The sequence below is a fragment of the Argiope bruennichi genome, chromosome 6 (genome assembly GCF_947563725.1).
Source record: "Argiope bruennichi chromosome 6, qqArgBrue1.1, whole genome shotgun sequence".
NCBI classification, from domain to species: Eukaryota; Metazoa; Arthropoda; class Arachnida; order Araneae; family Araneidae; genus Argiope; species Argiope bruennichi.
Genome location: NC_079156.1, coordinates 138,491,761 through 138,619,228, shown reverse-complemented (window position 1 = coordinate 138,619,228; position 127,468 = coordinate 138,491,761). Strand labels below are relative to the sequence as shown.

General features: G+C 32.2%; 3 protein-coding genes across 3 annotated transcripts; 1 reads left to right on the top strand and 2 right to left on the bottom strand.

Annotated features, from left to right (window-relative positions):
* Positions 1-31,405: 31,405 nt before the first annotated feature.
* LOC129972770 (uncharacterized) lies at positions 31,406-56,493 on the bottom strand. Its single transcript, XM_056087022.1, has 2 exons — positions 56,425-56,493; positions 31,406-31,880 (listed from the first exon to the last, which is right to left on the bottom strand). The coding sequence occupies exons 1-2, from the start codon at positions 56,471-56,473 to the stop codon at positions 31,546-31,548; spliced, it is 384 nt and encodes a 127-aa protein (XP_055942997.1). The 5' UTR covers positions 56,474-56,493; the 3' UTR covers positions 31,406-31,545.
* Positions 37,519-49,648, top strand: LOC129972769 (uncharacterized). The gene is made up of 2 exons (XM_056087021.1): positions 37,519-37,672; positions 48,338-49,648. The coding sequence occupies exons 1-2, from the start codon at positions 37,669-37,671 to the stop codon at positions 49,459-49,461; spliced, it is 1,128 nt and encodes a 375-aa protein (XP_055942996.1). The 5' UTR covers positions 37,519-37,668; the 3' UTR covers positions 49,462-49,648.
* Positions 56,494-71,857: 15,364 nt separating the features above from the next.
* On the bottom strand, positions 71,858-119,359 carry LOC129972313 (uncharacterized). Its single transcript, XM_056086403.1, has 8 exons — positions 119,256-119,359; positions 111,450-111,632; positions 102,388-102,481; positions 98,746-98,930; positions 91,318-91,505; positions 88,055-88,243; positions 83,656-83,857; positions 71,858-72,006 (listed from the first exon to the last, which is right to left on the bottom strand). Exons 1-8 carry the CDS (start codon positions 119,338-119,340, stop codon positions 71,969-71,971), a joined length of 1,164 nt encoding a protein of 387 aa, XP_055942378.1. The 5' UTR covers positions 119,341-119,359; the 3' UTR covers positions 71,858-71,968.
* Positions 119,360-127,468: the final 8,109 nt, after the last annotated feature.

Here is a 127,468-nt window from a genome sequence, read left to right as displayed (position 1 = left end):
CAGAGTGGGGAAAGAGAAAAATTTAATTTCGAATGAATTAAACATTTTTTTTTCACTTGGGAAAATGTGACAGTATTCTTTCTCCTGTCTTATAAATGCGCAGCATTTAGTTGAATTTAGTCCCGTTGTTTGATATGGAACGTACATACACACAGAATACTCACAGATGCAGCTACCTTGATTTTTATTTGTATTGAGATAAATTTATATTAAATAGCTGATCTTATGCATAAAATAACAAACTTAGAATGTGCTTTATATATCGGATGTACGAAAACTGAATTTTTTTCTGATCTGTTTACCTATACACAATATAATATTCATTTCTACAACATGAAGCTCTGTATTTTTATGCGTCAATTCTTTATCACATCGGGATGGTTTCCTTATTTGAAGCATTCAAATCTTCATTCTTTCTCGTATATGAAATATAGAGAAAATATTGTAATAATCGAAAAATTCGAACGCGTGATTTTGAGGAATTTCCACTTTCCATCTCCACCTCCCTTCGAAAAACACACTTTTGACCTTATGTCTGATCGTCAGTCTGTTTGTGACAAACATAATTCAAAAATATTGTAAGTTAGATAAATGAAATTTCGTGTTAAGATTTTGTTAAAGAACACACTACAGATTCAGTAAAATTGTAGAATTCAAGCCAAAGATTAATATTTCGTAACTATCGTACGCCAGTACTGTGCAAGATATATTCTGCCTTACCCAGGGTCCACCATGGCTTGCGGGGAATGGAGAACAATGCCTTCACTAGACAACACGCTAAAAAGTTGGGGAAATCACTTAGGCTGGTTTAATGAAATGTGGTAGGAAAAAAAAAATGTTTGTAAGTGTATAAAATTTTTTTTAAAGAAGGTTTCATATCATTTCTTATGCAACTTTTAGTGTAATGTCGCTAACAACGAGATTTTCTTTTCCAAAAATACTGACCTTTCATCATAGGGTGGAGAATAACTGAATCCCAATTTTGACCTAAATTCTTTAATATGACACAAGTAATTACTTTGTTCTCTGTTCAGAATTTTTACTTAGTTCCGGGTAATAGAATACATAAAAAAATGTACACACATTATATCATCCACTTAATGAGCTACTCAAGGCTTTCAAGAATGTAAGGCTCCATTTTCTTAGAAAAGTGTTTCGATAAGAAAAACTACAGTATTTAGATAACATAAATTTTATACAACTGTTCTAAAATAAAATTTTTAATCATGAAGTTCCAGCATTAAGCTTCAGCTCATAAATATGTCTCAAAATCACAATAATTTCGTGGAATAATGATGTATTGTGGGAAAGAGCCAAAATAGAAGGTTAAGCAAATGGGATGCCCTTTTCGAAATTCAAAATCATCACGGCAATCCATTGAGTTATTGATAAGTAAAATATTATTCTGTCTTTTACGCAATTCTAATCTTTAATCTCTGGACTAAATTATGATCGCCAAAAGTGGAGGCCCTTCCATCTTTAAGTTACTCGACGGCAGAAAGCGAACTTTTGTGGAGGGTCAAAATTGTAAAGCTTAGAATAAGCTTAAGCTTTATCCGCACCCGATCCTTTCTAGAGTTTTTCACAAACTAACCTAAAATCTATCGGATGGCTTTTTTGAAGTTTTCATCCATATTCCGAATAATTATGTAAAATTTCACATTGAAAAGAAATTAATTTATATTATTCATTAATATTATTAATTATATTATTCATTAATATTATTTAATTAATATTAGAATATTTATTCTTAATTTCTAAGAATGAGTATTCGAATTCGGACAGAATCTAAATATTTCCGCGTGACTTCATTCATCCGTTCATCTTGCCAAGACTGGACACATTAAATAAAACACTTCCTCAGTTTTCAACAATGGAAGAAATTCAAATGATTAAATATTTCAAGAAACAATGAAAGCGGTCTGAATTTCTTGACAAAAATGTAAATTATTGTTGGAAATTAAACAAATATATATTTTTTTAATTGTCAAATTTTATAGAAGTTTTTATGATTATATACAAGATTTCAACATATCTAATTGGTATCATTATAAAGATAATTTTTGGAAATTTTGAATCCATAAAATTTTTTATTTTTGTACAATGTTTTTTTTTCCCCCCCGAATGTGGGGAAAATATTAGAATTCTGTTTAATTTTTATCGATTAGAATTCTAATTTAAAAAAAAAAATTTAAATCTTTTCGAGTTGAACATTCTTAACCTCTATGATATATTTTTATGCCAAATCTGGTAACTATAGGTCAAACAGTCTGACCTATACAACACCAACACATACACATTTATTTTTATTATTGAAAGAGTTAAGTTGGTCATTAACAAATAAATATTGCTCATTTTTAATCATTTTAGTATTAACATTTCAAGCATTATTTTATCAAGTTTCTTTCCTTTTCCGGTTTTAGTTTGAATAGGTAATAATTTTTAATTGCGATTTCGAAACTGTTTTGTTTCGTTTTCATTTTAGTTTCGTTTTCAAACTATTCTTACTTTATACTCTGTTTCACCCTAACTTGGCAGTATTGTAAAAGGTAGAAAATGTGACGCTCCGCGTTGGGAAAGAGTTCCCCATCAATTCCGACTTTAAAATAGTTAAAATGCGCAGAAATTTATCAAATAATATCATAAATTACAGAAATCCTTTTTTTATCAATATGTATTTAAAATTATTCTCAAGTTAGAAGTGTTTATATGTTAAGTATTTTGTAAATAAAGTGAACGAATAAAACTAAAAGATTGACATAATGAATTCCACTTTGGCTAGAACCGGTCTTCAAGGTCAAATATTTGGCGCGCTTTTCTTTTACGTCTCCGCCAACTCAACTTCATTCAGTTCGCAACCATTATCATCTTTCGTACTTTTTTATTCTCGCTTTTTTAGCAGCTGATATTTTTGATACTATTAATCGCATTAGTAGTTATTAGTTTTGTTTGGTGAATATTTATTCGATTCGTCATTCCTATTAACTTCTAAAATGTTTGAAAAAGAGAAAGTGTTATCATCGACTACGCTGTGCACACCTTCAAGACGAGTGAAACCAACAAAAAGTGTAGCACGCAGAAACATATTAAATGTTTATTCTCGACTCCGAGAAAACCCTCAAGATTCTATCAATCAAATCGTCGATAAAGTTTCGCACCTTACAGATGTTTCGCAATGAACGGTTTTCCTTTTGAAAAAAGAAATAAAGGCATCCTTTAAGTACCCTGGAAAGAAGCGACCAGGCTCAGCAGATAAACATTCAGGTCTTGTAAAATATGATGATTTTACATTATTCTGTATTTGACGAAAAATCCATGCATTTTTTTTCGCAGAATGAGATCTCAACATTAGATAAAGTTTTAAAAGATGTGAACGATGATACAGATATCTTTTCGAAAAACATTAGCCGAACTACGCTTTACAGAATATTGAAAGATATATTGTTTTCTTTTGAGAAACGGTGAAACGAAATGAAATAACTTTAATGATTTATTAAAATAATGTGTCAATAATATTGAAAAAATAATGAAAATAAGGAAACAACTAATTCTCCGATAAAGTGATAATATGATAAAGTAAATAAATATTTACTATTTGGTGAAAAATTTGAGAGATAAAGTTTCGCCAGCGATCTGCATTTCTAGTAACTCTGTGCTTTAAAGTAACCCTGTTCCCCTGACGACGACTGCGATTCGGCATGCCTAGAATATACACTACTGCCAAGTTAGGGTGAAGCAGAGTATAGATTGGTTACCTTGTTCTTGCATTTGGTTGGAATTAAGCTGCAGGTGCGCTTTTCCACGAACTGCAAATTTTAAAATATTTTTAATAGTTTTTTAAAGGGTTTTTCAAAAGGTGTTTTTAATATTTTTTTAATATATTGCCTAATAAAATTTAAGAATTTTCAGATCATTTTCCTGAATTTACTTTTTCGACAATTCCATGTTTTTTGGCGTTTGGGAGATATATTTTCATTTTAATAAATAAATTAAACTATGCAAGAAGTTATGCATTTAAACTATGCATTTTAATAAATAAATTAAACTATGCAAGAAAAATTACTGGCACAATTGTTTTGTTTAAAAAATCTTAAAAATACAAAAAAATCTAAAATTTGTGGAAAAGGGAAGTGTAAGACATGTCCATTAGCAGATAAGGAACAGATCAATAATGAAAACTCAAAATTACAAATATTCTGTAAAAACAAAAACTTGATTTATCTCCTTAATTGTTCAGAATGTAATTTAAAATATACTGGCCAAACTAGCACAGAGCTTAATTTGAGAATTAACAATCACAGATCAGATATAAAAAACTTCATTAAAAATAGGACCACTGACTTTGAACTAGAGCATTTTCAGAACCATAACTTTAACAATATTAATATCTACATTCTAGAAGACAATATTAACGAATTAAACAAAAGATTAGATTTGGAAAACATTTATATTTGCAACATAAAAACTTTATTTCCTTATGGTCCCAATAGTAAATTAAATGGGGAATGTTATGCAGATTTAAACAATAATTGCATTTATAACAAATTTAACATATTTAAAAATTTTCTAAATAAAGATAACTTTTCTAAAAGATTTAAAAGAGGTAAAGGGAAAGGAGGCAATTTTCAAATTATATTTGAGGAATTTCAAAATTACTGTAATCTGGAACACAATAGTGAAAACATTCACAAAATAAGGAAATACATTTTTGGTCTTAGAAATAATAAAATTAAATGGTTTTTAAATAATAATTTCGGGGAATTAGAGTTTAAAAATTCGTACACAAAATGTATTATTCTAGATCTTATTAAAATTAAACTTAACATTGGAAAAAGCGATTTACTTTTTAATAATAAAAATAATGTTTACAAAGAATTCTGTGTGATTAAATTCTTGGATATTTACTTCGAATATCTAAAATTACCCAAAATCATACATAATAATAATATATTTTTTCCTCTATCAGATAAAACAAATGTTTCAGTAGCGTTTAGCTACACTTCAAATTTAAAGAAAAGAATTTGTAATTATAATTACTATAGCAAAAATTTAGATAAAATAAATAAAACAGATTATTACTGTAATAAAGAAAACTATAAAGATTTTATAGATGTTGATAAAGGTCATATTATTACAGGTAATTTAAAAATTATTGAATGCAACTCTTTAAGAGATTTGATGGGAAGAGGAACAAAATTTAGATTAAGAGAAAAAATTAACCATAACAAAATTTTGATTTCTATTGGTAATGATTTGGATGTTTTTATTGCTAAATTATCTAGAAAATACCATTGGCCTGCGGAAGGTTTCGGGGAATGGAAAGTGAGAATTTTAAAAGAAATTAAAATAAAAATTAATACTGATTTTGACAGATCTAAAGAACGTGGGATTTATTTTAGTAAAACATTGAAAAACGAAATAAAAAAATTTAAAAGAAAAATTTGTTATTACAATAATAGATAAATCAGCCAATAATTTCTGTTTAATTTGTAAATATTATAAAGAACTTTTAATTAATGAATATAACTCTAATGCAACTTATATGTTAAAGAACACCGGGAAAAAGGAATTAGATAAAAGAATGCTAGCTTTTGCAAAAAAAACCAAACTAAGACTTGCTCTCTTAACTATCCTTATTTATTCACAACAGTTAAATTTCATAAAAATCCATTAAAATTCAGATTCGTGACCTGCAGCACTGGCAGTTATAATTACTACACGGGCAAACATTTCTTTAAATACTTAAAAATTATCCTAGACAAAATAAAAACTGAAGACAACTTTATTATCTCTTGTAACAAACAAGCACTGGATTTTCTTAAAGATAACAACATTAATCAACTTAATACTTTTGATTTCGAAAATTTATACACTAATCTACCTCATGAAAAATTAATAAAGGTCTGCACTTTTATATATGACGAATATTTAAATGAAAAAATCATTCCTAAAAATAACTGGCTTGAGTTATGTAATTTTAATATTACTGAAAATTACGTTTTTAATGGTATTAATTTTTATAAACAAGTCAAGGGCATTCCAATGGGAACAGCTTTCTCAAGTGCTTTAGCTAATATTTTCCTACATTACTACGAGAAAAAAATAAGTAAATACAATTTAATAAACGGGTGGAGATATATTGATTAACTTCGACAATACTAATATTGCTACTAATTGCTATCCAAAAGATTTAATTCTAACGGAAACAAATAAAAATCAACTTGAGGCTACCTTTCTGGATTTAAAAATCGAAATTGCTAATGATAAAACAATAGTTGGTTTATACGATAAAAGGGATGAATTCAACTTTAAAATAACAAAACTATGTAACTACCATTCCAATCTAAACTCTAAAATTTTCAAAAATCTAATTTTCTCACAAGTTAACAGGATCAAAAGAGTTTGCAATAATAAAAATTCCTATATTGAAGCATCAAACAACCTCATTAAAAATTTAATTAAAAATGAATTTCCTAGAAATTACTGTAATGTCAATTTTTTAATTAAACAAGGTATGGTTTGGGATTAAACCTTTGGCTTAAATAAAAATAGATCTTTCCTTGCATATTAGATCACTCAATAGATGGCACTGGGAGCCTACCATTTCTTACCTAATTTACCGTTAATGTTTTTTAAAAAGCGGGAATCACAATCGATAGCTTAAAATTTCCTTGACTGCTGATGGTAAGTTCTTGCCTTTTCGTTTGCCCGTTAGTGTTATTTTACGATATTTTTGTTTATATTGTTATTTTTATTATTGCATTTTTTACTTTGTTGTTTTGTATTTTCCTTTCTGTTAAAATGGTATATCCCTTGGACCTAATTTCAGGGGGGGGGGGGGGTTCGGGTCACGAGGAATCATTATTAGACCTTTGTCTGGATTTCCTCACAGAAAAAATCCCTTTTTTTTTAAATCCCTGCCTGAGGGTGACCCTTGAAAAAGTCTTCAGGCCGGATTCTTTTTTATTTGGTTTATTTGATTTTCCTATTAACTTGATTTTAATACTTTTGTATATATATATATATATATATATATATAATGATATTTTAATATATAATTTAATCTAAATTAATTTTCTAAATTTTTTGCCTAATTCAGCCCATGTAAAAGTCATTCTAAAATATTCTCTTATTTTCTGATCTCATTCCACTTTTAATTGAACTGAAGTTGTGTAAAAATTACTGCGCAATCGGTTCTACGTATCAAGTGAAAATCATCCCTCCATAGCCCTTGTCAAAGGTCAACACGTGTATTAAATCGCCACGTGTCCGGGAATCTCATGTTATCTAAGAGTAGTGATCATTTGTTCGGGTCTTCCTTCCCTTCCTTACTTCTTCTTTAGTGCCGCGTTGTGGCGGACGAGCCTTGTCCACGTCTCTGCTTGTAAATAATGATGCTTTCCCGGAATGGATATTAAAATTAATTTAAAAATGTAAAAATGTCTCTTCAAACTTGCCTTCTGCTTCAATCAATGAAGATAAGCAGCATTGCAGCATATATATATATATATATATATATATATATATATATATATATATCGAAATTCAAATATTTGCAATACAAAAACAGTTATTCTTACTTTAATCTGAATAACAAACAAAGTGATTAAGAGATATGATGATTGTAATTTCTAACTTTCCTGGCAAATCACTGTTCTTGTTCTGGGAACCAATCAAATGTTCTTAACAGCTAGCAGAAAATGACATCATGTTTAAAGTTGGGACAAGTCATTATAGCGCTTTTTCTGTAGAAGTATGACTGTTTATTATGTAATAAAATTACAAGTTAGAAGTTTTGTTAAATTTTTAAATATGCAGTTGGAATTTTTGTAAATATTTCTAATATTTAGTCAAGAATCATTGGCATATATATTGGGCTCCTAGAAAGAGAGCTAAGATTATAGTGATACATGATTGTGATCGTTTTTCCAATGCTGAAATTGCAAGACAGGTGGGTGGTTCAGTGACTACATCTGGAATCCGAAAATTTTGTTTACGATATCAGGAGACAAATTCAATAAAAAAACAAAGCAGGAAATGGCTGAAAAAGGTGCACCACATCTGTTGATAACAGAAAAAAAGACTATGTCTCCAAAATAGAAGAATGTCATAAGCGGCCATCAGAAGTCAATTGAATGATACCGACATTTATGTCAGTTTAAGAACAATCAGGAGAAAATTATTAGATGTTGGACTAAAAGGTAGAATTGAAGTAAAAAGTCCTTATCTCAATTTAAGCAGCGTATAAAAAGATTACAGTGGGCAAAGGAACGTATTAATTGGACCGATTATCAGTTATTTGGAGTGATGAAACAAACATATTTTTATTCGATAGTGATGGTGAAAATAAATAAGACATAGAATAGGCGAAGAACTACATCCTGACTGTATTCAGGCAATTATGAAGAATTCAGTTAGTATTATGATTTGGTCATGCATGTCAGCAGACGATATTGGTCTCCTTCATGCAAGAAAATACATCGACACTATTCTAGAGTCAAAATTTACACCTCTCATCAATCTCATCAATGATCTATTTCCCAACAATGCGTCATTTATTTTTCAGCAGGATTCGACTCCTTGCTACACAGCAAAAATACCGAAAGAGTGCTTTTATACAAAGAGCACTGGATTGTTATCATGACCAGGAAAAATCCTGATTTCAAATGGATTCTCTGGCGATGGATTTTCTGTCATCCCTATTCTATTTTTAGCTCAATTGAATGGATTGACACTGTAGCTTCCTGTTTTGTGACCTTCAATACACGTGCACTTTTTCAACCGATTTCAGCAGATGCTTTTTAAAATAATTCAGTTATCTCTTCGAATGCGGTCTCTAAGACCCATTTCCCTGTTTGTGTCCCAGTGATAAACAAGGCGTAGCGGATGGCGATAAAACTTGGGGCCCGAAATATCATCCAGTTTACTGATCCTATTATGAAGCAGTGCTCCAGACACTTTTAAATGAAGCATGAAGTGATTTTAGTGATAAGGATAATTGTACAGAAGAGTTTTTCGATGAAAGTTCGCATTCAACTGATTTTGATATGTATGTTCAAACATAATTAATTTTTCTAGTGATAATGTATTTTGAAAAAATTATAAAGTATATTAATACACCAAGATATATATATATATATATATATATATATATATATATATATATACAGAATTTATAGGTTGATTTTTATACTAGTTCTTAACCTGTATGTTTAAAATGCCCTAGAAAGTCACACAAGCCGATAAAAAAAGGGCTCCTTTTACCCATGGTCATTTTTTTTATATATATAAATGCTGAATTTTACATTATATTATCTTCTTCTTCATATACTGTAAAAATAAATATGATTTAAAAAGTAAAAAGTAATATGCTTTTTCAAGAATATTATTTATTGTAACATGTCACATAAGAAGAAAATGTATGTTCCAACGCATTTACTTTTTCAATGATAATATGTTTTGAAAAATTTCTAAAACATATCTATATATCAAGAAAAATATCTGCAAAATATATTGGCAGTTTTTTATACTAATACATTCATTAGAAAATTTAATTTAAGTGTAAATGAAATGCGGTCTCGTAGACCACACCTCCCCAGTTAAGTCCTAAAACTTTAACCTCTCCAGTTAAGGGATAACTAGGGGAAACGCGTTTTAATTGACAGAGTTAGGGAGAACCTTAACTAGGGGAAACGCATTTGGCAGCGCTAGGAAGAACCTGTTTTATTCGTGTTTTGACTGATTTGTTAGACAATATAATTGAATCCAACATTATTGTATTAAACTGTACTTACTAGCGTAGTGTTTAAGGAAAGAACTTATCATTGAAGAAAAAAATACTTTATTTGATTTGAATATTGTTTAATACAGTGCCATTATTACAAATGACTTATTTCGACATGGCAAACTGTTGTGACGCTTCATTGCAAAGAGAACCCTTTTTTATACAGAAAAAAAAAATCATTGAATCTCTTTGAAAAAGAATCTCTTGAAGAACAATCTTTTTTTTTTTTTTTTTTTTTTTTTTTTTGCAAGAACGCGAGCTAACCAACTCCTGCAGTTCCTTTTCTTCTCAGCGAGATGTCCAGATTCGACACTCGTCCTTGAGTCAAGAAAATGTGCGGCGAAATGAGATCTCAAAATCAGCGAATATATTAAATTTTTGAATCCCTGATCAGCTGCAGTCTACTGCATAAATACTTATAAAGTGAATGTAAGTAATAACCTTATATTTATGGAACAAATATTGAACTCATGAAGTTTAAATGTCATTTCTTACTTCTAATGCAGTTTGTTCAGAACTGTATCTTTCGTTCCCATTTTGTACAAGCCATCTTCATATTTTTCAAGCACTACACCGAGGAGATGTCGCAGATCAGCTTTTACTCTATCAACATCTGGAATGGGAACAACGATATTATCACAAATAGGAAACTCGGGATGTGTTGCATCGGATATCTTTTTCATTCGTTTGGCTTGCTTTATGAACGTTTCTTTCGCTTCCTCTCTAATCGACTTACTAGCAAGCATATGCTCCTCTGATGGTGCCTATTCAGTTTCTTGCTCTTCTGCATTTATGTCCTCGAAAATTTTCTGAAGTTCATCCTCGTCTTCGATATTTTTTATAATATCTGATGGCAAGGATGTGGTTGCCATTCTAACCCTTGGTTCAATCCCAAAAATAGACTTGTAAGGTGATTGTTTCATTCTTGAATGTAGAGCTCTGTTTTCTTGAATTGGACAAAACGAAGACGATTGGACCCTTTTGCAGTTTGATGATCCTCCTTCGCCCATGAAACCAACATATTATCTACGTATTGGTTGCTTCTCTCAAACGAACCCAGCGACTGGCTGTAGCGAGGTTTCCCATGAACAATCTTCCATTCTGGCCAATACATATACAAGATATCTCAAAAACCTTGACCGCGGGTTTTATTTCTTAAATATGGATCGTAGACATATACCGTAAATGACAATGTTGCGTAAAAAAAGGTGCAAATGACTATAAAATCAATTAAAGTTTTCAAGGGATTAAACTTTAAAAAATACAAAATTTAAATTTTTATATTACTCCGTACAAAAAAATTCCCAAAGAGTAAAATGTGCCCCATCCTCTAATAAGGTCATGTACGAAATTTCAGCATTTTATCACAAAAAGTCAAGATATGATATGAAAGATATGAAACTACATAAATGTTTAAACAACTTTCCGATGCCTGGATATGAGTTCGCAAAGAGGAAAAATCATGTCGGATGTTCATGTTTTAGGGGTCGTACATAAATTAACAAAGAAAGTAATGATTGAATAAATAAATAATAATTTTACTATTTATTGGTTCAAAAGTATTAAAAATGTGTAGAAATAATAACTTAAAGGAAAGATTACATAAAGGAAAGATTACATAAGATTTTTTACAAGTTCACTGACTGTGATATTTTTAAGTAATATTCTGTAATTCATGATATAAAATTTTAAAGTATTTTTCAAGAAGCATAGATTTTAAAATTTGTATTTAAAACTAAAGATATGAAGCATATTTAATTTTCTTATGATGCATTCCTGCTTCGCGTCATCTTCACTGAAGCTGCAAATATATGCATTTTAATTTGTGATTGATTCTTCTCCAACTTTGTTTTAACATATCTTTGAGAATTTTCATGATAAAATTCTGAAATTTTTTACATGACCTTATTAGAGGATGGGGCACATTTTACTCACTGGGAATTTTTTTGTACGAGGTCCGTATAAAAATTTAAATTTTGCATTTTTTAAAGTTTAATCCCCTGAAAATTTTAATCGATTTCATAACATTTTCATCTTTTTTACGCAACTTTGTAATTTACAGTATATGTCTACGATCGACATTTAAGGAATAAAAGCCGTAAAAGTTTTTGGGACACCCTGTATAACTACTCTATAACGGAATTTACAAACTCTCTTCCATTATCAGATTGCAGTATACAAGGAACCCACAATATTAAAAAGATACCAAGTATTTCCAAAGTAACCTCTTCCGTTCCTTTGCTCTGAAGTGGTCGTAGTAACAGAAATTTTGTTAAATGTTCCTGTTAAACCATAATAAACCCGAATTCATTATCTGCCTGAGATTGCATATCAATCAGATCTACTTGGCAGCGTCTATTCATTTTTGGGTGAATAATAGGTTTAGAAATCAAACATTTCCTTTATTTATTTATTTTTTTCTGTTGACATGTTTCATACATCGATAAAATAATTTGCACCATCTCAGTAGTTATGTTAGCAAATTTTTTTAAATTTTCAATTTCAAGTCTGTTTCTATCCCCATGTCCTATGGCCACATGTGCAAATTTGATAGCATCAAAATTTTCCTCAACTGGTAAATAAAATTTTATGGGTTCATTTGAAAAAACCAACTTTTTTACTCCATTTATTTTAAGAATGCCAAATCTTTTTAATATGCGGTACTGAATTAAAATCTTACTTATAGCAGATTTTGCTTCATCAACGTCAGATAAAAGCGTGTTTTATTCATCATGTGTAATAGTTTTAAAATTATTCTGTTTTGTTTTTGTTTAAAAAACTGTCACTGTCTCCAAGAAATTTATCTTTTCCATTTTTGGAGCAAAAAGCATTAACATTTTATTCACTCATAGTAAATAAATCAACAGCACAAACGTGTTCCAGCATGAATAAAACTAGATGACAGCACTTGCTTTGAAAATTTCACAATCAAGAAATCTAGATTCATATGATTTTGAATTTTACTCAGAAGTCCGATTCACAAGAAGCTTCTCTGACCTTTCCTCACAACCACTCACTCTCTTCTTTTTTTTTTTTTTCATCCGAAAAATCTCGCATTTTATTTTTCTCTCAAACTCCACCCCTCATGTCCACATTGGTACACTTGGGCTCCCAGATACCAGTCACCGTTCAGAACAAACCTAAAGGGTCTCCGGTCTACCGTGGGAATGTCCGCTGATGACAAACCCTCCACAATGGAAAAAATGAAGATTTACATCTGGTGGGTTTGACACTCTCCCCTTTCGAAGACACGATTTATTTCCCTGGGAAACGCATGTGTGGTTCCTTATCTGGACTCACACTCATTGGCCAGATGACTGTACTTAAAGGAGGATCCCCCATCTGGCAGTCTGGTGGCACCTGTGGGAGTTACGTTGATGATACAGCCAGTCGAAATGCTAATTATCGAGTGTGGGAAATAGGAACGTCACAGCGGTCAACAGGGTTTCCGGGCATTTGAGCTGAATCGTTACAATATATATATATATATATATATATATATATATATATATATATATATATATATATATATATATATATATAATAAAAAGGAATATAAGCCTGAAGACTTTTTCAAGGTTCACCTTCAGGCAGGGATTCAAAGCAAAGGATTTTTTTTCTGTGAGGGGTCTGACTTTTTGTCCAACAATATTGACCCCTCATGACCCGAAAATCCTCTAATATTGAAGCCTAAAAGACACACCATTTTTTACAAAAATAAAACAATAAATTACAAAAAATACAACCTCCAATTGAAGCGAAAATTACAATAACATAATATAAACTTTTAAAAGAGAACACTCACAACTAATTATTTAAACAAAAAGGAAAGAAGTTGCAGGTAAAACATTTATCAAATAAAATGCCCCATCGTATTCTTTCTTGTTTCCCGTGTCTTATACTGTTCCTGCTTAGAAATGCCACGTCATTCAAAGTAATAAATAATTGGAGGGCCTCAGCGCCATCTATTAAGTTAGTTAATATGTAACGGAAAGTCTATTTTTATTTGTGTCAAAAGATTAGAATCGAACCTGCCCTTCTTTTATTAAAATTTCAATATTGCAGTAGTTTCTGGGAAATTCATTAGTAATTAAGTTTTTAGTTAGATTATGGTGGCTTCAATATAAGAAATTTTGAAATTACAAACTCTTTTAATCCTGTTATATTGTAAGAAAATTAAATTTTTGAAAATTTTAGAGTTTAGTTTAGAGTGGTAATTACTAAGCTTAATTATTTTACAGTTGAATTCATCCTTTTTATCATAGATATCAACTAATGTTTTACCATTAGAAATTTCGATTTTTAAATCCAGATAGGTAGCTTCAAGTTGATTTTTGTTTCTTTCAGTTAGAATTAAATCTTTTGGATAACAATTAGGCCGGATTCTTTTTTTACTTTTTATTTTGTTTGTACTTTTGATTCTATTTTTATTCCTTTTTGTTTTTACTAAGTGTTTTAGTAGTAGCAGCATTAGCGCTCTCTAAATTCAATTGTGCATTTTTAGTTTGTTTCAGAAATAATTTTAGTTTTTTAGATTGTTTCAGAAATAACTTTGAATTGAAATTATCATAATGCTTATATTTTTGATTATTACTTGGGTGTGTGTGTGTGTTTAATTTTTATTTGTGTGTGTGTGTGTGTTCACAAAATTATTGATTAAAAAATTAAAATAAACTAGATAATTAATATATTGTTTTAAAAAATGGATCGTAATGTGGAATGGATCAATTATTAATACACAAGTCACGTTATGTGCTCTGCCTAGGGCTGCAAAATGACTAAATCTGCCCTGGTTCGCTTTCATTTTCCGAATTTTTCTAAAATTCTTAAGCAAATATTCGATAATTTATCTGTTCTCGTTAGTGGCAATCAGCTTTTGACTGATTTGATCAAGTTTTCAGTAAACGAAATTGCACTGAAGCTGATTCGCTAAGGGCGAACTGAAAGCCAGAGAAGGACAGAACTTTCTCTACGTTTCAATATAATTTTAGCAAACTTTGTTCTTTTATCTTTTATTGTTGTTAAGAATATTTTTTTTCGTTCGCTTTCTTTAATATATTGTTTGTTTTTTTAAAATTTCAATTCATTATTTTTTTTTTCATGCTTGGCACTTAGGTTTATAAATAATACATATTTCTCTAGCGGAAAGAAAAATTAGAATTTTTTTTTAACAGAATTTAAAATTTTTTAACGGAATTATTTGTATTTTATTTTATTCTAATAGAAAAAAATCAGTATTATCAATGAAGATTATGATATTTTTGTATTAGTTTTCGATGTACTTGTTTTTAATTTGCATTTTTTATATATGACTTCAGTTTTCTTTCATACAATACATTTTACAATGTGTTCAAAATAACCTGCAGTACTAACAGTTTTTAAAGTCAATATTTAGTTTTGTATTTATTTCTTTGGGTTTATGTAGCTTTGAAACCATAAGGCAATTTTCGCATCTGTTACTGGTATTGCATTCATATCACCTGATTGCTTAAAACCTAGAGATCAGATATAAATTTCTTATTGCTCTGCAACATTTTTCATGAAAAGTGATTATATTATTTCGCGCCAGTGTTTTACAAGTTGATGAATTTCAATCACTTTTCTTTTGTAAAACTATACTATCATTTAAGCCTTTTCATTCGCAATCTGCTGATTGCAGAATTGCACATTAGAATAAAAAAAATCCCCCAAAACACCGAAAATCATTTGCATTATTTAATGAATATTTTTTTATAGTGTTAAGTTTTTATTTCAAACTCTGCATTTGGACAAAAAAAGTTTTTGTTAAAAGTATAAAAGATATTCCTGAGGATTTTAATTTAATAAAATAGCGTTAAGAAGCTATTTTTTTTACAAAAATATTTTTATTATTTGAAGGAATGTTGGAATTTCTTGATGAATTGTGAAATGACGAATTTTCATAAATCCTATGCCAATTCAAGTTTCACAATGTCCTTTCAACTGACGAAATAAATTAAATTACTTTATCCATTGAAGGAAAGAGGACAATCCATGAACAGTCAGGCAAGTTTAGCTTCGAGGTAACTTTTATCCGGATTCATTTTGCCTAGTCAGTATATTGATATGAATCAGACAAGTTTGCAATTAGAAATTCTTTGAAAGTAATGAAATCGCAACCTGTTGATTCATCTAAAGTTTCTTCGATCTTTAAATCTGGTCATCGTCCAGCTCTAATGCCAGCAAAGAGATGACGTCACATTTCCGGGTCATCACCAAAATTATCTTTCAAAACGGGACGTTCATTTGACCCGACCCGAAAAGAGAAAGGGAATTTCGTGTGAATGGTTTGCACAACATTATCACATGCTCTCATTTTGCATTTTTGAGATGCCAACAACATCGAGGTCTATCCACAAGCGGAAGTTTTGTAAAACTAAACATTTTTGAGAGGGTGGCTCATTTGGTTTTTTTTTTTTTGTTGTTTGTTTTGACACAAACGTCTTTGAGAGAGTGAATAATATCCAGCAATACATTTTGTTGTGTGGAGGCTTCGTGAGCTACAGAAGCGAGAAAAACTGAATATATTATCTAAAAACTCTGGAGTCATCATCACAATGCATTTTCACTGCCGACACAGCATGTATGCAATAAAACACGTTTGAAAAACTGTCCTGCAGGTCTCATATCTATGAAGCTAGAGAGACTCAAAGTGTTTTTTTTTAAGGGATCTTATTAATACTTTAAAAACCTATCTTAATGATCTCACGAAATAATATCAAATGTTACTCCGGGCTCAACATACTGCTCTGTCGACGATTTCTGAATGACTCAGTTCAGAGGTGGTTCCAGAGTATAGGAATGAACGTTGATGGACATGAAATGTGGGGGATATTTAATTCGGCCATTCATCTATCTGGACATTTGGAAAATCGCGATAAAGAGAAATAAGCCATTTATTAAACAGCATTAAAAATAATCGACAGAAAGGCTTTTACTCAAATCTGCATTTTGTGCCTAAAATGAAGAGAGACTTAAAAAGTGCTTGTCTCTGGTGCCTTACAAATAAGGAAGTTTCTACTAACTCTACTGTTTTTCTCTACTGCAACTCTTTTATGAATATATTGTATATGTAAATGACAAATATTGAATAAAACATTCCTCCGAACATCCAATAAAACCCTGAGCGTCTACTTAACAGGCTCTCCGGTGTTATTTTAAAGACGAATCAGTTATTATCGGCCGCTCAAGATATTCGGCGGGCCAAAAGAATATCAGATGAATCCTCTATGGAAACGAGAAAAAAAAATGAATTCAACAAATAACTTTCAGTACTATAATTAAAAACTTAATTTTTCAAAACTACTATCTACTTTTATCTTTTAGATTTTAATCCATAAATTATTATTTCAAATATTCTGTTCTTTTTCAGACTCTCAGCTAGATGGCACCCCTGAGAAAGAATCAAAATTTAATTAAATCAATCCATTAGCTTATACAATAATTGTGGGAATATTAAAACATCGGACTGCTTTTATAAAATATCAGAACACAACAGGAAATTGTGAAAAAAAAATGGATTGCAGAATGTCATCTTTACAAACACAAATCAAATAAAAGTGTCTAAAAAGAATAGAAAAAAATTTCTATTTTCTTTTAATTTCACAGTTTTTTAAGAAACCTTTTCAACCTCTTAGCAGCTGCACCAGAGTTTCTCTCACTTTTTGCGACATTGAGATTCAGACTTTCATTTGAACCTCGAAATGATCCTATTTGCTTTTAAGATTTCAAAATTACTCTGCCAATTCCCTTTAAGATTTCGGAATTTGTTATGCTTTCAAATAGGAATGTAAACAGGATAACAAAGCAAAACATTATGGCCGCACGATTAAAAATCAAGGAGAAATTTACTTAAGAAGTAATTGTTTTTTCTTTTCTTTCTTTTAAAACGACAATGGAATGAAAAGGGTGGGGGTTCTGAATTATATTTGCTTTCCAAATTTCGTTACAGAATCCTCTGATTTGAATATTTTTGCGGGTGAATTTTGGATAATGATTCATGGTTTTGGAAGTTTAACAAAGGAGCCCTTAATTATTAATAAAAAACCATTTTAAATTTTAATAATAAGCTAAAATTGTTTTGTTTTTGATCCACAGTGTAAAAAGCGCTTTCAATCCACACGAACTTTCCGATTCATTTTTCTTAAATGACAAAAGTGATTTTCCGTTAAGCTTCACATATCGAAAATTCTCCTCTCTTCCCTGTGCAGAGCCGCACGGATTTCGATTTAAAATCCTTCAATTAAATTCCTCGGTGCAATAACAATGACGAAGAAAGTGACTTCACTCTTGGTAAATTCATATTTAAATAACTGCAAATTAATTCATTTGTAATTTTTACTCGACAATTCAATAATTAAAAAAACAAACTTTTATTTTTCAACGACTTATTTAATTTATTGTTATTTGCCACTAGACGAAGCTCTGCAATGAAGAACAGATTACAAAATACACGTTTTGAGAGAATGCTGGTTGAAGATAGAGTTTGAGAATCTGCAAAATGAATTTTTGCACCGAAAGTAATGCAACCGAGCCGAATCCATTTTGAAGTACACACTTTCCCATTTTAGGTACAGTATCTGGCTATGAATTCGAATGATCGATTGCGTGACTGCATCCTATTAAGGATAGTTTCGTAGAATTTCTTTACACTATGTGTTGACACGATTATGCAGAGAAAAATAAATGATGTGTTGAGAAAAAAATTGGCATGATCTTGAAATTTTAATGAGAATCTTCGTTTCTTGTTTGAGAAATCCATTTATTTTTTTTACATGTTTGTGAATACTGATAGTAAAAAACGCGAATGAAATTTGATGTGCGCTCTTTATACTGAAACTGTCATATTTTGTACGAAATCTTAGCATCGGAAATCTCATAGGAATTTTAAAAAAAGTAGTAATCTAAATGGATAGCATTTGACAAATGGTTTATACATCCTCATCGTGTATCTGTATCCAATGACACTCCATATCCATCAAAGGGTTGATTGTCTGACGGTACATCTATGCTTGTGGATGTGAGCGCGGGAATTCGAAAATGCAACCAGCAAGAAAAAGGAAATTTGGTTTGTAGTCTTAACATCATAATTGTAGATTTAGTTGAGGAATTGTATATGTTGAACAAGGATTTGTAATTGGTGCATTTAGAACCAGGATGCATTTAGTCTTCCCTCTTTTGAATAGAGCCTCTGTGTAGTTCTGTGTGAAAATAATCTGTGCCATTTCTCCCTTGCGCAGTTAGCTTTATGGTAAGAAAAAGACAGATAGCTCTAATGGATATTGAAAGGGGGACTGCATATGACTCGTGGTCTTGGCGACATAGGTGAAACTTCTCGAAATAAATGAATTTTGATGATCTCGAAATCAGGATGAGAATTCGTTTAGAGAATTTATTTATAGTCTCTAAAATCTATAAAACCGCGAACAACAATAGAATTGAATAGTCCGGTAAATTCTTTCTTCGGAGTATTCATTTTCGGCTAGTTCTCTTTGTCATGCACCAGTCTTTAATAACGATTTGCTGCTTGAGTGTATGTGCTGTTCATTTCTGCTGGAATCAGCTTTGTGGACTCTTCAACAATATTTTGCCATTTATTTATTATTATTATTATTTTATGGAACAAAATGCTGTTACCTGTTATCGAGATAGTAAGATTTTTCATCGTACATTGGCCTCGGAATAGGGATTTGCAAATTATGGTGTTGACGAGATTTGAAGCAATGGAGGCTAAGAATGTCAAGGTAATTGCTTTGTTAACCGAATTGAAAAAAAAAATTGTAGAAGATGAAAAAGGGAAAAGTTTTAGAAGTGAAGGGAACTAGATAAGACAGAACATAAAATAGGGCGTGGCATGGACAAGAAGTGATAAAAAATGATTCAGAACTGGACAGAAAGAGATAAAAGAATAAATGAAAGCATACGCGAAGATTCAAGTCAACGGGATTAAATACAGGGTTAGCAAGAAATAAGTTACCCACCTCAGAGGACTCTAAAATGCGGTTATTGGTCCAAATAAGAATTTGGTACGGATTGTTCAGATGATGCGCTTTACAGTTATTAATTAAAATAAATTAATACAAAACTTCACCAATAGATGGCGCTGTAACACAAATGGCATTTATTTGCATATATTGAAAATGTGAAACATAATTTATTTGTGTTATATATTATTCGCATATCTATTTCCATTTTTCTTTGGATGAAAAGAAGGCGATTCTACACGGACATTAGTTTCTTCTCTGTCCGTCATGTCTACGTTGCAAGAAAAAGAGACACTGGTAAAATTGTTCTACCGGAACCATCAAAAATCTGTTGTAGCTCTAAAGGAGTTTCGTCGTATGGAGAAGATACGAAGAGGTCCAATGTCTTCAGATGCCCTACGCAAGATTATGCAGAAATTTGAAAAAAAAAAAAAAAAAAAAAAAAAACCGTTTTTCATCGTCGAAAATGTTGTGACCGCGCTTGTTGAAGCCAGCGTCAGTTGCCGCATAATAGCGTGAATTTGCCAGTTGTTTCCCGTGTTCTGGATATGCCGTACTCAACTGTACGAAAAATCGTAAGGGCCGATTTTGCATTTTTATCCATAAAAAATCAAATATGTGCACATGTTGCAGGACGGGGACTTAGAAGTCTGTAAAACTTTTGCACTTCAGTTCCTTGCTCGAATGGTGGTTGATGCAACTTCGCCATAGAACATTCTGTGGAATGATGAGGTCCACTTTTGCCTCAATGGGCAAGTTAACATCCACAACAGTCGAATTTGGGCAGATGAAAACCCTCAAGTTATCCAGGAACAATCCCTTGGATCCTGAAAAAGTGACAGTATGGTGTGGTTTTATAGCTACCTTTATCATTGGACCGTATTTCTTTGAAGAGATAACTTCAAATGGAATCCAAACCTGTTCCGTCACAGGACAACGGTACCATAATATGATGAGGGTTATTATAATCCCAACTCTTCTACATCGTGGATGCCTTCAAGACATCATTTTCATGCAGGATGGTGCACCACCTCATATTGATCTTGTTAATGCCCGCTCACCTCCCGGTTTACCAGAGTTGGGTGTAACGGGAGGAACGGGGATGAAATCCAGTCCAGCACGCCAAGTATTCCCGAGCCAGCCCAGCTTTCGGATCAGATTTATTTAAAATACTTCAGATTTACAATCTTTGCCCAGAACAGGGGCAGTACTTAATCACATTGAAGGGTACACAAGCACTTTATTTAACAGTTTGTCAACCCACATAGGTAGGGAGTAGTGTGTAAAAAGTCCCATATCTGGGAAAGAGCGCATTGATATCTATATAAAAACACACACACAAAAATAAGAAAGTAAGGCGGGCCGTGGAGGAGGAGGAAGGCCCGTTGGGCTATTTTACTAACATGTGGTGTGGATGTGATGTAGTTAGATTCTTTAAATAATGTTATTATTATATTTTTGTGATTATATTAATTATAAATTACCTGTATTTCTATTATAGGGAATGAAAGAAGGTGGTATTTTATCTTTTTATTACTTCATATAGTCAATTTTTAAGTTTCTAATTATTTCCTCTCACCCCCTAACTTCATCTCATTACATTTCATCGTGCCATCGGGACCCCAGGTAAAAATTGTTTGTTTACTATTATTATCTCTATTTTTTCTTTTGCAGGTGTGGATGGAGCCCGGATCACCTGGGAGTCGGGCCCCCCCTGGCTATGGGTATATTTTTTATTTATTTTATAATTTATTAATTTAATTTAAATTAAACCAACCCACCCCGGCTGGCAGTATCTCATATTGATCGTCGTGAAAAGCGATTGTTAATACAGCATTTCACAGAAGCACGAATTATCAGCAGGCATTTCCCAATAGCATGGCCTCCTCGATCGCCGGACATCACCTCTTGCGACTTTTGGTTGTGGAGTTATTTGAAGGCCAATATCTACCGCCGAAGGCCTTCATCTCTATCAGATCTGAAGAACGACATTCGGCCCCATATTCTTAATATTCCGGCTGACTCCCTCCGGTCATCTACAGAAAATATGGTTCTCCGATTATAGCATATTGTGGGAAATGAAGGAGAGCATACGGTGCAATTTTAATTTTGCTTTATTTAACAATTATAAATCATATTAAATGGTTTTATGTGTGTTACAACGTCACTTAACGGTGATTTTTGTACTATTTTTTATTTATTTAATAAATGTAAAGCGCATCATCTCAATAGCCTGTAATTCGCCTTTTATCTCATTTGGATCAATGGAACTCATTTTAGAGGTCTCTGAAGGGGGTAACTTATTTCTTGCTCACCCCGTACTTGTAAGTAGATGCATAGGTAAATAGAATGACGAAATGGGCGAAAGGAGAAATTGAAAAAGTGTGGAGGAAGACCAGTTTTGCGGATTAGGAAATCTTGAATTCAAACCAAACAGTATTCCTACAAGTTAGGAATTCATATATTCAAGATCAATGAATAATAAGGGTCTTGAAAGTCAAACAGCCAAACTTCCTGGGCTCTTTTGAAAACTCAAAATAGTGTCAGCTGAGAACGGATCGGTGGATTTTGAAGAAGCCGGTCAACTTATAGCCTTTCTCCAGAGTGGAAAAGCTAAGATTCTACAAGGAATTCCACCTGATAAGATGGCCGTTAAAAAAGCTTTAGAATTCCATTTCGGAGATAGCCTTCTCACACTCCAATTTCACAGAACTGAGCTGATGACTAGAAGTCAGGGAAAGGTATTCTGGTACAAACCACTGATGTGCAACAACTTATGACCCTGGTATGCGCCGAACGCCTTCTGTATGTTTGGAAAAGATTAGCAATCCAATATTTCATAAACGCCATCAGAAGCGAAAATACACAACATTCAATGAGACTGGTGAATGCAAAAGATTGCAAATCTGCTCTGGGGTGAAGTAAGAGACTATGAAAACGTTTTAGAAAACATCGAGATATGTATGATCAATAAGAATAGAGGATGATGCCGATAAAGAAAGGCTTGATAAATTTGAATCCCTTTTGGAAACATTAAAAAAATTATTCATCAGTTCTGCTGCTCGGAAGAAAACCCCACTAATTCGGTAAAATACAATCGTGATGTGTCGGAAGAGTAATAATAATAATAATAATATGAAAAAACTAGCGCTTATAGAGAAGGGCCAAATGATTACATTCAATCGGGAAAACGTAGTACGACTGTTTTCGGAATTAGGGCTGCTTTTTCTGAATAAAGCCACTGCAGAAAGTTTACAATTTTCTGCTGTCAGCTGCAGGATGAATGAGCTTTACTTGGAAGTATTTATTGGTGGTATCTCGTATTTGATATTGGTAGATACAGGTACAAATACAATTCTTTTAAGAACAATTATGACGCTGAAACTGAAGGTCCTATAATTTCTTTAAAGACCATTACGGGTGAAAAACAGTGGTGCATGGGATTTACGTGGAATCAATTGAATGTGGATTTAGAAAAATCCAACATGAAGTCTACGTAACTGATATCAGCAATCCGTCAATTCTTAAAAGCTTAAACTTATTTTAGATTTGTAAAAGAATGAGATACGGAGAGGAGAGAAATTTCCCTTGTTTTCAGCATTGCACAGCATTCAAAATCATACTCAGTATTGGCAAAGGAGAATACTATGGCGCCAAGAAGATCAATCAGCTCCTACAATCCAAGGAGTTCTTGATGTTTTTGCATCATTTTGGTATGCTATAATGGACTTTTGCTAGTAAGATGTTACCCAGTTTCCTAGTAAGATGTTTTTGTGGCGACCAGACTTATCGATCTCCCTTTGAGGTCTGAATATGGACAATAAGCCCAGGATTATGAACAAAGGATGTAACTATTGTTTTCACATGTGAGGCAATACAAAAATAATTTGAATATTTTCAGAACTTATTTCCTATCTATAATATTGATCACCGCCGTGATAATGAGACAAAGCGGAATACCTTCCATCAATCAAGACATCCTCTTGCGAAGAAAGAAGCTGAGTACCCAATTAAGAAAGGTTGGGCAGTGGAATAATGGAGGAATCTCGGGTTTGGCCGACTAGGCTTGCTAAGAAGAAACACAGTTCAATTCGATTCTATGTTATAGGAAATTAAATGAAAAAAATGAGAAAGGGCCCTCTACCATGAATAGACGATATCCTGGATGCTTGGAACAGAAATGAATGACTTTAGATATGAGGTTTGAAAAGAAGTTACTGGCATATCGAGATGCGCCATGAAGACAGAGAAAATACGGTTTTTATTTCCGAACAAGACTTTGGCGAATTACGGCAATGCTCCTTAGATTGTATAAAACTCCTGCTACATTTGGAAGACAAATTCAGACCGTATCAAGTGGGCTTTCTCCTGAAATTTGGTTAGTTATCCAGAGCGATTATAAAAGTCGGAAGAACATTCGAAGAACAATTAAGTAATATTCGCGATGTATTTCAGAAACTACAAAAAGCTAACTTTAAGTTAAGCCAGGAAAAAAGGCAAACTCTTCCGAAAAGAGATTGCTTATATTGGACACTTTGTATCAGCAGAAAGAATTAATACTGATTCAGATAAAATGAAGGTAGTGGCTAATTGGCCTCGTTCAAAGACTATTTGCGACCTCTCTCGTTCACTTATACTATGCGTGCTTTATTAGCGTTTTGCAAGAAACTTTTCGGAAATAACTTTACATAAATTAACTGAAGTTAAATCAAATTTTAATTAAAGAATAAGCGTAATTTTTCAACAGTACCATGCCGACTTTAACAACTTCTCCTGCTTTGGATTATTCCCAAATTAAAATGGATGAAGAAAATGGATGATATGGATGAAGAAATAGGAGCCTTACTTGGTCAAATAATTGAAAACGAAGAATAAGTCATAACTTACTTTAGTAATAACTTTATTAACTTGGAAGATTATTGAGTCACATGTAAAATATTATAAATCACTTTTCAATCTACAGAACATTGCCATCACTCCATCTGGACATGAAATTCAACTCCAGATTGATCAATAAAGTGTATCAAGGAAATTTGAAATTCAACATACAAAATTCTCAATGTGATCACATGTTTTCCAAAAATAAGTTTTGTCAAATTGAAAAAAATTTAGGTCTCCCAAAATGGGCCTAAAGTTTGAATGTTTTTGAACAAAGCATAAATGGAAATTAAATTTTTATTTTCAAGTATAGCCTGTGGGAATGGTCCACCCCGAAACTTTCTCGCATACTCTCCAATTAAGGTCTTATATCCACCACCACCACCCCTCCAAACATAAACTTATTGCCTTTGAACAAGGTCTCGAATCTCTCACATGACACCAGCGAACAGTAGCTACGAAATACAAACATTTGGATTGAATCTAACATTTGTATGGAATCAATCATGCAAATGTGTACTTTGAACACCTATTTAAAAATCGAATAAAATCAAAGTTTGACCAGAGCTACATTTGTAGTCATAAGATAACGCACCTAAATTTTCACCTATTCAAGTCATTTCATTTAAGAATTATTGCGTTTATATACATGCGAAAGTATAGATAGACAATCTTTTGTCATATTTGATTCAAAATTTGATAAGTATCTATATTTTTGATGCTAAACCGATTTCATTCCCCTGGCTCTTTCCATTTCGGATGCAGGCGTACTGCCAGACGGACTAAAAATGGATTTTATTCAAAATTTCATAAAAATCTAGTTCTGAATACATATAGCAGAATATCATCCGTCTAATTCAAAGTGTTTTTCAGTTACCATATTCACAGACAAACAGACTGGCAGACAGACACACAACGCTGCTTCATGTCCCTGCAATTATAACCCTCTGATTATTTAAACAGTGTAATGGGCATGAAGTGGGGGAGACATGGAAAGACACTCCTGTCCTATCCATCCCTGTGGCTATTGTTCGACGTCTAACATTTATTGATTGAAATTCGGTGAGGGGATTTTAATATTCGATAAAAGAAAGTCGAAAGCAATGAGCTATTTGAAATAAAAAATGGAAAGTAGTTTTGGCTTGTACAGCAAACCATCAGAGATAAACTGCAAACTTGTGCTCTTTTACATAAACCTACTTATAGTTTGTTTGCGATTACAAAATTCAGACAAAAAATTAAAAAAATTTTAACGAAAAATTAGAAATGTGAACAGAAAGAAAAATAAGAGGGGGGGGGGGAACACGGAACAGCACAAAAAAAAATGCAAATACAAATAAATGCTATGTACAAACAAAAAATAACAGAAAATAAATATATAGATTTATAGACAGTGCTACTCTTGAGAATAGCATTCTTGAAATCTAAACAGATCTTGATTTTCTTCGAGATGACGAATCAATCTCCGAATCTTCATCCTGGATCCTTTTGTGGAGGCAACACTACGGAACCAAACTCGTTTTAGTTCAGATGTTGGCTTGGTCATATGGAAGGAAGAAGTCGGCATACATTCTGTTGCAAGGCAGAATGCATTAGGGAACAGATTGAAACGCCGAAGATATAAGGGGAATGGCCAGTGGAATGTGAAGAAAAGAATATCTTCCCTTTTCCAGTTACTTGGTTGAAGGGAGAATTTGGGAAGAATATTGAATGTCTTCTCAATCCTTTTCCCTCTCTTCCATCATTTTCTCCTTAAAGATCCATTTTAGGTAGGATTTTGGTACCTTAGTATGACATTGTTCCATGTTTGATTTTGCAGGCTTCTTTCGCCAGCCTGTCGGCTTCTTCATTTCCCTCATACCCAACTAGGGATTGCAATGTCGGACCAAAATTTCAATACCGGTATTCGGTATTTTTTAGATTTTAATACCGGGATACCAGTTTTAATACCGGTATTAGAAATTTTAGAAAAAGAAAGAAAACACAGGTGTTTCTTTGTTTTATTTGCCAGTTTTATTAGAGAGTGTAAATATCACAAAAAATAATTTGTAACTTCAAAATTATAACAGTATATAAAAAATCACAAAAAAAAAAAAAACCATCTTATTTATTTAAATAAAAAAAAAGTGTAAATATCACTATTCAATCTGTGGTACTATTACAAATTTTTGAAATGTGATCTTCAAAAACATAATGCATCAATTGTACTGTCATTAAACCTGGAAAGTAATTTTGTGTAAAAATTACCAGCCTGTCGAAAACGATCTTTCGGCATCTACGCTAGTTGGTGGTACTGTTAGCAAAGCGCGATATACTTTTTCCAAGTATTTACTTCCAAATCCCTCATCTTCAAATAAACCGATTTCTCGTCGGATGGTTTTGGATGTAGCTGATTTCTGTATTGTATTTTGGTTCGTTGAAATTTTTTTATTTATCGCTAATTCTAATTTTTCTTCAAGAGACAATTCCTTTCCGCCATCGACATTAGTGTCATCATAATCTTCGATAACTGAACCGAACTCTTCTGAATGTGGATAGGTTTGTCGGTAAAAAATTTTAAGAAAATTTACTATAAACTTAATCAGATTTGAATTGGTTATTTTCATTTCTTCTTTTTCATTTTCATTTTTAAAATTATTATAATTATGTAAATACCATAAGACATTTTCTATTTCGATATGCCTTTCTTCTGTGCGATTTTTCAATGCAATATATGATTCTTCAGATAGTGATGTGTGCGGTTCTTTCAGTGAGTGCAACATGAAATTTATTGTTGCATTAGCTGTTAATAAATTAAAATCTCTCTGACATAATGCCTCAATAGTTAGTTTTATTGGAAGTAGAGCTGATATAGTTCTAAATAATAAGTCGAATTCACTGTCTGAAAAATTAATTTACAGGTTTAAGTTGAGTACTGCTTTTTGGATTGCATTTCTCAGTTTCAAAAATCGTTCCATCAGTAAGAGTAAACTGTTCCAACGTGTTTCAGAATCTGATATTAAAATATATTCTGTTTTATTTTCAGTTAGTATATATTTTAGTAATATATCATTTCGTTATAGGGGAACGTTTAAATATCTTAAAATTTTTTCGAACTTTATAAATTACAGGAAGTAATTCTTGATGCGTTAATATTTCATCCTCATTAGCAATATTTTCAACAATTACTTTGTCATTATCTTCATTGTCAATATCACTCTCTTCAAAGTCAGAATCCGAAGTTTCTATATTCACAGTATTTGGATTCTTCTGTTCTTTATTTTTTTTTTGGGTATAATACATCTATTACTACTAATTGAATTCCATGTGTATAGCACAATTGCTGATTTGCACCAATCAACTTTCCAACTTTTTTCATAACTGTTGCTCCATCAGTCGTTATGGATACAATATCTTATTTCAGGGACAATCCATATTTCGCTAATTTAGATTTAAGCAATTAATTAAGCTATTAATTAGCTAATTAATTTCGCCCGTTAGGGGGACATAAAAACGAAGACATATGCTCTTTTGCTATGTTGGCGATCCCTGAACATGTAGTGGAGACAATTTTAAAAATTTCTAGTAAATACCGAAAAATCTTTATGTATTTAAACTTGTGAATACCGGTACAAATGGCTCAAAATACCGGTATTCGGTATCCCGGTATACCGGTATTGCAATCCCTATACCCAAGCTGAGCTTTAATCCAGGAAACTTTGATTTGCCTATGTTGGATCAGAGTTTTGTAGATGGCCCTCGCAACTGGATTTTGGCTTTTGGGATTAGCTGCCGCTTGTACGTTGGCTTGGCTGTCAACTAATATTGTGATGTGGAGAGAGGTTAGTAGCATATTCTGTGGCTTGTTGAAGGACTAGAAGTTCAGCTTGAAATACTGTGTTAAAATTCTGCATTTTTGTTGACCTCCTATGTAAAATATTATGGTTTTCCATGATACAAAAATAGCAGACAGACAGACATAATGTCGGAAATGTGTATTTCAAATTCAGGGAGTCCTGAAGCATGAAATCTCGATTAGAATTAGTTGATGATTACAATTCTTTTCCTACATTTTGTATTTGTAATAGTAAAAATGTAATGTTTAAAATTTTAACTAAAAGTTAAAAAATTATACGTGACATGTAAACCTTAGATATCAAGGATTAGCCGTAAAAATTACTGACTTTCCTCAAAAAGAAGGTGTGTTTTTTTTTATGGTTTTATTAGCTTATAGTCTACATTTCAATCACAAATTCTTGTAACTATACGAATAGAAACTGTTTCAACTTTGCAGTTCCCCATTTTTTTCAAATTATTTTATGAATTAAACTTATTTTTGCCGCAGGAGAAGTGAAAAAAATAGAACTTAAAATTAAAAAGTATTTTATTTAAAAAAATTACCTATCTAGTCATGCATAATGAAGATGATATAATCAAATAGAAGGAAATATTTTCTCCAGTAAAAAAAATTAAAAGTTTAGAATGTTAATTAAACGTCAATAAAAGAATTGTCTATCGTGTCAAATTTAGCAGATCTCCTGAAACCAGTACGAAAACCTTAATGTCTTTTGTCACTAGGTTTATTTTTAAATTTTCAACCCGTCCATCAGGTTAATATCAATTCTCTTATATATTATCGGTATTACCAAATAGCTTTTTTAAATAGCGAAACATTTATTTGAGCAATAACTACATTCTTAGGTATAAGTTTAGCCAACGTCCCTTTACTTCGGAGATAAGTGCCCAAAAAAATCTACTCTGTTTTTTGAGCATATGTCGGTACGCCCATCTTCAGAAGATCAAATAGGAATCATATGTTTTACATCATTCCTATAGGATTTAAGTGTTGCAACACCAGAAAATCAGTCGGTGGTTTCAGATAAACTGATGGTTTTTCGCGAAAGAGTAAAACACCGCTACGATATCAGTTCAATTTGAACCTCAGAAATAATTGTACTATATTTTGACTGTCGAAAAGATAAAACAATAAGTATAGAAATTGTAAGTTCTAAATCTGTCAGGATAGCTAAGCAAGAAGAACGCACATATTTTATTGAAGAACAAGATTCATCATATTTTGAACTATGTATGAAAAAATGCACAAGAAGTGTATTATCTGAGGCTTTTGTTACTGAAGAACTAAATAAATCATTATATTATTTAATATTGGGAACTGTGTTTTAATTAATGTTAATTTCATCTGTAATGTTTTGGAAAAGAGACTCTTTTATGGCTTCAGTAGAACTTTCTCCAAAGTGGGGAGGGCTATTAGGGGATCGAAAAATGATTATGCCCTCTCCCTCATTTAGCTGTGTCTTCTGGGTTGCTGTCACTTACAGGCCGGCTTCCAATTCTTGAGAGAGGTAGAGATATAAGATAAATCAGCCGGATAGTCAAAAAGGTACGAGAATGCGAATTCGTTCATTTTAGCGACGAAGAACTACCGAATCATATACCGCAGTGCATATTTTCTTACTAGAGGACATGTCCTCGACTGGTCCGCTACTCAAGCGATTAAAGTAATAAAACTTTAGTCATAGTTTTTCCCATTCAAAGAATCTTCGGTAAGAAACCTTTGCCCGGTTTGCTAAAATTTTTCTCTATTTCTGAGCGCCGCTGCAAAATTTCCAGAATTTTTGAGATATCACTTAAAATGAGTGAAGAAAAATGCTTAAATTACAGAACTAAACACGCCAAATTTCAACATACGCTGAAATTTGGCTAACGGACATAGAATCTAGAAATTAAATTATTGAGAAAGAGGAACTGTATCGCTGCTTGCCTGAAAGTTAAGAAAAGCTTCGATTTGCTTTCTGAAGAAAAATGTATTGAGTGGGATTTGTGTTCTACAAACTCCGTTGTGAAGGATGAAAAAACGGTTCCATGATTGAAATTGCTTCATAATTTGATGAAGAGTCTCAGCTCTTTTAAAATGACTGACTTCAAGCGTTGCCTCGAAAATAAATTTATATCCTAAAGTAAAAGATTGCTTTATTTAATTTTTTGAATAAAATAATTCTAAAAATTGGAGTACTTATTTTGGTAACTTTTCCTAAAGAGCCGAACTTTGATCCTGTTATCTAAAAAGCATTGATTCTGTTTCTTCTTCAAACCATTATCAATAGTTTTGCTTTTCCCGATTAAAGTGTTAAATAAAACCTGAAAAAATGTTTCATTAATCATTTTTAGTTTTTTAAAAAGAGGGATGTGCAAATATTTCTTTTCGTGAAATTTATTTATTCTACGTTTCATTTTCAGTAACTATACAAAAAATTTTTGGGGAACTATTTTAACATATTTTATAAGATAAATCTTCCAACAGCATCAGAATACTTTTTTTTTTTTTTTTGTTATTGCACTGATTTAGGATAAAAGAGAGCAACAGCATCCCATTGGACTACAAAACGTTTAACATCAGAATTACTTTATACCTGAATAGAATTTCTGAGATTGCATACTTAATAAGAAGAAAAAAATCTAAACAAAAGAAAATTGATAAGAGAAAGCTTTTTCTTATAAAACAGAGCTTAGGGAATAAATTAAAAGGCATAACATTAAAGGCAGATTATTGAAGGTTGTAAGATGCATAAATGAAAATGAAAAAAAAAATACCTAGCTAAAATGAAATAAATATATATATATATATAAATGACGAAAATTTAAAAAAATTAAATAAATTTTTTTTTTAATTAAAATAATAAATGAAAATGAAAAAAAATTAAATTAATCCATCTGCTTTTGAAACAAATCAATTTGTCAAATCTTTATTTCTCATTTTATGCATTAAAAAAAGTGCGATGGCATACCAAGACTTTCATTCTTTGCCATTTCTTTTCATAATATTTACAGACAGTGAATTCATATATCACTGAGGTAAATTATATATCTTTACAAAGTTAAATTTCAACGCCATCCTTGAGTCTGGAATTTTCTGTTGTCCCTTTTGGGGCTGTGAGTCTCGGGGGAGGGACGGTCCTCAACCGGCAGGTCCTTTTTCGCCAAGCGGCTCAGGAAGGCCAAGTAGTTGTTCATCATGCTGGGCCTGTCGTACGAAGCAGCATAAGGAAGGACGTTTCTGTCGATTGTGGCGTCATCTATTGGGCGTTTATAAAGTGAAAAGCTCTCCAGAGAATTTCGTGGCCGAGCGAGATTTAATTGTAGAAATGTAACCATCAACAACAGAAGCCAACTCACTGGAGCCATGATGAATGCTTCACAAAAGGCTTTAAAACCTTTAGCTACAAAAAAAGAAAGAAAGAAAATTAATAAAACTTTGCTGAAAATAAACCATTGCTGTTATTTAAAGAATACAAACGTGATTTCATTCTGTGATCAATTAATGGTGTTATTGCAAGTTAGGCAAATTAAGAATGTTATTTTCTAGTTTGTGATTGAACGTGTCTAACAAATCTTACTACTATTTTGATGTTTGAAACCTTTGAAGTCATATTCAAACAGTATAACAACCTCAGTTATTATAAATAATAATCGCGGTAGTATCAATAACAACTGAACAATGTGATCAATAGATTAATCACTTCGACCACTTATTGTTAATAAATACTGGTTAGTCTCATTATGCAGCATCTATATCATGTTAATGAAATTATAAGCTTAAAAAATTATATCTGATTATCTACGTATTCCGTGATTAGAATTCATGTCAAATGAATGCATAAGAAACTACGAACAAGAAGACGTATTGATCCGAAATTGTATCATACAGTAAAAGTCTTTAAATGTTAGGAGGATAAACTTAACTGATTATAACTCAACGACTTTTCAGTAATAAGTCGTTTCGGTTTTGCAGAAATAGGGTTTCAGTTGATAATTCTTTGTTGTTATTGTTGTTTGTATTTTCTTTGTTTAGATCAAAATTCCACTTTAAATTTCAGTGAATTTTTTAAAATTCCCTTGAAGGACTTCGAATGAGACTGAAAATGGTCCCCATGAAATAAAATTCGTTTATATAATTATTTGATTTTGACTGCTATTCTCTATCCTCCTCAGTTATTGGTGGGTTTTTTTTTTTTTGCATTTGATTTTTATATCATTATATTCTATTTGTATTCTTTTTTCGTATAAAATAATTAAATCTAATAGTGTTAGTTATTTTGTCTGCGTGTGTTGTCTCATTCTATTTTTGCTATGTTTCTTCTGATTTAGTTGTGTTGCACTTTTCATTTAACTGATCGTGAGCCTCTTTGTGAAAAGTGAAACCCCTATAACGAACGTGAATTCCTTTTTATTTGTTCATACCAAAAGCAGCACAGGTAGTGGGGCAATTCCCTTCCTGTCGGTAACCACCCCCACCCCAACCCCCCTCCCCCATCGGAGAGGAAATGAGGTCTCCTTCGGTAAGTCTACACTATTTCGGAAGGGTTGCGGAGAACTGAGTATTAACGAACATGATAATTTCGAGAACAATTTTAGAATTGATATGTTAAAAGCTCTCAAAATATCCAAGTAACTGTTTAAGTCTTCAAAATGACTACTTTTGACAAAGTAGTTGATACGGCGAAAAGTCAATAAGCTGTCGCCTTTTTGTCAAAAATTTTTGATCGTCCGACTAAAAATCCAATGTCGACGACGTTAAGTTTCCAGTTTTCCAGACATCTGATTCAAATGCCATCCATTCGGCTTATAATTTGCATCATTTTTGGCCAAATAACGTAAAACATGGCAAATGAATAAAGTTGTGACATTTTTGCCGATTGTTCTTTGTCTGTATATCATTATGATTTATGAAACGTTTTTATTTTCATCACTATTCCGATCATCTGTCGGTGGAATTATTAGAAAAACTAAAACTTTTGTATTATACATGAATTGGACAATAAAGTTATTTTTTCCTGATTCAGAATTCACTAAAAGTAGTTCGGAAAAGAATAGTCATTTTATTCATTCAATCGCTACTGCCTCGGTAATGAAGTTGCAAGTTTTTCTAATTATTATATTTTATTCCATTGTAATAATTCTCTGAATAAAATCTGGTCAATGATTAAAAAGAATGAAATAAAATTGTAAGTAAATATTATCGACATTCTTTTGCAATATACATTGTAAAAAGAGTTGCTTTGCAGTAGCCAAATTATGTGAATTCACTTTTAATCACTGGAGTAAGTAAACTGTATAAAAATTAAATTTGTTTATCTAACAGCGAAAAATCTTTTTGTATCATGGATGCAATATATGGACTGATTGGATGGACAAAATATTATGGACTGCAATTAACAACAAAAATATACATATGGTATGGTACTTTTTGCTACATTACAAGAATTTATTGTATGCTTTAAGACGAGTTCAGATTCAAGATCGAACGGTTTTAGAATGAAGTACATTGGTTCATAAAGTACCAAATGCACATAGTCATAAATATGCACATGGGGAGTCTAATATTTAAATAATTCATTTTCACAAGTGTATTTTCATATTTTTACTATATAAAAAATAAATTAGGACACATATTTACGAAATAGTTCCTCCTGCCTTCTTGAAAAACATCATCGCATATTTATCGCTTACTATATTGTTAGTGCACACGAACACGTTCGCATCAGCTTCGAAAAGCATATAAATTCCATTTCTTTGCTGCAATCCTTATTTCAAAACTCTTTTAGGTTGGTGACTACTCTAAAAAAAATCATTTTTGGATATAAATACCATTTTTTTATTAATTATTTTGTTATTTCCAGAAATCTGCTTTCATAAAACTGTTTGAATTTAGTTTCATTCATTTCCTGTAGTCTCCATTATAAGGGTAAACATTCGGTTAACAGCATGACATGCCATCTGGACGCAATCGATACAAAATTGAATACATTCTTGATTAAGAATGCTTTGTTAATAGATCCGGTCCTAGATGTGAGAATGATGAAAAGGAAGAATCTATGGGAAATTATTTCATCTTATATTCCTCGTTTGAAGACGATTGAATTCTTCGGGTTAACCCTGTCAAAGATAAATGATATTTTTTTCTTCTTTCGGGATTTGGAAAGAAGGGGGGGGGGATAAGAATAAACGTGCTTATAAAAATAAGCATGTGATAATAATTTTTGATTTCGTACTTTCTCTTGCGTCGACTGTGTCTTATGCATACATTCTTTTCGTATAATTAGAAATGCTGTAGAAGCATTGTTCACTTTCAAGAAAATTATTTAATGAAAAAAATTCTTTCTATCAATTTTTAAAGTTATTCAGTTCTTTTTATTTAGTATTACTTTGTACATCCATCACTGTCTAATATGAAGCATTTATAAATTACTGTAGCCCGACTCGATTAATTCATTTTTGCTGTTATCGAGATATTTTATTCGTATTATAAAAGGATCCAGAAGATTAAAATTTTGTTCAATTCGAAGCAAATTCCAAGTAATAAAATGTGCATTTCTCTTTAAAATCTGGTTAATTATTTTCATGATCATGCTACAACAAATTAAGATTATTAGTGCTTAAATTATTCAGCGCTATAAAAAGCTTTTCGCTGTATACACCAAAATCTAAATGGAAATATAACCACATTTTTTTCCAGAATTAGATCTTTGTGTAGTTAAATTTCAAAGGTCTCTAAAGATGGACTCAAATATTAAGAATCTTTTTATGGTCTATAAAAGAAACTAAGCATGCATTTTTTTACAAGTATCCTAGTAAACTTTTAAGAATGAGAAAAAAAAAAAAAAAATGTATGAAGAATATTTGAGTTATTTTGAAGCTAAAGTAGGGGAACTGCGCTGTCTTCCCTTCGGATTTATCTTCCTGTCGGTAAATCTGCTGTCTCCTTTGGCTATAGCCGTTTGAAACTTTTTGTCTCATATTATATCTTTTTAAAAAGTTTTTCTAGCCATCGTACTTTTTTTTCTTTTTTATTCAGTAAGTACTTTTATATATTTTAACCAGCTCCGTTGAGTAGTGACAATTCAGCCCTACTTCTTATCGTGCGATCATTGGATTATTAGTTGTAAATATTTGTCTGCTTGCTTCTAGTTTTTACGATTTCTGCGATTCTGTTGACCTACAAAAAGTCAGTCTATGCTGTACAACCAAAGCTGGCTCTCCTGGGAGTTGATTGAATGAAACAGAAATGCTGGTTTGCCTTAAAGAACTACCATTTGTGCCATGACGTGCGTTTGCAATTTGTCGCCTCTATGCTCTGTCATCAAACATCCAATCGCAAGTTTTATTTCAAGTTACTTATTTTTCCCTCCTGCCATTCAGGTCCGGCGGGTGAAAAAAAGTTGTAACGTCCTAAGGCCCTTAAAGAAGTAAATCCCTAAAGCCCCTTAAGCCTTTTAAGGGCCTTTAGGGATTATTAATTTCAGGACTCTTTTTTTCTACAAGCTTTCAAAATCAAAAAATTATTTAAGGACATTAATTTAATCCTCATATAAGTAATTCTAAGCAACAAATTTTGGTAAACCAAAATAGCAAAAAAAAAAAAAAAAGACTTAATTGCCGATCACTTTCTAAAATGCTGGTTTTAGAGCATAAAAATTGCGCGACTGAAGCTTAAAAGTAATTTTAAATAAAATATTTTTAAATAGCAAGCGTTTTTCTTAACACATTCTAAATAATATTTTAGAATTTTTAATAATTTAGAATTTTTAAATATAAATAATATAATTTTATATGTAAACAATGTAAAATTCACAGATGATAATTAATTAGGGAGTTTCTAGAATAATGTTCCAACTTAATCTAATATTTTTTTAAAATTTTATTTTTATTTTGAATAAGTTCGACTGTATGGCCTTTATATTTAAAGAAATCATAACATCCAATAAATTTCTTCATTCATTTCTTCTTACGTAAATGAAGTTTCAGAATTCTACAAAAAAATCCTCATACACCAGGCTACTTGAAATTTTAGAACCCCTAAGCAATTGCTTGCTTTGCCTGTTTAATAATCGATGCTGCTGCCACTTGAGCAATAGATTCCAAAATTTTTCTGCCTCTATACACTTGAAAATTAATATGTAAGTGAAAAATTCTCATGATACCATAGTAAAAAAAAAAAAAAAAAAAAAAAAAAAAAAATGGTATGTTAATTGTTCCAAATTGTTATACTATTCTAAAATGGGACTTTTTAAACCGCGGGAAGTAATCTCCTACGAAGTCACGTATAGCAACATTGAAGTAGCGAAATCTTTGCATTCAAAAATCACACAAAATCCTTTTTCTTTCTATCTTTCTTTTTAATATTTATAGCCAAAAAAAAGGAAAAAGAAGGAACTAAATCTTTCAGAAAGAAGAAACTAAGCTTATGAATCATTGTTAGCAGGTTTCATGCAACTCTATCAACACAAATCATGAAGAGTGATAGAATGGTGTAAGGGGAAAAAAATGCCCAAAGATGTTTATGATTTTTTTAAAATTTTTTATTTATTTATTTTCTGAAGATTTAAAGAGCGGCATCGAAAAATAATTCAAATGCCGAAGCGAAAAATTAAAATAATATCATATCGAAATAACTCTGCATTATCTGATATCAAATAACTATACATGTACTATCAATGTGCTATAATCTTTTAGCATTAAATTCTATTAAGAATAATTTATTGCTCAGTAAATACCACATTTATTACTCTTTCTCTTTATTTTGTCCTGATTGAGCAAGCAATAAAATATTAAACAATTAATCGGTCATAAAAAGTTATTATTGACAATTGGAAGCTACGCCAAGAGAATCATTTACAAAATAACAAATTTTATAATTTTATTTTGATGTTGAAAAAGCAAACTATATATATATATGAGGGTTCTATTATTCGACCCTCTAGATCGCCAAGAAATGTCAATGATGTACGCCAACAATGCCAAGATGTACGATAAAGGTTTTGTATTAGTATACCAAGACAGGAATAATCGTGCTGCAACCCTTATCTCTCAAAGCTGCGCAATCTATTTCTGGATGTTTATAAATAAAGGAGTTCTCACGGTCCGTCAGTTAATTTTTTTGTATTTCTAGCAGTTCTTGGAAATCTCTTGATAAGTGTAAGGAATTCTAGGCAGTTAAATCCTGACAACATGGGTAAGAATCTGTAAAAAGATTATCCGATGCAATGTTTTTATTGAAATGTGTAATTTCGTTTTACTAGTGCGTAAGTGATCTGTCGTACTTGACAACCGCTGTAACAAACATTTGTACATTCGGATATCGTTACTGCATAATTTATAGTTTACTTAAGTGAATTTTTCAAATTACTGTTAATAATCATTTTTTGTGCGTACTAAATTATGCTACGTATATTCAGTTACTTAGTTTTATGGGAAAATTAAATCTTCAAGCTTGACATAAAAAGAAATAAGCTCCATTTCATACAAATATATATGCTTAATGCTTTTTGAATAAAAATAAGATTCCATCAGAACTAAAATGTGTTGATTGCTAGTAAAATATTAAAATGTAGTCACAATTACATTTCAGTGATGTTAAAATATCATTTGAATTTGTTTATATTTGAATTTTTAAAATTTCATATTGAAAATTTTGCATACATTGCTACCTAGATCCTTTTCCTTTACATGCAATTTGTACTTTCATTAAATATCTGTGTTATTCTAGGCAACCTAATACATTATTTTATGTTAACTATTTGTAGCAAGATTCAATTCATTTGCTTTTCAATATTTGAGTGTCTCTATATTATAAATTTTGATAAGTGCATTCATTCCTTTAATTTTGAAATGAGGCATTGCATTTCATTTTCTTTTCAAGCAAGCAAAGTATCAGTAATGATGTTTGTTATTTATTGATTAAATTTATTATTATTTATTGTTTGCTTTTAAGTTAAAATGTCACTTTCTAAGTTGATTTATTAACTTGCATTCATATTCATAAAAAAATTCAAGAAATTATTAAAACTGTCGAACAGACTAACTGGAAAAAAGCATATTTTTTCAGAAAAGTATATATAAATTTCTGAGCTAAAATATTATATTATTTCCAAGAATTGTTTAATGATCATGCTTTGTTAATTTAATAAGAATCATTTTAAGCATTACTATGTATATATAAAAAAATGACTATGGCTGTAAGTTCTCATTGAAGAATCTGTGCTAGTAATATTTTGTAACAGATCTCACCCAAATCACCTTGAAATAAGGTTCTACAATGCAATCATTGCCTTATTAGGATCGAAGATACAATATATTGTACACAATATTGTTCATTATTCTGAATATCATATAATATTGCAAAAATATTGTACATCATCTTTTATTATTAGAGAAGTCATCTTCAAGTATATATTTTGAAATATAGCTTTTTTTCCCCATGAATCTTCACAAAAAAAGAATTTAAAGTTTACATTTTTATAAATTGATTATTGCGTTATAAGTTGTTTAATGTCTGATAAAATGGAATCAGTTTAGTTTTACATAACAGCTTGTATAATGTTCTTAAAACTATCAAGTAATAATTAATTAGAAATTGCATATTATTTTTACTGCAACAGCTCATGTTTGGTTTACATTTTTGTTTAAAATTTCATGCCCCTCCCCCATAAAATAAGGTTGCGTTTGTGACATCTTCTCTGCCCAATATTAATCCTCTAAGCAGATAATTAATTTGATCGCATGTTCTGATAAATAATCTTTTAATCAGGATAAACTGAATTCTGTTATGCAATCAAATCTTTGTAAATTGAACTTTGAACTTCGAAACTAAAATGTTAATTAAACATAATATATTTCCATGAAAAAAATAGATTTTATTTTTTTAAATCAAATTTTTATCTTTCTTGAGACTATTTAATTCGCTTTTTATGTAAAATTCTGCAATACTTTTATGTCTTGCACCTTTTATGTAACTTATTCACTTTATTGTTCAATTAATTATATTTGTTATACTTCTCTGTATTTATGTTTGGCACAATTTATTATTTTATGAAGTTCAAAGTATTTTTGTTCTAAGCCTGTGTCAGGTACATATGAATAATTTATTCTGCGCTTGTGATATAAAAATTCAGACTGTGATGCAAGCAATGACAATTTGTATATTGCTATTAATTATACAGGAGAACGTTTGGTTAATATTTCACAGTAAATATTTTATATCCAGTTCTTTCTAGCTGATAAGTTTAGTGTTTTTTTAATGAATTTTTCTTTTGTAGTCAGAGAAATCCATATTACCTTATTCAGTAAAATATAAAGTTGTCAAAATAGGTTTTATAAAATTAGCTATCTAAAGTATTTTCATTGAATACATCAGTTTTTTTAAAAAATTATTTTATAGTAATTTTGATTTTAGCTTTAACAAAAAAAAGCTAAAAAATGCATATATTAAAGTATTTATTATAATAATACAGTCAGGCATGTTTATGTTTTATCAGAACTGTTGACTTTCTTTGGCAGTGATTTCTTTTCTAGAATGGTTAGAAATGAGACTATCAAAACATACATGTGAAAAAACAGCAAATACAAAATATTAAATAATTTTCTATATTAAATGTTCAAATGCTGGCTTTGAGGTGCATTGTGTAACTGTTATGACTACATATGCACCAAATTTCATGGTTGTATTCTCAATAGATTTATCTCGGCAGACATGGACTTAAATGCTTCTTTTTATAAATTGAAATTCTTTGTAAATATTAAGGAATTTTAAAATCCTTTTCAAATTCACTGCTAGGTGGCACTGCTCTTTTGGAATAAAAATTGTTCAAATTGATTGATTAACTGATTATTATATTCTGAAAATGTTAATATGTTCTCAATGAAAATATACAATGTACAGTGTTTCAAATTCTGGCATATCAGTAAGTGAGAGGAATAAACTTCCATCTTTTACTAAAATGAAATAAGTCAATTTATATAAACAGTAAGTATAAATAAATGGTTGAAGCTGTTTTGCGTAAAAGGCTAATCAAACAAATCTCTTTATTATATATTTTTTTTTTAACTTTTTAATGACAACAACAAAAAAGGGAATTCTATATCAGTTGAGTGAAAATAAGAGAATAATGAGAATTTATTCATGTTGTACCTATTACTACAAAAATGTTATATTACATTGAAGAATCAACTCATCAGTTTATTTAACGAGATATTCCCTATTTGTGTATATTAACAGAATTAACTGCTCTGCTTTGATGTTGATTATGCTAGCGTTGGTAACAAGGTAGAACCACTTTAAGTTTTCAATTCTTCTGATATTTTTATAATTTTTACTGCTAAATATATTTTCAGAAAATTTATAATTGAAGCATTTTTTTTTTTTTAATTTAGCTTATCGATATTATCTTGCTAACTGAAAGCGATCGAATTCTAAAATCAGTTAATACACAAGGTTAATGGCACAGTATTTAACATTTATCTATGTACTGACGTCACGTTCTTTTTTCACCCCTGCAAAATGAGCTGTGGATTCTAAAAATAATTTCGCATTAATATGAACTTGATGTCTGTCTCTCTTTTCATTCATAATAAGAAGCACGTTTATATAAATCTATGAATATTCTCCTGTTAATCTCGGGCATTAAGATGATCCGAAATATATATATATTTCGGACAAATTCAGAGGGGTGATAGTAGGCATCAGGAGGATAAAGAATCACCATACAACATGGGGTCCCAAACGACGTTAAATTGGTGAAAATTGTAGAAATATAGAGAGTCGGAGAAATGTTGGAAATTGTAAAAAATTAATAAAAAAAATAACAAATGTTGTTTCAACTACGAATTTTTTATAAGTGAAAGCACATTCTTAAAAGTTTTTTTTTTTTCTTTTTTTTTTTCGTGCTGGTAACATGTTGATTCGATGATCTAGGGGGTGAAACGGTACTGAAAACGGAAAAGTAGTTTAGAACCCATATCTGCAAAAATATTAAAACTTGAAGAAAAATAAAAGCTTTAAAATATAAGGAATTTTATATTCTAGTTTGATAGGTGTAGTGTGAGAACTGGGGAGTTTTAAAGATATTGAAGAAAAACTAAAATGGGAACCAGAATACATTGCTGCAACGTCAGTACCAATGTTCGCAGAGAGCGTTGTCAAATTCGAAAGACAAATTCAGAGCAGGGATAATAGGAATATCGATACTGACGTTGCAGCGATGTTTCCTGGTTCCCATTTTAATTGAATTTCGATTGAATTCGGCAACACCCTTTATATATATAATATAAACTTTTTTTCATTGAAAATAATGCTTATCTTTTACATCCCTTTAATGCGTTTTAAAGCAGCGTAAAACTATTGAGAGATACCCGCTGTTTTATTTGTTTCCCCTCTTGTTCTGTCAGTGTGCATTTCATTGTCGTATTTCAATAACAGGTGCGCAACATGCTGCCTGTCTCTCTTTTCAGTTTAATAACGATTGCCTTCGCAGAAAATGCTATGTAAAGAAAGATGGCGGAAAGGGTGATAAAAATAAACTTTCTCTATTTGTTTGTATTACTCTCTTATTCGTCTCTTAGATTATGACATCCGTTTCGGACACATGGATTCACCAAATAAACCGGAGGAGCGATCGTTTTTCTGATCATAAATATTTTAAATCTATGTTGTTCTTTGCTCCAGAATCTTAATCGGAATCACATTTCCGACATATTACAGAAATTAATTTTTATTTAACCTTTTTCTATTTTGAATATTATTTAAGATTGCCATTTGAGAATGTAGAAATGACAGTTTGCAAAATCGTTAGACAGAGATGCATTCCGAATAGGACGGTTGAAAGCAGGAAAAAGAATCCATGGGGAAGTATGCAGAACTTGAATATCTACAGAAAGGAATTTTGCAGATGCATTTCCGCTTAAACGAGAGTTACAGCTTTTTCGGAATCGTACTTTTCTTGAGATTGATAAATTTCGTTTATGTAGTAATTCTATAATATTTTTAACGTCTCAAGCACTTTTTGAATAATTTATTTATTTTATTATATTTATTTTACTTCTCGATGTTTCTGTTTGGCAAAGTTTATTTCCTCTTTTTTTTTTAATCGTATATTTTAGCATATCGACATGAGATTTTAAAAAAATGATTGATAGGACGGGGATCATATAAAAAGTTAGAATCGTAACTTTTTGAGAAATACATTTATTGACTCAAATTATAAAATATAATTCATTTCGCCATTTAAACCATTTTTCTAATTGGAAACTATATGCCTATCTTTAATTGTTGGAAGTTATCTATTAGGTCCTTATAAGTGTGTGTAATTAATTTAAATCCTAATTAATTTTCTAATTTTTATCTTCAGTTAGCCCTTGTTAACTTTATTCTAAAAATGTTCTCTTATTTCTTGGACATATTCCTACTTTTTAAAAAAATTAATTATTTCTAACACTCTCTCTCTAAAAAAAAAAAAAAAATGCTGACTCTTGAACGAAGGGATGAAAATCTCGAATGTCTTGGACATTCTTTTTAGGATATCTAAGATTCCTAAGTTTACGCGTATCGAAGAAATCCCTATCAAAATCTCATAGTAAAATCAGAGAAGGGAAAAATTTCTTGCTCTTATATCACGATGTGAATCAACGCGTCTCATTATCATCATGGTAATTTCTTTGTCGATTTAGCAAATGGAATCTTAGGTATCTTTGAAAGAATGTTGTAAGCATTAAAGATATTTATCCCTTCACTCGGAGCATGTGAAAATGCTGAAATCAATAGTTTTATAGAGCATGTGTAGAATTAATTAAATAAAAAAAGTGGGAATTGGATTAGGAAATAAGAGACCATTTTAAAATGAAGTTAATGTGGGCTAAATTAAGATAGAAATTTGGGAATTAATTAAGATTCAAGTTAGATTAAAAGATATCATTACATATATGAAGTTATTTTCAAAAGTTATTAAAGAAAATGATTAAAGATGCTCTATTCAAAATTCAAGATCGTACATTAACATATTCCAATCGGTTCACATCAGTTGCTAGTCTGTTATTTCACGCAATAACTTGTTCCAAGAAGTTGCGTTAAATAAATGCTAGTTTTAATAGTAGGTTCGTGTAAATAATAGGTCTGTGATGCTTCAATTGATATTGACTATTGTGCCCCGCCTGCAAGGAAACTGTTTTTGAGCGTCCCACATCAAAAATTAGTGCTAGTAGTGTATTGATTAATTTTTTAGAATTTTTTTTCGGTTATTTTTTTTTATACGACGTGAAAAACACGTAAGAATTATGACCTTATGATATTTTTCACTCTGCCGTCATCAGTGGTTTTGTAATGCGTTGTGCATCAGGTAAAGAGTGTTTGTTGCACAGCAAAACACATTCTTCTGTTTGTTTTCCGATTTGTGAGCTGGATCCTTAAAAATGGTTGACTCCCAAATGCGTCAGTTTTTTTAAAATTAATAGTAAAGAAATGATTGTAAAATGTAACCTAATTATAGCGCAACATTTAAATGAAATGACAGCTATGCAGATGTGAACCGTGCCAAAGGAATCATAATAATCTAACTCCTGCAATGTTATTAATCTATACTACTATTATAAATGTGAAAGTTTGGATGGATGGATGGATGGATGGATGTTTGTTAGTCGATCACGCCAGAATGGCTGAACGGAATTTTATGAAATTTAGCACAGAGATGGATTATAGTCTGGAATAGGACATAGGCTACTATTTATTCCGGTTAATTGAGTGGTTAATTTTTTATTAATTAAATTTACCGCCAAAAGCCTTTATTTCCATGCAGCCAAATTAGTAGGGCTTCAGTTGTTTTCCTTTCCCATGCTAAAGAGGCTAGGCTTAATATGTTTTCGATCGATTATTTCAAATGATTCTGTTCATTTTCTTAATGTTTGATGTATTTAAAATTAAAAATTGTTATTGAATCGATCTTTCGGATTCATTCTGAAGTATTTTTAAATTAAAATAAAACAGAATAAAGGAAATAAAAAATTTCTAATCTGCATTGCGTTACCTTAACTGGTGTGGAAAATTCACGCATTTGCGTTACGTCAACTGGCGTTGAAAATTCACGCATGCGCAGTGTGTTTTGATTGTTGACAACTATATTTTCATTTGAATTAAAAGTTTAAAAATTATGTCTATTATACTGTTGTAGCTATCTCAAACTCGATCGATAAATAAAATAGACTTAACTTGATGTTAAAGAAAGACGGATTTGATTTTCTATTTTGTTTTATTATATAGTTTTAATAAATTTATTTATCGTTCGTACATCGTTTTTTTAAGTTAGTTTTTATTATTTTTTTTTTAATTTGTTATTATTTGATACTTTTTCGAAATGCCCAAAAAACGCAAATCTAATCTTTCGAAGAGGAGTAATAAAGCTCGGGCTACGAAAGTAGCTAGAAGACCTGTTTGCAATTTTAGTGAGCACTTGTGGGCTGTCAAACCCCCTCCAGCTGTGGGATACATACAAGAACGCTTTATAAGAAGATATCGTGCATAGGCTGGAGGGCATACCGCAGCGAAGAGGAGAATTCTCAAGCGAAGTTGTGAAGGAGCGAAGTAGTGGGGAGGAGTATTCTTTCTTAACGCACCAGGGGGTACGGGTAAGACGTTTGTGCTGAATCTCTGCCAGCCCAAATCCGCAAGGACTGCAAATATCTCTGGCTGTACCTTCCACGGGCATTGCTGCAATTTTGCTTAATGGTGGCAGGACTGCACATTCCGTTTTTAAATTGCCGCTTAATCTTGCAAGCGAAGATACCCCAACATGCAACATCACCATAAACCGTGGCCGGGGAGTTACTTTGCATTAATGCATGTCAATAATATGGGACGAATGCACAATGTCACACAAGCATGCATTAGAGGCATTAAATCACAACCTGCAGGACATCCGCGGCAACTAGGCGGTGATGGGCGGTATTGCCGTTTTGCGTACAGGCGATTTTAGATAGACAATTATTGAGAGGGCCACACCGGCGGATGAAATAAACGCATTTCTCAAGGCGTCGCCTCTGGGGTCTAGGACTGAAAAGCTCCATCTTATGTGCAACATGCGCGTCCAACTGTACAACGACCATGGATCAGGTGTCTTTGCAAATAAGATTCTGCATATTCGAGAGGGTTGCAGATGCAGATGAGATAATTCTATTTTCAGAAGAATTTTCCTATCCAGTGGCTACAGAAAAAGAACTTATCATGAAAGTTTTTTCCTATTTGGAGGTTAATATAAGTAATGAAGAATGGTTGTGTGAGAGGGCATTGCTGTCGCCAATGAACGAGTGAGTCAATAAAATAATCCAAAAAAAAATTAAGACATGATCATTGGAAATTCAAAACTATACGCATCCATAGAAACTGTGATGGCTAATGACGATGATACTGTCTACCCCGTTGAATTTCTCAACTCCTCAGAGTTAACAGGTGTATCTTCGCATAAGCTGGAGCTTAAATTTGGTGTTCCAGCTCTGCTGATGCGAAATCTTGATGCACAATGACTGCGCAACGGCACCAGGCTTCGTATCAGAATGGTTGGCAGTAACATTATAAAAGTTACCATTATTACAGGAGCTGCTAAAGGAGACAGCGTTTTACTTCCCCGCATATCTGTTATTCCAAACATCTTTCCATTTTGTTTCAAAGAGGTTGCAATTTCCCTTAAAAATGGCTTTTACAATGATAATCAACAAATCGCAGGGCCAAACCAGGGCTTAATGTTGTATTCATTATGGTATTAGAATAAAAATAAATGTTGAAATTTTCCCATAAACCTTTCTCAATCAGTTACAAGTTTCTTGATTATTTCATATCAGGCTCTGCTTTCAACAGCACTGTAATGATACGGTTTGATGGCATTTTACATTTTGATCAGACTGTCAGTTCTCGTTCATACACATCAAAATTTCCACGCGAACGAAGTCGCGGGTAATAGCTAGTAATAATATAAATCTCAATTAATTTCTGTATGGTCAACAGGGAATTCTAGCGTAGTATTTTATTCTTTTAAAATGTTTGCATGATTTTTCCGTTGAGAAACGTTATCAGTCAAATTAAATGAAAAACACGTTTCTGAAACGGAATGTTGTGAAATGAGCGCTGTGTCGATCAGTTCTTGTGATAAAAACTGCGTACAGTAAGCCGAGTTTCATTGTTATCAGGACTGGAGAGAAGCGCCCTTTGGACGCGGCAATCTTATCTCGACAGGGACAATTCAGGCGACCGCAAAGTCTGGAGTTAGGTTTTATCGGTTTGTATCCTGTGCAGGATTTCATGTTCAGCTATCTGGAGGTTGTTATTCATTTAGTGCCACATTTCCGATTAGGCAAAGTGCATAGCTGCCAAGAGCGCGCGTGCAAGTTGATTAAAAAGGTGGTTATTGGCGTGATTGTCAATTAAATTAATGAATAAAAAAACGCATGAATAAGAAACATAAGAAATAACTTGACCACTTTTTCCAGCATAGTTGACCGAGGTCTTCCTCTCTAGCTTCATTGTATTCAGTTTGTTATTAAACACCTCATTTCTGCTTAAATAACATCCGATCGCAAAAATCCTTTAACAGGAAATAATATAATAGTTGACCTATTTCTGTAAATTTTAAAAAGTAACCACTTCAGTTTATTTTAATGCTCCGTGCGTTTTATTAAAATGCGTCGCAAACAGTCTGCATAAATGAATATAATAAAGTTTATTTATTAAAATGTTTACTATTTAGATCATTATTGTTTTAAGTTATTTATTGAACCTTATGATCTTATTTCGTAGATAAAACATAATAAGTTCCCAAAATAAAACAATAAAAGGTTCCAACGGATAAGGATTTCGATATTGTTTGCAAACACTTCTGCACCGTTAAGCAAAGCGACCGGTGCTAACTTCACGTATCGTTCTATCGACTTGCGTGTGGCAGAAAAACCAATCCATGTCATATCCAAATGATGTTATCAGATGAGTCTTATGATTTTTGAACGAATTCATGTCTTTGTTAGCAATTTTCCGAAGAAAAAATTGTCAATTACCAAAATTATCAAAAAATTAAGAAGAAGAAGAATTTTCTTGAGCGGAAGGTCTTTTTTAAACAGATAAATAATTTGTTTTCTTATGGCTATACATTTTGCAAATCTTTTGAAACAAAGTTAATAAAAATATGAGCGCAAAACTTCAAAAAAAAAAAAAAAAAAAATTGCTAATAAACAGCGAAATTCTACATCTTTTCGTATTTTTAAACATTGTGCGGGATGGATAAAGGATTTGCGATTAATTTTATAATTTAAATTACTCTGTAAATTAACTCTTTGCAAATGATATGAACATCTGGCAATGCATATATCGTCTGAAACCTTTTTACTATCGATTATTGATTCGTCATCTCTACTTTCAATATCAGCTGTTGTTATAGGCCTCATGCGATGTTCTTTTCAGTAGAAAAACTGTATTTACAAATTTATACCGTGTGTTGCTAACTAGCGTATTTCGTTTAAGACGGTTGTATGCGCTTATGCGAAGTATCGCCTATAAACTATACATGCATCACCCATTCAAATCTGTAAAAAGTTGTTCGCGAAAGTTTAAATGGCAGCCGCACTTGACAACAATATCACGAGTCAGACTGCGTGATATGAATCAGGAAAAGATATCCCGAAATGTATGAGTACAATTGAATATGTCCGAGTACCAACTTTCATGCCTGTAACCTGTGGATCTTTAGGTTAATAAACTATAATAATAATATTTCAGTTTTATTCTCGGATAACATTGCATTTGAAAATGAAGTGTGTAATTTTATTGTAAAAATAGATAATAATGTTAATGATCATTTCTCTTTCTTTGCAGCTAAAAAAGGAGGCGGAGTAATGTACGTCGATTATTCTCCTAAAAAAGAAGTTGAAGACCCGGTGGCCGCATGTCAAGGTTGGGTGGACCCATGCGAGTTTTGCGATAAGAGATTTGGGAACTGGATGGATGCCAACGAAGAAAACATCGCCAAAATCCCCACAAAGCCCGGGATTTTCATGATCGGCCTTAGCCACAAGAACACTGTTGAAGTCGTGGACATTGCGCTCGATACTACGGACCTGCAGCGAGTGGCTTACAGCTGCATAGACCAAGCCAAGGAACGTGTCGCTGACAAAAAGTCCAAAGTCACAAAATCGGTGGTGGTTTGCAGATGGATGACGTTTAAATCGTCAAATGAGAAAGATGTTACCAGTCTTTGCGCCCACTGGTACAACAACGGCGTCTTGCCGAAGTTCCTCACCAACTGGCCTGGTCTGGATATTCTCGAGAAGACGGACAATCTCACTTTTTCCGAAGAGCTCAAGAAGTGGTGTTACCCCAAGAAGGATGCATTCTGGAGGAAGCCCAAGCCTGTACCGAATAAGCTGGTGGAGGTGGTGGAAGGTTGCAAGTGGACAGAGCCTTGCGAAATTTGCGATTCATACTTCGGTGAGTGGAAAAGTCTGGAGGACGTCATGTCCAATGAACTGGCACCGGATTCGAATGGAATCTACATGATTGCCGTGGGGTATTCGAAAATTAAGGAGGTTGTGGACATTTATTATGACAGTCACAGCATTAAATTGAACATCAAGGATTCTCTGCTGAAGAATCATAAAGCTATGCACTACATTCTGAGAGAGAAAAAGTTTTCTGGTCGAAATCCGTGTCTTCTTGTTAGATGGATGGAAATGAACGATCCTGAGAGTAACAACTGCTGTTTCCTGTACGCCCATTGGCTGAATGCCGGCTCTCTTCCCATGGCGTGTTGCTCCAAACTGCCCGGGGAGCAGATAGTGGACAGAAACAAGCATTTCGTCGTGCGAACTCAGGATAAGAAGTGGTGTTACGAAATAGATGTTCTGAAGCCAGTCAAAACCTCTAAATCTAAGCAGAAGAAACATATAATGAATGACCTTGAGGACGATCTTCGTGAGATGAATGTTGCAGAACTTGAATAGCGTAGATTAAGTTGTGGTCTTCTTCCTCTCTCTTCATTGCTTTATTCGATGAAATAAGATGTTTATATACATATGATATAGATGGTGTTTTTTTTTTCATTAATTTTACACTTTGATAAGTCTTTTCAGCGTAGCTTGTAAGTATTATAAGCCGTGTAGATTTTAATAAAAGTTTTTCAAATCAAAAGTTTATTGTGAATTCTCATCATTTAACGTCATGTGTTTTAAAAAGCACTTAAGTTGATTTCAGATCTAATTTATTGTAACATGTCTGTGCTCATTTCACTTACGACAGCTATTAAAAATTGAATAATTTGAAAAAATGAAATACCCTATATTTGTTGAACTGGGATGGAAAACTGTGGAAGAAGAGAAGAATTTGTATTTCGATTTAACTATGCAAAATTTCGCGATTCTCAATATTTTTATTAACGGTTGTTAATATCAGTTTACATATTTTTTAATACAGGTACTATTTTAAGCACTTTACGAATAAACTGCTGATTTTATTTCTCTCCGCATCTACTCGCAATTCAAACAATGAACTAATTACTGACTGAAAAGAAAATGGTTAAATTCCGACTACAGCTTCTGAATCCAGCCATTTTCTAAAGCCTTTTTAAAAAGAGTCCGTCTTTTTCTTCATCGCTAATGTTTTAAAGCTATGTTTTCATTAAATTAAAAAAAAAAAAAAAAAAAGAAAACGAATATTCAAAAGCATGACACAAGTTAAGCTGCTGAATCTCTTTTTCTAAGATTTATATAATGTGATTCTTTATCTTTATTGTGAAAGATTTTTCAAATGATAACATTGCAATTGCTTGAAGGGAATAAGATGTTATCTGCAAAAAATTTTGTGGTTGGACGTGTGGCTTTTTAATATCTGCAGTCTGATTAGTTGCGTAATTAATTAAATTTATTTTCTTGGCTTCAAGCAGCGGTTTTTTTTAAAAAAAAAAAAACTTTTTATTTGAGTGAGTTTGAAAGCTTTATTTATAATACCAATAAAACAAAGAATATTTGCTCATTTTCCGAGGCTTATTCTAAAATTTCTGTTTCAGTTGTTTGTCCAAGATGCTGATAAGATCCCAAAAGAATTTCGTCATGATTTTCTCTCCCTCTTAAAAATATGAGAAGAAACAGCATGTGTATACTTATCATTTCATTTTTTCTATTGTTATTGTATTGTATAAAACTCCTTCTCACAGTTCTTGCTGATAAAACATCTGTGTATTGAAGAAATATTTTGTATCATTTCAGGTAAGATAACTAAAGGCGTTTATTTCTTTCTTTGACGAAAGAGGAAGGTATAAATTGCACATTCATATAATCTAAAATATGCGTTTCAGTATTAGATAGAATAATCAATGATGGAAATAAACTCGATTAAAGCTTCCCTTAAATTTCGAATCAGCGCAAAAAAAAAAAAAAAAAAAAAAATTAAAGGTAGGGTCTACTGTGCTTATTCAGTGGCTTTGTACTTTAGAGAATGCGATCTCTCCTTCCCAGCGTAAGTTGCCTGTTCCTGTTCTTATGTTCTTTTTATGCTACTTCTTATGTGTTGGCAAATTTTATTGTTAGCCAGAAGAAACATTTATCAAAGAAGCCGCAGGGTATGAAAGACAGAATGGTCGAGGTACCATGCATAATGATTTAAAATTTCAACTTTGGTCATTATCAAAGATTTTTCGAGAAACTGCTTCAAATTGGCAATGGACTTTTTTTTAATCTCCCTGCTTAGACCTGGTGTCATCCTAGACTGTTCTCCCTCTCATTTTACAACTGTCAACACGTGCAGAATCTTAACTGCACAGCGAAAATCTGAACAACCTCTCAATTTCTCCAAATTATTTCCAGAATCGCACTGCACTGTGCTCATCATTTGATTGGACTCCATTTACTTAAATGCTTCGTCTCGAAGGGCATTTCCCCGTTTGCCTCACTATTTAAACTCTTTAGAAATTGCATTACTTTTCTTTTTTCCTATCAAAACTTTTACGAGGAAATATTCCCGTACTCACGTGACTTAAACTGTTCCCAGTGCAAGATAAAAAAAATTTCTTTTTTAATTCAGTTAAATTTTGGTGTGAAATGGCTCATTGGATCGTCAGTTTCTCATTGCGTAATAAAATAGAAAGTGAAAGAGGCAACAAACGCTACCGGATTGTTCAATACATTTCATCCATTCGTTCTATAAAAGTGAGTATTCGAGTTTGGATCGACCCATAACTGATGCGACTTGTTTTCATTTGATGAAGATTTTCAAAAGGAATGGACGTTCGTTTAAGATCTCTCTGTCTAAATCGGGAATTCCATTAAAAAAATGGATGCTTTTTCTTTTTATGATATTGTTTGATAATAGGGTGTTTGCTATTGTAGTCACGCGAGTCATCTTCATTTTGCGGAATGGAGAGCTATAGGACTTCAGGAAAGAATTGATTTCCAAATAATAGTAGAGTTGATATAAAAAAAAAAATCTGTCGGATAAAGGTAGCTTCACTTCTTTATTCCACTGTGAAGTGCATTTTTGAAATGACTCGATGGATGTGAACATCTGATTGTCGCCTCCATTCGTGGCCTACCGAAATTCACGTTGGCATGTCATTACTGGGAGTTAGCGTCTGCCATTCTCAAATTGTCTCGACATTTCTTAAGGGGAGAGAGTCGCATTCCTCTTGTTTAATTAAAAAAAAATAATTAAATATCGCATTAACATAACTCCTTTTTATCCTCTCTTATATGTATAAGTATGGAGAAACTATAATAATAATTGAAAAACAAAACAAATCGAACGCGAAATATCGATGAGTCACATTTTAGATATCTCTGAATTTGAAAATTTCATTTCTGTCTGTCTATCAACACGGTAGACGGACAGACGCTTTGAGCTATAAGGATGAAGTAGGGTAATGGATTTTAGACCAAATGCGTAAATTTCTGTTACATTTTAAATGAAATCTATTCAGAATAAATCTGTTCGAGTGCAAGCGAACACGTTACAAAACGTAAACAAATATAGCATTTAAAATGTAGGATTCTTCTCTCATTTTGAACTAAATCTGTCGGAAGAGTTCCCAGTCTTTTGGTCGATACTTTCACCTATGCAATGCAATGATTTAAATAAACGAAATTCGGTGTGTGGTCTTGTGACTCCTGAAGTGAGGTGTCAAATATTTGTTCCAATCAGGCGGAAACAGAGGGCGTCAAAAATACATATTCGCAGGATAGATTAGGGAAGAATGCTCATCTCGCTCGCTCCGTAAGGCGTTCACCACCTCGCCCAGAGTGCGCCATTTTGTGGAGTGAGAACGGAAAGTCTCGGGGAAGCGACTCCCGCTGGAGGGAATAAAAGGCGGCCTCGATGGATCGCCGTCTTTCACTTTAGAAATTCATTCATCGAATGCTTTATTTTTAAAATAGTTATCGGAATGTGCTTCACTCCTTTATAAATTGTTACTAAAAGGCGTCGCGAGTCAAGTTGATATCAGATACTGCTGGCTTATCTTCCCACCTGCCATCAAGGATCAAAAAAATGTTCCAAGCTTTCAAGCATAAACGAATGAAAATGTTCCATCGTCTTTGAGCAACTTTTGCTCATCCACTTTGCAAGTCTACTTCGATTGTACTTTGGCTGAAAAAATGATGTCGTTCATCCATACTGACTGACAGGGTTAAAATATTCTTACGAATACCAGCCGTCACATGTATGACAGTAAACGTTGTTCAAATGAAATATATTGGATAGAAACAAAGAATGGCAATTGTGATGGCATAATAATCATGGAATAACTCTGTTTAGTTAACTGTATTTGCTATAATAATAGCACGAGGAAGAATGCCCAATTTTTTTTTCAATTGCCGTCAAAGTAAAAATAAAGAAAAAAAATTAAATATTCAGTTGATTTGAATGAACAAACATTTAGCCATTTTTCTCGACGTGACTTCTAAGGAAATGATCTCAGAAGAAATATTTTTATATCATCCTAAAATTCAAATAAGTTATTTTTTCCATGATATGGATTTCATTTCTGGGCAATTCTTTTTCAATTTTTAATCTACAAATTCTAGCGATTTTGAAATAAAATGTGTAGATTATTAATAACTTAGACAATTTAACTACTCTGCTACTAATTTTTTTTAATTCCCCTTTTATTTTTAGAATATCTCTGCGATCATTTATTATTGGTTTAAAAAAAATTGTGTTATTTTATTTAGGTTAAGATAACACAGTACCATTTTTCAGGAAAAATTTTTCATACACAGTAATATTGAAAGTAATGAATAACTTTTTACATATTGTATTAATTACTTAAGTTTGATAGAAAAGGTCCATTTAGCAGGCACCTCTATTTTAATATTTTTAAAAAATGAAATTTTTAAAACTTTTTATGAAATAATTATTTTTTAATATTTTTAATTATTTTACCTAATTTTTGTTTGTTAATATTATTGGTAACAAAAGTTAGCATGACTCTTTGTAAAATTTTCATTATTATTTTTTTAAAAATATAAAAATATAAACTTTGATATTTTTTTTTCAATTAGCTTGAACTCTCATATTTAAATCCATTCCAATCTTACAGTGCATATATATGTAGGTTTCTACAAAAATTGTACTTTAGGAAAAAGAAAATATTTGCATCAATAAAAATAGAAGTCTGAGAAAAATGCATCTGAAGTTTGCCTGTACGTTAAACAAAAACCAATAACGCTTGTAGAGCCGTGACTTTGTTATATGTTTTTCACAACTTAAAATAAGCACAAAACACTATCTAAACTCGATATGATTGAATATTTCTAAATTCAAATCATTATGTTTTTGCACAATATAAATAACATTAGTTACGACAACAGCAGATGAGTCGGTTTGAACAAAACTTAAAACTTTATAACAGTTTTGAACATAGTGAGCTTGCATAAAATAATAAATATAACACAAATTAAAATAAAAAGTAACCATATTTATACATAAAACTTTCTAATTTCTAATCAGTTTCAAATTACAACAATTAGTTTGATTTTTTTGTTGCACGATTGTATCGCAGATTTTGTTTTCAGTATCCACAATATAGTTTGATACAATAGGAAATATCTTCAATTTCATCCACGATGCCTGCATTCAAAACAATTTTGCTTTGAATTCTTACATTAGTGTTTCGCAGGAGGGTGGTTTTTCAGAATTATTGTTTTCACCAGCCTACTAACTCTTCAAGATATTGTGTTTCTTGGTCATTCGAGAATGGTATTTTCTCGACAGAGGAATGAATAAGAAATAACAAAATATTAAAATGGAAAGCTTCTGAGAAAAAAATTGCGTGAAAACGAATATTGGTTTCGAAAAATTATGATCTTGAAAAACTAGATGTCAATTCAATAGTAAAAAATACTCAAAAGAACGCAGAACATAAAACGATTTGAGTAGTGAAAGATGAAAACCATTTCACTTAAGGTATTTATTTATATTTAAAAATATTTTAATTAATTAATTTTAAGAATGGAAAATTGCTTCAAAATGAAAACATTGAATTCTCGTGCCTTCAATCTGAAACGGTTAACAATCCCAAAATCTGCTTCAAATATCTTTAAAGCTATATAAGTATGAAATCTAAAATTTGAAGTCAAATTTCCCAGCTCTGTAAGTCCTCAAAAAATGCAATAAAATTCTCTTCGATGTAATTGTCATTTTTAGGGTACAGTAATAGTGTTTTTAGAAATTTAGAGTAAGGACTGAACATTGCTTAAAAATCTGTACGAATCCAAAGTGAAAAGAGTGCAAGGGAAGTAAAGCTTCTGCCAGCAAATGGAATATATATTATGGAGATGTATATATTATTGTTGAGGAATCTGTACCAATATTTTATTAGATATTAGTTTATTTTAAAATCTGAACTGTGCTACTTGTAATGCAGTTATCAAGTCATTTTGTTAATTTAAAGCAATGATATGTTTTATCAATTTGTACGCTTCTGTTCAGTATGATAGACTGCTTAATTTTTTTTTTTTTTTCCTTTCACCATACGTTTTTGTATATTGGTAATTTTTTAAAAAAAAAACAATTCTTATAATCCGTTCCAGCAAAAAGTCTAAATATTAAAAAAAAAAAAAATGCCATACCATAAAACAAAAAAAAAAAAAATGCTATTGATGTTTTTTTATAAGGAAACATTTTTTTTTTCTAATTAGAGAATTATATATCGTGCAAATCTCTTAAAATTTACTAAAAACTAATAAAATATATAAAATTATGTTTTGAAATGTAACAACTTTGATTTATTTTAATGCCCCTAAATTTTTATGATTAAAATGCGTCCTAATCAGATTATATCATGAAATATTTTGTAATAGTATGTTTATTAAAATATTTATTATGTAGAAATAAAGGCTCTTATTATTTATATTGGAAATATGTTTCCACCGTTTATTTCGTAGCTGAATTATTTAATAATATAAGAAACAGTTTTAGTGTTAACATGTTGGACAATATTATTTAATTATCCACGTAATTCTGGCAATGCCATCGGTTTTCCATCTGAAGTAAAAAAAGGACAAAATGATTTTTTTTATAATTTTTAATCAGTTAACTATTTTAAAGTCCTGTTGCTATTTTTAAGAAATGCATTTCGGAGCGGATAAAAAATATGAACAATCATTCCGCTAAATAATTGCATCTTTATTCGAAAAGTTTTTTTAAAAAATTCAAATATTATTGCAAAGGAGTAAGATTTATTGAATACGAGAAAATGTTTATATCAAAAGTTTACTTAATTAAAATAAAACCGTGTGAAAATTTATCCTGTAACTATTTATGTCAGAGGGTGAAAAACAATTTTTAAAAGGGACATTCATTGTCCTGTAGTTATTATTTCATTTTCAATTTGCTCGATGCATATATTTTTACTCGTGAAACAGTTTTGAAAGTTAAGGAATATTCTTTTTTTAAAAAAAAATCAATAAGTTACTCACTTGTAAGTCTTGTATCGATAATTTCTTGTTCAGAATAATTATTCTGCATTTTTGACTTGATCGAGCATTTTAAAGAGTCAGTTTCGTGACGTAGCACGACGTCATCGTCACCCACCCCTGAGCGGCTCGTCGCTGACAATTGTCAAGGAAACCATACGACTGAATTCATAAATTAGCATTTCAAATTCTTCAGTTAATTCATCTACAGCATTAATAGGGATTCGTTATTCCGCCAGGTAAACTCTTTTAAAAATCGATAGAGAGTGATTAGGGTTTCCGAGTCTCAGGTCCATGGAAAGGGCGGTTCGTGGGTTGTTGCTCAGATTGGGGGTGCGTGTGCGCGCCATTTACATTGCTTACTTTTTCTTTACTTTAATTTTGAATAGTTTATTACTCAATTAATAAAATATTTGGTTTTTATTTTTGGCTGAACTATGTAAACTTGTCGAGTCATTCATTTTCATCAAAAATTTAAATTCCAAATAATATTTTTAAAACCGTATGTCTTATAGAGATCTTTTATACTCTCTTTTACATAGCTTCCATAATGATGGCGAAATGTAAAATGTAAAAAAGACTTATGTACGGAACAAGCACCTAAGGTTTTTAGTAGACTTTAAATTAATTTTGAATCTCACGTCAAAGCAACTGTTAAGCATATTCGAGTGAACAGAAATGCAGCGATCATTTCAAACTTTTGCTATAAAAATGCCTCATCAGATAAGCCAGTTCTATTCCCCGTCTATCTACGAATACATTAAAAGAATGTCTTAGATATTTAATTTTAATTTTATTCACTTTTGAAGCATATCAGCATCATTTTTCCACAAAATACTTTGGATTTGTAATGAATTTCTCTGGATTCTTCCAAATGGTGAATGGACATCGCAATGGTCTGCTGAAAAGGTTTCGGAACGGAGATTCCAAGTTCGAAACCTCATTTCATTAAAGATCCTCCTGACGTGCGCTAAATCTATTGCAGTGGGTCAAACGCTCTTCCGCTAGTGAGGTGTGGAAGCTTGGAAGAAGCAGTCCTCATCTGACCGGATTTCAAAATAACGAGTTCCGCAACAAAATAACCCTAGCATTAAAACGGAACTGAAAACTCAACAAAATTTAAAATTGTGATTGAACTTTTGTTAGCTCCTTTAATTAAAATTACCATTTCTGTTATAGCTGCTGCTGCTGCTTGATATTGCTAAGAAAAATGGAGATTCATTTTACACTTCTAAATTCCATCATTACTTAACAATAGTTTTTATTAGGTGCCACCACTTTATCAATGCATTTAAAGACTTCTAGTCCCAAGCATTGTTGCATGATAGTGGTGCGTGATTGATTCGTTTATTTATTTTTTTTAAATTTTAATTTCATTTAAAACTTGTTCTTTTAGTTACATCACAATGGTAAAATGCACGAAAAAAATGTATTTAATGCTGTCGTAACATATGTTAGTATGTATCCAGCAATACTTCGAGTTTAATACGTTCCGATACTATCGCAGAAAATTGTTGGCACTTCTACTTATTTTTAATGGGAAATCTGATTAGAATTTTTAAAACCACTTGATTAGTGAACATGTTTAAATCAAGAAATAATTACATGCCAAATTAGAGAAAATATTGTATCAAAATGATATTGGTACTATTTAAAAAAGTAAAATTTTAAATTTTATGTCGATATAAAAGTATTTCTTGGGGAAAAATTTGCATCGAAATTACAGCAAAAAAATAAAAATAAATAAAATAAAATTGCACTTAATTTCTAATTCACTGAATAATTCATTTGTTTTTGCATCCTGAAAGTATTCTTTCTAGCCTTTAAAATAATAAGAGGGCAAAGTTTAGCTGAAATCGGCACACTTGTTAAGGGGGGGACACATAAAACGCACTCAACATAGCCTCAATGATTTTTATTCATATTCAGAAGATTACAGCCACAACAACTTACACGCAACTAAATGCATTGAGTCTTCCAACCGCACTTAAGATATCCGATCACGTTCGGAGCACTTTTTTAGAAAAACATGGTGTAGACATACTTTAACCATATTTCTGAGTTTAAGACTCTTCAAGATTAGTAACAGAATGTCAATATTTGAAATGAACATTAAAAAGTTTTGAAAATTGGCATTTAATAGCATAAATTTAAGCAAATGCTTAAAAAACTTCAAATTGGATACACCAACAACTATTACTCTCATCCTAACAAAACGTGTTCCAAAATAAACTACATAGTTTTCTCTAAGGAATGAACTACAAGAGTATGGTTATAATAATAAATACAAATTTTGCAACCAGTCGAAGACTTATCATGACATTTTTAGCAAATTTATGACGTTGTTATTCGAAGAGTAGACTGTAAATTAAACAAATCTAAATTCTAAAATGACATTATTATTCACTCAATCTAAATTCTTTTAGTACATTTCCTAGAAAAAGTATTAATTCAATACAATATCAACATTATTAATTCAATAAGCCAGCTTTTTTTTAAAGGCAAACACTATTTAATATTTATCTTTTCAATTCAGAGAGTTATGGTTAATTTGTAAACATTTAATAATAGAAATATACGTGTTAAAATGGTCTAAATGAAGTAAATAATTATATTTCAAGTAATTTGAGTCAATAAATGGTCTAATAATTTACGAATCTTTAGTTTTTATCTAGATCATCTGCTCTGTGAATCATATTTAACAAAATATTGTTGAGACACTACTTTTTTTAAATAAAAAGAGTTTCACACCAATCAGCTAAATCAGTCACTAAAACTCACTAATTTATGAACATTTGAAAATCCCTTTTCAATAAAAACTGGCGATTTGAGACCACTTCATCGACCGTCTCAAAGATGATAATCCAATCAGCGCCCACGGTTTCTCGAAACTGACTGACCTAAGATTATGAAATTGTCGGTTGTTCTAAACTATTCTATCGATCAGATTTGATAGCAGAAGATAGAAGCGTCCATTTATTTATTTAGAAGTGTCAAGAATATCTGGCAGAATATGATTCCTTAAGACCAAAGGACTGTATAGAATTTAGACTTCGTCATTTTTTTCATAAGTACATTCATAGACCGAAACAAAAAGAGATGTTGCTATTCATGTCATTTAAATCCTTTTGAAAATAAAACTAAAAACCGAATTTTATGATTAATCCGAAAAATTATTGTTGAATATTACATAAATTATTGTTCTTATTGTTAGATATTACATAAATTATTGTTCTTATTGTTAGATATTACATAAATTATTGTTCTTATTGTTAGATATTACATAAATTATTGTTCTTATTGTTAGATATTACATAAATCATGAAAATTATCTTGTAGTGCACGTGAGATGTAAATGCTGAATGATTCTGTTTTCAGTAAGTATATTTTTAAAAAATGAGTGGTTTCAGTAAAAAATGTTTTTCATATTATTTGCAGATCAATCATTTCCTTTTTAAATTTAAAGCAGAAATTTTACCGGAACTGACAGAAAATTAGGGAGATACATAGTACATCATAGCCTAAAACCTTTATAATAGTATGAGTGAATTATATGACTATAAAAATACGAAGCTTAAAAATATTTTGATGAAAAAGCTTTTAAAACACAAATTACAAAAAAAAATATTTAATTGAAAATTTTAACGTGCGTTAAGACTGGGGAACCGGCTGGTCACCAAAGACGGCTAATTATAAATAAAGATAACAAATACAATGTTTTTTGTTTTTTTCTTTGCTCACACTCATCTTACTGAATGCCTGAATTTTTCTTACTTATTTTTCTCATTTTTAATATTTAATGGCAATACTTAGTGAATGAGAGCGACCAGTGAAACTGCACTTTTGATTTGATTCCTTGGAGCGACGATGTTTCTTGTTTTTCTTAATACATTAAGTTTGTTTTTTTCTTTTATATTAATTGTTTCTTTTTATATTAATCATACATCATGTATTGACTTATCGTATAAATGCTTAACATCCAATTACAATACCTAAAAGGTAAAATATTATGTATGGCAACTCCATATTTTCCCACTTTTGCTTTTCCAATTCGACGGCAGCAAATTTCCTGCGTTTGTCTGGTATTAATTTAGTGATTTATATTAATGTCCTATTGAGAAACCTTGGGGAAAATATCTGATACGGCGATCGTAATTTTGATGCGAGATCAATTAAATAGAACTCTACTTATACAGCCGCAAGGCTTTCGCCAAACTTTCATACCATTTTTTCATATATATCCAACATTCTGATATTAGTACACTAACATGCGCACATACGAATAAAAATTAGTATCTTTGAGTACTTTGTTAATTTAGACAATTTCTCTGTATCGTCTTTCGGAAACAGGAAAACTTCGGGAATTAAATAAGAGTAAATACTCGTATTTTTGCCTCAAGATATACTATGCTAGTATTTACTGTATGCAGATTTCTATGCTCATTAAATTTTTGCGAACTGTTTTTAGTATCATAAGTGTTATTTTTTTACTAACCATATTCTCCAACAGGAATCGTAAAAATTTCGGATGAATACTAAACAGATCTGGAAAGAAAATGGGAAAAAAAAATTAAGAATTCTGAAAGGAGATCAATGTTGTCCATAAGATTTACTGAAGTTGCAAAGTTTGAAAGAAAAAAAAGTTGTAGCTTTATTTCCGTTTTTTGATTTACAATCCAAATCACAAATCAATATTGGCAAAGCAGAATTCAGGAAAGCAGTTTGATTAAATTTGGGAAGAATTTGTAAATTATTTAAATTTAAAATTTCAGTTCTATTAACATGAATAAAAAAATGCCAAATGTTTCATTTCTTTATATTAGTTGGCAAAAAATAAGGAAAATGTATAGTAATATGACAGAATAGCGTAAGGCTTCTAAACATGAATCATAATTTACCATTTGTAGCTTAAAAATATCTTGCTGAAGAAGCCACTGAGACCAAGTTACATAAAATATTTAATTAAAAATTTAATTTAACCATTAATTTCTGCCAACCAGCTGGTCTTCCAAGTGGCTAATTTAAATATAATTAATTTCTTTAAAAAAATAACAATTTTTTAAATTATGGAAGACATTTTATTGGATTGCATTTTTGGTGTTAGAAAAATAATTTTTGTTGCCCTGAGAAATAGTAATTACAAGCAGTTTGGTGTTTTCAGTTATCCCTCCCCCACACGCAAAAAAAAAAAAAAAAAAAAAAAAAAAAGTCTTTTATTCAAAATGCATGACACACTTTAAAAGGTTTTCTGAAACTGCAACGGATGCATTGTTTGAGCGACTAATGATTTTTGCATCGAATCCTGTGTACCTTTCACTCGTCCCCGCGATAACAACAGCTTTCGGCCTGAAATGTGGGTGTTTCAGAAAGGACACACAACGAAAGCTGATTGCTTTTTCAGATAGAGCGGAAGATAAAATAGAAGTGTCTTGTTAAGATAAAAATTCATGTTTGATAACATCTGGCTAAAAATGAGCAACAGCGATCTCCATTTATTGAAAGTGGAACTATTTAGGCAGCCTGCAATTGTTTCAGCTCAAAAAAGCGGGAAGAAAATAAGATTTACTAAGAATATCTCAGAAGCAGTGGTCATATTTTAAGAATATCGCAAATATTTTAATTTAATCAACATGAAAGAAAAATCTTTTCTTCCTAAAAAATGGATCGCTTGATGACTGAAGATCATAGAATATTGCTTCTGTCGATTTTATAACAAAATAACAATATTAGCATCTTCAATTCGCGAATGTTTGGGCCTTGAATGGAGGCTCACATAAAGCTCACAATAGGATGTCAGTTAAATGTCACGAAACTGTGAGCAAGTGACAAGGCACAAAAATAGTTTCTGTCATCAAATGGAATGAAAATGAGCAGAGTTCTTTTATGAATGAGGGCTGTACTTCTCGTATGATACTGAACCGGCATGGATAGAGAACGTTTGTGCACTTATGGCACATTTGAAGGTCTGAAAAAATTTACCCATTTTTCTGAACGCCACTTACTTTTTCTGAATCACTGCGGTACGGTGAAATATCATCGGTTCAGCTCGAGCCATTGACTGCTCCTCCTTTCTACTTTACATGCTCCTAGTAACTCTAAGCCTCTAAACGGAGGGCAGCCAGGTGCAACAGTCAATGAAGATTGAAACATATAGGAAGCTGCTAGTGACACCAATGTATTGCGTATTTATTTGCGCCTAAAGTTTAATAAAATGAAACAACTTTCATATTAGATACATTTAGATTTATATCATGGTAAGGCATACCAACACTCCGACCCGGCCTTAGTCATACGGAAAAAAAGACGGTCCGCCGCAAAGCAACCCTACTCAAAGCAGAGGCGCAGGTCTAACTATTTGTAGGACCAGTTAAAATTGATTTAGAATCTTCGGGCCCAGTCCACCATCTGATCTTTTATTTGTAGGGTGTTAAATTGTCCCTCAGTACCCATTTCTATATCCATAAATAAATACTAGAACTAACTCACATTACTTAAACAATCTACTAACAAGTAATAGTTGTTCAGGTTATTCATCCGCAAAAGCCATTTAAATGAGCAGCAAATTTATGCCATTTAAATTTGCAACTTTATACCCGGAAAATGGGTCTCTTCTGTTTTTAATAATTGTGTGCATGGACTTATCTCTATTAAATCTCAAGTTATACTTGCCTGCCCACTCTTCTAATTTTTCCATAATCGGGGTAATTTTTGTGGTAAATAAATACGGAGCTGTTGCTTTCATGAGGATTATAATATCATCAGCATATGCTTGTACAAGAATTCAATTAACAATTCATTTACAACCAATAACCAAAGAATGGAGCCGAGGCTGGATTCCTGCGGAACCCCTAAGTCATACTCCCATTTTGCGCCATCTGATGAGATAATGGTTCTCTCCAGAAGAAAGTCATTCAATAATAACCCAGGATTTCATATTTTTTGAATAAGCATTTCAGATCTGATCGAGTTGAAGGTATTTGATATGTCTAAAGATATGACGCGTGTAATCAATTTTTGAGTGCGAGCCTCATAAATAATTCCTTTTAAGGCGTCGATTGTTCATCGATTTTTACGGAATCCAAATTGATTTTCATTTAGTAGTTTCTCTTTTTCCAGAAAATAGGATAGCATTTTTATCTAATATTTTACGCATGACCTGCAGCATGCATATAAGTCTATATGACCTATATTCATTTAATATTCTTTCTTTCCTTAGAAATTGGGACAACTTCTGCTGTTTCCCAAATTTTGGGAAAGAGCTAGACAAACATCGAATAATTCTGGCAGCCAATTTTTATTCGCATTGAACAACTATTGTATAATTTCAACGTTCCATCGATGTCCTGTCCCTATGCAGTAGTTTTGACATTAAAGTCGCCATTCATTAATATTTCCCGATTCTGGTATTTGTTTGCAGTTTTTTTTCAAGAATCTTTAAACTTGGATTAAGATCTTCAGATGGAGCACAATAAGTACTAATTATGAACAGATTAAAATTGCTGAAAGAACTACTTACAACGATAATATCTATATTTATCAATATAGGTATGAATTTAACATCGGCTTTAATGATTAATTTAGCTCTTGCATTACCCTCTTGATTAACTCCAATATAACCTGTTGGTATATCAACCACTTGTCCATTATGTAAATAGGGTTCTGTGACGCAAATTATATGTAGTTCTCTACACACTATATCTTTTTACAAAAACAAAGCAACAGATTTTGCTTGATTTAAATTAATAAGAGCACCATGGAGTGAAAAATCACCCATTTTATTGAATGTTCGACTCGAATATACCATAATAATTTTTTTCTTCATAAATTCTACTTCAATTTCGTACGTTTCGCAAAATCTACTTTTTACGTCGTGGTTGATTTCATATTTGCTCTTATATTTCTCATTGTGCTATTTGTAATTGGAACAGCTGATATCATTTTAGCAAGTGTCTGCTCGGTGATTTTCACCACCACATCTTGTACATTTGACAGTGCATTTGTCCTTGTCTGGACAGTTTACAACAAGATGACCAAATCTATGGCAACAAAAACATTATATAGTTCTTAAATATTCTCTGATGGATAGTCAGTAACACCCAAGGTTCATCGTTTTATTCTTGAGGATATTTCTAAATGAGATTGGGTCTAAAGATATGTTCTCTTTCATCAAGTATTCGTGAATGATGTCAACTTCACTTAAAAGATCATTTTGATCTTTTAATTGGGCGATCCCATTCTCTGCATCAAAATTATCTTCCATTATATTGATAATAATCTTAGGATTTACCTTTTTGGTCTCTTTATCATGATTTCTTTCTTCAGTATTTCATTATTTTCTATTTCGTCACTAATTCTTTTTATCTCGTCTTGATTTGTAACCGGAATCGCTATACCACCTTTCTTTAAATTCCTGGCATTTCTAATGCCCACATTAATTTTTGCAGGATTGATAGCTGACTGGATTTTCTCTTTAATATTGTCATGTCTCTCTTCATCTTCAGAGTACAGAAGAGCAATACAACCTTCTTCTCTTCTTCTACTTCTGGATTTTTGTCGATCTTTTTTTGCAACGTTGGTATAGGTTATTTTATCTGTTTGATGGTCCTTGGTACCCTGCAGAGTTTCTAATTTACTTTCAATAAATTCCGATTTTTCATGAAGCTTCTGCAAGACCATTTGTATTACAGATTGTTGTCTTGAGATAATTGAAACAAAGTCAACCATATAGTCTCTCGAACGTTTGCTGTTGTCTTTACTTAACTTTGGAATGTTCTCAAGAAAAGAAAAGACTGATGACTGGATAGAGAGAGCTGATTTAATGAAATCCACTGGTTCTTCAGCCATAATTATGTACTTTCAACGAAATAACAAATTAGTAATTCGATGAACACAAAAACTGCAAGCGATGTCATCGGGGATGTACGAGGTGTTGCCAACAAATAAAAAGTATGTTTTTATTAGTCAAATGAATTAAATTGTTGTAATTATTATAATATGCAATTAGATCCAATTAATTTCATTATTAACAAAAGAATCATTAATTTTCCTATAAATTATTTCACTTTTCTCAATATTTGTCCAGATAGACTTGTACTGTTGATGACTCTTCACAACATCAGTTAATATTAATTTGATCTCAATAACAAACAATAAATCAAAATATTTTAAAATAATATATTTTAATTAAACTGGACCCTGGTCCGAAGAAGTTACTCAATCGATAAATCACTTAGCCGTTTGAACGGTTCTCTATCAACATTTTGGGCCATGCGCAGATGACTAAATCGCACAAAAATGGTTGCACCCAAGATGGGCGTAACCTTTAATTCAGAAAGTAAAGTTTCTTATCTCTTCAAGATTACTCAATAAAATTTTGAATTTTTCTTACCAAACGAGAGCCAAAGTCTTGTAGTTCAAGCACTTCCCAATAAATAAATAAACATCTTATTACACAAAATATATCACTCTTTAGAAGAGCTCAAAATACACAACGCACACATCAACAAACTGAGAACGCGTTCTAGACTGTTGGTAAGATTAAATTCATCTAAATGTACCTTCTACAACTGGAAAAGTTCGAGTTCATGACCTTTCAGTCAAACATAACAGTAATACGCAGATCAATTCTCCACAAGGTGGTAAAGTAGGAGAGTATAAAGGAATCGCATGAGTAAGCACGATCTGCGTAAGATGTTTAGCTAGTTAACCGCCACCATCATCAACAACAAGAAAGATTTCAACAAAAAAAAAGATTTCTTGATTGTTTTAAAATGAGTTCGACATGCTGAAAAAGTGGAGGGAAAATATTTTAGCCGGCAACTTTACTAAATAAACTTTTCGTTATTATACCTTCATAATCCTAGATTCGACGATCTGTCTTGGACGGTGCCAAGACGCAACGACTAGGCACATATTCCTTTTTATTATTTGAGAATATGATGGCTCATTGCTCGGATGATTTTTGTTTTAGTTTCCTTTGTTAGCGAACTGCATGCAATATATTTCTTTTCCCTTGAATTATTAATATTTGACAGTAAGTATTAAAAAAAATCGAAACAGATGCATAGTTGGACTTCATTTGTAGTTTCATTAGAAAGTCTCGAAAATAAAATTTATTTATAAGTGAATAGCGTACAGCACATCCGTTGAGCACTTCTTGTCCGTAAGTTTGAATGATTCTTGGGATGACACGAAAACCTTTTAATTTAATATAAGTTATAATAATAGCAATTTATTTGCAGACAAAGCATTTAAAATATGCGAAACTCAAGTATGAAATATTTAACTATAAATACAGAATTTCAAAACTTTTTTGATAGGTCCCTGAGATAAAATGCTGGTAACTAGAGAAATGGAAACTTCTCTTCGGGTAATAATTTTGGAAAGATGTAAAGGCGCGTCAATAAATAAAGAATTCAGTTTCTTGGATCAAAACTTTCTCCAACTCTTTCATGATTCATTCTTAACAGACTTGAAGATCCACGATTGAATCGGTTCCTCAAATGAAATTTAAACAGCCGTATGGCTGTCTTAAAGACTGCCACTCAGACAAATGATCCTTTCCTAGTAATACGTTTTAAATTTTTTTCCCAAGGGCTACTTCTAGGGACATATCCTCCCGCACATATCGCGCATGCGCAAAAAGAAGATTGTGCATGCTCTGAAACAACAGACAATAGCAAGTGCTAAAATGCATGCTGATGTTCAATTCTGCGGGTGCGAGGTCCTATTGGACTGATTCGACTATCTGAATGTAAGCTCTACTCTACTCTGAGCAATTCGACCAAGACTGAAGACTGATGAGGTAGTTCCGGATCCAGGTCTTCTAAAAATCTAGTCTTTCTGTCTGGACTAATTTTTCATTGGACTAAAGAGTTGTCATTAACAGTGCCGTCATCCAGTGAACTGACTAGCACACCAGCAATGAGGAAGTGAGATGAAGTAAAAATTCGAAGGTCACCACCGGCAACATCCGCTTTCAATAGTCGAGAGTTCAGACGATTTTCGATTTGAGTTTAAAACGTCTGAAGTTTTTCGAACGTCTCTTTCATCACTCGGAGCAGGTGAAACTTATCGATTTCACTAGTCTCCCACAGTCCTCAAAAGGAAGCACAGCTGGAGTATTGAAATGGAAATTGATTTTTGATTGACACTTACTGTGTGCGATGACTTCTTTTTTGTTGATCGGCATGCAAATAATTAACGAGATATAATTTGAATATCACTTTTAATGTTTGTTTTTTTGCCTGCAATTCAAGAAAGGAAGTCAACTCAATGTTAAATACCGAATAAATACAGGCGACCATTTACATATCAGTCAGAGAGTTTACAGAGTGTCCCCATCAACGCCGAGAGTTCAGACGATTTTCGATTTGAGTTTAAAACGTCTGAAGTTCTTCGAACGTCTCTTTCATCACTCGGAGCAGGTGAAACTTATCGATTTCACTAGTCTCCCACAGTCCTCAAAAGGAAGCACAGCTGGAGTATTGAAATGGAAATTGATTTTTGATTGACACTTACTGTGTGCGATGACTTCTTTTTTGTTGATCGGCATGCAAATAATTAACGAGATATAATTTGAATATCACTTTTAATGTTTGTTTTTTTTGCCTGCAATTCAAGAAAGGAAGTCAACTCAATGTTAAATACCGAATAAATACAGGCGACCATTTACATATCAGTCAGAGAGTTTACAGAGTGTCCCCATCAACGCCGAGAGTTCAGACGATTTTCGATTTGAGTTTAAAACGTCTGAAGTTCTTCGAACGTCTCTTTCATCACTCGGAGCAGGTGAAACTTATCGATTTCACTAGTCTCCCACAGTCCTCAAAAGGAAGCACAGCTGGAGTATTGAAATGGAAATTGATTTTTGATTGACACTTACTGTGTGCGATGACTTCTTTTTTGTTGATCGGCATGCAAATAATTAACGAGATATAATTTGAATATCACTTTTAATGTTTGTTTTTTTGCCTGCAATTCAAGAAAGGAAGTCAACTCAATGTTAAATACCGAATAAATACAGGCGACCATTTACATATCAGTCAGAGAGTTTACAGAGTGTCCCCATCAACGCCGAGAGTTCAGACGATTTTCGATTTGAGTTTAAAACGTCTGAAGTTCTTCGAACGTCTCTTTCATCACTCGGAGCAGGTGAAACTTATCGATTTCACTAGTCTCCCACAGTCCTCAAAAAGTAGCACAGCTGGAGTATTGAAATGGAAATTGATTTTTGATTGACACTTACTGTGTGCGATGACTTCTTTTTTGTTGATCGGCATGCAAATAATTAACGAGATATAATTTGAATATCACTTTTAATGTTTGTTTTTTTTGCCTGCAATTCAAGAAAGGAAGTCAACTCAATGTTAAATACCGAATAAATACAGGCGACCATTTACATATCAGTCAGAGAGTTTACAGAGTGTCCCCATCAACGCCGAGAGTTCAGACGATTTTCGATTTGAGTTTAAAACGTCTGAAGTTCTTCGAACGTCTCTTTCATCACTCGGAGCAGGTGAAACTTATCGATTTCACTAGTCTCCCACAGTCCTCAAAAGGAAGCACAGCTGGAGTATTGAAATGGAAATTGATTTTTGATTGACACTTACTGTGTGCGATGACTTCTTTTTTGTTGATCGGCATGCAAATAATTAACGAGATATAATTTGAATATCACTTTTAATGTTTTTTTTTTTTGCCTGCAATTCAAGAAAGGAAGTCAACTCAATGTTAAATACCGAATAAATACAGGCGACCATTTACATATCAGTCAGAGAGTTTACAGAGTGTCCCCATCAACGCCGAGAGTTCAGACGATTTTCGATTTGAGTTTAAAACGTCTGAAGTTCTTCGAACGTCTCTTTCATCACTCGGAGCAGGTGAAACTTATCGATTTCACTAGTCTCCCACAGTCCTCAAAAGGAAGCACAGCTGGAGTATTGAAATGGAAATTGATTTTTGATTGACACTTACTGTGTGCGATGACTTCTTTTTTGTTGATCGGCATGCAAATAATTAACGAGATATAATTTGAATATCACTTTTAATGTTTGTTTTTTTGCCTGCAATTCAAGAAAGGAAGTCAACTCAATGTTAAATACCGAATAAATACAGGCGACCATTTACATATCAGTCAGAGAGTTTACAGAGTGTCCCCATCAACGCCGAGAGTTCAGACGATTTTCGATTTGAGTTTAAAACGTCTGAAGTTCTTCGAACGTCTCTTTCATCACTCGGAGCAGGTGAAACTTATCGATTTCACTAGTCTCCCACAGTCCTCAAAAGGAAGCACAGCTGGAGTATTGAAATGGAAATTGATTTTTGATTGACACTTACTGTGTGCGATGACTTCTTTTTTGTTGATCGGCATGCAAATAATTAACAGCATGCAAATAATTAACGAGATATAATTTGAATATCACTTCTAATGTTTTTTTTTTGTTTTTTTTTTGCCTGCAATTCAAATGTGTGCTTAAATTTAAATAGGTAATAAAATTTTTTACAAATGGCTTCCCATTCTTAAAGAATGCTTTTTGATCAAGAATTGGGTTAAAAGAGGACAAGAGATTTTAAAATTTGCTCTTTTTTGTTTGAAAGTGCTTTAAGTTCATTCGAAAACGCTTGTTTCTAAATAAACTTAATTATTTATCTAATAGATTTCTGCCTTTCCGAACATGAGGAAAACGTGTTATTTGTCAACATTTTAGGTTTTTTCTAGATTAGTTTGCATTTAAATTGTTTAACTTTTTCCAGGTCCTGCAATTATAAAATTAAGACAATTAATTAACTATCTTAGAAAATGAAGAAAACTATGTACAGTTCATTAAAGAAGTTAAAACTTTGCGAAGAATTCACAGCATTACGGGAAACACCTTTGTCCTAAATTCAATTTCTGTCATTAAATTGACCATTATGAGGCCATTAATCTGAATCTTTAGTTGGCCAAATGGTACGAACCCTACTCGAAAAGAACTTATAAAAGAACAGAGGAGTTAGTCCTTTCCACGTATCATTTGTCGAATAACTTTTGGAAGGAATATATTGCCGTTTATCGTGTAGAATAGTGTCTAGAATTTCCGACGTTCCATTACGAACGAGCTGTTTCTATGGGGTGAAGGAAGCAAAAGCCACGGTAGAATAACCTTTGCATCTGTTCCTGCGAATATTTCAACTTCAGGATTGTGGAACGCTTTCAATGCAAGTTGAAAGAGAGGCATCAAAAGAAGAACATCGTACAAATGAAGGCCCAGAATTGAAACCATTTTTATGGGGGCCATCTTAGTTTGTGGTTTCCATAATATTTCAAAGTTTAGAACCAACTTCTATTGTTTTTAATGTATACAAAACTGCAGAATAGGTATATTAAGATTCATTAGAAAGTTCGCAGATTTCAGTATTCGAAGGAATATTTAGCATTCTAGAAACCATGATAATATTGATTTACTCAAATTATCATATTTGTAGTTTTTTTTTTCAGCTCAATCTTGATATTATTGAAAATAAAAGTTGTGCAGCCGCAATTTTCGAAAACAATTTTGATGGTGATTGAGCATGGGAGAAGCAATCCAAGAGGATAAAAAATTTTGCTTGCTTTTAAAGGAACTGCCCTTTTCATTAGTTCTTCATTACAATTTAATAAAGTTTTGAAAACAGACTTCATCCCAATTCCTATTCAAAATTTTTCTTCGTTTTCCGAGATTAGCATCGTGCCCTGTCTTTTTCGGCGCTTTCAGCCCAGTTTACCAAAACAAATGGACAAAAGATTGGGAGAAGATCGAAACAGTTTTTTTTTCTTTATCTCTTTTACTAATCTTTCAGTCTTTTGAAAGAGGGGTGGGAAAAAAATCAGACTAACCAAGACTCCAATAATTTTAGCTTGGGCATGCATTGATGGTACTGAATTCATTACTGCTTGCTATATTGCTTGCAAACATATGCCTGCTATTTTATGCAGCTCTTGTGAGCGACAGATTTCCGATTGGGCGGCTGCCTAAAGCTTCACAGCCAGGTCAATAGAAAAATGTTATTACCTGAGTTGCCAAATAAAGAAATTTAAAATTAATTGAGTAATAAAATATCATCACTTTGTAGACTGCGATAAATCAAATTTCTACCCGTTTTGGTGCGATCATGAAATGAGTCATTACAGTATTTATAAACACTAAATGTTAATTTAAATATAATTTTGGAAAACATGGACGCTGTGTGTTACAAGGAATAAATAAATAAAAATATCTATTTTCAAAGAATTGCTGAAAAAAAAATCTAAAATAAATGAATAATTAATATGCTGATTAAATTAAAAATTATTCAAATACAAAACTTCCTCCGAATGTGCACTGCCCAGAGCCTGGTACACTGCCTAATTGTTTCTAATGACATAATGGCTTTACAATGTTTGTCCATCGAAGCACAAAATGTGAGAATAAGAAGCTCATTTTCAAGTAACATTTTTTAATAAAAGAAAGGTATGAGTACAATAATGCGAGAACGTGAAATATGTGTGGGGCTAAAGAATGGTCCGCATCCAATTCAAATGGCAGCGTTACGAGTAGACTTCCATCAAGTTCAGCAGTGTGTCCACTGAAATGGAAGATAATATTGCTAAATTAGAAGGAGACATTTTTACATACACAATGAAGACATCCAAAGCAATGTATAGAATCCATTTTTTTTAATCGTAAATTTCTCGTATACGCTTTTAAAAAAGATGCCAAAATTTACTTTGCATAGATATGACTGGACAGTAGATTGCTTTCTTCGTCTACATCGATAAAAATACTTTAAAAATATTTGAAATTGTCTTTTCCAATAACGCATTTTTTTTTCAAAAAAAAAAAAATCATCACTTCATTTACTGCTTTAAATCATCACTTCATTTTCGCATTTCCTTCTTCGCTATACTTCATTATCTTCAACACTACTTCATGTAAAAGGCAGTGTTTTAATAAAACCACCGGAGCATACGGAGAAACAAATGTGTTTAATATTTTCAACGCGCATTTGTATTAAAAATATTTTATAATATAGTGAGGAAAACACAACTTTTCACTTTTTCGGAAAATTCTTCGAAAAAATTTTTTCGATCCAAATTACGTTTAGATCTATGAACTCTGTTGATGCTTTTCTGAACAATGCAGAGAACGATTCGTTTCTATTCTAATACAGAATATTCAGGGGAAACCTAACCCTATCGCTGCAATAAACCACTAAATAAGTCTATATTTTAAAGAAAAATGTCATTCATATTAAATAAAAAGTATAGTTCCTAACGTCAAACAAAAGTGCAACACGATTCATAATAAAGTTTTTGAATGATCAATATATATATATATATATATATATATATATATTTATGAATTATTTGCAAATGAATATAGTGTCAGGCAGCTTAAATAGAATGTGTTGTTCACTTTTAAATTTATTGGTAGAATTTATCAATTTAAAAAAAAAAAAAAACTGCATTTCCTGATAACAGAATCGCCAATGAAAGCTTTTATCCGGAAGTTGCTTAAAAGAAAAAAAAAAAAAAAAAAAACGTTGAGCACATTAATGTTTTGTTTCTTAACTTACAAGAGGACTATCTACGGATGAGTTCTTTTTCTTTATTTTTTTCAATCGCGGTCAAATGACGAGGACGAACCTGAACTAGTACTCTACACATGCGGGTGGAGAGTTGTTTCATTCAGACAAATTTCATGTGAATTCATAAACATATTATTCTTCGGCGGCGAATCTTCGGGGCATTCGTGAAATGCGGCCGCCCTCTCTGCATTTCAGTTCGGTCGCAAATCTGTATGGAGAAATTGTGGCAAACGTTGCAAAAAAAAAAAAAAAAAAAAAAAAAAATCGCACAATTAAAAAGATTTCTGTCGGATTGTAAGCAAAGACCGTCTAGAAACAGAAATGCTCCTAGTTGTGGCGCCTATTCTCTGCTTCACGTAACAAATCCATGGATATTTCAATTTGGCAATGAAGCGCATCTTCTCCCTCCCCATTCGTACAGCAGGTTCTTCCGCAAGCGCATGGGAAACATTTATAAACGATCATGATTCGAATATAATTTTTTCGATTTTTAATAAATTTTTAAGATATAAAAATGAGCGAATGGATGTTTGTAATAGGGGAATTCAAATTATTTCAATGAAATTGGAATCGTGCTATTTTTTCTTAAAACTCATTGCGTCAAGCGCTTTACATTCCTCTTTCAAAAGTATCCATTCTATTTCGCCTGTGTGAAATGTTTTATGTCTCCATTTCATGAAAAATCATTCATTTTGCGCATGATGTCTTCTGCTAGCTGGCTCTACTCTCCTTTCAAATAATAATGTGCGTTCAGCTTCTCGGCTATGCATTCCTTTACACTCCGCCAAGTTCATTGATCTCCGCCCGCCTGGGAATCCTGCAAAATGCAGATTCCGCACATACCTCTTACTTCACGTGAAATGTATTATGAATGTAAAAGTGGGTCTTTAATCCCTTCTTAAGGTCAGGTACATTGAAATGAATAGTTTTTTTAAAATCAGTTTTAAAAAGGCTCAAGTCCGATTATTTTAAATGAAATCAGATGATCTTTAGCAGCACATCTTTCTCTAAATAAATATTTCCGCGACACTCAATCAAATTTGGGAACTTGTCTTAAAATACAAATTACCTAAGCACATGAATTAGCTTATTGAATCGAAATTTATGTTCAGCAACTTGTACCTCCAATTTATTATGAATCAGTCTTATCACATGTTGTGAAGTGCACACATCTAAAGTATCTTTCCAATAAATAACAAACAAAAAAATGTTGAATAAAATATATTAGTTATACAATTATATTTTTTCAAATAATCTTAGTCCTTAATAGAAGAGTTTCCCTTACTATCTAAATGTATTCATTCTCCTTCCCCTCTTTATTTTCAGCTTCGAAAGCCTATTTTTCAAAAGGTTTCAATCGACGGCCAGAGGAAGCATTTTCTGCCATCGGAGTGAAAAGAAATTGCATCGAATGACGTCAACGATTATAAATAAATGGATAATTCCGGAGTGTTGATCCGATCATAAAATTGAAAACAATCGAATTTTGAAAGCGAACGACGGAAGATTTATTTTACTATCAATTGTCCAACTGCCATTAACTTACGACGTTTTTCCCAATAGATGCATTCTTCTCCATGCCGCTGAATACCATTATTGCTGATTGAAAAAACAGCTTAATATTTATATAATAAAATAAACTATCCATAAAAAATTTACGATACACATTTTATGAAAAATAAAAATAGCTTTGTTCATAAAAATACTTTTAATAAATCTATAAATACAAGGTTATCAGAAATAACAGGAGGTGTTTGGGGCCCTGTAGAGTGTTATGTACTGGACGAAATATAACAAAATTTGGCCACCATACGCATTAAAGTATGCGATTTCGATTTATCAAGAAAAAAATTGGTACCAAAAAACGCCGATAGGGGAAATCCTGGCGCTGCAAGTACATAATGTGTAGAAAAAGAATTCATAACTGCCAATAGAAACAGTAAATAGCAACACATCGAATACCAATGAAAAACATTTATTATAGCAACTTACAAATTTGGGGCAAGGTGACAACCAATTTGGTGGTGTTCCGATAATTGTATGCGGTACTCGAGATTTTCGACAGTGGTTCGCGGCATATCGGCATTTATTCGTCTGACATGTAACGTTATTTGATCTTTTAAAGTAGGAATGTCAGGAACATGTCCTTGATACACAATGCCTTCCCAGTGAACCGGAACCGCCTCATAACCAGAAATTGTCAAGTTGCAGATCAGTGTCATCAGTTAATAGGTGTTATCTTATACGGATAAGATTTCAGGATATTACACAATATATTCTGCATCTTCGCGAACGAGATATCTGTTTGTCGCGATATTGAGCAGGCACTTCTGGTACCCTGCTTATTAGATATCGCCTGATCCATAACGGCTATTGCAAGATCTTCAAGCTGTTCCTGCTTGATACCTTTACGTCCTCGGCCTGGTTGCATACCAAGAATTCCTGTTGTTTCAAATCTTTCAACCATTCTTCTTAGTTATGGTCATCGGTCCTCTACGTAACTGTTTGAACTGCCGGTATTCACGAACAGCAGCACGGGCATTCCATTCATCTGATAAAACAACTTGAATAATAAGACACGTTCACATCGTGAAAAAGCCATGGACCGGCGAATTCTTGCAGAATAGAATTGCAGCAACCCTTCCTTTTATCCTCGATATGGAGTCACAAAGCAAAACACATAATAAAGTTTTCGATCGCAGTGCCAGGATTTCTCCTATCGTCGTTTTTGGTACTAATTTTTTTTCTTTGATAAATCGAAACCGCATACTTTAATATGTATGATGGCCAAATTTTGTTGTATTTCGTCCAGTACATAACACGCTACAGGGCTCCGATACAGGGCTGTTATTTCTTGATCACCCCGTATAAGCTACATATGAGATCATTTTAACAATTTGCCTCAAATTGTTCTAAATAATGGGTCAGCATTTCTTAAGAAATCATGTCAAGGGTAATTTTTATCATAGCTGCTATTGTTAAATTAAATTTTATACGAAAATTGACTTTGATAGCATAATCAAATAGCATAAATATTTTAAATTGGATAGCAAGATTTCATTGAGATTGGATTGGATTTCAAATATTGATTTAAAATTTTGTTCTAAATTATTGTGTTAATTGTGTTATGAATTATAAAATCACAAACAGTGGTCTCTGCAAAGCTTTCTCGCACACTCTCTCATAGAAGCTTCTCCTCTTCACCCCGTACAAAATGGCGGATTTTGGGTGATGCCTTACACGGCAATAACATGCAACAGCAACGAAATATAAATCTTTTGCGTGAATATACATTTTTTTAATCTACTGCATGATCCTTGGGGATTTATCCCTGACAAACAGCTAACAGTATCCGAAAATCGAATGTGTGTTTTAGACGCATTATTTTCAACCGGTTGAAACCAAAATATGTCACAGAATTCCAATTGCAGTTTCAAATTTACATATCAAATTTCACATATTTAAATCATCCCGTTTTTGAGTTACCGTGTTTACTTACTTTTGAAAATACGGACAGACGGATTTAGTTTCAAATTTGACAGGTATCTACACTTTAGATATTAATTCCACGTGCCAAATGTTTTGCATTTACCTCTCTTCGTTTTATAGTTGCCCTGTTAGATCATATTCGGACAGCCGAAAATTTCTCCCGGTGGATTGCACATAGAATTTGATGTAAATCTACAAATATATTGTGAAGATCATAAACCAAATTTCAGCCTTTCAGCTGAAAGCATTTTGAGTTATCGTTTTCAAAAACAAACAAATCCAAGGGGAAACAAACATAATACCAAAAATATGTTTTTAGAATTCAGGGAGATTTTAAACGTGCAGATTCGACAAAATCTCGAGTTCGAATTTTTTGACGAGTAGATTTTGAATTTGAGTGCTATAGAGCATGTTTGATAGGCTTGTATTAATACAAGCCTATCAAACATGCTCTATAGGATTCAGGTAAGCTTCTAACTGACCACACTTCACAATTAATCTCTTCCACCAAAAAATTTACTAGTTAACTGAATTCTCAGTGATTATCTCCTATGGAAAAAAATGCTGCATAAAGTTTAAGAATAAGACCATGCTGACACGGTGCCTTTATCAAAGATACAAATAGGCAGTCATGTATGAGCATCCAACAGGATTCCTCTTAGCTCAAACAAGCCACTTTCACAAATGTGTCGATTTGTTTCAAAGTGATGGAGCAAATTGTGGATTCCAGGCTTTTTCTAAGCGATGACTCAACAACGAAAAGAACATCATCCCAATATTCAGGTGTCCAATAGTATTAACCTCCACAAAATCCTGTCAGGCTCTGTCTTTCGAAATTTCCTTATCATCACACTCATTCGTAAATCTTTAATCGCACAGGCTTTTCCTTATTAGGCATCTACGTAGAATTTCTGCAAGAGTTATTGCTCCTCGTTGGCTTCGCGTATTTGTTGCTCTTCATCCACAATTCGCGGATGCTTGGAATGCTTCCGACATTTTTTCTGAAGAGGACGTCTGAATACAGCCTGGCTTGAGAGCAAATCAGCTCTAAGATTGCCGATGGATCACCATCTCAGTCTGTCGTCAGAGCGATTTTGAAAGCTGTTTCTCAATGTTATCGATAAGATTTTTTATTTTTCTAGAAAGATATTCCTTGATAGGGGTCTTGTTCAAGCTATTTAAAATGCCATTTACTTCGCGAATTCTTCAGCTGTGCAACTGGGATTTCTCTTTTTCTTCTGTTTATTTCATTATGTTAATGTCCGTTTCTTTCACAATAATTTTATTTATTGCGAAATGAAATTTCATTGCAATAAATAAACTGATTATTTACTGTTAAAGACGCCATTTATTTAATATTTCCTATGAGACAGTCAAACAACGTCTCTTTCATATCTAGAATTACTGATATGTCAGTCTAAAAGAAATCAATGTTAAAGGTCATATCTTATAACAATTTTTTTTTCCAAATTAGAAACACCAGGACTTGCTGAACCACTGCCTGAAGACCTGAGTGACAAGAATTCGATCCCAATACAACTAAAGATCCGCTTTGCATCATTAAATCTGCTGTCATGGGCACATGTTTTCACATAGCTGTAGCTTTTTTACTATTATTATTTCCCGTACCGATTTTACCCAAAGTACGTAAAGCCAGCATTTATGCCAAATTGGAATCTGGAAGCTATATCTAAATAATTTAATTACAATGAATTATAATCAATATCCTCGGCGAAGCAGCTGGTCGCCAAAAGGGACAAGTCTAATATAGAAAAAAGATAATGTAATGACAATATTTTTAAAATTTAATAAATTTTTTAAACGGTACAGAGATGCAATATCAAATAAAAAGTTATCTTTAACATCGAATTTGTTTTTAAACTTTAAACTTTAAAAGTAAAACTTTGCCTTTATAAAAACTGAAATTTTCTTGTCCATAAGTCTGAATACGTTATGGAATTTTAAATGTCTGTTTAAGATCGTAAAATAATTTTGAAAATTTTTGACGACAATTTAGAATTTCATATTTAAATAACAGAAAGGATGCATCTTTTTTTAACATTGATGCACCATAGACCTTCGAATTTCGATTAAATAAAACATTTTAAGCGGTGTAGTTACAAATAACAATTACACTAGAAATACTTTGCGGAGGCAGCTACGCATTTAAATTAAGAACTGGAAATTAAAAGTTTTTTTTTTTCTGCATGAAAATTCGTTTCAAAGTTAATTGATAACGATCGGTTTCGCTTAGTGCGGAACTCCCAGGGGACGGATAAAACGTTTTAGCTACTAATTGATTTTGAAAGTATGGACAGAATGTTTGCGAAAGAAAGTGTGCTTTAGGGAGAAGCTATTGTCGAGTACATTCATGCAAAGAAAACATTTTTATTCGATGAAATTGAGAGATATTTATGTTTTTATTTAACTATCATTTTGATCTTATGAGCTGATTTAATTAATTTATGATTTAATTTTGCTGATTTATGAATTAATTTGAATTTATCGATAGCACTCTTTGAGAAAAATGTGAATTTACTATTACAAATTTCTGTCATACAATTGAAAATGTATATAATATTTTATAAATAGCTAACTTTGGCAATGAATGTCAGTTGCGCTTGATTTCAATGAAATCTCTCGTGCACAAACGCAAATAAAAGGCACTCGGCTTGGGATCTTAGAGGAGAAGTAGTCCCCTACTTGAAGACATTTATTTATATTATGTCGTTTTTGGCAATTAGCTGGTTCGCTAGGGATATTAGTTATATTTAATTCCAGTTAAATCTTTTAGGTATGTTTTCATGTCTATGATTCTGCAAAATTGTCAGGCCTTGTTTTTTTAATTGCTCTGCATATGCTCTGTTCATTAACTACATGCAACTTTCTAATGCAGACTAGTTCTTATGACGTCATAGCTCTATTAAAAACGTAAATGTCCGGTTCATCCGTCTTCTAGATTTTGCGATATTGTAACTCCAGCGTTTTGTTAACTTCTTATGTACGAAGTATAGAGAAAGTATTGTAATTATAAAAAAATTTGAATTCGAGATTTTGACGAATCTCCACGTTTAGATTCCCCTTAGTTCGAATAACAAATTTTTGAAAAATGTCTGTGTGTCTCCAACAAAGATTACTGAAAAATACTTTGTGCTGGAACGGCTGAAATTTGATGTGTGAAATTTACACCAAATTCAATTCAAAAAGTAACTAACTATCCGATTAATATGTACCGTGAAAACTGTGGTTTGTAAAAAACATTTTTTATTCCTCGCCAGAACCCTGGGCGAGTGCTGGAAATATCGGTGTATTTAATTCTCACTAAATTTCTTTCACATCACTTTGATGTTATCTCTCAAAAAGTTACTTTTAAGCATCAAACTGTGATACACATTGGAGTCGCTTTATTTCTCATGTCTTTACATTCATTTTATTTATTGCGCAAATGATCTTTCCTAAAGGAGTCAAGTCCTATGACATCTTAGTGTCAATAAAAGTGTGGCTGGCCAGTTCATCTATCACGGCCGGGTATTGTGGTACTCATGCAAACTGCGTAAGTAATGGTACAATCTTTGCTCCTCTACTTTTAATGAAAATTATATGTTCATGAATTTGATGAAACAATAAAAAGAATTTGAATTCACTGAAAAGGCGAAATATATTATTCCAAAATTATACCCCTAAAAATTTAAAAACTGCCTAATTCAGAAAAAAATGACGCGACAGTTAAATTAATATTATTAAAAGGATAATCTTTAAATTTTTGAAACAGTACAAATGTATTTTTTGTGCGCATAATATTTTCGGAGTTCCTCTAAAAAAAGTGCTGATGTCTGGTTTAAATTTTAATCAGTTTAAATGGAGAAAAAAAAATCGATATGCACATTTTCAAACTGCGTGAAATTTGGTGTAAAGCAGTTCCGGAAGACGTATTCCTCTCTGTCTTTGCTGATAATAAAAGAGAACGCGACAGACTCTTAGGCATACAGGTACAAATGTACTATGGAGGGAGGGAATGTGCACCTTAGAGCGATTAATTTGAAATTTTTATAAAAATTTTAAATAATTAAAACATTAAGCGTAATTTTGACATTTTTTTCCATAGCTATTGAAAATATTGCAAATAATATGCAAAAACTAAATCTTCACACCATTTAAAAAAATTTTTAAATTGAATTTTAATAATGACAATTTGTGTCTTTCAAACTTTTCCAGAATTTTGGCAATTTTTTTAAGTACTTTTTTTGCATAATTTTCAAAAGTAGATTTTATTTTTGAACTGAAATTCAAACCATTTTCTTTGTTCTGTCGAATATTTAATCAAGTGATCTCTTTCTATTGTTGAAAACTAAAAAAGCATTTTGATTAATATCCATGCCATTTACATGAGGAGGAAGAAATAGAAGTTACATTTTTATGAAAATTGGAAGATAAATTATCCGGACAGTTCCGTTTCTAATACTACAGTGATGTAGCAAGAGGATTCATTTATAGAATGTGCAGAGCTGGAGTAAGACTACTGAAATAACCCGTTTATGATACCTATTATATTTTTTTATTCAAAGATATTTTCTTGTGAGTCACGAACAGTACGTTACGCATAAAATATTTAACAGAAAGTAAGTACAGCCATTATTCCGGGCTAACCAGTTAGTTATCGTAAGCGGCTAGTCATTAGTAGAAATAAAATATATCTCTACTAATAATAAAGCAGAATGTGTATCTATTGGCTCTTTACGAGATAGACTGTCTGACCTAGAGCTACCAAGTATGAAACAAAAATAATTTACAAAATAAAAAAATCTGCACATTTGAGCTATTTTTTAAAAATTTTAATTAGAATTCTAATTAACAACAAATGAAGCCAAATTTTAGCATTTCTTAATCATAATTTACGAAAATATAAATGATCAATAATAATTTTTACTCCATTCTAAAATTCAAAAGATTCTTTTTAAGTTACCAAAACTTCTTTTCAAAATTTTGATACAATAATTTCTGATCGAAAATTATTGCAGTGAAAATCCAACTTTTTTCGCTGTTTTGTCAAATATTAGTAACTTGTTTTTATTCTTTTGTTAAAAAGAAATGTTTTATTAGTTTTTGACATGACTATTTGCATGAAAAAAGAGAATGCAAAGTAATATTATATCGCCGCAACCTGCAATTACCTATTAGGTAGTTGTTACAATTAACGTTTCTAATGGCACTATAATGTCGCGGGACTTGATTCCATTAGGAAAACTCATTTGCACATTAAACAAAGACGGCGTAAAACTATTGGTCCCTTAAAAACCCTTTTTTATACGCATAGAATACCAAGTAATGCATAAGAGATTTTACTGATATTAAGCACAATCTCTATTCCTGGCGAACTCACTCATCGACAAAAATGGGCATTTCAAAATAAATTCATGAATTTCGTACAACATCACTTGAATAATTATCACATGAAAACTCCACGTACACGAGAAGAAACGAGCAGCAGAAAGGTGATGCGCTGACGGACTGGATGCAAAACTTGATACAGTTCTGAAATTCTGATGATAAAGACATAATCAAAATTCCATGAAATCAATAATTTGTATTTTTGAAGTACATTGTTCTCACGGACAAATAAAAAAAATCCCTGCAGACATATTTCATCCAGAATTTGATAGAATGTCACAATTTTTATGTTATGACGTTCTAGCAATTTCGTCCTTCCAGCTCCCTGTGGTTTTTGAGTAACAATTAGGGATTGCAATACCGGGATACCGAATACCGGTATTTTGGGCCATTTTTACAGTTTTGTAATACCGGTATTCACAAGTTTAAATACCGTTTTTTCGGTATTTACTAGAAATTTTTTAAATTGCTTTCACTATATGTTCAGGGATCGCCAACATAGCAAAATAGTATACGTTTTTGTTTTTATGTCTCCCTAACGGGCGAAATTAATTAAACCGTGAATACAAAGTTGCATCGTACAATCAAGAGAAGTGATGAAATACTGTTTCACAACGGATTGTAAAACCCTCTGCGCTTTCGAACATGCGTTAGGATGGGTTTCATTCGACAAAATAGGGCTGAGAGGAAAGATGAAAGGAGGAGATGTTTACATTTAACAATGAAGACTCACAGTTTTATGAGACGTAAACATTTCAGATAATTAGTAATACAGAATGTCTTACTGTATTTACATAATTATAATGATTTTAAAAATGAAAATGTAAAAGAAGAAAAGAGACTAACCAATTTAAATCTGATCAAGTTTATGGCAAATTTTCTTAAATTTTTTACCCAGAAACCTATCCACTTTCAGAAAAATTCGGCACAGTTTTCGAAGATTATGATGACACTACTGTCGATAGTGAAAAGGAATTGTCTCTTGAACAAAAATTAGAATTAGAGAAAAATAAAAAAAATATTCAACAAACCAAAATACAATTCAGAAATCAGCTATATCCAAAACCATCCGATGAGAAATAGATTTATTTGAAGATGAGGGATTTAGAGGTAAATACTTGGAAAAAGTATATCGCTCATTGCTAACAGTACCACCAACTAGCGTAGATGCCGAAAGAGCGTTTCGACAACTGGTAATTTTTGCACAAAAATACGTTCCAGGCTTAATGACAGTAGAATTGATGCATTATTTCTTTTTAAGATCACATTTCAAAAATTTATACCACAGATTGAATAGTGATATTTACCATTTTTTTTTTTTTGTGTGTGTGTGTGTGTGTGTGTGTGATTTAAATAAATAAGATGTTTCTTTACTTTTTTTGTGATTCTTTATATACTGTTGTAATTTAAAAGTTACAAATTATTTTTTGTGATATTTACTCTCTCTAATAAAACTGGCAAATAAAACAAAGAAACACCTGTGTTTTCTTTCTTTTTCTAAAATTTATAATACCGGTATTAAAACCGGGATCCCGGTATTAAGATCTAAAAAATACCGAATACTGGTATTGAACTTTTGGTCCGATATTGCCATCTCTAGTTACAATGTATGGACCAAGTTTCAAAAACGATTTCTGCAGATTCAGCGGGAAGAGAGAAGAAAGAGATTCCTAAGAATTTCGAGAATTTTTTTTAAAGATTATAATATTTGCTCTCCTTGCATGAAAAAGTAAAAAAGACAATTTAAAATGCTAGAAATGATGCTCTCACCCAGCTGTTCTTCGTCGCTCCAGAGCTTCTTGTAGAACTGCTGTCCCCCGGGCTGCGATGTCTGCCTGGCCTGGATTTTCTCCTTGTACATCTTCTCCGCCATGTCCGCCCAGTACGTGTAAATACTCCTGCGGGCCAGGTCGACGGAGCCCTTGTCTTTCGACAGATCGTCGTGGATGATGGCCCGGGCCCGATTCTTGATCTGGCAGAGGGAAAAAAAAAACAGCAAATCAGCACAAGAATCGTGTCAATCTACAAATATGAGCAAATAAAACATCCAGTTGAATATGTCTTGTTGTTGTAGATATGGCGAATGGGGGGATAACCAAGCTGCCCTAGTGGCCCCGAGCGACATTCCTGAATGGCCGGGGCAAAGATGCAATATTTGTTCTTTTGTTTCACTTTTTTAAACCAAACCTGGCAAGAAAAGCAAAAAGATTATATTTTCGGAAAGCTGGCATTTATTTCTGATTTCCCCACTGTAGGTTGAATCTCGGCTTCGTGATTTAAAGCTTGCATGCTACTTTTCTTTCTCCTTTTTCCCGGCGGTTCTGCACCGTTCACTCGGGTATAATGCATATTTAATTTGTAGAGATTGGAATAACTACGTGAAATAGGATGCTCTAAAAGATACATTATAGCCATCTACTGCGAGCGTGATCTAACATAATTAGTTATTAATTTGTGGGCACACGCAAGCGTCAATGCCTATATATTGATCAGTATGTCTGGAATGAGGTTTCAGTCAGATTGTATAGGGGGCATGTGTTTACGATCTTTTATAATTTCCCAGAATTTTTAGAGCAAAGCCGGAAAGACTCTCTCACCTATGCAACATTTTTCCAAACATTCGTGTCCATCTCTTAGCATAAATATCCCGAGTTTTTAAACTGATGATTAAATCTACGGATGAGATAATCATTCGAGTGACAATGCTCGAACCAAACACAAAACGCACGTTGAATTGCAGTGGTGGGAAAAAGATAAGATCTGCTATAATTTTCCGATATTTGCTAAATTTTATAAATTATACTGTACATTTTTTAGGAAGCTAAACATTTAGCAGAAAAAAATTATTTCGCATTAAAAATTTAATAATGTTTTGAATGTTTAATATTTTAATCATTTTTAAAACATTTGTATAGAGTTAAAGTTGGGGGGGGGGGGGAAAACGCGACCACTTAGTTATTTTTTTAATATTAATTATTCTAAATTTATTTTTACTCTGAATTAGTTATTAAATGGCACAAATGGCTTTTACAAACGATTTTAGTTTATTAGAATTCAATTATAAAAAAGTACAATTTTATTAAAATTTTTAATTTGCGCTGTTCATTTTACTAATACAATCAATGTTTATTTTCACCAAATGTTTTGACAGTAAAATTTGTATCACTCTTTTGATAGAACACAACATATTATTTTATAACATATAACATATCATTTTATTCCTCTCATTTTCACAACGTGTACTCATTTTTTTAACGCTATTTCTGTTTTCGGCTAAAAGCAGTTTTGAGGAAATCGTAATATTTTCTCAGTTGCGGGAAGAGGAGAAAAGTTGCGTGAAGAAGGTTCTTAGTTTTTGAGAATGTGTTTTGCCTTGAAGAGAAACTGCAAAACGATTCAGACTCTCAAAAAGTGTCGAGAATAACTTCTTAAAAGATCCCGACCCTTACGCTGTAGAAACGATCTGGTTGAAAACCGTCTCTCTCTAATCGATCAAAAAGAGTCCTAATGAATCGAGCCTTTTCTCAACACCCATCTCATATTCAGATTTAAAATAAACTGAAACTTTCTTGTTCAAGTGGAATAAATGCATAATGTACTTTTAAAATCTTCTCACGTAAAATATATAAAAATGAGGAAACAGCCTCCACTAACAAAACTACTCCTCGGAGAAAATGGAATGATGTACTTTTCTCAGTTGAAAATGAATTTAATTTGGACGGCTTCCGATATTATTGGCATGATATATACGTTCCAAACAGACAGTGTTCTCTAAACACCGATTCAGAGGTGTTAGCGTCGTGGTTTCGGAATGGAACCATTCCTGTAGTCTTTTTAAAATCAAAAACTAACCCTGAAGGACATCAAGACATGCTCGTTGAAACATTACTACCAGAAACTCCTCTCATTACAAGTGGGCACGATGTTTTTCAACAAGATAATGCCTCTATCCAAGTGTCATCATCTACAAGGTCGTGGTTTCAAGAAAATGAAGTAGAATTATTGGACTAGAAATCAGAAAGCCTCGACATGAGCTCTTCGGAAAATTTGAGAACCATAATGACTCACGATATTTATACAGAAGATCATTGTTACATCAATAAATATGAGTTAGAGAACGTGGGGAAAATATCGAAACAACTTTTAGGAGGACTTGTGGTTTCTATGATATTCCGATGGTGGATATCACTCAAAAAAGAGCAAAATTCTGCATCATTAACTGTTTTGTGAGCCAAATTTGTAGCTGACTCTAAATTGCAATAAATTAAAATGTAATATGAATCAAAATAACTTCAAATATTGCATATATTTATGTTTTTATTGTTTTAAAAATTATAATACCCTATACGTTTACTAGTAATTTAAAATGTACGAATATATTTTTGCTGGTCTTTACTTTTTTTCCACCACTCTATAATTTCAGATTCACAATTTTCGAATTGTTAGGCTTTCGCCATTTTCTCTGCGAACTTTTCCATGCCCAACTTAAACAGTTTATCGGCGTGTGTGCGGCTGAAATCGGTATCCGTCCTCGATCTTTCCTTTCAGCATCGAATCATTCGTGCATAGCTAACAGGTACGGCCAACCAATGGGTACGGATGTAACTAAGAAGTTTAGTAAGTGATGGAAGTCTAGTATTCATTACGAAAAAATTCGTCATAATGCCACATTCTGGAAGTGAATTCGGAAAAAAAAACTAAAATTAAATCGCCCTTCTTTCCGTTAGTCAGGATGAATAAAAGTTTTGTTTCATTGTTAATCAACAAGTCTTTTAACCCTTTCTAGGGCCGTGGGAAGTATGCTTCCCACCAAATTTATCTATCTTTGTATGAAATTATGTAGGTTGGCATAAGTTCTGACAAATTTTTTTAGTAAGTCAGAAACTTAGATGCTTCAGTTCTTTGTCTCAGACAAAATGATGTGTCTTGATTTGTTACTTAATTATTAATTAACCAAATTAATGAATTAATCAAATTAAATTTATCTAATAAGCTAAATAAATCCCTTTTCTTATTCTAATTTCAAGCCTAAAAATATTTTAACATAATATGACTAGAAAAAAATGACCCTTTAAAGTGTTAAATAATTTTTCAATGAACTAATTGCAATGATAATTTTAAATAATTATTAGTCTTAAGAATGAATGAAAAAATGCAGGGAGAATAATAAAAACCAAAGTTTTTTGGCAATGTTCTACCCCAAAAAATGTTCTTTAATAAAGGTATAATGTAAGAGGACGCCTTGCATGGCACTGGCATACCTCAGGAGTGAAATATTAATTTTTGGCGTCCATTTAACATTTTCACTGAATCTGTCGTGTCTTGGCTAGCGTATTGGCGATCATTCCCTGGCATGCGGTTAATAGGACCCGAAAATCGAATTTCAGTTTTAGACGCGTTTTTTCCTATCCATTGAAACAAAGATTTGCCATGGAACTACCCTTGCAGTTACAAAATCACAAACGAAATTTGATATATTTAAGTTATTGCGTTTCAAAATGACCACGTTTACACGCTTCTGTAAGTGCAGACCAATTGGTGGATTTGACACAAAATCGGACAAGTGCCTGCCTAAAAGTGCACCGAATGTTATCCATTTAGCTCACTCTATTTTGTAATCATCGGATTCACTTCTGTTTGAACTTCCTCTAAACAGATTTTATTCGGAATTTGATAGGAATCTACAGATTTGGTGTATACCAAATTTCATCCGCCTAGCTGAACTCGTTTTTGAGTTATCTTTGTTTCAGGCCGACCTTTTCCGAAAATGGTTTTTCCAAATTGGGGAGGTCTGAAAGTGGAAATGTGTCAAAATCTTGAATTCGAAATTTTTGAAGATAACAGTACTTTCCCTTGCCCTCAAAAATGTCCCAATGTTGGTTTCTCGTCGGTTATTGGTAATTTCCATGTAGATGAACTCAGACCCTGTTCGTATGATACGTGTCAAGAGTGAAGTGCTAATTTTGGAATCCACTGCATTTCTCTCGTTGCAGTGGGTGGCTAGATGACATCCTCAGGGGCGTTCACCTGAGCCACGATAAAGTAGTGGAAAAGCACGAGACATTTAAATACATCCTATGAAAGATCAGTTCCTTTGATTAAAAGTATTTTTAAAAATTCAATGAAAAAATCGAATGTCATAGGCCAACAAACCCTCCTTTTAACTCACCATCAGTATGTCAAAGATCAGGTCATCCATCGCTGATTCTCTGTCATCGGGATCCGCGTCCACGGGTTTAAAGAAGTCCATCTTTCTCTTGATGGACTCGATCGTCACTTTACCCAGAAACCCCTGAGTGACCATCTCTGCTATTTCCAGCTTCTTCTTCCAAGACTTCTCTTCTTTGCTTTCACTGTCCTGTGAGCAATACAAAAAAAAAAAAAAAAAAAAAAAAAAAAAAATCAATATGCACTTTGAGGCGGAACAAAGTTACTGTTGTTTTTATTGATGCTTTTTCCATTTGTAATTGTATTCTCTTCCTAATAGTTAATTTTTTGTGTGTCAGGTGGCAGTGAATAACGAATCTGGATACGAGTGATGTTGGGTGATTTGGGGACAGATTCATCTTGATGTCACAGATTGAGTAACCAAATTTAGAATTTTACCGCACTCTGAAACCTGCTCACACATCAAGAATACTTCGAGTCCCGCGTCGCCCGCTCATACTCCTTGGGATGAATCATAGGAAGCTCTTGCTGCCTTTTGAAAATACAAAAGGATTCTATTGATACTAGTTATCCGTGTCTCGTAGTGAAAAGAACGCCTCAAACAACGTTCTGTGGCTATTTGGAGTTTCTTGAATGGAACAGTCATGCTTAACTATACTGTATCAACCTTAAAATTTAAGCTAAGAATATATGTCATTAAGCTCATTCATTTAAATATTAAAGCAAAAGAACCGAGATAAATATATATATATACTAGCCGCCTTTGGCGACCAGCCGGTTCGCCAATCTTAATGTTAGTTAAAATTTTAATAATTAAATATTTTATGCAATTCCTACTTTAATAGCTTCTTCATCAAAATATTTTAAACCTTTAAATTTTGATATATAATTCACTCATAATATTATAAACGCCTTCAGTCATAACGTAATATGTATCTCTCCAATTTTCTGTTAGTTCCCGTGGAATTTATACTATAAATTAAAGTGGAAAGGATTTATCTGCAATTAATATAATAATATTTTTTACTGAAACAAAGTATTTTTTAATAATATGATTGCTGATAACAGAGTCACTGAGCGTTTAAACTTTATGGGCACTAAAGAATATCTTTCCTAATTTATGTAATATTTCAAGAAATTGTCAACAAAATATTCTCAGATTCATCATGACCAGAACGATTAATTAACAATGTTTAATTTTAAATGCATCAGACACTAAGAAAATAAAACGAAACGTTTAAAATAATCGGTTGAAAACAGGTTAAAAAAAACTACTTAAAAAACGATGTACTTAAAACCATAAGCGTATACAAAAAATATATAACTAATATAAATACAATTTAATTACAAAAACATGCAACTAACCTAAAAATAATTTAAATCATCCGTTCTTATCAACGGATGATTTAAATTATTGTCATGTCAACAATCAGAACACAATGCGCATGCGTGAATTTTCAACGCCAATTACGGAACGCAAATGCGTGAATTTTTCTACGCCAGTTGGGGTAACACTATGCAGATTAGAAATTTTTAATTTCCTTTATGCTGTTTTATTTTAATTCAAATGTACTTAAGAATGAATCTGAAAGATCGATTCATTAACAATGTTTAATTTTAAATGCATCAAACATTAAGGAAATAAATAGAATCGTTTCAAATAATCAACCGAAAAATCTTAAGCCTAGCCTCATGACTGTTGGGAAAAAAAACTAAAGCCGGACTCATTTGGCGGTGGGGAAAATGAAAAGATTTTTTTGGCGAGAAAGTTAGTTTTGAATTAATAAATAAAATTCTAATTAATAATTAAAAAAAGGGTTATCCTATCTTTTAAGTTAGATCAAACTGCACACGGTGTGCAAATTTGATTAAAATCGGTTAAGTAGTTTAGGAGTCCATCGCGGACAAACAACGTGACACGTAATTTATATATATTAAGATAAATATGACTCAATGCAAAAATGAATAGATAAAATTTAAAAACTTCAGGAACATAATACAAATACAAAACGAAAATTTTTAGACAATATTGGTTATTTATATCTAAAACAATAAAACAATGCTATTTTAAAATATTTGATACAAACAAGGTTAATGCAAACTGCTGAATATAAATAAAAAATAAATAATTTTAAAAAAGTTTTTAGAATATATTTGAGTGGTGTTTCTTTCCCACCCAGTTCTATAAAGTTCAGTGGAGTTGTCTTTGTTGCGCTTACCATGCTTAAATATGAATCTAAATAAATGGGTACACGATGCCAGATCACCTAAAAAAGTTATCGCTGTCATCATCTTTTGATATACATCTCAATTCTTATAGTCACTAATATATCTTCTGATGTACTTAACATAGTTTTACTGATATGTGGCTGCTGTTCAATAACAACGGAATGGAACTGAGACTCACCATTGCACAATAAATGTGCCGTCTTCTGGAGATTTTGGCAACCTCGCGTTATTATCAAGAAGCAGCCAAACCATTCAATTTCGAACACAGGTGAGTCAGTATTCGTTTGAATACAACACCGCGTTTTGTCTTACCAAGGCAACTTTCGCCAAATTTTTGCTTCAGCTGTAATAGAAACCTATGCTTACTTTATCTGCGCCTTTCTGGAGGTGCCTATGAAAAAAGTATGAGCAACAGAGAATCGATTCCATATTAATTTCAGGTCTAACTAAAGTAAACACCAAACAGCGACAGCCTTAATCAAAACTGATCTATGTCTTGCCATCAGCCTAGTCTGGAATAATAAGTAAGGATACTCAGGAATTACTCAAAATAAAGGATTCATTATAAAAAAATTCTTAAAAGCACATTTTTATTACTGGAAAAAAAGGCTGTTATTTTAACGTCATTTTCTTTATTTTTTTTTAAATTTAAAGTCTAAGATTTCTCAAAATTAAAAATTTTTGGCGTCACTGATAATGACGCCAAAAATTGTTCATTAAACGATAATTTTGAAAATAGTGCGCTTTCATCGAGAATGTACAAATATACCAAATTTTAAATCGCTTGCACATTAGGAAGCAAGTTAAATTCTGACTGCGAAATGCCATCCCTACAAACCTGAAACAAATCAAATAATTTCTTAATAACACAAAATGTTTTGAATTTGTGTCCTCTCTTTGAAAACGGGATAACACAATTTCAAACTCTTCCATGGCGATACTCTTTGAACATGCAGAAGAACTGAGACCACAAACAGAGAAAAGGCTAATAACAAACATTTCGTGTTTCATGTATGAGAGAAGTCGATATCTTACTTCCTCCTGAGTTCCCTTCGGGCCTGGCTGGTTCGCTTCCGTGATGTTCTTCTTGACCTCTTCCTTCTTGAAGGCTTCCTGCACCGCCAGATCTATGCCCCGGAGACCGTCCCTGACCACACCCTTCACGAAACCTACGAAGCCGCCAAGGACGGCATCCAGGGTCTTGCGGGTTTCACAGTACGTGTCTGTGAAAGGAACAGTTAAGATTACAATTTGTTATATGTGCGATATATGCATTTCTTATTTCTACTTTTGTAACCCACGAAACCTACGAAGCCGCCAAGGACGGCATCCAGGGTCTTGCGGGTTTCACTGTACGTGTCTGTGAAAGGAACAGTTAAGATTACAATTTGTTATATGTGCGATATATGCATTTCTTATTTCTACTTTTGTAACCCACGAAACCTACGAAGCCGCCAAGGACGGCATCCAGGGTCTTGCGGGTTTCACTGTACGTGTCTGTGAAAGGAACATTTAAGATTACAATTTGTTATATGTGCGATATATGCATTTCTTATTTCTACTTTTGTAACCCACGAAACCTACGAAGCCGCCAAGGACGGCATCCAGGGTCTTGCGGGTTTCACTGTACGTGTCTGTGAAAGGAACATTTAAGATTACAATTTGTTATATGTGCGATATATGCATTTCTTATTTCTACTTTTGTAACCCACGAAACCTACGAAGCCGCCAAGGACGGCATCCAGGGTCTTGCGGGTTTCACTGTACGTGTCTGTGAAAAGAACAGTTAAGATTACAATTTGTTATATGTGCGATATATGCATTTCTTATTTCTACTTTTGTAACCCACGAAACCTACGAAGCCGCCAAGGACGGCATCCAGGGTCTTGCGGGTTTCACTGTACGTGTCTGTGAAAAGAACAGTTAAGATTACAATTTGTTATATGTGCGATATATGCATTTCTTATTTCTACTTTTGTAACCCACGAAACCTACGAAGCCGCCAAGGACGGCATCCAGGGTCTTGCGGGTTTCACTGTACGTGTCTGTGAAAGGAACAGTTAAGATTACAATTTGTTATATGTGCGATATATGCATTTCTTATTTCTACTTTTGTAACCCACGAAACCTACGAAGCCGCCAAGGACGGCATCCAGGGTCTTGCGGGTTTCACTGTACGTGTCTGTGAAAGGAACAGTTAAGATTACAATTTGTTATATGTGCGATATATGCATTTCTTATTTCTACTTTTGTAACCCACGAAACCTACGAAGCCGCCAAGGACGGCATCCAGGGTCTTGCGGGTTTCACTGTACGTGTCTGTGAAAGGAACAGTTAAGATTACAATTTGTTATATGTGCGATATATGCATTTCTTATTTCTACTTTTGTAACCCACGAAACCTACGAAGCCGCCAAGGACGGCATCCAGGGTCTTGCGGGTTTCACTGTACGTGTCTGTGAAAAGAACAGTTAAGATTACAATTTGTTATATGTGCGATATATGCATTTCTTATTTCTACTTTTGTAAATGTGAGAAGGAGAGTTTAGGCTAGGATGGAGTATAAAAAACAGTTTTTCGAGCGTCATATTCCAGTAGAACTTCAGAGGGGCATTTTTGCGTGCTAATTAACAGTAAAATATTGAAAAAAAAATTGTACCTGATATCTGCAAATGGGTACAAAATGTCCAATGCTTGATAAAAATACAAAACACCCGCAAAATATAGTTTAAATTTAAAATTGCACAGGATAAAGGTCTTGATTTTTAATAGCACCTGAGTTCATGATATTTGCTTGAGGCCATTAAAATTAAATTTAAAAGCTATGCATTACATTTTGAATCCGTGCAAATGGTCTAAAAGTTCAGAATTTGTCCAAATGTGTGTTTAAAATCCTCAAAAGGAATTATTTATTTTAAAAATATTTTCAACTTCAAATTGTAAAATAACACAAATGCAAAGCAGCTATCATTTCACTTTTCGTTTTTTTATGAATGTAGTGTAACAGGTTTTATCTTGAAAAATACTCCTGGAAAATTTCTACGGTTTATCCCTGAAATTTTTTCAGGACTTGATTTTGTTTTTCTTATTTAAATTATGTACTTGGTGCATCGAGCAGCAATAAAGGCGCGAGATTCAACTTGAATTAGTTTTAGAAAGATTGGATGGTTTTGGTTGAAAAAGAAATGCTTCAAAATCTGTATTTGCTGTTCAATGAACCGAATTTTTGGAATACTGAATTGCGTTCCATTGCTCTCGTCCTGTGCCAGAAAGATTCCACAATTACAAACGACCTATTAATATTCCATAGAATCTTCATTGGAATTCTTTATTATTACCATCGTTATATCTGAAAGATGCAGAAAAATATCTTTTATATGAATACTTTAAAAATGCAAAAATACGGCAAAGAAGAATTGAAGAAGCTAATAAGTTATCTGAAAAATGTAAGAATGAGCTCTCGGAAGCAGTATTAGTGTCCTTTCACAATTCTGGATTACATCTGCTATTCTTTACAGATGTTTCAGATGCGGCAATAGGCTCCTTGTTACAGCAGTTCAAAAACACAATTTATAAATCAATTTTATTTCATTAATGAAAAGAAAAATATAACTGGGCAAAATAATAGTATGCGTGATAGAAAATTATTAGGGATACACTAATGCAGGAAAGTTAAGAATAATTTGTAAAATGCGGAAAACTGCGAGTAAATATTGGGGCATTTATTCGAAATAATTTGTGGAGAATTGAAGGTAAAAAAAAATTATGCAAAACAATTCAATCGACATTTTCACGCTCAAACACTTGCGTATATCGGAATGTGGGTAAAATGGCTTCCTAATCATATTTAGGACAGGCGGATTTCGTGCAATCCATCTCAGATGGAATTCTGTTGATATCTAAACAGAACAAAAGATGATACAAAGATGACGCCAGGATCTCTTTGTGATTGGGAAACTCTTTGAAATGCTCACATCAGGATGATTACCAACCAAAATGTGTCAGTGAATCAACTCAACATTCTCGTGGAGGTTGGTTCCAAAGTGCAAGAAATGTGAACCGACGACCAGCACCAGGTCGGTCAGCTGTCAAAGCCATTCACGGAGATTAACGTCTGACAATAGAGAACGACATCAAAGGTTACAATTGTGCCAAAGGATTGGTTCAGCGTTCACAGTCACCACACAAGTATTTCTTTTCAGACGAACTGTTTACAGGAAGCTCTATTACGTAAGTCTCTATATCAGACGACTAACAGGAGACGTTCCCATCACGCCCGTGCCTAAACGCGCAATCGTTTAAATTTACACTGGAGTTCGTAAAAGCAGTCGTTGCAGTTTGAAACAGTGGGCAAATGTGATGAATTTCGCTTTAGTTTGAACACTCGGTTAATGACAGGGCGAGTGCGTGGAACTCGTTTTCGTCATGGAAATACTGCCTTGTTTATTATCAGGATGAATCATAATGTGAGCTGATGTCACGCTGAAGGGCCAAACCGACCTCCATATTTTTGTGAAGAGGTCTCAGACTGCGGTAAGTTACAGAGACGACATTCAAGAAACTTATGTTAGCCTGTTTCGAGGTGCTGTCGGCTCCAATTTCATATTTATGGACGATAAAGCGTCTTATCACTATGCGATTTTGAACAATGACCCGTGAAGCTGAAAACTTCCAACGCGTGTCGTGGTCTGCTCACTCACCTGATCTGAATTCTATCGACAATGAATAGTCACTCAGGAGACAACTTGTAGCTCTTCCACATCCAGTTAAGCTCCATTCTCGAACTCTTTCAATCCACGATGCGACATTTGGACCCACCATTCATTCACAATATCAGAGCAAGCATAACAAATCGTTGTGCAACGTACAGGCTGTCAGAAGAGACCACACAGTTTATTAAACTGCAAGATAACATGTTTATTTCTTTTACTTTTTATTAAAATGTGAACTTTTCTTGCGCCTAGATTTCTTCTAGACTGTTTCTTTGGATAATAAGTATTCTTATTGTCACTCTTTCGCGATGCTTTCTTATTTCACAACCACTAAATACTCGCTTATCCCGCCACTTTGACTTTATTATTCATGGGATTATCAACTGCGCTTGACTTTTGGACAAGATTTCTTTCAATTAAATGCTTCGAGTATCATCTTGAAGAAATAACATTAAGAACGTTTACAATTTATTCAGATCATCAGCTTTTAATATTTGTCATTCATCCAAAACATTTTCGACAGTATTAATATATGACAGGTAAAAATATAACTGCAGTCGATACTTTATCCAGATTCCATAAAGTTTCATCTATAAATTACGACCAAAATATCTGATGAAAATAAAATTGAACAGTTGACGAACCACAATTTTCTTGAATTGAAAGCAATGTCTTTTACTTTCGGGAAAATATCTGTGGTGTGGTACGACAACTAACAAAATTCGATCATGCATTCCACAAGCTTCCTGAAGAAACTTTTTTCAATATATTCACAATCTGAAGTTAATTTAAAAAATGATCTGGTCTAAAAGTAAAAAAAAAGTGTACCACCGTGGACTTGAACTGCATTCCTTGCCGAAAAATCTAACATAATTCGCCATAGCAAATTTGGATGAGTATGAATACCGACAGGAAGATTTTCATATCGATTGTAATAAATCGATATGAAATAGTCCATATCGATCTCATTTGTTCATTTCCTCCATCCAGAGAAAACATTAAACATTATTCTGACTCGCAACAGACTTTTCTATTTGGATGGAAGTCATTTCTTTAGATATCCTTTCGACTGACACTATGACAACAGCATCACACAGTAACCGATTAGCAGGTTTTGAAGCATCAAGCAAGCTCATTGCGACTGAGGAACTGAGTTTAAAAGAGAAATGTTGCAAACTTTGTTCAAAATCTGTAGTATTAAACTACATGCAAAGGCAAAATAGAAAACCTTCGCGGAACATTAAAAGCGGTTTGAAAGCTCACAGCGATCTCTCCTGGACGACAAAAGAACTTTTGGGCTTGCGTGCTGTTATTCAGGAAGACAGCAATCATTCGATTGCACAAATAGTTTATGGAGAGAATCTGCGACCTCATGGATTTGTGAACCAATGATTCATATAATAACGGAGAGTCTCTTTTATAATCTCCAGAAGCCATGCAATCAAGAAAAATGTGAAAAAATTCACGTTCAACAGATATTTGTGCAAAAAGTCTTCTTCATGCTTTTCCGACATATAGAAAGCACCAGCAGCTTCCCTATGGAGGGTCATTTCCCATAAACGACAGCAATGACAAATATCTTACTGTTCATATAAAAAGAGAAAACGCCAATGGGCTACTAAATCGCTTGAAACAAACCTATATTTCAGCTAACAAGAATAATCAACTATCACCACAATAAACTACAGGTACCTTCTTTAAAAAAAATAAATGAGATATGATGCAAAAACACTTAACACAAATAGAACTGTGCATTTGCCTTTCTGATTCAAAGACTTTATTCAAATAAAACATCTTATCTTTAGTTCATGCTAGTTACTATTGACTTCCTACCTTCCGTAATGCGACTGTTAAAAGATTAATACATAGGCTGAATTACCACATGTTCAGTATTTAACTTCTTTTAGACAAATATTTATTATTATTATTATCATATTATTATATTTCTTTTCCTGTTAATTTTCTTGGCAACATCTCTTATCAAAAAAAAAAAAAAAAAATGGAATTCTTCTTAAGAAAGAGTTCTGTTCTGACTGTACTTCTTGATAATGTTAAATTGTACAGAAAACTTAAAAATAAAAAGTTTTGAGTTTTATTTTTTATTTGGTAATTGAACTTTCTTTAAATATTTGTACAATAATCATGAAAAAGTAACGAACAAAACATTCGAATGGGTGACAAAAATCAAAATCTCAACTTAACCATCGATAACAAATAGCTTTCAGGCATCACCTACTTAAAAAAAAAATAATTCCGGACAACAATTTTCCTTGGTAATTTTTAATGGACAGAAGGCCCAAGTTATCTGTCAAGAATGAAATATGCTTTTGCAAGCACGTTCGTAGATCAACACTTATTTATGCAACAACTTTATGCTGATTGGCGACCCCAACGAACAAAAAAAGAGTAAACTTCAAAATAATTGTAAACGTATCCTTGTTAAATACTAAATTCTATCGTCCTCATTTAAAAATTAAATCAACTGAAGAGTACACGCACAAATTATCCAAGAAAATCTTCTGGAGAAATTGTTAACCATTCTATTGAGTTAATAGCAAACTAAACAGTATTCACAGAAAATAATGAAAGATACAAACTTCCCTTTTCAATGATAGCATGTTGGAATCCACTTAACTTTTCAACCAAATGATAAATCAACTCAGATCACTCCAAAAATGAAATGCGAAATCTCCTACCATTTTTAATTTGAAATTCTCATGCAGTGCCATTTTTCTTCGCAATGAAATTTGAATACAAGTTGTCAGTAGGCAAAATACTCACCTCCCCGGTTTCCCTCAACTGCATTGATCTAAACCTAAGGTTACTATCAAACTGAATAAAAGTGCATAAAATTCTACACGGGTATTTAATTTGTGTGAAATGCAATCAGAACGTGTGACATCAAATGGCCGAGAGAGTTACAACTTGTGATATAACGAAAGTGTTAACTGCTGGGTTGCGAATAAGGAAGAAACAAAAGGGGGGGGGGGAATCTACTGTTTGTTGTTTTAAAGTACAAATAACAGCTATCTCAGAACCACAAGATTTAATTCTTAAAAGAGATCGATCATGAGCCAATACAAGGACAAAGACTTATTCCCCGCAACATGAAAAAAAGTGCTGAGTGGGAATGAAATAATTTCTGATTGTACCGAATGCTTTGAAATATAATAGACGCATAAAATTTACTTATAATAGCTACATAAAATGTTCATTTACTTGCAAACACCCCCGCTTGAGCTTTCTTCTTTTCCACCCCTCTGTCTCACAGCATTATCCCTTACTCATGCGTATACTTTGAATGCCTTGGAATGTACTTACCGGTGAGGTTCACCATACACGCTTCGCGATTGTCTTCATTTTTGTTAATAAGCCCCCGCTAGGAAGCTTGATTAAATATCACCGTCACGATGAATTCTGTCCCTTCCCAATGTAACCAGTTTCCCTTTTTCACCGCAACTTGCTATTTATATTGCAGTAAAATCGCTCTTCTCGCTGTCGCACTTTTCTAGAGCTAAATTCTGATGCAAAGGACTTTGTATTTTTACTGCTCCTCAAGATAAGAGAGAGTATATTGCTATCATGCTGGTCTTCCACGTATCAAACTAAAAATAGTTTTTTATTATTTTGTCATTGATTTTCCTCGAAAATCAACATCAAGTGAACAGCTGATGAAATTAAAGAAACTTGCATAACTCTGTAAACTAATCTTATATGCACTATTCTCATAGAATGAGGCAGACAAGCTGACCTGTCATGTTCGTTGTCTTATTCAAGTATTCTTTGAGTGAGGACTTTCCGTTGTCCAGCATCAAGTCAAGATGGCTGACCATCAAAGACTCCCAGGCCGAGGTGATGTTCTTGTGCATCTTCTTCACTCGGCTGCCAAAAGCCGCCTTCAGTGATTTGAACTGATTAAAGATTTTCTTTTCTTCGCTGAAAAAAAAAGAATTTTGCTTGGATTAAAAACGATTTTAAGCAATGACTTGAGTAAATTCATAGCATAAGAAATTGAAATTTGAGGGTATTGAATATTGATTTCGTCAATTTTAGATTAACACTCTCCATCTGCAAATGTACTTACTTCAGGTCTTTATCGATTTCCAAAACACAATTTTTAAAGCCATATTCATTTATAGTTTTTTCCCAGCATTAACTCCTTACTGTCCATCAGCGATTAGAAATGGTGATGGGATGGAATCCATCTACCTGACGCCACAGACATCTCATTACTTTACTTATGCTAAGATGTGACATTACGCTTTTCTTTTTCTTTCTTTGTCTCTACAGCGTATACCGTGAACTCCAAAATTAAATCATCGCAGCCTACTATAGATACATCACGTGATTATTAATTCATTCTATGGTAAATGCAAAAATACGAAGAAGATTACACAGATGACTGTGGAGATTAATAAGTGATATTTGCTAAATTCTTTAGAAAAGATTCGTGAGCTGCATCGCTAAACTGCAGATTTTGTTTGACATGAGCAATAAATTACCCCGCCACAATTTAGAACATCTTGTATTAGCTGCTTCATATAAACGCCAAAGTATAATTAAATAATACATTTTCATTGCGTCATTATTTTCTTAGAAATCCATGACTCACAAACCTATGATGCTATCCTTTATAAGTCTTAAAATATTTTTTTGTATCATCACCACGATAGTCTTTTTGCAAGATTTAAAAAAAACTCGATGACAATCTCTTCGAAATGCTGTATTGCGAAAGTTAGAAATAAATAGTGCAAGTTTTCTTATCTAAACTAAACATGCCATTTTGAGAAAAAGGGCAAGTCCAAAACTCTTCCAAAGTACAGATTATTATGAAATTTTAATAAGACCAAACCATGGTGGTTATATGCTCATAGCAAAACTTCCAAAACTGCGTGCCCTTCTACTAATTGCCTTATGGATAAAAATATTGCCAATCTTCAATATTTTACTTCATAGATTTAGCAAAATTCATTATTTTTTTATGTAATGTTAATTGAAAAGATATAATCTTGACTAATAATACTTTAGTCATCTATACTATGAAAAATACGCAAAAACTAAAATTCCCACAGCAACAAATAAAATAAAAATTGTTGATATTTTCTAAAAGACAGAAGGGAAGATAAAATCTCTATATTTAGTGCCGGTGTTTATGTGATATATAGTAAAAAACACACCTTCAATTATCATATAAATTCTTTTAGCTGTTTCAATATTTATAATATCTTGTAAATTGCTTAATAGAGAATTAGCAGGGAAAACATTCCCTTTCTTTTCCAATTAAAGATACAGTTGAATTGAGGTTATTGAAGACACTTAAAACTATCAGTATTAATGTCTGAGAAGTAGTATAAAGAGAAATAGATTGCCATATATAAAGTCCTTCACTTTCATTTATTGCCAGTTAGTTTTGTCGACTCATTGATTCTCCGAGGTTAATAATTGCTTAAAATTTCAACTAAATATTTTTTGTAATTTAGTCAATAACTCGCACTATTTTAGAAGCCTTAAGCTGTTCTGTTTATTGTGCTACGGCTTTTCCTGATTTTCTATCTATATCTTTGTACATTTAATTACATCACGAGAAAGAGTAACAGCGTTTAATAACCAACGCACTTTCAAAATTTTTCTGAAGTTAATCTATATTTTTCTGTAGATTCTAAAGTTAAATCTTTATTTATAAATCGAACCAAATTTCAAAAATTTTATTAAAAACGTAGCTTATAATGAAAGTTACTCAACATGGAAAATTATGTTGAATCTTCATATCTCAATCTTTAGCAGTAAAAAAAATGAAATAGATGTGAGAATGAAATAATTAAAGTAACAAAGAAAATCTATTTGAGTTTCATGTATAGTGAAATATATTGTTCAAAACATGCTTAAAATATATATTTTTTTAATTTATTAAAACTAGAAAATATGACCCGGCAGAAAAATTGATAATATTGAAAAAAAAATACATTTTTTTTTTATTTCAGGATAATGTAAAAATACTTTTTTTAATGCAATATTTTTAGTAGCGGAAAAAATTAAAATTTCGCTTGAGGTATAATCTATTCAATTTCTGATTAAAACTTCAAAAAAATATATATATATACTTCTTGTGCTGTACTATTCATTCATTATTTTTTCTTTTTTTTTGGGGGGGGGGAGGACTTTTGTAGCAATCAATGTTACTCTAGTACTTACCAAAGGTTAATCTAGCAAATTTAAAACTGGCTGATGTAATCAAATGAATACAATTAATAAAATGAAAAAATATCTAGTCTCCGAAGGCGACTAGCTTTTAATATAATGAGAGCAATGCAAAACTGGAAATAATTATTTGCAATTATCGTTTGAGATATTTCTCTCTTTTTAAAATATGAAAAAAAAAGAGCGGGCATTATTTTCGCGTCCTCTCTTTAATGACTTAAAAGGGAAATATCTCTGTCCTCCCTCAAACACAGAGAGATGTGTCTAACAAGATAGGGCCTCATTTATCCTTTGTAAACTAAATGAAATAGGCACCTTGAAACACATAAATCTAACCAACGGGAGTGATTCCTCGAAACCTTTATCTCAAACTCTCTAATAAAAATGTTATCCCCCCCACACACACATATTAAATTATAACCATTATGGACAAGGCCATGAATGCCACAAACGTTCTGAATTTCATTTTCAGGACGGAAAACAAGAAATTGTTATGCTCCATGGCTTTAACAGCGGTCTTTTATATCAGTTACATGATTCTGGCTGGCAATAGTTACGAAATATCGATCTTTGGCTTGACCCGGGCATTTTTACTGAAGCAGTTCATTTCGAAACAATTCAGTTGAAACTTCAGCGTGTTCTCCCTTCAGAAGCGAACACTCATTTGACAAAGCACAGGTACTTGCAGATGTGAGAGCGTCGGCATCGCTTTTGAAGGTCGCTGGTTCAAGTCGCAGAAGAACTTCAGTCCATCTGCGTCTCATAAATGTTAAATGCCATCCCGGGTGCTGCACGAAAGATGGGATGACGAAGTGTCTTCTTACGCTTCATCTCATCCACTGGTGATAAATAGAAGTGAGAGTAAAGGAAGTCTACAAAATTCCAAATAAATTCCAAAGGTTAAAATAATGCTGAAGTCAATTTTAAGTTTCTATATAGATGTTTTTGTTTTATTTATTTGTTTGCATCAGCTGTTATGAAATGCGGCAACTGACGGAAATCGATATTCAGAGAAGCTTTAAAAAAGGATAGCAGAGAAATTTAATTTTATGAAACCCAGGGGCACAAGTGATGTGTCGATTTTCAAAGGGATTTAAAACAGGTAAATTTGGCTGAAATATCATCTTTATTTCTAATTTATCAAATCGAATAGAACTATCTAGCTAATTGTGAAATAATAAAAATGAGGACTCACTTATCAGAGGAATCTCTATCAGGTATTTGGGCCATAATAGCTGTTAAACTTTCAGCCACTAAATCTGCGACTCTGTTTACAAATTCTCGGCAATCTGAAATTTAAAAAAAAAAAAGTCTTAACACTTTCTGAAAAGCCGTTACGAGTTGAATTCATTATAACATTTTGAAGGAAAATGTGTCGCAATAAAAGAAATAAAAATAAATTTTATTAAGTCGCTAATATAAAAAAAAAAATGAGTATCAGAAACAATAAACTGGCTTGCATAAATTTCAATCAACTTCGCAGCTTGTTAACTCTTTTGATGGTATTGTTCAACAGAAATTTTCGGATGAATCGTTTTCAGTCATTACATTTTATTCCTCCAAGAGGCTACTTGCGTTATGTTATAGATTTAGCGCCGATACTTATTCGAATCTTGTGAAGCTGCAAAGAATAGAACTTGAAAAATTTAAGAAACAATATAAATAAGAATAAGAATAAATCGCTTTAGAAAAATTAAGATTAGAAATTGAATTTAAAGAACAGGAATGTATTTTAGTAAATTTCTAATTTTAAGAGAAAATGTGAATGAGAGAATGAATAATATGAATAAATCGCTTTAGAGCTGAATGTGTAGAATAGGAGAAGGTTATTATGTATTTTATGTATTTTACTTGCAAATTCAATAATATTATCCAAGTTATAGCTTTAAAAGAAAGAAAAAGGCAATTCATTTTGTATTTTGACTCTTTCGATTTTAACTTTCATCAAGCTATATGAGATTTAAACTTTCCTCTCGTACATAAGATCTATTTTCATACAATGTATCTCGCCGTACAATACTTAAAAATAAATTTAAAAAATGGCATGATAATCAGAAAAGTATTCTGAAACGACTTTCTGCATGAATGGGATCAAATTTCCTGAGCTTCAATCTTAGATACTAAATAATGAGAGCCTCACTCCAGCTGATATTCAAGCAACGAAATTTTAACAACAACGAAAAAAATAACCCGTTGGTGAAAGGAAGCACAGAAACTATTAAGAAATAGCATACGAAAAAAAAAAAAAAAAAAAAAAAAACATGAAACCGGAAAATTTCACAGCTTTGCTTCAAGCCTGGACAGAAGGATCTTGTACCATCTGTTCGCTTCAGTTATGCATACCAACATATGGACAAGTGAATTCTTTAAAAAAAATATTGTAGATATTAAGAATAATTAAAAAGCTTGTTTTGCATTGTGATTGAAGAAATGGAAAGACTTCTAACCTTAGAAAAAATTATGGATTTTGTTCTCCTCGAATCACTGCAAATTCTGATAATGAATTTTTTATTTCCCTTGAAAAGGACAAGTTTTCGTTTGTGTTTTAATTAAAGTTTTATGAAAGGTAAATTTCCTTCCCTCTTAATATCTTAATATTAACAGCGTAATGAAGCCTATACTTACTTTATATATATATATATATATATATATATATATATATATATATATATATATATATATATATATATATATATATAAGTTGAAAGTGATTTTTTTAAAAAATAATTTGTGAATATTTTGTACAGATCTCATAAATTTGAATTGAAGTCAGACGACGAAGCGACATTTATAAATAAGATTATTTTATCCTCATGAAAAAGGCGAATTTTTTAACTAATTATTTATTATTCATTTACAATAATCTAATTTAAGTGACAGCGACCGGGTAGTTTTCATTAAAGTCCCACTTTGAAAATGTTATAAAAAAACGAACGAAAAGAAAAGAAAAAAATGCTCAAAACGACTGTTCAAAATTTGAACTAAATACTTTAATAAGGGGGAAATGGTATGACATAAGAAAGAGTTCCAAAATGTATAAATAAATGGCGTGTACGCGACATAACGAAAGTGGATTCCGCAACGAATGACATTTTGAATCGAAATACGACGTCCTGCTATCAGTTGCACATTCAATCAAGTGTGCTGTTCAACGTGCATCATTGTTCTGTTTCATTATTATTATTATTTAAAAATGACCTTCAAGTCATTCAACAGTTGTAGCACTGTTAATGGAAAGCCCATCCAACGTCATACAACATTGGATGGGAGAAGTCGGTGTTAAACTATCTCTATGCCGCATGAAAAGCACACAATGATTAGGTTTTTAACTGTCCTTAGGCCAAAAACCGCATAAAAAGTAAGAGTGAAAACGGCCGTTAATTATCACCAGACATCCCGTTGAGGACCGTGATGACGCATACCTGATCACAGGAGTCTCCTTCAGGCCCCGCGATCTCGTATATGTGATCAGCGTTTCCCACTCCAGGAGCCTACGATCGCGTATATGTGATTTCAAATTTTATTTAAATTTTTAAATGGCACTAGATGGCGGTTGAAGTCCGTTATAATTTCTAGTAATGGTTCACAGAACATTGACCTTCAATATGCTCATTCGTTTCCGAGATTTTTTTATTATTATTATTATTTATTTATTTATTTATTTGATCCGGATATTTCTAAATGGATGAATGAATCAAATAGTTCTTTAAAAGATAAAAAACGGAAGTTATCTTATTGTAAATGCAAAACTTTCAACGTAGGGCCTTGTCCCGAAATATGTTTTGAAATGTATCATAAATTTCAAACATTTCAGATATAATTAAGTAATTTTTTTACATTCATTTTTCTAATATTTCCCATGTTTTGAATATTAGTAAGCAAATGTATGTCATTTTCTAAAAGTATACATTATACATAACTTTATTTATTAAAATGTTACTCTAATCAAAATGTTTCTTTATTTTATTTCATTGACTTTATATTTCGCAATTATTTTTTTAAATATAGCGACAATTTTATTACAGTATATTCAGATATTATCAATCATAATAAACTATAAATTTCAGCGTAATTATTTGCAGTAATCATTTTATATGAATTTTTAATTAAAATTAGGCTTAGCAGGAAGAATGGTCCGGGCCTGTGGGTGCGTACACTCTCGAAGCGCGCGAGCCTGGGCACAACCCCCGATAGACAAGGCCGGAACACTTACGTCACAGAAAGTAATGACGTCGTCCCGAGAAGTTACACGAGTGGATGTGAATTGGGGGACCGAGGGAGGAATTTCACCCTCATCAAGCTTACTAATAAGAAACGAACTCTTCGCTTCCCACGCCATGTTTTAGCTGGTGGCCCTTCTGTGTTTGAGTAAAGAGGAAGCGCAAGAAAATGCGCTCATGTGCAAGAAAAATCATTTGGATTATTAAAAATAAGGAATAGAAATGCCTTTGATTGCTGTTGTAAAACTGTATTCCAAACAGTAATGGAAATTACAGGAATGGCCCAAGAGTAAGTGTTTTTGCCTTTCCTAAAAAGGAAGAGCTTAAAAAGAAATGGTTAAGTGTGCCATATATCGTGAAGGATTTTATCCGACGCAGCATAGTTAGGGTAAGCTCATTTAATTATTTTAAAGTAACGCCTAATGTTTCTAAATGAAAAATCACTTATTCTCACCTTAGAAATTTAACAGCTCAGTAATATCCATTATTCGTGATTTTAATCAGGTGCATTATGAAAAGAATTATTTCATAAAATGCTGTAATGTTGGCAGTATTATAGTCAACAATAATTATAATATTTGCCGTAATTACGTTTACATGCTTTTTACTATTATATTCATAATTACATTTACATAGTCAAATTTTATTATATAACATAACGATAAAAACCTGAGTAAACAAAATAAAAACTTGCCGTACTTATAATTATATATTGTTTTATGTTGTATATTTGCTACTGTATTTAATTAAACATTAAAGGAAGTCAATATTTACGAATAATTTCCTTTACGAAGAATTATAACTGATAAATTTAGAATGCATTAAAAACGGACGTGTGCAACAGAAAGAAGTTGTTGTCAAGAGTGCTGAAGGCGGATCAATTTCCACCACACAACATTAAAAAATATGCCAAGTAGTGAAAATTGGTTCATTTATTTGCAGCTGTTTAATTTATTTGAAAACACAAGACTAGACATTTTTTGTATACTATTTTCAAAAAATAAATAAATGAAAATAAAAAAAGGATATGAACAATCTACACTATTTAAAGGTGGCTATAATAGCTGGAGCTGTCAATTGTAATTCAAAATCATGAATGTTTTATTTGTCACTTTAATTCCTTTATTGCTTGGAAAGATTTACTAACTAAATTAAAATTATGTTTTGCTGTTGATGAAAACCAAACAAGTAAATATAAATAAAAAAATGGAATGACTTAAATTACTGCCTTAAAGAATTGTTTTTATGATTCTATATTTATCATGTAATAACCTTTCATTTCGTCGAAACCATGAAAATAATAGGAACTCCTAATAATGGAAATTTTTGCATGTTTAATCGAATGATTTAGTAAATACGATTTTGTGCTAATAAATCATATAAACAAAATAAAAAAAATTCGAAAATTAGAATTGGGCATCATTTAGCACTGCGATCAAATGAACAAAATATAACAAAAATCCTTAGCAAAATGGAAGTCTATTCAAAATCATCCACCTACAGCAGTATCCAAATGGATTATAATCTTGATTTTTCCCATTAAGAACAAACGCATTTCAGCCATTATTAGGTATGAAAATATTGAAGAGAAAAGATTAAATATAAATGAGTCGTTTATAGGGTTTATTAAAGTAATCAGTGTGACTGGAGAAGGACTAGCCAAACGTCTCTTGAAAAGATTAAGTGACCTGGATTTAAATATTATGAATTGTAGAGGATAGGCGTAAGGCAAAGATATCAACATGAAAGGGAAGTACAAAGTTTTGCAATTTAGAATAGTTGCTCTAAATCCACATGCAATTTATATGTCTTGTACATCATACTTTTTTAATTTATTAATTTGTGATACTATTTCCAGCAGTATATACTGTAATTTTTTTTTCTTTTTGGATATTGCAACTTCTATATGCTTTTTTATACCCTTCGGGAAGTCAGAATAGATTTAGTTAAAACAATGTATACACAGTTTGAAAAAATTTGTCCTAGAAGAATTTATTGAAGCAAATAGAGATAGTACAGCGGTATCCGAAGTTAAAATATTGGATTCAATAAAAGAAATGCCATTTATTTTATACTTAATAATATAGCTTTCAATATTGCCCAAAATTAACACCTGCAATGAACTATTTCAAATAAAAACAGTTGTTTTTTATTCGGCTTTTAAATTGATCAGTAAAATTAAAACTGAAGTTCAAAATTTAAGTACAAAATTCAACACATTTTTAGACGAAGCAAAAGTGATAGAATGCAATTTGAATATTTAAGAAAATTTTCTTAAAACACGAATTCGAAAAAGAAAAAGATTATATTCAGAAATAAAAGATGACGTTAAAGAATTTGGGTATTAAAACTATCACAGTAATTGATACTGCCATTATACAGATATAAGATAGATTTAAAAATATGTCAACTTAATCACTGATATAAAAACTTTCAAATTAAATTCAGCAAATTAAAAGTACGGAAGAATTGTGGTTGGTCAAGGTGTGAAGAAGCTTACAAGCATTTGCTGTACAAATCATCGAAACAAAATTGTGATTTTTCTGAAGTAATTAAAAGCAAAAGCAAAAACATTTAACAGATATACACGCAATAGTATTACATATTATGTTTGTAATTTTTTTTTTTTTTTACTTTACAATATACTTGGGGCTCCAAATGGTTTCTTGCACCCAATCTCCTTTATAGAGAAGGCCGGCTCTGATTATAATTCAGAACTTATGCACCATATATGAAGAAGAATTTTTGAAATTTTCTAATCAAAAATATTTCGCAGCAGATATAATTTTTAATGATGTAGTGAATGAAGAACAAGTACATGATTATGACAAGGGCATTTCAGGACATAAACTAGAAAATGTTTATAGATTGGTAATCTGGTCTGCAGTCAATGCATTATTGAATAATTACATGATAGTTTGAAAAGCTCTTCTAAAACCGGAAAGGAAAGAAAATTTAATAAATTTAATAAAGATATTTCTAACAAAGTAATGATGAAATATATAGTTAAAAATAAAAAAGCTCTTCTAATGTTTGAAAGATTTATTGGATATTTTTTGAAGTGTCAATAGAATAGAATACTGTTTCCTGAAATATTGTTTTTATTGCTTTCTTGGAGTTGACACCACGGCAAATATTCATAAAACCATTTTTGTATGGAATTGTTTTGAAATTAATCAACAATTTTTTTCATTCAATTTTTGCTAAATAAATAGTTTTAAATCTAGGGGAAATACACCTACTGGGAAACCTGCCTGCACATAATGCAAAAAAGGTAAGGCATACCAAGCGCCGTACCAACAGGGTGATGTGGAAAGCGGCTGCATTTTTATTATTAATGAATTCTACAATATATGTGTGTTGAATTGCATGATATGGAAGTATTTAAATTGATATTAACAAGTGAAAAGTACCTGACTCTCTAGCGCGCAGAGACTTAACGTTAAGGGAATGAAGTGTACCGTCTCGTTGTGACGTCACGGAAGACCGCAGAGGCCTTGTCTATCGGGGGTTGTATCCTGGGGGAATGCTTCTTTCTCCTTTCGCCGATCCTGAAGGGGTTATGCAAGACATGTTAACTTTGCTGTCTACTGTTTTTCACCAGAAGTTGAAACCGATAAAAAGCATGTTCCTCAACAGACCAGAGTGTTTCAGGGGTCTCTTTGTGCATATGTTGCGTAATACATGCCTTCAATTCAACTAAATTTTCAATTGGGCAATGGAGACAACATCTTAAAGATTACCCCAAGCCAGAATGCAGAAAAATTGAGGTTTCATTATTTGGAAGGTATGGAAGAATGACGATTGGTAATTCTATCATTTCCGAAGTACCTCTTGAGCGTGTGTATGTCATATGTAGAGGAGTGCCTTCTTGCATAAAAAGGATTCTATCCAGACATAAATGCTGTTGAAGTTTTAGAATGACCTGTTGCGCAAAAATCTATCACAGCGTTTACCATGGACGGTACTGGTAATAGGACCCGCTCTATCCATTTCTTCGAAAAAATAACCCTATAATAAACGTCAATCCTCACCGCACAGTTATTGAATGAAGTGGTGCATATGCGAATGCATTCTGTGATTTTTTTAGTGACAAAATCATGGGGATAAAAATGGACTTCGAAAATCCAAAAATGTTTCACGGACTTCCATGCGAGCAAGAAATTTCACAGCAAAAGTGTAGTCGGTCATCGAGAAGCAACTTCTGAACATGGGTAATTTTGTATAGACAGCAATGCAGGATATTGCGTAAAACTTTATGGACCCTGCTCACAGGCATGTCTAAAGATCGGCCAATTATCCGCGCACTGAACGCTTACACGCCACTCCTCATCCTTTCCTGTAATGCTGTGGTCGTCACATCTGCTACTGACGTCGAAGCAATAGATATTTACTGTCTGCCCGATTTCACTTCAAAAAAATCTGTCTTCGAATTATTTCATCAGTTTCTTCAGACCCTTGACAGACATCGGACTACAGTTTTTTTTTTATGTCCTTTAATAATCAGAATTTCTTTGAAGTGCTAGCGCACAATCGCCGTTTTGTGAAAGAGTTTCACAAGCAGAGCGCGATCCTTCATTAAGAAACTCATGGCAAGCTGCTAAGAGGTACTCCTCATATTGCTAAGAGGCAATATGAAGAGTGTGTGTACTCCGCGTTTTTATAACGAATGCAATGAATGTGTCGTACCATGCAGCTTTTAATTCGCATGGTATGCTGTTTACAGAATCATCTATTGATACACTTTGAAACTTTTTCTTATTTCCTAACATTTCCACCATCTTCAGTTCAAATTTGAAATCATTCTGACAATCTTTCTATTTTTACAATATTTTGAAAGTGGGATTTAATTAAAATCCCCCTTCACATATGGGATATGGGATAGTTCAAGTAACTGCCGAAGTAGTCGGTGGTTACGATGCCGAACATTATATCCCGGTTTTAGATAGTTACCTTTTTGAGCAATCACTATAAATCACTGAGTAAGATACAACTAGATGAATCTAGGTGATAGTTTAGGGTACCACCACAATTTGGCACTTGTTCCTCAAATGGGATTGTCATTTTTTCCGTTGTTTTGCCTCCTTTATGATAAATATGCAGTTTGCATTTCACTAAATATAATTGTAAATTGTGATGTTAAGCATTTTAATGAATAATTGTTGTTTAAAATATAAAATAATGGCTGTTACTAAAAGTTGTTTTCCTTCGATTTGAATAATAACATGTTATCTAAAAGGTAATAAATATTATATATATATATATATCTGTATTAGTGAGAGGTGTAAGAAATTTTCTTTGTAGTGACTTACATAGAATATTTCACACTCCTGATTTCTTTTACTAAGAATTATATTAAATTTAAGATGCAGAACAGAAATTAACGTTTAGTATTCATTCCTCAATCGTCGAATGTCCATAAGAATAGCTTGGGAAAGATTTCTCCTCTTTCGATGAAGGCTGTCACAGCTTACGCTTTTAAATTGCCTTTACATGAGTGGCCTGAAACGGGAGTGATGCCACACATTTGTTAGAGATGCTGATGCTCTCTAAGTGTTTTCCGGTTGGCTTGCTGAAGATTTATTTCAAGATGGGGTTATTTCATCTGCGCATGCAATGAATGTTGTTGCCCCAGCTTATCCAATCTTACTGTTGTGCGTTTTAAAATTCACCGTTAGTCAGAAGAGCTTCTAAGTTGTTTGAAACATCCCTTAAATCACATTTTAGATTTGCGAAATCACTATATTAATGATGAATATAAAGCGGTAAACTCTCTTACAACGCGAAATTCTGATAACGGGGTCTCCAAACAATGAATTCACAACAGAAGAAAAATTTATGAAGGAAGACCTTCGTCATGACATTGACATAATTTACAACTTTTGAAAATTCTTTTTGTATCAGGAATCTTTAACCTTGTTATTGGAACGTAGAATGAATGCAACACATTTCAGTGAACCGTATCGACTCAAAATCAATAATAGCTATAAGGAAAAATTACTTTGAATATTTTTGGATATCTATAAGCGATACTCACCTTTAAATATGTTTTCAGTGATAGGCTTAAACCTGTCGTGATAGACGGCATCTAATGAGTACCTGTCGCACTCCTTGGTGCTGGCGTAGATGTGCTTCTTGGCTTCCACGGCACAGACGAAGATAACACACAGCCCCAAGAATAGCATCTGATGACCAAACGCATTTCGTATTTGGTTACGAACTGAAAATCATTTAAAAGTAAATGTTAAAATTCGCTTGAGAAAGGATTTTCAAATGTGTTTTTCAGACATCGGCAGTCTAAACACAGAATTTGGAACTCGAGTTCGAATTTTTCTGAAGATAAAAATATTTTTTTCCATACTTCCTATGCGAGAAAGTAAAAAAGATAAAATAGCATCAATATCATTAAAAAAACATAAAGCTTTATGATATAATCGTATGTAACTTAAATTTTTATTTTTAATCCATGGCAAAAAATTTTTTTCTTCCGTGTGTGTGTGTGCATTTAATGGGCAAAAAAGAAAAAAAAAAAAAAAAAAATTAAGGGACAGGGAAAAACTTTTTTTTTCTCATACAGAAATAAGTAACAAAAAACAGTATCTGTTTCAGAATAATCCTATTTTCACCATTCCGGTAATTCCTGATTAAAGCTTCTTTTAGCCTGAAACGCTTCTGAAGTTGCAGAAAAGCAGATTTTCTTCCCACCGGCTCAGGAAAAGGAGATGAAGGTTCATTGATAATGAATGAATCTGTTAAATGTGACTCAAAATCTCCTGCAGTGCGAAAATAATTCATTTAATCCTAATCATGGCACAAAAATTGCGACCAAAAACATCGGGTAGATTTACAGAAATATATCCTAAAATACGACAGAGCGAGTCCTTCGAGTAAGAGCGGGGGGTCCTTCACTTACTCTCGAAACGTCCACTTCGGCTGCACACCCTGAGTGAGAACTCGTTTCAAAAGCATTCGACGAAGTTGGACGAAAACTTGCCGATGGAAAGAGAATTGTCCTACTTCGTAAATGAATTTGTCCAGCTGGTTCATTTACAAAGATAAACTAAGCGTTCGCGAAGTGAAATGGGCGAGCAAACAAAGAATCGACTGAGCGACAACTTCTGACAAGGTGCGCCGTCACCGTATATTAAATGACCAGCCGCCTTTGATTACTAACAGATGCATCAGGATTGCAGGTAGCTAAAAATTATAATGAAATGTTTTTTACAACTTGGTCTTAACAAATATACAACAAACAAAATATTTTTCAATTTCAAATTTTGATCGAACTATAACTCAGAAGCCTTGTGTTATCCGGTTTATTGTGCTGTGTATCTTCCTACTTTTCCATCTATACCTGTTGTACATCCAATTATGTCACAAGAAAAGGCAGCAAAGAGTGTGCGCACTTAAAAAATTGTCAATATAGCTTGGTTCTGAGGTTAAATCTTGATTGTAAGCAGAACAAAATTTCAAAATTTTTATTAAAAACATGGTTTATACATGCTTTTAATAAAGTATTAAGCTATTCGACGGAAAAATAAACTGAATCTATGTATCTTAATCTTTAGCAACATAAAGGAAGAAAGTATATGTAAGGAACTGTTTGTGTTTCATTCAACAGTGAAATATATTGTAAAATATGCTTAAAATATTTGTAAAACTAAATTAAAAACATTATACGGCAAAAAAAAAAAATCTTTGGAAAAGTAATTTTTTACATTTTAAGATGATATAAAATATCTTTGCACTATAAGATTTCGGAAGTTATGGTGAAGAAAACATCAAAATTTCGGTTTATATTTTCTTAATTAAAATTTCAAAAAGTTTCACTTCAAGTTGCAAGTTTCTATCTTCCAAAGAATATACATGGCAAGTTTTGTAGCTCCAGATCAAACAGCCGGCACCGTGAACCATTAACACATATTCATATTTTTTATGAATAGAAATGGAGATTTAAATATTCGGGAAATGGCTTTTTTTAGCTTTATAATAAGAATGCTGTAATGCTGCACGCATTCAACAAATATGCTCTTCGGTACCATCACATACAGTTATGTTGATATTAAATGGCTCCACAAAAGAGGAGAAAATATGTGAAACTTTTATTTGCCCACCTGTTCACTCAATAATATTAGCATATAACATCCAAAGACGTTAATTTGATTAATAGGCAAAATAATTTTGATAAGTATAAAAGAATATTTAATATGTTTCTAAAGAAAAACTATTTTGATTATCTAGAAAATTCGCATTTGCAACAAAAACCATTCAGGGAAGAAAATAACACGATTTGGAATATCCTGATTTGTAAAAAGGAAGAAAATTGAAAGTAATGTTTTTTCTTCGTTTTCAGAAAAGCTCTCCAATATGTAGGAGAAGCAATTATAACCGTTCGATTAAAATAACAGAAGGACTTTATTTTTATTCATTTCTTAAACAAATTCGAAAGAAAAAAAAAGAGACTGAATTGTTTAAAATCTTAATATATATAAATTACGTGTCACGTTGTTTGTCCGCGATGGACTCCTAAACTACTTAACCGATTTTAATCAAATTTGCACACTGTGTGCAGTTTGATCTAACTTAAAAGATAGGATAGCCCTTTTTTTGAATTTTTAATTAGAATTTTAATTATTAATTAAAAACTAACTTTCCCGCCAAAAAAATCTTGAAATCGCCAAATGAGTACGACTTCAATTTTTTTCCCCAACAGTCATGAGGCTAGGCTTAAGATTTTTCGGCTGATTATTTGAAACGATTCTATTTATTTTCTTAATGTTTGATGCATTTAAAATGAAACATTGTTAATGAATCGATCTTTCAGATTCATTCTGAAGTACTTTTGAATTAAAATAAAACAGAATAAAGGAAATTAAAAATTTCTAATCTGCATAGCGTTACCCCAACTGGCGTAGAAAAAATTACGCATTTCCGTTCTGTAACTGGCGTTGAAAATTCACGCATGCGCATTGTATTATCATTGTTTACATTTCAACGGAAGCGGACTCGATTTAAATTATTTTTAGGTTCGTTGCATGTTTTTGTAATTAAATTGTATTTAAGTTAGTTATATATTTTTTGTATACGCTTATAGTTTTAAGTACATCGTTTTTTAAGTAGTTTTTTTTAACCTGTTTTCAACCGATTATTTTAAAAGATTCGTTTTATTTTCTTAATGTTTGATGCATTTAAAATTAAACATTGTTAATGAATCGTTCTGGTCATGATGAATCTGAGAATATTTTGTTGACAAATTCTTGAAATATTACATAAATTAGGAAAGATATTCTTTAGTGCCCATAAAGTTTAAACGCTCAGTGACTCTTTTCAGTAATCATATTACAAAAAAATACTTTGTTTCAGTAAAAAATATTATTATATTAATTGCCGATCAATCCTTTCCACTTTAATTTATAGTATAAATTCTACGGGAACTAACAGAAAATGAGAGAGATACATATTACGTTGTGACTGAAGGCGTTTATAATATTATGAGTGAATTATATATCAAAATTTGAAGTTTTAAAATATTTTGATGAAGAAGTTATTAAAGTAGAAATTGCATAAAATATTTAATTATTAAAATTTTAACGAACATTAAGATGGGCGAACCGGCTGGTCGCCAAAGGCGGCTAGTCTTAATATATATAAATTACGTGTCACGTTGTTTGTCCGCGATGGACTCCTAAACTACTTAACCGATTTTAATCAAATTTGCACACCGTGTGCAGTTTGATCTAACTTAAAAGATAGGATAGTCCTTTTTTTGAATTTTTAATTAGTATTTTAATTATTGATTAAAAACTAACTTTCCCGCCAAAAAAAATCTTTTCATTTTTTCCCATCGCCAAATGATACGGCTTCAGTTTTTTTCCCCAACGGTCATGAGGCTAGGCTTAAGATTTTTCGGCTGATTATTTGAAACGATTCAATTTATTTTCTTAATGTTTGATGCATTTAAAATTAAACATTGTTAATGAATCGATCTTTCAAATTCATTCTTAAGTACTTTTGAATTAAAATAAAACAGAATAAAGGAAATTAAAAATTTCTAATCTGCATAGCGTTACCCCAACTGGCGTAGAAAAACTCACGCATTTGCGTTACGTTTCGAATCCGAATGTTCGAATTATTTATGATTCTATCCGAAAACGTTTCTAAGGAATAAGATATCATTTTCCACAATTATTTTTTAATGCATACAATAAATTTGATACGTTGCAAAGGATAAAGTATCACGATCTTATGTTTTAATTTTGTATTTCTGTGCACGGTGGCAATTCTCAGAAATAAGATATTTTATTTGAAAATGATTAATTACAAACGTTTTAACGGATCACTGATTAATATAACATACTAAAATTCTGCTTTTTTTAATTATAAAGAAGTTTGGAAAAATACTTGGAGGTGCACACGGATAATTATTACTTTTCGTTTTGAATGAATTCCGATTCTTTATCTGACTGTTTACTAAGAAAAATGTTGCACGGCAATAACATTTGTTACCTTCATTGAATTTTCAATTAAATGATTTTATTTCTTTTGTTAAGGATATCGTAAAAAAGGTAAGTGAACGAGCCAATAATAAGTTCCTCTAATCGGATAATAAAAAAATATTAACTCATTTGTATGCTAAATGAAATTTAATCTTTTTTATATAAATTATTGAAGATATGATAATAAAAAATGGTTACAATAATCGTTTCAGTTTTTCATTTCTTTACTAACAAATTGCATGTACGTATCAAGTTATGTCAGCTATCATTAACTTCAGCTACAATGCTTATCATTATTAAATAAATGCTTCTGAAACTGATTTCATTTTGTAAATGAATTTTGAATTATTACAACAGACAAATGTATCAATGACGGAATAAATCTCATGGCAACTTCATGTGTGGAATATATAACTTTATTTTTTTAAATCTTTCCTTTAAGCTGAGGAAGCCAGAATCTGTATCACTGAAGTTAGAGGATTTATTATACGTCATAAAGGATTTATACTAAGAAGGAACAAATTATTTGTTCATTATTTGACAGTCACAATTATCTGTTAGCTAAAAGCGATTCTAACAGATGGCGGTATCTGTTGAATGGATTGAGTAAGTATTCTAACAGATGGCGCTGTGTTAAAAGTACCAACGTTTCACATAAGCTACAATTTAATGGCATAACCACCACGTGTTGCTGAGGCTAAAGTATAAGATAAATTTATTTCGTAGTAAACGCAATACAATGAAATTCAATTGTTCTTACTTTTTCAATTTTTGGTATTAGTATAGCCGACCACGTGTTATTTAGACTGAAGTATAAATTGAATTCATATTATAATAAAAGTAATACAGTGGAATTCTTCTTGCTTTTTAATTATTAGTGTTTCATTGTTCAACAATCTTTAATTAAAATATATACATGTAAGTATTATCACATAGTTATATTATTATATATTTGCTATCCATCAAATCACACTGTATGATATATGTATTTTGATGGTTATGAGTTACTTAAGGCTTCAGGATCAAAAATTAATCTTAATATATATAAATTAAGTGTCACGTTGTTTGTCCGCGATGGACTCCTAAACTACTTAACCGATTTTAATCAAATTTGCACACCGTGTGCAGTTTGATCTAACTTAAAAGATAGGATAGCTTACATCTCATATACTTATAAACAAAGCTCAATATGTGTGTGTGTGTGTGTTGGCGCTCTACAGGCCAGGTCATTTGACCTATAGCTACCAAATTTAGTACATGTATACCTTAGAGTTCGGGAATTTTTCCCTTTTTTGAATTTTTAATTAGAATTTTAATTATTAATTAAAAACTAACTTTCCCACCAAAAGAAATCTTCCATTTTTCCTCACCGCCAAATGAGTAAGGCTTCAGTTTTCTTTTCCCAACAGTAATGAGGCTAGGGTTAACATTTTTCGGCCGATTATTTCAAACGATTCTGTTTATTTTTTTAATGTTTTATGCATTTAAAATTTAACATTGTTAATTAATCAATCTTTCAGATTCATTCTGAAGTACTTTTGAATTAAAATAACACAGAATAAAGGAAATTAAAAATGTCTAATCTGCATAGCGTTACCCCAAAAATTCACGCATTTGCGTTACCGTAACTGGCGTTGAAAATTCACGCGTGCGCATTGTGTTCTGATTGTTGAAAATATTATCAACGGATGATTCTTGATTTAAATTATTTTTAGGTTAGGTGCATGCTTTTGTAATTAAATTGTATTTATGTTAGTTGTATATTTTTTATATCTTCTTATAGTTTTAAGTACATCGTTTTTTAAGTAGTTTTTTTTAAACCTATTTTCGACCAATTATTTTAAACGATTCTATTTATTTTCTTAGTGTTTGATGCATTTAAAATTAAACATTGTTAGTTAATCGATCTGTTCATGATGAATCTGAGAAAATTTTGTTGAGAAATTCTTGAGATATTACATAAATTAAGAAAGATATTCTTTAGTTCCCATAAAGTTTAAACTCTCAGTGACTCTGTTATCAGTAATCATATTATAAAAAAAATTCTTTGTTTCAGTAAAAAATATTATTATATTAATTCTTTCCACTTTATTTTAAAGTATAAATTCTACGGGAGGTAACAGAAAATGAGAGAAATACATATTACGTTATGACTGAAGGCTTTTATAATATTATGAGTGAATTATATGACTATCAAAATTTGAAGTTTTAAAATATTTTGATGAAGAATCTATTAAAGTAGGAATTGCGTAAAATATATAATTATTAAAATTTAAACGAACATTAAGATTGGCGAACCAGCTGGTCGCCAAAGGCGGCTAGTAATTATATAAAACATTAGAGATCTAAGTTACATGAAATGTTTTACATAAGAATATTTTAATATATATAGTCTATCTGTAAGTTTCATCATGCTTAGTGTAATATGCATTAACAAAAATCGCGCAAACTGCTCTACAGGGCAAATCATTGGATTTGGAATCATCGGATTCGGCCACTTGTAATTTCTTAGTTAATCACTAAAAAGCCATTTTTATAGAATTTTCCAATAGAAATTTTATTAAAAACTAAAATACATTTAAAAAATTTTCCCTCAATAACAGCGGGACATGAAATTCATTTTTAAAGTTTAAAAAATTTGCAGAGATATCAGTTTTATTTCCGTACAATTTTTAACTTTAATTGTAAAAATGTTGCCAAAATATATTTTATAACAATTATTCTGTTAATTACGTTTTGTATGCGTCCGTACAAAGATTATATTAATTATTTTTTTATTTTAACAAGTAATCCTTGAAATAATCAAAAGTAAAGAAAATTAATATGGAAATAGATGAAACAATTCTAACACAGAGTCCTTCGACAACGTTTCGAAGGATCAATTATTTTTTTCATTTCACTTAGATAAACACGTGTATGTACGTGGGATTTTTTTACTCAATTATCCAATAAAAAGCACGATTTATCGTTTAAATTCAGGGAATTGAAATATGAGACCTCTGTCAACTGACAATCTTTTTAACAATTCCCATCTTCTTCAATGGGAATAAAATATTTTAACTTATTCTTTAGTAGTTGTTTATTTTATTTATTTATTTTTATTCATTTATTTATTTTTTGCGAAATCACATTTTGGTCTTAATAGTTTTCAGTAAGTGAATGATTTTACTTTTTATTCCGCTATCATATCAAAAAAATAACAAACCGAAACGAAAACAAAACTTTTTTTTTTTTTTTTTGTCCATTAAAAGTTTTCTTAAATCCACATATACGCTTCCCATTTTTTTAAAAATTTTTGTTATGAATTAACAACGTTTATTAAAGATAAACTAAAAAACTTCCCCTACCTTTGTGGGTCGTCATCATGGCGCAGGGTGAAGCGAACTCTACGTGTCTTTGGACCATCGGAAGCAATGGGTGGGAAAAGATCATCAAAGCACCATCTGAATTATTGCGGTCTTTTATTTATTTATCAGTTTTGAAACACGTCACCTCAACTTATCTGCGAATTAAGGCGAGCGACACTCCACACCACATGGCATTCGAAATGTACGTTAAAAAAAAAAAATAGCAAGTTCGGCACTGTTTACTTAAGGCAACATGCACGGCAGGATTAGGATCTTTAAGCCAAGATTTTCTGATAACCCTCCTCCTATTTTTTTTCCAAATATCCAAAATCGGACTTTTTTTAAATCTATTTTAATTTTATTCCTATGCAAAAATTTCTTAAATGGCAAATATTTAGGCAAATTGAAACAATACATTTAATGGAGGGTCGCTTTCAAGATATTTTATTTTAGTATCTCAAATATAAAAAATACTTTAATTTTAAACGAACTTTAAAGAAAAGGCCCCCAAAAAAATTGCAGACATTTTAAGTAGAGTCTAAATATTCTAATGCAAAGTTTCTTAGACTTGTTAGTCAGCAATAAATGAACTACAATAATCTGCAAGTACATTTTTTTTTAAAAATGAAAAAAGTTCATGAGAATAATATCCTGAAATTGAAATGATACTTGATTTTAATTTGAATAAGTTCGAATGGGAGATACCGAGGCTGGTTGTAGCAATTTGGGGGGGGGGGGGACGCTTGTACTTTTTTTAATTACTTGCGGTTTCTTGATTTGAACAACTTTTCTTATTGCTTTATTATTCATTAATATTGTGCATAAAAAAATCGCCAAAATGTTTGTGGGTTTCAGCACCAGAAATATTTTTTCAAAATCTGTTGGCTCCCCGAATAGGATACAGTAAAAACAGCAATATTTAAAAATATTCGCCTATTATTAATTGAAGTAAGGCAATTATTATCACTCGGCAATAGAGGATGTCAAGGGGTTTATAAAATAGCAGTAAAATGACTTAATCAACTAACACGGAGGCATCAGAATTGCAGTTAACGCAAGAAAATGAGAGACCTTCTTATCGCACACATCTTATACCACATCTTAAAAAAAAATGAAACGTTGAACCTGTTTTCTATCATTGCAGAAGGAAAACTGTGGGCAGCAGAAGCCTGTTAGTAATATCCTGGCTTCGGGACGCACAGTACCTGATTGCACCTAAGATCCGCCGTGTAAGCGGGCTTGTTGTACGCTAAAATTGTCGGAGCTAAAAGCCCCCCTTCCTGTACTGTGGAGCGGAATAAAAAATAAAATGCCAGACCAGGTATTATCTTCGTTATCTAACTGCTGCTCAAAATGATGTGGTCAATCCCATAATGGAATTTTAATGTGATACAAAGATACCTCACATAGTGAGTGATTCAAATAATGAATAAAAGAAAAAGTAAAAAAAAAAGGACTCTTTATAGAGCGATGTTTCGCAAAATGAACTATGAGAAAACATAAAGGAAAAAAGTGCTGGATGGATTGTCACATGCTAGTTCATCCGCATATTATGTGTCAGTCTATAGTGAGCACTTGTTTGAAGAGAACCTTTATTTCTGCATAGAAGTTTTGGCTAGATAGCGTTGTCGAATGTGACTTCAAAGGGTTTAAGAGGATTGAGCCTTCATCCACCAGATTGTGTCAAGATTCTGAGACTAGAGGTGAATAGAAATGACATCGATGAGCTGGCGGAAATATATAGGCAGAATTGTATTCTGTGCAAAAAAAAAAAAAAAAAAAAAAAAAAAAAAAAAACTGGGAAGATTATATTAAAAATCAGATTATGATGATGATTATTATGAAGATGATCAAGATGATGATTATGAAGATGATTTTTCTATCAGATTATACAGAAAAACTGAGAGAAAAAAGTAATAGCCTCAGCTCAACAACAATTTTCCAATGAAATAAGGGACATTCTGAAAGCAAGTTAAACTTATGCGTCGCACGTTGAGATGCGTCCTCCTAATAAAGCAGTATTATTTATGCTGCTAAATGAGCCACAAACTCATTTAACAGCAATACTTTGTTCATTCTTGATAAATCTTGAATCGCAGCCAAAGACAAATGTCTTGAAACAACTTTTTTGTAAAAATGGCATGTACTATAATTAATAATTTATTTTATTACAAATTTTTTCAGTATTTTTAATATGTTCCATCTTACATTTATATCTATGGAAGCGGGATATCAATGTATAATGCCGTTTAACGTGTGTATCTGCGCATACTACCGTCGCGCCATCTGTATGAAAAAAGAGTTTTGTGTAAAACAGTGAGTTGAGTGACGAGCAGCTGGAAAGAGATGTGTGTACCATCGGCTCTCGTCAAATTATTGAGGGTGGATTCAAAGTGAATGACAGTCCGCTAAATGAGCATTTATTTATTGAGTTTGAGTTCTTTTCGTGAGCAGCGACGACAACGAGTGTTTCGGATTGCGAATAAGATTCAAGACTGAATGATGCAAATCTCCGTTGTATAATGTAAAATAATATATTGAAACAATTTAGTTTTTCAGAATTTATTTGTTAGTTCAAAATCCCGTTTTCGTTGTTTGTTTTTTTTCCCCTTTGCTTCCTATCTTGGATTTTTATTCCTTTCTTAAATTTTTCATGTTCTCTTATCCTTTTAGTTGAATTCGACTGAAGGACGATATTTTCTTGTAATAATTTATATATAAAATATAATAAACACTATTAAAAATAGTATTTATAACCTTAACAAAAAAATTTTAAGAATAAATATAAGTTTGCAGTTTCTTGCGATAAAGAATTCTTTTTGGAATAAACAAATTGTTTTCATACATACTGTTACGGATTTCACAGGGTTCGCCTGTAGTGGGTGTATGGTGTGAAAACACAATCAGCAGCCTCAGTAGAAAACAACAACGATGTTTATTAAACACGAAGACACAGATGACGAATATAAAGACGGCAACTATATACAGCCGAGACGTACACACAGGACAGCATACAGCAGCAGACAGTAGCTCACAAGTGTAATCGACCACAGCATACAAAGCAGCCAGACAGAATTCAGCAGGAGAGGGGATCCTCGGAGCTTCGCTCTACGGTCTCTCCAAACGGCTGAAACACTCCTCTGTTTCCTCGCTTTAGCTGTATCCAACTGCCGACTCACTACCACTCGACTGGCTACCCCACACACAACTTGATGTTACTTCCACAATAGACAAAAGGACACGGCACACAGCTCAGTTCAGCAATTGCTTGGGTTCCACACAACGCTGGGACTCCGCCGTTACTTCGCTATCCTCTCGAAGACTCGTTACTTGTCTACGATTCCAATCTGTTCTCTGCAGCTTGAGACTGCAGTCATTTTATAGTTCCCGGGAGGGGGGCCAAGAATCTTCGAAGCCAAGTAGGCGTATCTCGATTTCCTAATGGACGGATGGTTAAAATTCTCGGTTTCCAGCATTATCTATTTTGTCGCCAGAGTCACCAAATTTGTTGCCAACTCGCCAAATGATTGCCAGGTTTATCGCCAAACTCTGGGATCACTGGCTCGGCACCCGAGCAGCATCCAATACAGATGATTGTAAAACAGTCTTTTAAATGATAGAACTAACTGTTCTGGGAAACAATATTAATGCAAGTAAAACAAAAATGAACCTGAAATTAGCTGCCAGATTAAGAACAGCGAATTTATGATAAATTAAAATTAAATGGGAAGGAAAAAAAGTAATGTAAAGAATTAATATTAAGAATAGGAACAAATATATTAAGAAATATAAAACATATGCAAACACCTTTCTTGTTTTCATTTCTTAATTATTATATCGTCGCATTTCTTTGCCATTGCCGCTTCATCAGATAAGTGGATCATGATTTTTTAAAAATTTTATTTATTTCGATTCATTATTAATAAATTTTCTTTATAAAATACTTTAAATTAAGAAATTTAAGAAATATTTTTTTTTCTCCTTTTGCTGGGTCAATCGATACATGTGTCCACAATTTCTCACAACACGTTTTGGCTGGACACTGTCTAAAGCAATAAGATCGTCCGAAGAATCACATTTAACGAAAATTCTAATAAAAAATCACTGCGTAATGTGCGCGTTAAAACATATCCTTTGTTTTTTCTAACCCCCGGCTCCCCAACAAGGTGCTTGTAAGTTAAATAAATGCTAAAAATTAGTTTACTTTGAAAATAATGAAAAAAAAAAAAAAAAATCTCGAGCCATTGGAGTTCCCAAAGTTGTGGGGGCTTTCTCCTTCCTGGGACTCGACGAATCGGGCTCCATCAGAGAGGCACACGGGCTCTTGCTTGACTTTCTTAACCGTATGACTCACCAGGGCGTGAAGAAACCTGCGAATGATTATGGCAGTAGAGAGAGTATTTGATAAAGGAGATGGAGCTCTATTTGATAGCAGCAAAGAGGGGTAATGTAAAGGAAAATGAACAATTCACAAATTCGTGAATATGGGCGAAATTGTGGATAGTTCAGACAGAAGAAAGTACAGGTGAATGTAAGATCTGCATATGAACCAGAAATTCATTGGATGCTTAGAAGTTTGGGAAAATCTTTTCATTCTCCGTATGCTAGAGCTAATTAGCGATGCGTTCATTTTAACAGAAAGATTTGTCAATGTCATGAGACTCAACTTTCTGGAGATTGACCACTGGATCAAGCCATAGAATGTATGGAGATGTAAGAGTGTAATATAATTATAGTAAGCTAGTATTAAGCAAACAGCAAATCCAAGACTATGTCTCAACTTAAATCGAAAAAAGCTAAGGGGGGGGGGATATATAGTTGTCTTGCATGAAACTTTATATTCATTAGGTATTATAATTCCGTTTAGAGAACAAAATAAAGTCATGTCATAAGAAATATAAAAAAATCAGTCGGAGCCGTCGTTCCAAAGACTCAAATTTAACGCGGGAACCACAGGACAGAATGTCGAGCATTTTTGAGATATCATTTATAATGGCATAAGTAAAGTGTGTGTGGTGAAAAAAAAATCTCTGCTTAAAACTTTTCAAAGAGAAAAATGCTTAAGTTGTTTGACTAAATTTATCAATGAACTTTTGCATTTCTTTATCTATAGTTCGTCCCAACGGCTAGCCTTTTTCAAGCCTAACTTATCTCTTTATTCTAATGGCATAATAAGCGTAGGAATTGCTAAATGTTTCACTTGAGATATATATGAAATGAATGACAGGGTTAAGCAGTGACACATGTGCACAACATTACCATTCGGCAGGATTGATAAATACTTGATATCAAACATCTTATACTTACATTCCATTCCCTAAATTGTCAGAATTTACCGCTGCCGGATATGACCATATAAATTTCCTAATCCCCTCAGAAGGTTTCATTGTCATTGCTTTGCTAAGCATTTGTATCAGTTCGTTTTCAGTATCCAAAGCTAATTGTCTCGAATCCGCGCTAAATCTCATGGATTCTCGCATGAGCCTGCTGTGCTAAGCTAGACCACAGCAGCCAGCAGCGCATCACCACAAGAAAGGTGTGTACACTGTGGTGGTAACCGCACATTCTTTTCTGCATATATAAAAGATATATACTCAAAGGCCAAACCATCACTATACATTAAAAGAAAATAACTCCTGTTCTGAAGTTAGATGGAAAGTTCTATCGGTAAGTCTACACTTGGAATAAATTCGGCCTATGCTGTGCAAAAACTATTCATGTCCATATAGTATTAAAAGTAACAACCGAATGAATTCCACTGACAAAAGTTCCTGATCCGATACTGAACAAGTCATCATCAACACTCCTGAAACCGGAGAATTAAGAATACCTAAACGAGGATCGTTAGGAATCCAAGTCTAATAAATTACTTAAACCAAGTTATTTAAACGTGATTTTTCTCCAAAATATTATATCCAAATTTTAAAAAATGGATTATGAATAATTATGTTGCTCTGGGACTTGCGATTCAAGGTTCAATTCACAAGGACTTAACGCCTATATTTGATGGAATGCTCAAAAGTCGATTTTTATCGCCCTCTATCATCCTGATTGGTATGGTGACAATTTTGAAACGAATTACCATGCCTACTCAAACTACTGATATGCAGTTTTTCATGTTAGACTCTTTAATGGCACCTCCTTCTTTTGGAAGTGTCACAGCATTCGATCCAAATGACATGAGTATACCATTATCAATAATTTTTATCCTGTTTCAATTGGTATTCAAGAAAATTTCTTGGCATATAACATTCCGTTAAAACTGCGCCGTTATAATTGTGTTCTGAAAGCTGCAGAAACTACATCTCATAGTTCTGGAGGTGTTTTCATCGTGAGTTCGAATTTATATCCGAGAATACCTCTCAATTTATATATCTCTTTGCAAGCTGTGACTGTACAATAGGGTGGAACGAAAAATGGTCTTAAAAATTTTATTTTAGATTTTAACTTGGTAATAGTGCGGAAAAGTTTCCTTTTAGGTTTAAAAATAGAATTTAAAAAATTTGGTTGCAATATTACATTATCTTGAGGTGCCGCAAAGAGCTAGAAATTTGTAAAAAAAAAATATGAAAAAAATGGAAATTTTTAAAAAAGGCATCTAAAATTTTTTTCTTAGATTTTCAGTTTGGTAATAATGGTGAAAAGTCAGCTTTTAGATTCAAAAAGAATTTTAAAAAATTCTGGTTGCAATGCAACAATATTTCAAAGTGCCGAAAAGAGCTTAAAGTTCGTAAAAAAAATTGAAAAATAATATACTTTAATAAAATATTTGTATGAATTTTTCGTTCATATAATGTTACAAAAGATGATTTTAAATACATATATAAGCATAGCGATTGGAAAAAATTATTAATTACAAAGTGTAATAATAATAAAAAAAATTTTTTTATGTCTAATTTTGCGTTTTTTACTTCTGTATCCTTAATGATTACAAATCTTACAGCTGCAAAATGTTTGTTTCTACTTCATTGCTGCATTAAACAGTTTTTTTAAATTAAATTTTGGCATATTCACAAGGGAATCAATTTTTGCTCTTATGAATCCTTCTCTTGCGATTGAACCAAAGATATTTTGAGCCGATTCGGCCACCAGTTTCACAACTCTTTCCACTGCTTGCACGTGATAAGGAAGCCAGGGAAAGTCGATGACCAAGTCCCCTATATTATTTGGTTCAGCTTCAAATGCCTTCTGTATAAAGTTTTAACGTAATATTAAACCGCACAGGCACTTGGTAGTTTTATCGCTACTTGTCTATTTGATGGACTTGGTTAGCTTGCCTCTTTTTGTAAAGAACACTGTTGTTCTTCAGCTCTTTCATTGTCGCCAGTACTCGTTTCTGATGCATTAGTATATTTTGCCCGTTCTTGATTAAACTTGAGTATTCTCCACTCTTCATTGCTTCTTTCTTCCTCAAACCTCTTGTGGTAGCAATATCAATATTACCTATAACCATTTTCCTGTTAGAGCATTGATCGTTTAGAACCTTTTATTCCATAGCTGGTGCTTTTTTTTTTTTAATGCAAGTCAGCAATATCAAATAAACGCCTAGCTTCTTTTCTAAATTCTGTGAGGTTGGAATTAAACTTATCTGAACATTTTCTGCTTTTAGACTTTAATAAATTTATGCATTTAGCATGATAATTTTTTAACATTTGTCAAATTCTTTTGCTAGAATCTACGGGAATAGAAGCTCTTGACCATATTTGTTCTATTATGGGAACTAAAGTGTCACATATTTCGCTTAGAGAAGGATCCTTCTCTGAAACAATTTTGATGTTATGTCTAATATAACAGTAACACTAGATTCACCGGTAACGTGTTCAACTTCAAGCAAACCACTAAATTTTCCAAAAATAGAACACTCCGATATTTATCTTGTCTTTACTAATTTAGACTGAGCCATTATTACTCACCACAAAGCACAAACTAACAAATCAATTGCGTTAACCAGTTACACAATATACGGAGACGCCAATTCAACTGAACACGGCAAAGCTACTGATTTGAAACAAGCTCTGTCCTTATCACCAGACGCAGACAAATCTCCGCCTTACCTCAATAGCAACCGCTCCGGCGACGACTCAGCGCCATGCCAGTGCAATAGTAAAACCGTTTATATACTTTTATTCTTATGACAATGCCTAATGAAAGCATTTTATTTCATAATCGAGGCATGCAAGAATCCTTAAAAGGTTGTAAAAAGTGTAGTTTTA

Coding starts and splice junctions, on each gene's coding strand:
- LOC129972313 (XM_056086403.1), bottom strand. CDS start 119,340: ATGATCTTTTCCCACCCATTGCTTCCGATGGTCCAAAGACACGTAGAG. Junction 88,244..91,317: donor CGAAGGGAACTCAGGAGGAA/GTAAGATATCGA, acceptor TATTGCTCACAG/GACAGTGAAAGCAAAGAAGA. Junction 83,858..88,054: donor TGATCTTTGACATACTGATG/GTGAGTTAAAAG, acceptor TCCCTCTGCCAG/ATCAAGAATCGGGCCCGGGC.
- LOC129972770 (XM_056087022.1), bottom strand. CDS start 56,473: ATGCAGAATAATTATTCTGAACAAGAAATTATCGATACAAGACTTACA. Junction 31,881..56,424: donor TATCGATACAAGACTTACAA/GTGAGTAACTTA, acceptor CTTTTTTTGTAG/CTAAAGGTTTTAAAGCCTTT.